The 144,179-nt window shown below is 43.5% G+C and overlaps 1 protein-coding gene and 1 long non-coding RNA gene across 3 annotated transcripts; one reads left to right on the top strand and one right to left on the bottom strand.

The window, feature by feature from the left end:
- The first annotated feature begins 25,358 nt into the window (after positions 1-25,358).
- Positions 25,359-133,181, top strand: TPRG1 (tumor protein p63 regulated 1). Of its 2 annotated transcripts, none has more exons than XM_073675182.1 (6): positions 25,359-25,512; positions 40,969-41,160; positions 43,556-43,647; positions 57,891-58,067; positions 129,904-130,057; positions 132,625-133,181. In XM_073675182.1, the coding sequence occupies exons 2-6, from the start codon at positions 40,978-40,980 to the stop codon at positions 132,817-132,819; spliced, it is 801 nt and encodes a 266-aa protein (XP_073531283.1). In that variant the 5' UTR covers positions 25,359-25,512; positions 40,969-40,977; the 3' UTR covers positions 132,820-133,181. The 2 variants fall into 2 exon arrangements, with proteins under 2 accessions (XP_073531283.1, XP_073531284.1); XM_073675183.1 differs by lacking the exon at positions 25,359-25,512 and adding an exon at positions 25,605-25,701.
- Positions 112,256-117,476, bottom strand: LOC141259343 (uncharacterized). Its single transcript, XR_012318406.1, has 3 exons — positions 117,395-117,476; positions 114,176-114,318; positions 112,256-112,689 (listed from the first exon to the last, which is right to left on the bottom strand). It is a non-coding gene; the product is annotated as an uncharacterized lncRNA (long non-coding RNA).
- Positions 133,182-144,179: the final 10,998 nt, after the last annotated feature.

Genomic DNA, 144,179 nt, shown 5'->3' with positions numbered 1-144,179 from the left:
ATAACACAACCCATTTCTCAACTGGTCATACTCCATTTTATCTGATGTTCTGCCGACAAGGCCAGTTGCCTTCAGATTTGGCTCTAGGTGTACAAGTACCTAACACCATTAATCCTTTTCCACAAACAGACTGGGTGATTGAACACCGCAGACGTATGGCGGATGCCAAGGAAATTGTTGATTCTTGCATGGAAGAAGCACGAAGAAGACAACAAGAAGACTATAGTCCACATGCCCATGCCAAACCCATACAAATTGGCAACCGTGTCTGGCTCCGAAACAACCATCGGACTGGAAAATTGGCTCCATTTTGGGAAGTTGAACAGTACACAGTAACTGCTATACCCTTTCCATCGTCTGATGTGTACGAGATCCAAAATTGGTTGGAAACCCCAGACGGTACACAGAAACCACCTAAAACTGTGTCTCAAGGAAGAACTCCTGAGAGAGTCACTACTACCCAAGTCAACTTTGATTGGAACACAGAATCTTCCAGATTCATTAGAAAGACTGCCGAGCCTCGCTGAACTTATGTTATGTTCTGCTACCAGAGCTAAGGAAAGAGAGGAGATCTGTCCCTACGATAGAACTCAGCTTTATCCCTACGATGTAACAGGGGACCTGATCCTGCGATCAGACCTGCTAAAGTCCTAAGCTAGTCTGTACGGAGACCTATAGATGTGGGAAGGAATCCCTACAAGTACTAAGGACTGGGAGGAAAATGGGACACCTCCTAACAGAAATAGTAGCAGACAGACAAACAAACAAAATATATAGAACACTGGGGTCCGTAGACCAAGCAAACTAACAGAGTTAGATACAGAGCACAGGCTAGCTAGAAAGTAGTTATACAATGAAGTCCAGCAAAGCCAGAAGGGCGGAGCAGGATTAAATAGGCCAACAAGGTCATGTGACCAGCAAAGGAAAAAACCTAAGAGCAAGGTTCTAACAGTACCCCCCCTTCTAAGTGGATCCTCCGGATCCCCTAGGACCAGGCTTATCAGGAAATCTCCTGTGAAACGCTCTGATAAGTCTGGACGCGGAAACATCATCTGACCTCACCCAAGAGTTATCCTCGGGTCCGAAACCTTTCCAGGCCACAAGATACTGCAAACTACCTCTATACCGTCTAGAGTTAAGGATGCGAGAAATTTCATATTCCCCGTCCTCCACCACCAGAGGAACAGAGGCAGAGGCGTCACCATCCGACACAACAGCTTTTTTTAACAGAGAGACATGAAATACCGGATTAATTCTCCAGGAGGTAGGAACCTCCAACCTAACAGCAGATTGGTTGACAACCTGAAGCACCTTAAAGGGCCCTACAAACTTGGGACCCAATTTCTTAGAAGGAATCCTCAACCGCAGATTCCTAGAGGACAACCAAACCATGTCACCAACAGCGAACAAAACCTCCTGTCGTTTCCTATCAAAGTAGTCTTTAGATTTTCTGTTGGCCTCCTGAAGATTACCACGCACATCCGTCCAAACTCTCTCCAAATCACCGGAAAAATTCTCCTCCTCAGGCACGGCAGATCCCAACTTGGAGAACGACCCAAACGACGGATGTCTCCCAGAACAACAAAAAAAAGGCGAACAACCAGCAGAAGAAGATGTATGATTGTTCAGAGCAAATTCAGCAAGTGGCAGAAACTCAGACCACCCCTCTTGATTGTCTGCCACAAAACAACGCAAGAACTGCTCAACATCCTGGTTTTTCCTTTCTGTCTGGCCATTAGATTCAGGATGATATCCGGACGAGAACGACAAATGAACTCCCAACCTGTCACAAAAGGCACGCCAAAAACGAGCCACGAACTGAGGACCCCTATCAGAAACAATGTCAGTAGGAACGCCATGAAGTCTGACAATTTCCTTGACAAAGGCCTTAGCGAGAGTTTTAGCGCAGGGCAGTTTGACGAAGGGAACCAAGTGACACATCTTGCTAAAACGGTCCACGACCACCCAGATGACAGTAAAACCCTCAGAGGGGGGAAGGTCAGTTATAAAGTCCATAGCCAAATGTGTCCAAGGAGCACTGGGAACCTCCAAAGGACAAAGCAACCCCGCAGCAGGAGTATGTGAGGACTTAGATCTAGCACATATAGTACATTGACGCACCCACTTAATGACTTCCTTCTGCCATCCAGGCCACCAAAAACTGCGACCCACCAGTCTCTTGGTCTCAGAGATTCCGGGATGACCTGCCAACCGAGATTCGTGACACTCAACAAACAAATCTCTCCTAAAGGTCCCAGGCACAAACAACCTCCCATGAGGAGTGTTAGATGGGGCATTCTCCTGTGCTTTAAGAATCTCATCTTCCAAAACGGAGTCCAAAGCAGCTATCACAACACCTTCTTGTAAAATGTTCTCCTCTTTCTTAGCACCGACTATGGGAGAAAAACTGCGAGACAAGGCATCCGCCTTAACATTCTTAGTACCAGGGATGTAAGTAACGGAGAAATTAAACCGCGAGAAAAACAGTGCCCACCTAGCCTGACGGGCATTCAGGTGCTTGGCAGATCAAGATATATCAGATTTTTATGATCCGTAAGAACCTGAACGGGAAATTCCGCACCTTCCAAGAAGTGGCGCCAGTGTTCAAATGCGAGTTTAATAGCCCATAATTCCCGATTACCAATATCGTAATTCAGTTCAGTCTCCGAAAATTTTTTTGAAAAAAAGGCACAGGGATGTAATCCATCCCCGTTATCCTGAGACAATACTGCGCCAACCCCCACAGAGGAAGCATCAACCTCAACCAAAAACGGCTTAGTCACATCAGGCTGCATAAGGATGGGAGCAGAGGTGAACCTCTCCTTGAGATACACAAAAGCTTCAATAGCCTCAGAAGACCACTGAACCGCATCAGCACCTTTCCTGGTGAGATCGGTCAGAGGTTTGACAATACTAGAAAATTTTTTTATGAATTTTCTGTAATAATTGGCAAAACCTAAAAACCTCTGTATCGATTTCAAACCAATAGGCCTAGGCCATTCCTGTACAGCTTGAACTTTAACCGGGTCCATCTCAAAACCTTCGCTGGAGATAATGTAACCCAAAAAACTAATTCTCTGTACAGCGAACTCACATTTCTCCAGCTTAGCAAAAAGCGAATTGTCCATTAACAACTGTAATACCTCACGTACGCTCCGCCAATGAGACTCCAGATCCGGCGAATAAATCAAAATGTCATCCAAATACACAACCACATTTTTGCCGATCAAAGGTCTAAGGATGTCATTAATAAGATTCTGAAAAAATGCAGGAGCATTAGTAAGACCAAAAGGCATAACCAGATTCTCAAAATGACCCACAGGAGTGTTAAAAGCAGTCTTCCATTCGTCACCCTCCTTCATGCGCAACAGATTGTATGCCCCCTTAAGGTCAATTTTAGAGAACCACTTGGCCCCCATTAACTGGTTAAACAGATCAGGAATCAATCGCAGTGGGTAAGGATTGCGTACAGTAATTTTGTTAATCTCACGAAAATCCAGACAAGGACGTAAACCGCCGTCCTTTTTTTTTACAAAAAAAAATCCAACCGCCACAGGAGACTTAGAGGGCCTAATGTGACCGGCGGCCAAACTTGTCTGTATGTATTCCTCCAAATCCTTCCTCTCAGGAATAGTAAGGTTAAATAAACGACTTTTAGGAAGAGTCGCTACAGGGACAAATTCAATAGAACAATCATAGTCTCTATGGGGAGGCAAAACCTGCGATTCCTTCTCAGAAAAAACTCTCCAAAAATCCTGAATAGGAACAGGCAATTCTCCCCTATCCAAAGCTGCAATACGCCCGTTACAACACTTGTCATAACATTTATGGCTCCAGGATTTAATTTCACTGGTAGACCAATCCAGTACAGGATTGTGAAATTTTAACCAGTGCAATCCCAATATTACTGGAGAAGGCAAGTTATTCAAAACTACCAAATCCAATTTCTCATGGTGAACACCATTAATAGTGAGAGGAAATCCACAGACCTTGAGAGTAATATTCTTCAAAGGGGAACCATCCACAGAAACCACAGCAATGGGGGATGATAAAGGTTCGGGTTTTAAATTGAGTCTTTCCAAGAATCCCCCATTAATTACATTCAGAGTAGACCCACAGTCAACAAACACCCGAAATTCCATTAATTTTTCCTGAGCAATCGTGGAAGCAGCTAAAAATACACCCTTGGAATTTAAACAGGCAATACGGGCATGACTGACCATTTTTTTTTCTTTCTTCATACGAAGCTCACAGCCTTTAATCAAATGACCAGATTTTCCACAATAGAAACACAAGCCTTCAAAAAATCTACGGTCTTTTTCTTGAGAGCGAGGTGCCACCGATCCAATCTCCATCGGTTCACCACTGTTAGTACACACATTCTCATAACCAGAAACTGACATAGCAGAGGATTTGCTCTCATTAACCCTTGCACGCAGTCTCCTATCCACCCGTATAGCTAATTGCATAGCCTGTTGCAAATCTTCAGGTGTAGGATAAGCAATTAGCAGGTCTTTAACCCTTTCATTGAGCCCAGCAAGAAATAGACTTTTCAGAGCAGAATCGTTCCACCCTGTTTGAGTAGACCAACGACGGAAATGAGTACAATATTTTTCCACATTACCTGATCCCTGTTTCAAACGTCTCAACTCAGTCTCAGCTGATGCGACACGGTCAGGATCATCATATAATAGTCCCAAAGCAGAAAAAAAACTATCCACTGATCTGAAGCATGTATCACTAGGTTGCAAAGAAAAGGCCCACTCCTGAGGCTCTTTGCGCAAAAGTGACATTATGAACCCTATGCGCTGGGATTCATCCCCAGAGGACTTGGGTCTCAAACGAAAATACAATAAGCAAGCGTTTTTAAATGAAAAAAATTCTCGGTGTTCACCAAAAAATAAATCCGGCAAACATACCTTAGGCTCCAAGAAATGTGCTCCAGGACAGTTACTCACGTGCTGACGGAGCTCGGCCACCTCCAGAGAGAGTCCCTGCAGGCGATGAGCCAAATCCTGAACCGACACCATGATGGAACAGAAAAATCTTTCCTTAGAGAATTTGCAGGCTGGACTTACTGTTATGTTCTGCTACCAGAGCTAAGGAAAGAGAGGAGATCTGTCCCTACGATAGAACTCAGCTTTATCCCTATGATGTAACAGGGGACCTGATCCTGCGATCAGACCTGCTAAAGTCCTAAGCTAGTCTGTACGGAGACCTATAGATGTGGGAAGGAATCCCTACAAGTACTAAGGACTGGGAGGAAAATGGGACACCTCCTAACAGAAATAGTAGCAGACAGACAAACAAACAAAATATATAGAACACTGAGGTCCGTAGACCAAGCAAACTAACAGAGTTACATACAGAGCACAGGCTAGCTAGAAAGTAGTTATACAATGAAGTCCAGCAAAGCCAGAAGGGCGGAGCAGGATTAAATAGGCCAACAAGGTCATGTGACCAGCAAAGGAAAAAACCTAAGAGCAAGGTTCTAGCAACTTATCTTCGTTCCACAATTTGCGTTTCCTGGCTATTGTCAGTTCATTCCTACATCAACAGGGAATACTTTTCTTCCACCTGAAGAAACCACAGAACCTGAACTAATCTACAGCCAATGGACAGTACCTCTGAGGCGCTCTGAGCGGAGTACCAAAGGTATCCTACCTGCTCAGTACAGGGACTACGTACTTCACCATATATCCTTCTTGAATGATATGCCCTTTTGACATTTATATACTCAGATTTACCAGTTTAATATGTGTTTTTTTTCTAGTTAATATAGCAGTTCAAGGACTGTGCCTGGCTCACAAAGCCAAGAAATCTTAAACTTCATTAACCCCATTTACATGTAACAGTATTATAGTTATTACTAAGAATGTTGTTTATGCTCATGTTTATCTACTATTGCATTTTTCCTAGGTATGGACATTTACATCAAATGCCTAGAGACTCTATCCCAACAATGTTTCTGAATATTTCTCATGTTCACATCCTACGTTGGTTTTACTAGTAATTATTCCATTTTGCCATGCACTTGTGTATAGCACTTTTTCCTCTGTATCTCTAACTTTGTCATTTGTACAAGGCTTCACCCTCCAACTGTTCGCCGAGGACGGCTTTTCTTAAGAGGTGGAGTATGTGGCATACCGGTACCTGTTCTACTTCTGCTAAATGAGACAGTTGTAGTGTTGTATTAGATTTGTTCTATTGTGTGTGCGGAGTTAGGGGATATAATACATTGCATTGTAAATTGTACTTTCTTGCCATCTGCTGGCCAATGTGTTTATATGAAGTCATGATTATTCTCCTCACAAGTGGTAGCCATAGCAACGGCTGGGAGGAGTCTCCCAGTTCAGGGCTCTCACTCTGACTAGAACGCTGGTACAAACCAGGTGTGGGCGGTTCCTGCTGCCTCAGGAAGATTGAGGAGAGACATTATTCTCTCAGAGAAGAGTTTTCAATGCCAGTCTATGCTGAGGGGACATTTTTCCTCACATAATCTCCTTCACAAAAAGAGTGAAAGAATGCTGTACATGGACTCTCCTGCTCTCTGGTTATTCTGATCGCTTCTAGCCAGGACCAGATCCACGTGGCTGCCACGCCACCGACTTTGCTTATACCTACCCCCTGCAAGAGGGAACGGTGGGATAAAAACAGTGAGTACATCCCCACTTTAGTGTGTTTTCCACAAAGAGCCAATCTGTGAAGGTCCCTCCATCAGTTTAATATTTCCTGGACTGTGCATAGCATTTCCTCTACAAGCAAGTAAAGGGAACTCTTCTCCAGCCGTCCTGGACAATAACAATGCTTGTCTCATGAGGATAAAACCATAACTTCGAATGCACAATATACTGTGAACTTTGCCTGTAAGAGAGACTGTACCCCATTACCTCATTCAGTAAAATTGTTATGTTTACAAGTTCACCTGCGTGTCTGGCTGCTTGAGATTGCACAAACATCATGGGCAGTCCAAAACCTGCACCCAGACACCACCACTACAGGAGTGCCCCCGAGGGGTCCTATACCATCCACAAGTGCCACCTTCCGCTTTTGAAATTGTTGTGGACACGAGGGAAGCGTTGAGGGGTCCAGCGACCCACTTCAGCTACCGTGACATCATTATCTGCTGCCAGTGAGACTACACACGACAGCTGGCCCTTCTGCAACATCTGGCGCCTCCCCAGTGGCCCACCACAATTTGATTCCAAAATAAGGTCACTTGTGGGGGGTTTCTGCTGTTTTGGCATGTCAGGGGATCTGCAACTGAGACATAGCATTCACAATCTATTCCAGACAAATTTACGCTCCATAGAACAAATAGTGATCTTTCCTTTCCGAGCCCTGCCATGTGCCCAAACAGTAGTGGTTGACCACATCTGGGGTATCATCGCACTCAAGAGAAATTGTGTAACACAATATGGGGTCCGTTTTCTTCTTCTATTGTAAAAATTACAAATTTGAGGTTAAAACAACATTTTAGAGGAAAAAACATTATTTTCGTTTTCACATCCACATTTTAAAAAGTTCTGTGAAGCACCTACGGGTTCAACAAGCTCAACACCCCTACCCCCCAGATGAATTCCTTGGTGAGTCTAGTTTCCAAACTTGTAGGAGTTTCTGCTTTGTGTTACCTCAGGGGCCCTGCAAATGGGACATGTTATTTGCAATCTATTCCAGCCAAATTTACATTTCAAATACAAAATGTCGCTTCTTCCCTTCCGAGTCCTCCCGTGTGTCCAAACAAAACTTTTTGACTGCATGTGGGGCATCGCCGCACTCAGAAGAGAGTAGGTAACAAACTGTGTGGTCCACTTTTTCATGTTACCACTTGAAAAAGTAAAAAGTGATGATTACTTAAGGCTAATTTGATTTTCCAGAACCCACGACAGCACCGTACGAGAGAGGAACCGCCCACAAGGACAGGAAACCTACAGGTTTAAAAGGGCGGAGCATCTCCTCCCGCTTCAGTGGTTTACAGAGCATTAGAGGCCTCAATTTGGTTAGTAAGGTAGAGAAAATACACACATTGATATATACACTATATATATATATATATATATATATATATATATATACACACACATATACACACACACATACACACACACACAGGTGCATCTCACTAAATAAGAATATCATCAAATAGTTAATTTATTTCAGTTCTTCAATACAAGAAGTGAAACTTATATATTATATAGAGTCATTACAAACAGAGTGATCTATTTCAAGTGTTCATTTCTGTTAAAGTTGATGTTTATGGCTTACAGCCAATGAAAACAGAAAAGTCATTATGTCAGTAAAGTAGAATACTTTATGACATCAGCTTGAAAAATGATTTTAAAATGAGAATTGTTGGCCAACTGAAATGTATGGTCAGTAAATGCACTCAATACTTGGTCGGGGCTCCTTTTGCATCAATTGCTGAATCAATGCGGCATGACATGGAGGTGATCAGCCTGTGGCACTGCTGAGGTGTTATGGAAGCCCAGGTTCCTTTGATAGCAGCCTTCAGCTCGTTTGCATTGTTGGGTCTGGTGTCTCTCATCTTCCTCTTGACAATACCCCATAGATTCTCTATCTATGGGGTTAAGGTCAGGCGAGTTTGCTGGCCAATCAAGCACAGTGATACTGTTGTTTTTAAATCAGGTATTGGTACTTTTGGCAGTGTGGACAGGTGCCAAGTCCAGCTGGAGAATGAAATTTCCATCTCCAAAAAGCTTGTCAGCAGAGGGAAGCATGAAGTGCTCTAAAATGTCCTGGTAGACGGCTGTGCTGACTTTGGTCTTGATATAACACAGTGAACGTACACCAGCAGATGACATGGCTCCCCAAACCATGACTGATTGTAGAAACTTCACACTAGACCTTCAAGCAGCTTGGATTGTGTGCCTCTCCACTCTTCCTCTAGACTCTGGGACCTTGATTTCCAAATGAAAATTAGAACTCTGGGACCTTGTGGAGTGTGTCAATGACTGCCTTCTGGAAAATCTGTCCAGTCAGCAGTCTTCCCCATGATTGTGGAGCCTACTGAAACAGAATAAGGGACCTTTTTAAATGCTCAGGAAGCCTTTGCAGGTGTTTTTGTTAATTATTCTAGTTTACTGAGATGACTTTTGTGTTTTCATTGGCTGTAATCCATAATCATCAACATTAACAGAAATAAACACTTGGAATGAGTTTGTAATGACTCTATATAATATACGAGTTTCACTTTTTGTATTGAAGAACTGAAATAAATTAAATTTTTGATGATATTCTAATTTAGTGAGATGCACCTGTGTATATGTACAGTATGTATACATATATATGATATCTCCTCTGAGGCGTCTTTTTTTAAGCTAAACAAGCTCAACTTTTCCAACCTCTCATCATAAGAGAGCCTTACTTCCCTTTCAGTAATCTGGTTGACAGTCTTAGAACTAATTTCCCAATATTTTTTTTAGATGTTGGCGACAAAAATTGGATCGGATTATTCTAAATGTGGCCTTACAAGTGATTTATAGAGGGATAACAATACATTGGGATCACAGGATTTTATCTCTTTTTTCTATACTCTCTCGATATTTTCTTTTCTTTAGCAGCTGCTGCCTTACATTGAATACTGCTGCTCAGCTTACTTGTAACCAGAATACCCAAGTCCTGTTCTGTAGTTCCTATTACATTTCATGTATGCCTCTTCATGAATTAGGACCATCGGAGAAGTCACATGCACCTCACCTTTAATCTCACTTCAGTCGGGGACTAGAGTAAGATTTCTGCATAGCGAACGCCACTGCTCATCCATGTTTTGACAAGCAGCGGTAGTTCCGCCACTGTTCCTCCCAAGCTCCACCCACTTTGTTGGAGCAGGGTTAAAATGGCCAAGAACGCCAAAAGTCTCGAAATTTTAGCGCAGCCTTTAGTTTCACCAAAATTCTGAGTTTTTAACCCCTTAGTGACAGCCAATTTTAACCTTTAACATAAATAACAGTTTCCACATGTCTGTTTTATATCTGCATAATTTTTCAAACATTTTATTTTGTTAGGATGTTAGAGGGGTTAAACGTTTAGCAGCAATTTCTAATTTTTTCAAGAAACTTGCTAAACCTGTTTCTTTAGGGACCTATTCAGATGACTTTTGAGGGGCCTATATATTGGAAACTCCTCAAAAGTGGAGGAAACCGCACTCTCAAATACTTCAAAACTGCTGTCAGGAAATTTTTTAACCCTTCAGTCCTGCATAGGAATTAATGCGAAGTGGAATGAAAAAAAATATATTGTAACTTTACCTCTCACATGTTGCTTTAGCCCCAATTTTTTCACTTTTTCAATGAATATCACAAGAAAATGAACCCCTTAATTTGTTACCTAGTTTCATTTGAGTGCACTGATACCCCTCATCAGAAACCTCTGGGGCTCAGAAAGGAAGGCGCACCATTTGAATTTTGGAACACAGATTTGGCTGAAATACATTGCATTTGCAGTGCCCCTAATGTGCCTAAACAGCAGAAACCAACCCACAATTGACCCCATTTTGGACGCTACACTCCTCAAAGATTTTATCCATGGGTATAGTAAGCACTTTGAACTCACAGATAGTGCATAGAATTTGATACCATTAGGTCGTCATATTAAAATTGTCATGTTTTTCACGAAAATGTTGCTTAGCCCAAAATTTTCCAATCCCCACAACAGCACCGTATGAGAGGGAGAGAGAATCCTCCCCCAAGGATAGGAAACCTACAGATTTAAAAGGGCGGAGCCTCTCCTCCCTCCAGTGGTTTCCTGTCCTTGGAGGGAGACCTACAGCGAGGATGCCGAGATTCGTCTCTCTCCCTGGTTGGGGGAATAAGGTAATCCCCTGGTGCGGCTACCCAGTCCCCTGTCACCTGCACAGGCCGTCGCGGGAGTTCCCGGCGGATCTCCTGAAGTTGGGAGGCACGGGGTCGCAGTCCACAGCAAAAGCCTGTCAGGACCCCGGAGCGCTCTGGTCCAGTCATGCAGCATCGCCGGCAAGTGCAGCAGGAGGAAGTAGATGGTGGTGACATCACTTCCGGGGGCGCGGCTACTGCAGACGGCAGGAAATTTGAAAAAATGGCGCCATCTGGGTATAAAATATCCTCCAAACATCCAGTGTTTTGGTGCAGAAAATGGAGGAAGAAAGCCAAATTAAAAGGAAGGAGCTGACAGCAGTCAGGTTAGCATTAGTAAAAGCCACACCGGACCTAAAGAACCAAGGTGTAAAGGTTCTTTCAAACAACAAAACAGCAGTCTTCTATATAAACAAACAAAGAGGCACAAGGTCCAGATCACTGATGACAGAAGGACAGAAACTGTTAGCATTAGCAGAGAATCATTTTTTGTCCCTTTCTGTGGATTATCTAAAAGGGAATGTCAGCATAAGAGCAGACTGTTTGAGTCGGCATCAATTTGATCAGGATGAGTGGTCACTAAACCAGTCTGTCTTTTCGAAAAATAGAGCTACGGGGGACACCTCGGGTAGATCTTTTTGCATCCAAGACCAATAGGAAGGTGCAAAAAAAATTCTCCCTAGACCCAAGGGAATCCCCATATGGGGTGAATGCTTTGACCCACAAATGGACACAGGAACTAGCATATGCATTCCCACCAATCTCCCTGATCCCGGTAGTACTAAGAAAGATCAAGTCGGACCAAGCCGACGTAGTTTTAGTTGCACCCTTTTGGTCCAAAAGGACATGGTTCACTTGGTTAAAACTAATGGCAGTGGGGGATCCATGAGTTCTTCCTGAGATCCCGGATTTGCTATCTCAGGGCCCAGTGGTGTGCCCTGAGTTAGAGAAGTTTCATCTGACGGCGTGGCGTTTCAGCGGCAGCTCCTGGAATCAAAAGGGTTTTCAAAAAACCTGACCCATACCCTCATGGGAAGTAGAAAAAAGGTGACAACAAAAATTTATGCAAGGGTCTGGGAAAAAATTTTTGAGTTTTCAGGAATATCACTTTGTAAATAACCCCGTGCCATGGGTAGAATTCTGGAATTTCTACAAAAAGGATTGGAGCTGGGATTATCGGTAAACACCCAGAAAGTGCAGATATCAGTCCTGGATGTTTTGTTCAAGCAAAAAATTGCTCATAATCAGGGGCGTACATAGGAATCATGGGGCCGCATAGCAGAAGTACTAATTGGGCCCCCCCCCCACCAAAAAAAAATGTATATAATTGTCGTGGTCACACAAGAGCAGATCTCACAACTTTCCATCCGTTACATAGTAATTTTCCCCCTGTTGTAGTCCTAGATCCCTCTTTCATTGCCCCATAAAGTGTCATGCCAACAAAAGTGTCCCCCAAACACGGTATGATACCCCCATGGTGAATTCCTCCACATGTGCAGTATAATGTCCCTACTGTACCCCACCTCAACTCCCAGGGCAAAGTTTGGTGACCCCAACACAGTATGATCCCCCAACTGTGACCCCTTAGAGCTAGACAGGATGATACGTAATAAGAGAGGGTGCTATACATAAAAAAAGGTGAAACTATATAACTAAGGACGGCGCTATACATAATAAGTGAGTACACTATATACTGAGTATGCTATACATAATACGGCTACATTCCTGCATCTGTGCGCAATGTCGGTGTGCTGCCCACTGTTACAGATGCATTGAGCATGTCCTATTCTGATCCTCAAAATCGGATCAGAATAGGACAGTCTCTGACCCTCACAGATCTCATTCTCAGATCCGTGATTTTCATGGATGTGTTATGTATCTATAAAACTCTACGAGTCCGTGGACCATGCGATAAATTCTGGCAGCACACGGACATTTCACACAAATGTGAGAATGCAGCCTAAGGGATTTTACAGATAACATTATCACTCCAAATCACACAGTGCAGATACAGAATAATATTTACATCCAGGAACTTACCGCTAACGTCTCATCTGATCAGAGTCAGTTTCTGCTGCTTCTTCTCCATCTGGTCAGACCTTCATGTCGACATCTCCCAGCCACGACTCATCTTGTCACGATGATCAGTACAGCCCTAAAAATAACAAGGTCACATATATATACTTGTGTCTCCCCCACACTGCGCCCCTGAATACAGATATGTACCCCACCATTAATATACTATTAGCCACTTTGTAATCAAAATACAAAGTGATCAGCAACTCTGTGCCCCCCCCATTAACTATAATCTCTGCCGCCCAATAATATAAATTATTTAGTCTCTGTGACTCTCCCCAATTAACTGTAAGGCTATGTGCACACGGAAAATATTCAAGGCTTTGCAGTACAAGCAAAGTGAAACCCCCATCATTGCTCTCTCCCAGCACCCCCATTATTGCTCTCTCCTAGCACCCCCATCATTGCTCTCTCCAGCCCCATCATTGCTCTCCCCATTGCCACCATCCCCATCATTGCTCTCCCCAGTCCCACCGTCCCCATCATTGCTTTCCCCAGCCCCATCATTGCTTTCCCCAGCCCCACCATCCCCATCATTGCTCTCTCCAGCTCCATCAGCCCCACCATCCCCATCATTGCTCACCCCATCGCCACCATCCCCATCATTGCTCTCCCCAGCCCCACCATCCCCATCATTGCTCTCCCCAGCTCCATCAGCCCCATAATTGCTCTCCCCATTGCCACCATCCCCATCATTGCTCTCCCCAGTCCCACCATCCCCATCATTGCTTTCCCCAGCCCCATCATTGCTCTCCCCAGCCCCACCATCCCCATCATTGCTCTCCCCAGCCCCACCATCCCCATCATTGCTCTCCCCAGCCCCACCATCCCCATCATTGCTCTCCCCAGCCCCATCATTGCTTTCCCCATCATTGCTTTTTTCTTGCATCTTCATAGTAAGTTTATAATGTGTAGTTATTGACCCGTAATGCTTTTTTAAGTCCCCTTTGTTATTAAATTGTAATTGTCTTTTTTAATGGTGATTAAGGGGTTAAGTACCAAATTCTCCCTTGGCACCTCCCATTGAGTTCCTTTGCTTTATGTATAAAAGTGCCTGTTTCTGCCATTTTCCCATAACTCCACCTGATGAAGGCAGCAGACCGCTGCAGAAACGCGTTGTGGGCATTAGAACTTCAATAAAGAGGTTTGTTTTATCCTTTTCCAGTGCGTTATCCAGTTTCTAGCGCCCCACTGACCACTTCAATTTGCACACTGATCATTGCTTTCCCCAGCCCCACCATCCCCATCATTGCTCTGTCCAGCTCCATCATTTCTCTCCCCAGCCCCACCATCCCCATTATTGCTCTCCCCAGCTCCATCAACCCCATCATTGCTCTCCCCAGCCCCACCATCTCCATCATTGCTCTCCGCAGGCCTACCATTTCATCATTGATCTCATCAGCCCCATCATTGCTCTCCCCATCGCCACCATCCCCATCATTGCTCTCCCCAGTCCCACCATCCCCATCATTGCTCTCCCCAGCTCCATTAGCCCCATCATTGCTCTCCCCAGCCCCATCAGTCCCATCATTGCTCTCCCCAGCACCACCATCCCCATCATTGCTCTCTCCAGCTCCATCAGCCCCATCATTGCTCTCCCAGACCCACCATCCCCATCATTGCTCACCCCATCCCCATCATTGCTCTCCCCAGCTCCATCAGCCCCAACATTTCTCTCCCCAGCCCCACATTCCCATCATTGCTCTCCCCAGCCCCATCATCCCCGTCATTACTCTCCCCAGCCCCATCATTGCTCTCCCCAGCCCCACCATTGCTCTCCCTCACCTCCCCTCATTCTCCTGTTCCTCTCCCCAACGTTTTAAGTAAAAAAAAAAAAACTTACCTCTCAGCACGCTCTCCTGCAGCATCCTCCTAGTTGCTGGCAACTTTCTTCTTGACCCAGGCGAGCGCTGCATGATGATGTCATCTAGCTGCACGCGTCTGTGTCAAGGAGGAAGCAGAGAACGGATCCCTCCAGCTCCGCTGCCATTTTCCTCCTGTCAGCAGCAGAGCTGCAGGGATCGCTCCCTGCCCGCCGCGTGCAGGGAGCAGCTGCACTGGCGGCGGTATGTCCTCCCCTGGACTGCTGTGGGGCCCCCTCGTGTCACGGGTCCCATAGCAGTCGCGTGGCCTGCTGCCATTGGCGGTACGCCACTGCTCATAATCCATAGATAATAAGGTTTGTAAAGTCAGTAAATAGATCTAGACCAGTGGCAAGACCCCCATTTGAACCTCTAAATGATATTTCAAATAAAAATCTTTACATATAAGACATTTTACTAGTGGCTCTAACTTCAGCCAGAAGGTTAGGGGAGTTACAAGCTCTATCAATTCACTAACATTCTCTCAGACAGAATAATCATTAGACCAGATCTAGCTTTCCTTCCAAAGTAGTCTCAAACTTTCACAGATCCCAGGAGATCATTCTTCCATCCTTCTGCGATAACCCCAAAAATGCAAAGGAAGTTAGTTTCCACACCTTTGATGTTAAGAGGTGTTTATTACAGTACTTAGAGAGTACTTCTGTAAGGTGGAAAACTACCTCTCTCTTTGTTCTTTTCCAGGGTCAAAACAAAGGCCAGGGAGAGTCTAAGGGGACCCTTGCTAAGTGGGTTAAATCTGCAATCTCTGTGGCCTACTCTTCAGGCGGACACCCCGTCCCTGAAAATTTGAAAGCTCACTCTACCAGAGGTGTACCCACCTCATGGGCAGAAAGGGACAATGCTACTCTTGAACAGATTTGTAGAGCAGCAAATTGGACCTCATCATCCACATTTTTCAGACACTATCGGTTGAATTTTGGTTCTTCTGATCATTCCTTTGGGAGAAAGGTTCTTCAAGTGGTGGTCCTTCCCTAAGGTTTCCTTTGTCATCTCTTGTATGGTGCTGTAGTGGGGATGGGAAAAATGATAATTACTTACCGGTAATTTTATTTTCCAGAACCCACGACAGCACTCTTCTTATTTTCTTCCCTAATATGGTTCTGGTTTCTTTTCTAATTTAGCAAATCGTGCACTGAGTGAAGCAGAAAAAAAAACGAAAAATGTGATTTAGTAAAGCCAGCCTTAGAGTAAAGAAGAATTTTCCTTAGTATGATGTGTGTATATATATATATATATATATATATATATATATATATACACAGTGAAGGAAATAATTATTTGATCCCTTGCTGTTTTTGTAAGTTTGCCCACTGACAAAGACATGAACAGTGGAAACGTTTCGTTCCTGTTGAGGAACTTTCTCAAGCACTTGAGAAAGTTCCTCAACAGAAACGAAATGTTGCCACTGCCATTATGACTATGTGTCAATAAATCACAGCTTGTTTTGAAGGCTGAAGTGCTGCCTTTGCTTTTGTGGACTATATTGAGGTTTGGTTGTGCCTGTAAGGCTCTGCACCCGCGATTTATACAGATAACCTGTGCTGCACCTTTTCCAATTTCCATATATATACACTCCCTGACAGAAGTTATGTCGCTTATCCATGTTATGTAAATAAAAGCTTATAACCTGATGTTAAATTCATCCATTGGTTTTATGAATTACTCTTTTGAAAGCTGAAACCCTCCCAAATTTATTTTAGGTTAAGAAAATAAATTGGCATTAATGCTGAAATATTGTTCATTTAATGAACACAGAATGGCCAGATTTTGGCAAGACAAAAGTTTTGTCGCGCACAGAAAGTAATGTGATATTCAAACAAATAATTATCTTAAAATACAAATATATGTTGCATAACATTGGTGAATGAAGTTGTGGTGCTATTAGAGTCATATTTAATATTTTGTGTGACTTCCATGAGCTTGAAGGACTCCATCCATGCGGTTCAACAATGATTCATACAATTTATTAATGAAGTCATCAGGAATAGCAAAGAATGCAGTCTTACGTGTCTCCCAGAGTTCATCTAGATTCTTTGGTTTTGTCTTCCAAGCTTCCTCTTTCATCCTACCCCAAACATGCTCAATGATGTTCATGTCTGGTGACTGGGCTGGCCAGTCCTTGAGCACCTTGATCTTTTTTGCCTGGAGGAACTTTGTTGTAGAGATGGATATATGAGACGGAGCACCATCCTGCTGCAGAATTTGACCCCTTTTATGATTTGGAATGTAAGAGGTAGCTAATACTTCTTGATATTTTAGGCTATTAATATTGCCTTCCACCTTGCAAATGTTTCGCACACCCCATACTGAATGTAACCCAGACCATGATCTTTCCACCACCAAATGTAACTGTTTTCTCGGTGTATTTTGGATCCATACGGGCTCCAGTTAGGTCTCCTGCAATATTTGCGGCGGCTGTGGTGTAATTCTACTGAAGATTCATCAGAGAAATCCACCTTCTGCCACTTTTACAGCGTCCATCTGTTAAGAAGGCTGTGGGACTTTGCAAATGCCACACAGTTTTTTTATTTGCCTTTTGTTTAGAGCTGGCTTCTGGGCACTGATTCGACCATGGAGGCCATTTCGAGACAGAATTCTACTAACTGTTCTAGTTGACACAGGGACTTGAGGTGACCAGGCCTGTTGGAGCTCTGCTGCAGTGGAAGAGGCGCTTGCTTTGGATTTTCTAACCAACAAACGTTCCTCCTGAGCAGTTGTCTTGCGGGGTCTGCTGGACCTGGGCTTGTCAACACATCTCCAGTCTCTTCAAATCTTTTTTTAATTCTTTGTACTTGATGCTGAGACACATTAAAGATGCCAGCCACCTCTGCTGTGGATCTGGTCTTCAGCCTCTTGATAATGAAGGCTTTGGTCGCAGGGTGGATGTTTGGCTTGTTGTCAGAGCTCAAGTTGCAGTTCAAGTGAAGGTCTGGGGTGCTGGGTTTTTTTTTATACACACCCACTAATTAATCGATCATTTACTGAGCACTGGTGAGGATGTAAACTAGGATTGGGTGCATTATATGACCAGGTGACAAAACTTTTGTCTTGCCAAAATCTGACCATTCTGTGTTCATTAAATGATCAATATTTCAGCATTGATGCCAATTTATTTTCTTAACCTAAACCAAATTTGGGAGGGTTTCAGCTGTCAAAAGAGTAATTTATAAAACCAATGGATAAATTTAACGTCAGGTTATAAGCTTTTATTTACATAACATGGATAAGCGACATAACTTCTGTCTGGGACTGTATATATACACCTGTGAAGTGAAAACCATTTCCGGTGACTACCTCTTGAAGCTCATCAAGAGAATGCCAAGAGTGTGCAAAGCAGTCATCAAAGCAAAAGGTGGCTACTTTGAAGAACCTAGAATATAAGACATATTTTCAGTTGTTTCACACTTTTTTGTTAAGTATATAATTCCACATGTGTTAATTCATAGTTTTGATGCCTTCAGTGTGAATGTACAATTTTCATAGTCATGAAAATACAGAAAAATCTTTAAATGAGAAGGTGTGTCCAAACTTTTGGTCTGTACTGTACATATGTGGTCAATACAAAAGTACTGACACATGACTTATTCCTTCTGTCATAGAAATATGTGTAGTAGAAGATATTAACATCTCTATGTCACATGAAATTGCAGGGGCAAAGATGGCTGACAGTCCCAGTGACAGTGTCCCTCTCCCTCCTCTCTTATCCCATTTACAGTAAGGAAGCAGGAGCTAGCAATCTAAAAGCTGACTTTATGTAAAATGGCATTGTACAAAGAGAAGTGCCAACCTAATTAACATGCAAGAGAACTTCTTGTAAGACTTACAACTTGCAGGTAATTGAGACAGGAGAAGTCCTTTCAGAGAGTTGGACAGCAATATAGACTTGTGTTGACACATAGACAGTGAAGTGGAAGAGACCTTTTGTCCACCGGAAATACATTGTCAGTTCAGGGGAAATATTTTACATCTACACTGGACACCTTTTTGTCTCTGTGAGAGAAGTGGTTCATCTGCTAGACGCAGAAGCACCAAAATAAAATATAGAATAGGGGAATTTCTATATCTGATTGTGATGAGATATATTTCTAGTGGCAGGGCTAATTGGGGAACAACATGCATATTTTTTCATATCTGTGAGTCCTGCCGATGAGCCGTAAATCAACAGTGCAAAAATAACTGATGGCAGCTGGGTCATGTTTGATCTCTAAAGAAAGATAAAATCCCGATGGAAAATATGGAGTCAGTCTCCAACTTCTAAGACCATAAGAGAGGAGTTCTCATAAGTTGGGGATTTTACAAAATCATGAAGAGCTGAGACCAGTCCATAACCTGGCCCATGTGAGATCATCAAAGGGGAGTGTGTGGGCTGGCGCAGGGGGCTGATAAAAGATCAAGCCGAATTATGATCTGGGTTCGTGCTGAGAGATACATTTTTCGTGTAAGCAGGGGCCACGTTCACGTAACGGCCAATCGAAGTGCTCTCCTTCGGCTAAACTGAATCGACTCTGCGATCGGTATAGTAAGTTCTTCTGTTAATCCCTTTTATTTTCTGTGACTGTATATGCTGTATTGTTTTGTCCCCTTTGTAAAATCTTTTGTATATTTTTTTCATAAACACTGCCTACCTTTGGATTAAATATAAAATTTAATAGTTCTGTTTCTTCTGTTCTGTAATCGTGCCTCACCCTGAAGCCATATACACTACCAGAAAGCAGGCGTCCAATCGGCCTGTATTTAAAAACAAACAAACACGGATTGGTGGTGGCAGCTAATAGTCTAACTTGGGTTATCGTGGAGTTAGCAGTGATCGCACGGCAGTATATACACATATTCTATGCACTGGAATCCGGAGGTGTATATGCCATATGCTCACTGTTATCTTTCCGATAACTAATTAGTGAGAACAGCCTGCGGTCCCCTCAGTTGATCGTCGGCCAATCATATAATTGACCGGATGATAGGGGGCAGCAGAGAGCTGTTCGCTCCAAAGATCACAGTGGGTGGTCTCTGTGATATTTGGGATCATACTTCCCTGACACCCTAGTAATGTCAGACACCTTTCAAAAAAGGACTGGATGATTTCCTCAGTACACATAACATGGTGGGTTATAATCTACAGAATGTAGAACAGGTGGAGAAAGGTTGAACTTAACGGACCAGTGTCTTTTTCCATCCTACGTAACTATGTAAGCAGATGACGACTCTCTGCTTTTCTGTCTCCATATACCGTATTTGCTTTTTTATGTCTCTAACATCTTACAGCACACTGTGGAGCAAGAGAGCAGAGGAGGGGCCAGGGCTGGTAGTGAAGGGTCAGGCAGCAGAGGAAACACTTTCCTCTTGCGGTGAGAGCGCTTACAGCCCACGGGCCACCGATTTACATATCAGCTTGTGCTGGGTATAGAAGTCTCTTGTGTAACATCCTGCACAGGAGTCTGTGACGTTACAACAGACGTTATTGTGTCTTACTGGTTGTATATAATATATAATACAGGCTGTACAAAGTGTGGGTACACACATACACACACACACAAACAAACACATATATATATTGTATATACACTGCTCAAAAAAATAAAGGGAACACATCCTAGATCTGAATGAATGAAATATTCTCATTGAATACTTGGTTCTGTACAAAGTTGAATGTGCTGACAACAAAATCACACAAAAATCATCAATGGAAATCAAATTTATTAACCAATGGAGGCCTGGATTTGGAGTCATCCCCAAAATTAAAGTGGAAAAACACACTACAGGCTGATCCAACTTTGATGTAATGTCCTTAAAACAAGTCAAAATGAGGCTCAGTATTGTGTGTGGCCTTCACGTGCCGGTATGACCTCCCTACAACGCCTGGGCATGCTCCTGATGAGGTTGTGGATGGTCTCCTGAGGGATCTCCTCCCAGACCTGGACTAAAGCATACGCCAACTCCTGGACAGTCTGTGGTGCAACGTGACGATCGTGGATGGAGCGAGACATGATGTCCCAGATGTGCTCAATCAGATTCAGGTCTGGGGAACGGGCGGGCCAGTCCATAGCTTCAATGCCTTCATCTTGCAGGAACTGCTGACACACTCCAGCCACATGAGGCATTTCTCCAAAGAAATACCACCCCACACCATTACTGACCCACTTCCAAACCGGTCATGCTGAAGGATGTTGCAGGCAGCAGATCGCTCTCCACGGCGTCTCCAGACTCTGTCACGTCTGTCACATGTGCTCAGTGTGAACCTGCTTTCATCTGTGAAGAGCACAGGGCGCCAGTGGCGACTTTGCCAATCCTGGTGTTCTGTGGCAAATGCAAAGAGTCCTGCACGGTGTTGGGCTGTGAGCACAACCCCCATCTGTGGACGTCGGGCCCTCATACCACCCTCATGAAGTCGGTTTAGCCATCAGCTTTTGTTTTGGCCACAAGATTTTTTAATCCGCCACCAGGACAAGGTAGGGCCCTACTCTACCCTACCCTATTAGACATTTCTTATTATACCCAATACTTATTTTAGGTATATTTTTATTTATGGGAATGTGTCACATACATTTTTTAAAATGTCCAATAATATTACATACAAGGGACAAATACCATCACACCATTACCAGACCACATATTACCACCACATAGTGACAGAATACTACAATACTGTGCACTAATAAAATAACTCAATACTAATATTACCATAAGTGACATTATACACAGGAACTCTGTACATAGTATACAGTGTATAGTGTCAGTGTACAGGTAACACAATGACTCACCAGTGACTTCAATAGTTGAAGTCCTTCATCTTCGCTTTTCCTCTTAATCCTGCACAGAAAGCCATCACTTCTTCCAGCCAGGACTCGTCTCTGCATAAAATAACACAGTTATCTAGAGCACAGCTTCCAGAGCCCATTCCCCAATTTTTCCTCAACCTCTACACTATACCAGATGAAAAAAAAAAAGCGACATAGTGCCACCCTGCACAGTAACGGGACCCCCACCCCCTCACTGAAAACAGTATCCTCAATATAATTCATCACAGCAGTAATAATATACTTTAATTAGCCCCTACAATAATAATGTCCCACATCCTGCCCCCATGTCTACATCCTGCCCCCATTGTCTCCATGTCTTCATCCTGCCTTCATGTCTCCATTTGTCTTCATCCTGCCCCCGTGTCTCCATCCTGCCCCCATTTGTCTCCATTTTGCCATTTGTCTCCATCCTGCCCCCATTTGTCTCCATCCTGCCCTCCGTCTTCATTCTGCCCCCATGTCTCCATTTGTCTTGATCCTGCCCCATGTCTCCATTTTGCCCCCCATGTCTCTCCATTCTGCTCCCCCATGTCTTTCCATCCTGCCCCCAATGTCTCAATTTGTCTCCATTCTGCCCCATGTCTCCATTTGTCTTCATCCTGCCCCCATGTCTCCATCCTGCCTCCATTTTGCCCCCCATGTCTCTCCATTCTGCCCCCTATGTCTCTCCACCCCCACTGCGCCTTGCAGCGCTGGGGTCCTGGGTTCAAATCCCACCAAGGACAACATCTGCAAGGAGTTTGTATGTTCTCCCTGTGTTTGCGTGGGTTTCCTCCGGGTTCTCCGGTTTCCTCCCACACTCCAAAGACATACTGATAGGGAATCTAGATTGTGAGCCCCGATGGGGACAGCGATGATAATGTATGTAAAGCGCTGCGGAATATGTTAGCGCTATATAAAAAATAAAGATTATTATTATTTGTCTCCATCCTGCCAAAATTTTGCCACATGTTTCCATTTTGCCCCCCATGTCTCTCCATTTTGCCCCCCCATGTCTCTCCATTCTGCCCCCCATGTCTCTCCATCCAATAGATTTTAAGTGAATGTGCGTCCGAGGACGTACGTTCACAGTGACTGAAAAGGAGAATGGCAGTGTGTACAGCACAGACAGTATATATACAGCGAAGGCAGTATTTACAGCGCAGGCAGTATATGTCACGCACAGTGTGGGAAAGACTAAGTGCAATACGAAGGCATGAGGGGGAGGGAGCCCAGACACTAGGATAAGGGGAAGTGGAGAACCCTAGGCAGATCTAATAACACCCTGCCTCCCCTACAGTCCCTATATTGGTTCCACATCAATCGCCGAGCAGGAATCCTAAGCTCTGTATATCCCTAGAGCTAGGCCCTGAATAGGGAGGGGGAGGGGATGATTATAGAGGTCAGTCCCCACTAGAAACTAAAGACAACAAGGGAGACAACCAAAGGGGGATAAAATTAGCTTGAGCAGATTCTAGCGAGATAACATCAGACAGCTATAGCTCCAAGCCTTCACAAGGGAACATGTGAATATCAACAGCGATCTCCTGCAACAAACTGACAGTTTTTAACTCCCATGCAAGGGTGTGTCAATTAACAACAGGAGGAAGGTAGCCGCTGGGTCCTAAGCAAGAAAGGTTAAGAAGGCATCTGCAATGCCAGGTGCAGTGACCTTCTACAAACAGATCCAGAGCGACTGTGTTACACCTGACACACCCGTTACAGTATGTATTACACAGGCAGTGTATACAGCACAGGCAGTATATATAACACAGGCAGTGTACACAGTGCAGGCAGCATATACAGTGCAGGAAGTATATATAACACAGGCAGTATATACAGTGCAGGCAGTATATACAAAACCGGCAGTATATACAGTGCAGGAAGTATATATAACACAGGCAATGTACACAGTGCAGGCAGTATATACAGTGCAGGAAGTATAAATAACAGGCAGTATATACAGTGCAGGCAGTATATACAACACAGGCAGTATATACAGTGCATGAAGTATATATAACACAGGCAGTATATACAGTGCAGGAAGTATATATAACACAGGCAGTGTATATAACACAGGCAGTATATACAGTGCAGGCAGTATATACAACACCGGCAGTGTATACAGCACAGGGAGTTTATATAACACAGGCAGTATATATAACACTGGCAGTGTATTCAGTGCAGGCAGCATATACAGTGCAGGAAGTATATATAACACAGGCAGTATATACAACACCGGCAGTAAATACAGTGCAGTAAGTATATATAACAGAGGCAGTGTATACTGTATAACACAGGCAGTGTATACACCACAGGCAGTGTATACTGTATAACACAGGCAGAGTATATAACACAGGCAGTGTATACTGTATAACACAGGCAGTATATATAACACAGGCAGTATATAATGTAGAACACAGGTATTATATACTGTATAACACAGGTAGTATATATAACACAGGCAGTGTATACTGTATAACACAGGCAGTATATACTGTATAACACAGGCAGTATATACTGTATAACACAGGCAGTATATATAACACAGGCAGTGTATATAACACAGGCAGTGTGTACACCACAGGCAGTGTATACTGTATAACACAGGTAGTATATACTGTATAACACAGGCAGTATATATAACACAGGCAGTGTATACTGTATAACACAGGCAGTATATACTGTATAACACAGGCAGTGTGTACACCACAGGCAGTGTGTACACCACAGGCAGTGTACACTGTATAACACAGGCAGTGTATACACCACAGGCAGTGTATACTGTATAACACAGGCAGAGTATATAACACAGGCAGTATATATAACACAGGCAGTATATATAACACAGGCAGTATATAATGTAGAACACAGGTATTATATACTGTATAACACAGGCAGTATATATAACACAGGCAGTGTATACTGTATAACACAGGCAGTATATACTGTATAACACAGGTAGTATATACTGTATAACACAGGCAGTATATATAACACAGGCAGTGTATATAACACAGGCAGTGTGTACACCACAGGCAGTATATACTGTATAACACAGGCAGTGTGTACACCACAGGCAGTATATACTGTATAACACAGGCAGTGTATACTGTATAACACAGGCAGTGTGTACACCACAGGCAGTGTATACTGTATAACACAGGCAGTGTGTACACCACAGGCAGTGTATACTGTATAACACAGGCAGTGTGTACACCACAGGCAGTGTATACTGTATAACACAGGCAGTGTGTACACCACAGGCAGTGTATACTGTATAACACAGGCAGTGTATACACCACAGGCAGTGTATACTGTACACCACAGGCAGTGTATACTGTATAACACAGGCAGTGTGTACACCACAGGCAGTGTATACTGTATAACACAGGCAGTGTGTACACCACAGGCAGTGTACACTGTATAACACAGGCAGTGTATACACCACAGGCAGTGTATACTGTATAACACAGGCAGTGTATACACCACAGGCAGTGTATACTGTATAACACAGGCAGTGTATACACCACAGGCAGTGTATACTGTATAACACAGGCAGTGTATACACCACAGGTAGTGTATACTGTATAACACAGGCAGTGTATACACCACAGGCAGTGTACACTGTATAACACAGGCAGTGTGTACACCACAGGCAGTGTATACTGTATAACACAGGCAGTGTGTACACCACAGGCAGTGTATACTGTATAACACAGGCAGTGTGTACACCACAGGCCCAGTAACGTGCACACTGCAGACCACAGCGCTATCTCCATGGAGAGAACCAGAACTACCACTTTATAACGACACTTCCTATGTGATCACAAGGCCGGGGCGGGCGGTGCAGTTTCGCCTTCTGCCTGCAGTCAGTCACAGGAGGAACAACAACGAGGTGTCCGGTCCTCCAGCTGTAAGACACCGGTAAGCCTGTCCGTCCCCGGGACTTTACCCCATGTTTCCCTCATATGGGCAGTGACAGGACCTGTGCGACACACACACTGGGCCGGGCGCAGGCTGGGTGGGACGGGCACTACTGACCCCAGCAGGACTAATGGCTGCGAACAGCACCGTCCATGTCCCGCTCCGCTCTGACCAGCCTATTATGGGAAGGTTAGAGAACTTCTAGAAACTTCCTGATGCCCTGTGATGGCAGTCATACTGCAGCTGTCCCCCCGCCATGCCAGCTCCGTATACAGCAGACTGTGCTTGCTGGGCTCTGTAGTGCGCCAGAGGTTGGATTGTCCATCAGCAGGAGGTCAGCCCGCACCTCTCCGAGGCTCAGTAACTAGTGGAGGCTGCACCATTGGTGCTGGGACAGTCAGTCCTGCCCGATCTACAGGTGTGGGGTTGGGCAGCTTTGGACACAGTTTTATTCTCTTAAATTCATGCATTTTTTGCTAAAAATATTTTTTGTAATTTTGGCTGTAGAGGCCAAACAGTGCACATCTTTCTTAACGAAACCGCATTGTAAAAATTACTTTTAGCCCCAAATGCATATAAGCAAAAAGCTGCCCCAAGAGGTGGAGAGCCCCTTTAATGGGAATCTGTCACCCTCTGGGACTTATCTGACCTACTACTATGTGCATACAGGTGATAGAAATGTAAAGCTATACATACCTGTATGCCTCATATTAGAGGTCTGCTTGCTTTGTAATAGCTTTTTATTAAATTAGTTTTGACAAGCTTCCCGTCCGGGGAACATGAAGAAATCCCGGCCTATTAGCTTCATTTCCATATTCTCCCCCTCCCCTGCACATCACAGGGCCCTTTTAATAAAAAGCTATTGCAAAGCAAGCAAACCTCGAATATGAGGCATACAGGTAAGTATAGATTCACATTTCTATCACCTGTATGCCCATATTAGCAGTCTGATGGGTCCCAGGGGGTGACAGATTCCCTTTAATGTTGTCCTAGGCTGGGGACACACGACCGTATAAATCGGTCCCATTCTCATCCAGAAAAGTGGGATGATTTCTTCTCCCTTGTCGTCCGTGTACAATGCTTCTTTTACTCGGCAGCTATTAATAATTTACAGGAGCATTTCTAGTTTCCTGTTACAGAATTGCAATATGTTCATTAAAATCTTCTGCGTTACTGTGGCTCGGTACAGCAGCAGATTTTTTGTGTTTTTATGCACCCATAGACTTGAATGGGTGAATCTCATCACACACGGGTTCAGTCCGTGAAGAAACATCGCTCCTCTGCACGGCCCTATTGAATAACACTGATCCGAGTACTATCTTTTGTTTTTTGTTTCACAGGCAGCACTTGGACTGAAAATACGCTTGTGTGAATGAGCCCTAAACTTAGATCTGGGACTTTAGAGATCCAGCAGATTAGTTTACATTAGGCCATTAATCTGTTCTGGGGCATTGTGTGGCTTTGGTTCCACCATTCTTTTTTTATATTAAATTTGTCTAATTGATTTGCAATAAAAGAAGGTACGATTTGCCCTAATTTTTGGCACAGATGCATTAGTACATGTGGGTCCATGTGTCTCCAAGGCCTCATCTACTTCTGTACATACCGCAAAAACTTATCCACATACCGGACACCGGGGGATAGAAAGTCTCTGCCAGCGGCAGCTCCTGGCAGGCTTTGCCCTTGGTGACTGGACTGGGTGAGATTTCTCCAGAAATAGATGAGTAGCCTGTGGCATCCAATCAGGTTCTGTCTCTCACTATTCAAACGAAAGCTGGAAGGTGAAACCAGCCACCTCATTGGTTGCTTAGTATTACTGCACCACTTTTTATTTGCAGTAGTTGCATTAAATCATTCACATTTTCTTTTATGCAAAAAAATAGGTCCTTTTTTTTTTTTAAATCAATGCAGGGTCGGATCATCCGTTTCTGGGCCATGTACCTGTTGATACCATGTGTGTGCCATCTCCTTATGGCTATTTTTACATTGCTGATGTTTCTGGCTCCGTGTGGAGCTCCATGTTCTCACCTGCGTAGCAGACGGTGCAGGAGCTGCCTGATATTCACCTGATCTAGTTCTGGCTGTAAAGCTGCATTTTTTTTCACGTGGACATATGGATTTACAATATGGTAAATTACACATGCAGATTTTCCTCACTTTATACATTTCTTTGGGGAAAATCTGCACATAAAACTCAGCGTCTTCGCAAGAGAAAAAAAGACATGTTGCGTATTTGAAAACTCACCAAAAACTCAGGAACTTAAAGGGGTTGTCTGGGACTTTAACATTGATGGCCTACAATTAAAGGGAACCTATCACATCTACTATCTAAACTGCCCCCATTGTGTTTTTAGTGATGCAATGTGCATCACTAACACACTTTGTTCATTAAAATCGTCTTTAATATAATGAGTAAAGCCCATTTTTATATAGTTATATCCTACCTGCTCATTCAGTCATAGGGGTGTGAGCCTCACTTTTAGTCATCGTTGGCACTGCCCACGCATTTGAATTGTCTGTGCTACCGGCTAGCTCTAACGTCACTATGTCATGTATTGTATCTCTGGGAGCCGCACATGCGCTGTGACGAGCGGCTCCTGCGCTAGCCAGGAGCACGGACAATTCAAATGCGTGGGCAGCGCCAACGATGACTAAAAGCGAGGATCACACCCCTATGACTGAATGAGCAGGTAGGATATAACTAGTGATGAGCGAGTATGTTCTGTTAACCCTTTCAGCGAGCATGCTCGTGTGCTCGCCGAGTATCTTCAGCGTGCTCGGGTGTTATGTTTTAGTCGCACTGTGTGCATGATTTGCGACTGTTTGAAAGCTTTAATACATGTGAGGAATGCCTGTTTCTTAGGCATTCCTCACATGTATTAAAGTTGTCAAACAGTCACAAATCATGAGCACTGAGTGACGAAAACATAACACCCGAGCACGCTGAAGATACTCGGCGAGCACACGAGCATGCTCGCTGAAAGGGTTAACAGAACAAACTCACTCATGACTGGATATAACTATATAAAGTGGGTTTTACTCATTATAATAAAGCTGATTTTAATGAAAAAAGCATGTTAGTGATGCACATTGCATCACTAACAACGCAATGGGGAAGTGTACATAGCAACTAGGACGTGACAGGCTTAGATAGTACAAAGGACATGACGGTTCCCTTTAAGATTTGATTGGTTGGGGTGCAACACCTAGCACCCCTGCCGAACAGCCTTTCCCAGTGCCGGCCCGAACTGGTCATCTGTGGAGCTGCACAGCTTGGTCAATGGTATAGTGGCTGCAATCAGGTACTGCACATCTGCCCCCTATTAATTTGAATAGGGGGTGGCTATGAAGTACTCAGCCACTACACAGCTGACAGTGCTATGCTGCGCAGGCCCCCAGCATCGGGAACAGCTGATCGGCGGGGGTGCCGGGTGTTGCGCCTCCATCGATCAGACATTTATGACCTATCGTAAGGATAGGCCATCAATGTTAAAGGGGTTTTCTGGTCTAAAATGAAAAGCCTGCAGTCACTCTGTGTGACTAAATAGACAATGAGGGCGGGCACCACCCAAATAATCAAGAGAGGTCACCCCACAGCATATGAAGCAAACATGATTGAGAGCAAAGAAAAATACGCAAAAAACAGGGGATCTCTCAAAAAAAATCATCAAATATATTTTTATTAATACATGATATAAATGGACAACAAATAATTAAAACAATTAAAACAGCCCAAAAGCACATTATTACAGCCCATAAACTCCAAGTAAAGAGTCATGGTATACCCACGCTAACAACAGGTGTTACAATGAAGGTATAAATAACCGATTGGCCTATGAAATTAATTCAAGGCTATATCATGATCTGAAAATGAAAGTAGGCTAACCCTAGGGACTTGTTCAGAAAAAAGTATCTGTGACCAAACATAAAAGGTTAACCTGATCAATCCTAATAGGTGTCACATTTAAGGAAAAGACATAGCTAAGATAATATTCTGAACAAATAGGAAGCATGCACATAATTCATTGTTTAGCAAAGCTAATACAAAACCTGCATGATCAAATAAAGTTAGGGAGAAGCAACCCCCACACGTATCGCTAAAAGAGGTGCAGCTTCCTAACGGGCAATGGTGCAGGTTTTGTATTAGGTTTGCTAAACAATGAATTCTGTCCAAAATGCTGTGACTTCTGCCTATATATCAGTAAATACAATTCTGTTCCCTAGTAGCAGACTTGTCATACAGGAACGATTATAGAACCGATGGGGTATGTTAACACATGGCAGATATATAGCAGACATTTTTATAAACATGTTATAGATTTCTGTAAGGGCTATGTTCACACACGTTGTGTTTTGCAGCTTTTTTTGCTGCAGATTTTTATGCAAATTTTCAGCTGCCTTTTGCAGCACCAGCAAAGTCTACGAGAAACCAGAATTCTCTGTTCACACATCTTGTGTTTTGTTTGCTGCGTATATTCTGCCTTGGTTGGGTTTTTCGAAAATAGGTCATGTCACTTCTTTCAGAGTTTTTTCACCCATAGAAAGTAACGGGTGGTGAAAAAAAAAACGCACCAAAAAACGCAGGTAAATTTTTTTCAGCGTTTTTGATGGCAGAATAGAATGGGGTTCTTTTTTTTTCACAGAACTTTATGTACATGCATTAAATAGAGACAGAAGGACAGTGAAAAAACGTGGAAAAAATGCAGCAAAAACACAGCAAAAAACGCAGCAAAGCCTGCAGATTTGACGCAGCAGATTTCCTGCCAGAGATCAGTTTTGCTGCAGATTTCTGACTGAAAAAAACACAACGTGTGGGAACATAGCCTAAATCCCAATCAGTTGAATGGGAGAGTCGTTGAATTTCTGCTGCATATCTGCCATGTGAAGACCCTTTGTAATATACCAGAGGCACTGACCTTTCATATAAAAGATATATCACACGGACTGTTCTACTGACTCTACACCGCGTGCAGAATTATTAGGCAAATGAGTATATTGATCACATGATACTTTTTATACATATTGTCCTACTCCAAGCTGCATAGGCTTGAGAGCCAACTACCAATTAAGTAAATCTAGTGATGTGCATCTCTGTAATGAGGAGGGGTGTTGACTAATGACATCAACACCCTATATAAGGTGTGCTTAATTATTAGGCAACTTCCTTTCCTTTGGCAAAATGGGTCAGAAGAGAGATTTGACTGGCTCTGAAAAGTCCAAAATTGTGAGATGTCTTGCAGAGGGATTCAGCAGTCTTGAAATTTCCAAACTTTTGAAGCGTGATCACCGAACAATCAAGCGTTTCATGGCAAATAGCCAACAGGGTCGCAAGAAGCGTGTTGGCCAAAAAAGGCGCAAAATAATTGTCCATGAATTGAGGAAAATCAAGCGTCAAGATGCCATTCGCCACCAGTTTTGCCATATTTCAGAGCTGCAACATTACTGGAGTATCAAAAAGCACAAGGTGTGCGATACTCAGGGACATGGCCAAGGTAAAGAAGGCTGAAAAATGACCACCTTTGAACAAGAAACATAAGATAAAATGTCAAGAATGGGTCAAGAAATGGACTGATCAAATGAGCGTGACTCTTGATGGGCCAGATGGATGGGCCAGAGGCTGGATCAGTAAAGGGCAGAGAGCTCCACTCCGACTCAGACACCAGCAAGGTGGAGGTGGGGTACTGGTATGGGCTGATATCATCAGAGATGAACTTGTGGGACCTTTTCGGGTTGAGGATGGAGTGAAGCTCAACTCCCAGACCTACTGCCAGTTTCTGGAAGACAACTTCTTCAAGCAGTGGTACAGGAAGAAGTCGGTATCATTCAAGAAAAACATGATTTTCATGCAGGACAATGCTCCATCACATGCCTCCAACTACTCCACAGCGTGGCTGGCCAGTAAAGGTCTAAACGAAGAAAAAATAATGACATGGCCCCCTTGTTCACCTGATCTGAACCCCATAGAGAACCTGTGGTCCATCATAAAATGTGAGATCTACAGGGAGGGAAAACAGTACACCTCTCGGAGCAGTGTCTGGGAGGCTGTGGTGGCTGCTGCATGCAATGTTGATCGAAAACAGATCAAGCAACTGACAGAATCTATGGATGGAAGGCTGTTGAGTGTCATCATAAAGAAAGGTGGCTATAATGATCCCTCATTTTTTTGATTTTTGTTTTTGCATGTCAGAAATGTTTATTTCTAAATTTTGTGCACTGTTATTGGTTTACCTGGTGAAAATAAACAAGTGAGATGGGATTATATTTGGTTTTTATTAAGTTGCCTAATAATTCTGCACAGTAATAGTTACCTGCACAAACAGATATCCTCCTAAGATAGCCAAATCTAAAAAAAAAAAAAACACTCAAAACTTCCAAAAATATTACGTTTGGATATTTATGAGTCTTTTGGGTTGATTGAGAACATAGTTGTTGATCAATAATAAAAATAATCCTCTACAATACAACTTGCCTAATAATTCTGCACACAGTGTATATATGCAGCGCTCGGGACAGGGAATTGCCAGAATAATGACTTCATGACTTGGAATGATGATGTTGGAAACATTAGAAAGTATCTATTGGAGAAATGTGACAAAAGGAAGATATCACATGATGTTTATACACAGAATATACAGCAGCAGGATAACCCTAACCTCCAGAGCACAGGTCCTGCTTTCATGGTCTGGTCAAACAGGTTTTTGTACTTTATTAGAAGAGTAAAGTCTGCAATGGTTTGTTTAACTCCTTAAAGGGTCTTCCTAGCACTTTCTGATGGTACTTTGACCTCCTAAATTCCATGATCCTGATAATGATGGGGCCATAAGCTGCCTCAGTGCTGTGTCCTCTTCTGTTTTTTCCTGCACATCCCAGCTGTCTTCAGGGAACTTGAATGTAGCAGGGAAAGGATTCCAAAGTCTGATCCGTACTGATCATAAAGTGAGGTTTATTCTAGCAATGTGCAATCACTATGTGCTGAAAATAACCAAGTAAGGAGAGTCAGCCAGCAGATCTCAGAACTGCTAACAGCCCTACATAGAGTATGAGGAGAGCGGTATAAACATACCGGGGTGGTGGTCAGCATGTGTATTTATACTACTCTACCCTCCTTTGTATAGTGCATTTAGCAGTCTGGAGGGGCCTACAGACAGCTTTGAAAAGATGTTTCCCCATATGGACAACCTCGTTTTATTGTTCCTAATGTGCTTAGTAAAATGAAAGGGAATCAGTAGGATCCAACCTTCTAAGCCGTCCATACCGGCATGCAGGTCATATAAAATGTTACCTTGATACCTCAGATCTGATGTCTTATTCCAGAGAAATCCACGTTTTTTCATATATGTAAATGAGCTGTTTAGATCTTTAGTACGGATACTGATCTGCATGAGAAACGGCCTCCAGAACTTATTTAAATGAAAGGTGGTGTTGTTACCAGTGTGAGACATATAGATCAAAAGACTAGACTGTCAGTCAGTACATGTCTCACACTGGTAATGCCTCCTTTAATTTTAAGGAAATCTGTCAACACATTTGACCTAAACTATTAATATGGGCATACAGGTTATAGACTGCTGAGGAGAGTGATCCCTGCATGCCCCATTTCAGATGCCTTGTTGTGGTTAAATCATCTTTTATCACTTTATATAAATGGTGTTTCCAGGCTCTGGGGAGGACGCTGCCTGGAAGATGACTCTGCCTCCAGAGCTTATTTTACATGAAGGGGGATTTACCAGTGTGCATTGTAATGGTTACCAGTGTGATGTATAATGGTTACCAGTGTAATGGTTACCAGTGTGATGTGCGATGGTTACCAGTGTGATGTGTAATGGTTACCAGTGTGATGTGTAATGGTTACCAGTGTGATGTGCGATGGTTACCAGTGTGACGTGCGATGGTTACCAGTGTGACGTGCGGTGGTTACTAGTGTGACGTTCGTGGTTACCAGTGTGACGTGCGATGGTTACCAGTGTGACGTGCGATGGTTACCAGTGTGACGTGCGGTGGTTACCAGTGTGACGTGCGGTGGTTACCAGTGTGATGTGTGATGGTTACCAGTGTGATGTGTAATGGTAACCAGTGTGATGGTTACCAGTGTGGTGGTTACCAGTGTGATGTGTGATGGTTACCAGTGTGGTGGTTACCAGTGTGATGTGTGATGGTTACCAGTGTGGTGGTTACCATTGTCATGTGTAATAGTTACCAGTGTGACTTCTAATGGTTACCAGTGTGATGTGCGATGGTTACCAGTGTTACCAGTGTAATGGTTACCAGTGTGATGTGTGATAGTTACCAGTGTTACCGGTGTGATGTGTAATGGCCGCTCTCTGCTCTCCTGATCTCACTGCAGAGCTGTGTGTGATTATACCTGACACATCTGCATGTTCCTCTCAGCTTCCATCTCACAGGCAGACAGGGCTGCAATTTTGTTGTAATACAGCAGAGCTCAGAGAGCTGCAAAAATGTGTTTGCAAGAAGACAAAGTTCATTTCTCCTGTCCTGTGTTAGTTACTTGTCTCACACTGGTAACTCCCCCTTCATGTAAAATAATCCCTGGAGGCAGACTTATCTTCCAGGCAGCATCCTCCTCAGAGCCTGGAAGAGGTGATTTATATAAAGGGATAAAAGATGATTTAACAACAAGGCATCTGATGTGAGACATACAGGTATGACTTTTTTCAGCAGTCTATAGTCTGTATGACCATATTAATAGTTTAGATAGGTCAAATATGGAGGCCATTTCTCATTCAGATCAATGTTTGGCCCATAGATCCTAACAGCTCATTTACATATTAAGAAAAATGTGGAATAAGACTTTGGATCACAGATATCAAGATATTTTATTCAGCTTACTATAACCTACATGCCCATATTGACGACTTAGCAGGGTTGATCCTGCTGACAGATTCCCTTTAAAAGAAAGCAATGTTACCTTCTGGGTTGGCACTGCTCTGAGAGCTGTGTCTCCCTAGCAATTTGGTGACATTGTTTAGGTCATGTGAGTGCTGCAGCCTATTATTGGCTACTGATGGGTTGCAGCCTTTGTTCTATCTTACAGAACTGTGACTCCTGCAGCACATCAGCTGCAGGACAACCTCGTTTAATGGAGTCAGCAGACCTATGAAAGCTGCTGGCTGCGCCATACAAAGGCTCACCGGCCCTGTCATGATTTGTGAACATGTTTTACTGTCTCCATAACTCCCTGGCCACCTCTTCATTTATTTTCGAGGAATGTGCAGAAGCCACATGAATAAGTGGTATACATGTACAGTGGGGAAAAAAAGTAATTAGTCAGCCACTAATTGTGCAAGTTCTCCCACTTAAAAAGATGAGGCCTGTAATTGAAATCATAGGTAGACCTCAACTATGAGAGACAAAATGAGAAAACAAATCCTGAAAATCACATTGTCTGATTTGGAAAGAAATGTTTTTCAAATTTTGGTGGAAAGTAAGTATTTGGTCAATTACAAAAGTTCATCTCAATACTTTGTTATATATCCTTTGTTGTCAATGACAAAGGTCAAACTTTTTCTGTAAGTCTTCACAGGGTTGGCACCCACTGTTGCTGGTATGTTGGCCCATTCCTCCATGCAGATCTCCTCTACAGCAGTGATGTTTTGGGGCTGTCGCTGGGCAACACTGACTTTCAACTCCCTCCAAATGTTTTCTATAGAGTTTAGATCTGGAGACTGGCTAGGCCACTCCAGGACCTTGAAATACTTCTTTCGGAGCCACTTCTTCATTGCCCTGGCAGTGTGCTTGGGATCATTGTCATGCTGAAAGACCCAGCCACATTTCATCTTCAATGCCCTTGCTGATGGAAGGAGGTTTGCACTCAAAATCTCACAATACATGGTCCCATTCATTCTTTCATGTACACGGTTCAGTCGTCCTGGTACCTTGGCAGAGAAACAGCCCCAAAGCATGATGTTGCCACCCCCATGCTTCACAGTAGGTATGGTGTTCTTTGGATGCAACTCAGCATTCTTTCCAAACACGCCGAGTTGTGTTTCTACCAAACAGTTCTACTTTGGTTTCATCTGACCATATGACATTCTCCCAATACTCTTCTGGATCATCGAAATGCTCTCTAGCAAACTTCAGACGGACTCGGACATGTAATGGCTTAAGCAGGGGGACACGTCTGGCACTGCAGCATCTGAGTCCCTGGCGGTGTAGTGTGTTACTTATGGTAGCCTGTGTATTGTTGGTCCCAGTACTCTGCAGGTCATTCACTAGGTCTCCCCGTGTGGTTCTGGGATTTTTGCTCACCGTTCTTGAGATCATTTTGACCCCATGGGGTAAGATCTTGTGTGGAGCCCCAGATCGAGGGAGATAATCAGTGGTCTTGTATGTCTTCCATTTTCTAATTATTGCTCCCACAGTTGACTTCTTCACACCAAGCTGCTTGCCTATTGCCGATTCAGTCTTCCCAGCCTGGTGCTGGGCTACAATTTTGTTTCTGGTGTCCTTCGACAGCTCTTTGGTCTTCACCATAGTGGAGTTTGGAGTGTGACTGTTTGAGGTTGCGGACAGGTGTCTTTTATACTGATAACAAGTTCAAACAGGTGCCAGTACTACAGGTAATGAGTGGAGGACAGAGGAGCTTCTTAAAGAAGAAGTTACAGGTCTGTGAGAGCCAGAAATCTTGCTTGTTTGTAATTAACCAAATACTTATTTTCCACCAAAATTTGAAAAAAATGTCTTTCCAAATCAGACAATGTGATTTTCAGGATTTGTTTTCTCATTTTGTCTTTAAGCTGGTCAATGGGTTCTTTGGCAAACTCTAACCTTTGAAACATGTCTTTTTTTCAACAAAGCTACTCTACATGGGTTTCTTGCAAATAGTTTGTATTTATGTAGGCATCTTCTGATGGTTGCAGTACTCACAGGTAACTGAAGATCTTCTTTGATCTCCCTGGAGCTGATCATTGGATGCTTCTTTGCCATTCTTGTGTTTCTATGATCTATGAGGATGGTAGTATTTCTTTCCCTACCACGTGTTTTGGGTTTTGTTTTCCATTTTCAAGCATTGGGAATCTTTTTAGCTGAGCAGCCAATTATTTTCTGCACTTCTTTATATGTTTTCCCCTCTTCAATCAACTTTTTAATCAAAGTTCTTTCTCCTTTGGTACATTTTACTCGCTGAGCTAAGGCTAAAACCAGAAGGTACAACATTTGTTGCCCTCCTTCTTTAAATAAGGGCCATAATTGACACCTGTTTCTTCACAGAATTAATGGCCTCACTAATTGAACTCTGCATTGCTATTAATTAGAACACCCCTCTTTGATTAAATGAGTTAATTACACCCAATTAGCAGCGTGCATGTCATGACTGTTGATTCAGTTGGTTGCCCATTACTTGCCTACACCCAGTCAAGATTTTTTTCCCATGTTGTATAATCTTTTCTGCCAAACACAGTAATTAAACACATTAGTGATGTTAAACTGCTATTATTTTACACATAACTCTATGCAGAGTTGGGCTCTTTTGCTTCAATTTAAATTTTGGGATGGAAATTTGAACTTATGACTCCAGAATGATCCAGAACAGAAATATTCCTGTTCCTTAAGTCTTCTGGAAGTCACATTGTTACTAATCAGTGGTGCAAGAATATGAGAAATAATGGAAAGGGTTGCAAGGTTTTACCTGTGGACTAAATTAAAGAAGTCTCAGTAAAAATGTTTTCCCTAAAGCCTCCTAATTGTGTATGTGTTATGAGTGTATTAAAATACTTACCGTTCATATTCTTCCCTGATTTCCAGCACCGCTCCTCTTTTGCACCACGTGACTTGCAAACAGACTAATTGGCTCACACAGGGGTTTATGTGTGCAGCGTAAGTCACTCTCTCAGTGTAAGGCTATGGAGCCTCGTATTGGTTCTCATAGGCCTAAATCAGAATAGAAGCACCACCCCATGCAGTGTGAGCCTACAAAACTGAAGACCTTTCATGTTGACTGAAGAGGACCACTGGTGCTGGTAATCGGGGATTACAGTAAGTACTGTATTTTGGTATACTTGCATTACATCACATACATGATTAGGAGAGTTTAGGGAAAAAATAGTTTACTGAGACATCTTTAATCTACGTGTTAGGAGTCCAAGCCGCTTAGACAGTTTTAATATAGCAGAGAAATAACATAGGTCAGTCCAAAATAACTGCATCTGTAACATTTTGTGTTACCTACCCACCTAATCCCACTCTTGCGTCTGCGCTGTCAGGTGCCACCAGTCTGTCTCAGCGAGCAGTCCTGACAATGCGGGAGTCAGTGCTGACGTAATGGCCAAGTGGCGTGTTTGTCGCCCCAGACATCAGTGACCCAGTGTAAATTTTCTCATGCAGGGCAGCGTGATCACTGGCCAGATTAGCTGAATATACTTGTACTAGCTATTGAGCCCGTTCTACGCCCAGGTGGTGAGCATTTTTATTGGTATATGGTCTCCCATCCTGGTATTTGTGCTGCCCCCATCCTGGTATTTGTGCTGCCCCCATCCTGTTCTTCCATCCTGTTATGTGCTGCCCTCATCCCTATCCTGGTATGCATGGCACGCCTCATCCCTATCCTGGTATGAATGGCACCCCTCACCACTAATCCTGGTATGCATGGCACCCCTCACCCCCAATCCTGGTATGCATAGCACCCCTCACCCCCAATCCTGGTACGCATGGCACCCCTCATCCCCAATTCTGGTACGCATGGCACCCCTCATTCCCAATCCTGGTACGCATGGCACCGCTCATCCCCAATCCTGATTTGCATGGCACCCCTCATCCCCCAATCCTGGTTATTTGGCACTCCTCATCCCCCCCAATCCTGGTATGCGTGGTACCCCTCATCCCCCAATCCTGGTATGCGTGGTACCCCTCATCCCCCAATCCTGGTATGCGTGATACCCCTCATCCCCCAATCCTGGTATGTGTGGCCCCCTCATCCCCCAATCCTGGTATGCGTGGTACCCCTCATCCCCAATCCTGGTACGCATGGCACCCCTCATCCCCAATCCTGGTACGCATGGCACCCCTCATCCCCCAATCCTGGTTATTTGGCACTCCTCATCCCCCCAATCCTGGTATGCGTGGTACCCCTCATCCCCCAATCCTGGTATGCGTGGTACCCCTCATCCCCCAATCCTGGTATGCGTGGTACCCCTCATCCCCCATTCCTGGTATGCGTGGTACCCCTCATCCCCCATTCCTGGTATGCGTGGTACCCCTCATCCCCCATTCCTGGTATGCGTGGTACCCCTCATCCCCCAATCCTGGTATGTGTGGCCCCCTCACCCCCCAATCCTGGTATGTGTGGCCCCTCACCCCCCAATCCTGGTATGTGTGGCCCCCTCACCCCCAATCCTGGTATGTGTGGCCCCCTCATCCCTTTCACGCTGCACACATACAAAAAAATCCCACTTATACTCGCCTTTCTTCCCTGTGCTCCAGCGCTGCGGTGCCCTGTTCTGCCGGAGGCCGGGGGAGGAGTGTGACGCCGGAGTACGCGCATGCCCATACCGCGCTGTCCGGCGCCATTTTGCTGAAGACACACTGCAAATGTGTCTTCAGTAAAACGGCTCCGGATAGCGCTATGCGCATGCACCGACTCCAACGCCTTCACTCCTGCCCCGGTCTCCGGTGAGAGGAGAGGCGCCACGGCTACGCTCCTCCCAGTCAGGTAAGTGTGTAAGTATGGCGCCGGAGATCGCGGTATGCGTTCAGTGTCTATGCATACCGCGATCTCCGGCGCCATACACTCCTCTTACCTGTAACGGCTCCATGTGTTCTTCTGTCTGGAGCCAGACTGCGTGTCGCGCATGCGCAGTCTATAGAGGCTTCAGACAGAGGGACGCTTGTAGCGTTATATTATAGATTCTAATTAGGGTTTGTCGTCCGTCCAGTGACAAGGGCCAGTCATCAGACCAGTCACTGGACAGCTTTGGTGAGATACAGGGTGCCGGTCTCTATATAATCCTCCTTAGGTTGCTCTCACAATTTTTTTGAGCCTCTTCAGTCTTTTCACTGCTGTCTTAAGCAACCACTTAATTTTGCAAGGAAACAGCTTTTCACCTGCAAGACAGCACGACCATTAGCATTGGATGTACGGTTATAAAGGTGGAACAGCTGGTTCTCCTAGTCCCTGCTAGTAATAATATTGTTTTTCAGATCTTGGTATATTAATTTCTGCTATTATCCTGCCCCGGCTTATTTAGTTACCACTTTGTGAGTTGTCTGTGCCTTGTTTATTGTGTCTTGACTTTGGATTATTAACAATTGATTTTCTCTCTAATCTTGATCACCTAGTCCATCTGACTTTGTCCTTGGATTTGTTCCTGTGTTACTTGACCTGGCATGTTGACCAGTCTTTGACAACTTGCTCCACTGGCTTGCAGCTACTCTGTGGACCCAACCCTGGGGGCTCTATTTTGCATCCACATCCCTCTATAGGAGTTACAGCGTGAAGGCCAGGGTGCCTCTGGGACTTGCTAAGTAGAGTGGCTACTGTCAAAATCTGCCTGTGCCAAGCCTATTATAGAGTTGTCAGATTTCCTTGCATTGCTGCCTGCAACACATATGCTTCAGTAGACCCCACATAATGTATGCTGAAAGATTTTCTTGATGTATACTGTGGATGTTCAATGCGAACATAGTGTGTACAGAGCTTTACTAGGATGATATGCGAGTTTGTTGATTCCCATTGTGTTTTTTAATTAAAACATTGTGAATAGAGATGAGCAGACCCTTGGAAGTTCGGGTTCTGGTACCTGACCCAAACTTTAGTCCAAAGTTCGGGTACCAGAACTGTACCCAAACTTGAACCAGAACCCAAACCTCATTCAAAGAACTTTGGAGCAGGAAAATTATCTCTATCTCCTTCCCCCGAACTCTGAACATTAAAACGGACTTCCAGGAGACTAACTTTTAAGTACGGGTTCGCTCATCTCAAATTGTGAACACTACGTTTATGGACATCGATGTATAAATGCCCTAATCCAAAAATGTAAAAATACCACTGTAATCTGTTCAGTTTCTGCACAGTAGTTACTAAGTTTAATAACTGCTGGCATGTGTCATGTTTTGTAGATATATTTTATTTTAACAATGAGTAATTCAGAATATTAGAGTAGAGAATTAATCCAAGGATGTAACAAAGCTGTGAAGGAAGCTGTGACAGTGCACAGCCAACTAAACTAGAAAGACTTTTTGCCAAGGTGAACGCCTTCATCATACAAATGTATGCTGACTGGTTTATGTGTTTTTCCAAAACCTCTGTGTGACTGCTGCACAATGCTGCATTGTTCCGTGTACTATCAACTTCCACAACTACGGGCAATTCTGAAAATTAGAGAGTTGATGTTCCTGAAATTGTTTGTCAGGCCACCAACACAGGTCTGCTTCATGTCATGACTAGCTTCTGCAACCAGCATTTCTAGATGGTTTCATTGCTGATCTGATGTGTTATTCACTTAGTTTTCAGAAATGTCTCAGTCAGAGCAAAAGGATGAATTTCGTCCAGTGGCACTTGGATCACAAGATCTTCCGACACCTGCAGTCAACCAGGATGCCAGGAGTAAACTACCTGAAGAGGAGAAGAACAAGCCACAGAATTTAGAAACTCGGTCCAACCATCAGTATATCATGAGAAAGTTCTTTGTTGCCCGGGTAAAATAAAAATGTAGAGTGTATGGCTAAAAAAATGTACCGGTATGTCCGTTATGTAATGCGCTTCTTGCAAGTTATTGCACATCTCGGAACTCACCAGACTTTCTCCTCCCCACATCACAATGACTGCTTAAATAACATATTAATTAAAGTAGTCCATTGTTATCAACCAGAGCCCTGTGAACCTCCTCCTACATGCCGTCACCTCCAGTGCCTCTCATGCTTTGTTGACCCAACGCAAAGTCATCATTGTGTCATGGGTGCGTCACGCTGCGTCTAGTATTCAGAGCAGGCCCCGGGTTTGACGTCCGGTAGAATGAGGTTCACAGAGCTCTGGTCGGCAGCCACGGACTACTGTCACGGTAGTTTATTATTATTATCACACATCTAATATGATTACAAACTCTTCATTTCCCTTAGGCCTCGTTCAGAGAGCCATGTTGTTTCATGTCTGCAAAAAATATGTCATCAGTGTTTTGTTTCATAAGTGTTTGGTCAGATTTTACCATCAGTGTTTCATCAGTGATTTTCACATATGGATAAATAAATGACAAAGCTTCTTTGCAGTGTAAGTCACGGACAGCACACACACTGTACACTGGTGCCATCTTTGCTTGCTGTCTGTGATATTTATGAACCCATAGACTTGTATTGGTACTTTTCACCCGTGATGTTGGTAAAAAGCAGACATATCTCTAATTTTTGCACAGATATACTGTGCGCAAAAAATAGACATGTGAACAACCCATAGACTATAATGGTTGCATGTCCTATCCATTAAAACCTCTGATAAAACAGACATGACAAAAAGACCTCTGAATAAGGCCTAAAACTTCACTTCAGCAGCCCCTTGTACAGGTAACTCTGGGCCCGGATGAGAAAATAGTATATCTACAATAAATCCTGAAATTCATGTGAGGAAGTCAAGTCCATGGAGAAGGATCAAGTGGTCTTTAAATCCTTGAAAACCCTCCACTTGACTAATTTGTATAGAAGCCATAAAGAAAATTAGGACATGCCACAAGTATGTGGTTATTTAGGATACTTCTTGTGATTTGTATATATATTGTAAATGGTTTTGACTGGTCCCCTAAGCCTCCAGATTGCAGAAGGAGGGCTGGAACGTATTATGGTGGCAATCTAGTAATGTCCTTGTTATCCCAGGGCAACCTTTTATATATGTACTATAACCACTTTTATCTTGCCAGTTACTGTATGCAAATGACCCTTGACTAGTCGGGCGTGGTATCCCTTCCCACAGACTAGTCCTGCGGGTAGTACGCACCCCCGGGCATGATTGACATCCTTCCCTGCTATTCAAGTCGTTCCAGCACCGTTGCGATTCTTGTGTATGTAAGCGATATCCTCTCTGAGGGTCCCTTCCTTCCATTATCACTTTCTGGGCATGCGCGATGACTTAATGAAACCAGGGATAGTACACCCGGCTTTACTGCTCATTCTCAGGAAGGATGCTCGCCGAGGTTGTCGGACTGATGTGCAAGATTCACAACAGTACTGGGATGACTTGGACAGCAGGGGTGCGTGATTACAGGTACTGAGTCCAGACTAGTCTGGAGGCAGCAAGGCCATGCGGTCCTTGATCATTAGCATATGTCCTATGGCAAGATAAAACTTGTGTTGGCACACACATAAAAGGTAAGCCTGGGACAACCAGAAAACTCCTAGAATACCGAAAGATGACTCCAAAGTGTTATTATGGTGGACTGGAAGGCTCAGGGGATCCAACAGATTCCCTTTAAGAAACCCACCTAAATGACATAATCTACAGATGTGATGAACTTTGCTGCATTGTTCTATGCAACCATTAAAATAACATTGTATGTTGTGTATTTATATCTGGCACATGATGTGAATACATTTGGATCTTTCCGTCTCTATCTAACAGGATATAGATCCTACTTTGTTATTACAAGCCGAAGAACTTTGCATTCTTCATATTTATCCACCCAAAATACAATGGATTTCAGTGTTAGGGCAGAATCGTGACAGTAAGTCACAAGATATTTCCCGAAACCAACCACATTCCAGATTTTCTCGCCTTTTGTAACAAAAATGCAGATTATATTATAAAATACTTATCACTGAGCATACATGATGCATAACATGGATTTCTGAGATGAGACTATTTGGAGCAGCTGCTTCCCATTCTCCATATGTGCATATATACAAGTATTATTACATAGGATAAAGCATCATTCATCTGTTCCATACTGAATATTTAACATAGTGTTATGCCTTCGGGAAAAAAAGTGAAACAAAAATAAAATATTTTTAGGCTGGTATCAAAAGCATATTATAATCTAATCCATGCTATAACTAGGGCAAATCTAGTTTACTGCTCACTGTATAAATGTTCCCTGTCTTTCTTTCTTAGCCAGGAGCCTTTGATCAAGCTGTTGAGGATCTGACAAGCCAGCTGTTATCAAAGGAGAAGGAAATGGTTAATAGTGCCTGGCTGCTAACAGAGTGAGTATGGTATTGTGCCATTGCTTGTGTCAGTAGTGATGTGAGAGAGTATGAGGCATACTCACCATATGAGTACCCCAATTTACCATAACTAAAGTCAGCCAAGCCCTCTGATATCAGCAGGATTCGCCAACAGTCTAAGGCTATGTTCACACGTTGTGTTTTGCTGCGCATTTTGCACAGATTTTTATACAAATTTTCAGCTGTGTCTTGCAGTACCAGCAAAGTGTATGAGAAACCAGAATTTTCTGTTCACACATGTTGCTTTTTGTATGCTGCATATTTTCTGCCTTGCTTGCGTATTTGGAAAATAGAGCATGTCACTTCTTTCAGTGTTTCTGTAGCAGAAAATGCACCGGCGTATTTGCTGCGTTTTTTCACCCATAGGAAGTAATGGGTGGTCAAAAAAACGCAGCAAAAAACGCAACAAAACCTGCATTTTTTTAAGCATCTGTTTTCCTGCCAGATAAAAGTTAACAGCAGATTTGCAGCAGAGAAAAACACAGCCTTAGGCTATGTTCACACATTACCTTTTTGCGCATTTTTTGTGCAAATTAAAATCTGCTTTTTACAGTACCAGCAAAAGCTCTGAGATTGTACAGTTCTCATGCACACACTTGTTTTTCTGCACACACTTGTTTTTCTGCACACACTTGCTTTTTTTCCTGACAGTTTGGAAAACTGCAGCATGTCCATTCTTTCAGCGTTTTTGCAGCATTTTTTTCAGCCATAGAAAGCAATGAGTAAGAGCAGCATTTTTGCAATCTGTTTTTGCAGCATTTAGATTTTTTTTCTCCTGACTCCCAAGTATAGTTAAATTAGTGATAATTAAATTAGTGATATGTGTTAAAGTAAACAATGTCTGACCATTCAACTTCCCCCTGCTGTTTTTACCTTTTGCAATTGTGTATTTTTTCATGAACTCATAACCTTAGTTCATATCTGCGATTCATACAAGAATCTAGCTTTTTTGGTCAGAATAGTCACTATTTTTTCAAACACAAAAAAAAACCTTTTCACCCAAATTTGATCAAATTGCCTTTTTTTCCCCAAAAATGTTTTATGGTTTCACAAACATCTTGCATTGGTGGCCTATGACTTTGTATTGTTTATGCTTGCAAGGTGGTAACAAAGCTGAAGTTTGGGAACCTGAAAAATGTAGTAAAAAAAGACAACAAAAAGTCAGCAAAACTTGTGTTATGGCTGTGGCTTTTTTTTACTGCCAAGAGATCAGGTTTTGGCTCCAGAAACGCAGCAAAAAAAGCAACGTGTGAACGTAGCCTAATGTATAGGGAAGCCTCCTGACTCTCCCTAGAGAAGGATCCCACCTGTTGAATTTCAGCGGCGGATCCATTTGTTCTCAGCTGTGATGAGCCGCTGGCAGAACACAGCAGCCCTTGGTCTAGCCGAACGTTCCCCTGTATGGGGGAGTCGGCGGAGGTAGGTGTTGGCTGAAGTATATGGGGCCTTTAGTTGTCTTGAAGGCCGTTGCTCTCATTTTTGTTTGTTAGTGAGAATCTATGTGCTGTAAATGGTCTGGCACAATGAGAGTTGTGTGCCAGCTCGGCACTGGCACTGGAATCAAGTTTTCTATTTGTTTCTAGTTAAACATATCCCAAGTAGGTTGCTGTTGAAGAAACAGAATGACAAAAACATTGAACCGCCATAGCTGACACCTTAGTGTAGAATGGAGATATGCCTTGTAATTAAAGCAGGGAGCAGGTGGAGGGAACAGATTGTTGAAGGATACACTGAACACAATGTATCCGTGGAAGGAGGCATTTTACTTTTCTCAATGGAATAGTACTATATTTCATCTTGGACTATCCTGGCTGCAATTATTTAGGTGTCATATAGCACCTTTATGATAACTACACATCACTTTCCTTATGGAAATATCTAAGTGCATTTAACTCAGCTCCTTATTTCTTATGAATGAGTTGAATAGTCATCCATCTGCTGTTCAGTACAGAATCCATACAGTGACCTGTGCAAGAAACACGGTTGTTTATAAAGACTACACCCGATTAGGAGACCCCTTTATGATCCAGTCCTCACAGCAGCTCTGGCAGACTGGACATGTTGATGCGTTATGTAGATAGCCATAAAATAGTAAAAAATAGTGCCGTACGATGTTAGCCAGAAAAGTCTGTGATGTTAAATACTTTTGCTAAAAAAAAAGTTAGACATTCCTTAATTAGGCAAGTTTACAAATAAATGACTGAGGCACCATTAGAACATTTCTGTGCTTAATGCCCCACAAACACAAAATGAGCCAAACACACCAATTTTGGCATGACTGGCTGATCTTCTGTGCGTGAAGGCCCTCCAAATATGAACGATCAGACACTTGGAATTCAAAACACATATATATGAATTATCTGCAGTCAATCACTGGTTGCAGTGTTGATCTGCTACAGCAAGTGATAGGTTGCAGTGGTTCCATGTCTATGGGGGACGTCTTTGCTGCAGCAGAAAGTACAGAGGCTGTTGGGAAACCGGGAAGCTGAATAGGTGCAGTGAAAACTCCATAAGGTTAAGTATGGCTTCTTTCATTACCTTAACCCATTCTGAGCAGTTAACGTAAGCTTGGCCAGATAACCCTTTAACATTGTGCTGGTCTTTAAGTCATTTATTTGTAAAATTCCCTGGTGTAGGGGTATCTGTGCTCTTGAAGCTTGAGCATATGATTTTTCTGGATAGCCAATAAAGGTGTAACTCATGTATTAGTTTTGTGGTTTTTGACATAAAGATATTCACAGTAATATCACATGGATGACATTTAATTTGAAAAGTGGCATGTAATAGTAGCGGCCGCTGCAGGGGAAGTTTTTTAGCAGCCGATTACTTGTGTGGAGATTAGCCAGTATCCTGGGCAATCAGCTAATTGCAACATTAAAAGGAACCTGTCAGCTTCTCAGGCCTCCCAAGCCACCACCATGTATTCATTGATCGCTTTATATAATTCCTAATGTTGAAATGCATGCAACAAGCAACAGACTTATTATATGCTGGAGGAATTACATTGCGGTGTCAGCAGATGGCGCTGTTGATGCTTAATAATATGTAGTGTATCTTAATTGTTTCTCTTGTTTAAACTGTCACTGTCTAGTATAGCAGCCATCTTAGGCTGTGTCGTGTTTTCCTCTCCGTTGATGATTTGTATAGTTCCTGTATGTCACAAGTAAATTATGGTTTCTCCCATAAATGTCTGATTGCTGTTACTTCTGCTGAAGTCAAACAAATCTGCAACACCTAATAAGCCACTTTTTGTTTCTTTATAGATTTTTGAATATGTGTAAAATCAGTTTTATAACTGTGCTTGTGATATTCTGTTTAGTTAGTGACTAGTCATAGGTTCATTGTTTTTCCCAGACTAATCATCCCACTAATCATGTTATCATGTCCCTGTGGGTTTGAGGGACCCAGTTTGGAAGAGCAGCGTCACTCCCGGCTCGTTGAAAATGCCTGCCTCACCAGCAATGTGAAGGTGGGTGTACACTACTCTTGCCTAGGGAGGCAGCAGTGACGTAGGACACGGCCAGCCATGAGATTTGCAAATAGCCGGCGGTAACAACTGTCTGTGTCCTACATTTTTGTTGCCTCCCTGGGCACAGGCAGTGCGTCGATTAAGCTGGGGCATGTACACTCTACAAATCTGTACCTCCCCGGTAGTGTGTGGTGAAGCCGGGTGTACACTTCCCAGCTTCATTGACGCACTGCGTGTGCGCATGTAGCCAGCCAGTCGTTACCACTGGCTATTTGCAAATCTTGTGGCTGTCTGTCTCAAAGGTCACTGCTGCCTCTCTGGGCATGAATAGTGGGCCGATGAAGCCGGGGCGTGCACACCCAGCTTCACTACACAATGCCAGAGAGGCCAGAAGTGACCCTGTTTTTGCAAATCGGGTCACGCACTCCCACAGTGGTATGATAAGTGGGATGACCATCCTGGGACAAACAATACCCACACGACTAGTCATCCACTAATTAGTGAATTGCAAGCCAGTTATAAAATAGATCTTTGAATATACCTAAAATCAATAAGGGGCTTGTTAGAAAGTATATGAAGGGATTAATAAATACATGATGTGGATTTGGGGTCCTGGGGAAGCTGATAGGTTCCATTTAACATCTTTTTCAAACAGCTTATCTTTATGAAACGACTTCTTTTAATTTTTTTTTTTGCAAAATCTTTAATCTAAAGCTAGCCGTTCTATTTGTACTGGACCTTTATGTTGCCCTCTCACTAATTTGTCTTAGTGTTAGGTACACTGATTGCAGCCCTGTGCTTTTTTTCTGCAATCAGCATGGGTGTTGTGGCTAAACTCAAATTTGTCAGTGCTGTGAGGCAGGTCTATAATACATTCATAAAATGCATGCACCTCCAACCTTTGACTGAAAGAAATGGGTAAAATGCATCCTATCAGTGGCTGCAGTGCTCAGTCTGCCTACCTTTAAAAAAGTCATCCGATCTCAGGATCAGCTGACTATTTAAAGGGAATCTGATAGCACAAAATTAATAAATTACTATTCAAACCAAACACAGGCAATGCACCCTTGGTGTGGCCGAGAATTTCAGTGCACCTTCTCATCTACTGGTTTTCCATTCATCTCCTCTGGCTCCTGTAAAACCAGATCTGTCAATCAAGTAAGAGAAGGGTGGAGATAGATGGAAAACAAGTAGCAGGTAAAGTGCCCTGAGCTTCTCTGCCACACCCAGGGTGCACTGAGCACTTGGGCTTGATTTGTGCGGACAGACTCCCTTTAATGTGGTTGGCGCCCACTTCCTGGGGTAAGATTGCAGTTATTTGGCACACTTGTTTTCATCCCAGGTCTGTTTGTAACACATGATTTCTAAGAAACCATGCACAGTAATATTCTGTGACATACAAGTGCATGCTTTTTGTGCCAGACGTGCCCTACAATAATGACCCTAGATGCCAGTGGTGTAGCCTAATAAGAGTGAACATGGTTATGTGGATATATTAATCTATCGCACTCAAGGCACAAATTTGAATACTTGTGAAATAAAATTTTTATTATCTAAAGTCAGTGGAATAATATCCTTCTGAATATGACGGCAAAGTGTGCCAACTGTATAGTTTTTACAGGGCAGATGGAGTAAGTGCTTTGCTTAGTCTCGCTGGGAGAAAGTGGAGATTTCTTGCTCTGACTACAGTACTAACAAGACTATTGTCTGTGAGCTTGCAGATAACATTGGATATTGGATAACATCCATTATTCTGGTAGTTTTTGGTGGTTTTTATTCATTTCTAGGTAAATGCATTATGTCATTTTATTGAATTAAGCCCTTATTCCAGTGTCTGTGATTTCTCTCGCATGTAGAAACACGGACCATGGTTCATCTTCTTTTTTTTTTTTTCTTTTTCTTTTTATACTACACTGCTCAAAAAAATAAAGGGAACACTCAAATAACACATCCTAGATCTGAATGAATGAAATATTCTCATTGAATACTTTGTTCTGTGCAAAGCTGAATGTGCTGACAACAAAATCACACAAAAATCATCAATGGAAATCAAATTTATTAACCAATGGAGGCCTGGATTTGGAGTCACCCCCAAAATTAAAGTGGAAAAACACACTACAGGCTGATCCAACTTTGATGTAATGTCCTTAAAACAAGTCAAAATGAGGCTCAGTATTGTGTGCAGCCTCCACGTGCCTGCATGACCTCCCTACAACGCCTGGGCATGCTCCTGATGAGGTTGCGGATGGTCTCCTGTGGGATCTCCTCCCAGACCTGGACTAAAGCATCCGCCAACTCCTGGACAGTTTGTGGTGCAACATGACGTTGGTGGATGGAGCAAGACATGATGTCCCAGATGTGCTCAATCGGATTCAGGTCTGGGGAACGGGCGGGCCAGTCCATAGCTTCAATGCCTTCATCTTGCAGGAACTGCTGACACACTCCAGCCACATGAGGTTTGGCATTGTCCTGCATTAGGAGGAACCCAGGGCCAACTGCCCCAGCACATGGTCTCACAAGGGGTCTGAGGATCTCATCTCGGTACCTAATAGCAGTCAGGCGAGCACATGGAGGGCTGTGCGGCCCTTCAAAGAAATGCCATCCCACACCATTACTGACCCCCTGCCAAACCGGTCATGCTGAAGGATGTTGCAGGCAGCAGATCGCTCTCCATGGCATCTCCAGACTCTGTCACGTCTGTCACATGTGCTCAGTGTGAACCTGTTTTCATCTGTGAAGAGCACAGGGCGCCAGTGGCGACTTTGCCAATCCTGGTGTTCTGTGTCAAATGCCAAGTGTCCTGCACGGTGTTGGGCTGTGAGCACAACCCCCATCTGTGGACGTCGGGCCCTCATACCACCCTCATGGAGTCGGTTTCTAACCGTTTGTGCAGACACATGCACATTTGTGGCCTGCTGGAGGTCATTTTGCAGGGCTCTGGCAGTGCTCCTCCTGTTCCTCCTTGCACAAAGGCGGAGGTAGCGGTCCTGCTGCTGGGTTGTTGCCCTCCTACTGCCCCCTCCACATCTCCTGGTGTACTGGCCTGTCTCCTGGTAGTGCCTCCAGACTCTGGACACTACGCTGACAGACACAGCAAACCTTCTTGCCACAGCTCGCATTAATGTGCCATCCTGGATGAGCTGCACTACCTGAGCAACTTCTGTGGGTTGTAGAGTCCGTCTCATGCTACCACGAGTGTGAAAGCACAACCAACATTCAAAAGTGACCAAAACATCAGCCAGAAAGCATTGGTACTGAGATGTGGTCTGTGGTCCACACCTGCAGAACTACTCCTTTATTGAGGGTGTCTTGATAATTGCCAATAATTTCCATCTATTGTCTATTCCATTTGCACAACAGCATGTGAAATTGATTGTCAATCAGTGTTGCTTCCTAAGTGGACAGTTTGATTTCACAGAAGTTTGATTTACTTGGAGTTATATTCTGTTGTTTAAGTGTTCCCTTTATTTTTTTGAGCAGTGTACATACATGATATATGTTTTACTTTTTTTCTAGCCTACGACTGGCAGGTCTAATACCCTGCAATGCATAAGCATTGCAGAGTATTACACCAGTGATTGAACAAGTGAAAGTTAATGTATGGGACTTAGTAAAAAACTTTAAAAAAAAAAAAAATACACATAACTGGCAACACCAAATCTGGAGTGACCAGATCTATAGAACTTATTACATTACTTAACCTGTTTGGTGAACACCGTAAAAAAAAAGAAGAAAAAACACAAGAAAAATATAGCTGTTTTTTGTCATATTGACACACTCAACATAGAGCAAAAAGTTATAAAAAAAAATCACGTTTAAAAAAAAAATGTATTGCTAAGAGTCATCTTGTGCTGAAGAAAACAAGCCCTTATATTGATCTTACCACACGGTAAATGGCGTGAAAAAACATTTATGAATTGCTTTTTTTATTATTAGTTCACTTGGTCACTAAAATAACACAGGTATGCAAAATTTGGGTTTATGAAAATTTTTCAAATCCAATTACTAATTCTTATGTTTTCTTTTGCGATGATTTAAAAAAAACACTTCTATTTTTAACCATCATGTATGGATTTTGCACGTGAAAGTACGCACAAGCGAGATGAACAAGAAAAATGTACACAATATTATTTATAAACATGTATTGAATATTCATTCTGCAACTTTATTGGAAATTAATTCTTGCACCTTTTCCTTTTTTCTTCAAAGCTTCTCTTGATACCTTTTCTCTTATAGAAGGCCTGCGGATCTTCTCTATGAAGCATCCAGCAGTAGTCCCCCATCAAATTCATGTTCCATCTACCTTGGTGTCGACGGTTCATATCCTTGATATCCTGATTACATCTTTCTCCTTGCTCTTTGCTATCAGGACCAAGGTTTTCAGGAAAGCAGTCCAAATGGAAATGTAAAAAATGTAACTTCAAATTCATCAGACAACCCAAGGCTTAGAAACATTTCAGCATGTTCTCCACAATGGACTTAAATTTTGGATTTTGTTGTTACCTAGAAATTTCTTCACAACTTCTTTAAAAGAATCCCAAGCCCTTTTCTCAACAGCTTTCATTTATGTTTCGAACATGAGTTTCCGAATATCTGGATCCACAAAAATGCCTTCCTTTAGTTTTGCTTTGGACAGTCCCTAAAACTCGGTACACAGGTATTTAAAAGTTTCTCCTTTTTTCTGTAGAGCTTTCACAATTGCTTCATCAGTTCAAGCTTAATGTGGAGTGGTGGCAGGAGAAATTTTGTGGAATCAACTAAACTTCCCATAGCTATGTTCTTGAGTCCAGGTAGCAAAGATGTTCTCGTTGGCCAAATTTTTTGGCTCCAGTGATGAGTCCTATCCCAACTGTCCCATTCACACAAAAAGCATGGTATTTTATGTATCTTCCTTGCTGCTCAAGGAGCAAAGAGAGAACTTTCAGATCACTACATATTGACCATCCTTGATCCTTGAAGTTAATTTAAACTTTATTCTCAATAATCTAATCTTATCATAGCTTTCCTTCAAGTGCACAGAGTGCCCTACAGGCACTGAACCATACTTGTTGCCATTGTGCAGTAGCACCGCTTTTAGACTTTTTTTGGATGAATCAATAAAGAGTCTCCACTCGCTCACATTGTACTCAGTGTTAAATTTTTCCATCATCTCAGGAACATCACTGCAATACACTAGAGCAAAGTATGGAAGGAATTCCTTTTCTCTGCTTCTATACCATGAAAAACCATTTCCACCAATCTAATGACACCAAAATCATCGACCAAAGTAATGCAAAGGGGTCAAAATATGGTGCAAGAAATAAGCCTTTGGAGTCAGTGTTTGTGAAAAAAAACTGTATGGGATGGAATTTTTTCGATATTTTTACTGAGTTCAGCAATCAAAATTTTACCCTTGCAGACCTGTGTAATCCAGAAAAGGGATGAAAAAAGTCATGTATTTCAAAATGGAACGAATAAGAACTTCAACCCATCCCACATCAAAAAAGCCGCTATATGGCACTTTTGGTGGCAAAATAAAAAAGTTATAGCTCTCAGAATATGGCGATGCAATAGCAAATACATTTTTTATAAATCAGTGTTTCTATAGTGTAAGGATAGCAAATTATAATAATACTACATAGCTCTGGTGTCACTGTAATTGTACTGACCCGTAGAATAAATTTATCCTATCATGTTTACTGCACAGTGAACAGCGAAAAATGGCATAAAAAAAGGACAAATACGGAATTGCTTATTATTTGTTTATTCTGTTTCTCCGAAGTTGGAATGAAAAGCAATTTAAAAAAATCTTATGTACCACCAAATTACACCACTTAACTTCAACTCATCCCAGAAAATACAAGCCCCTACTCAGATCAGTCATCTGTCAATGGAAAAATAGAGATTTCTTTATGTTATTAATAGCTGAAAGGCAACATAACCCCAAACAAACCAGTCCAGTAAAATGGCCCTTCTCAGTCTCACAGTGCCCAAACCACAGTTAACGTCAATATGCAAAGCATTGCTGTAGATGGGAGATCCCATTTAAGGTTTTTTTTCCAGATCTAACCATTAAAGGGGTTTTCCCACGAACAAAAGTTCATTTTAAACAATAGATCTTGGAATAATAATTTCCACAATTGGATGTGATTAAATAAAATGTCCCTGTGCTGAGATAATCTTATAGATGTGCCCCTGCTGTGTACTGTGTAATGGCTGTATCTGACCGTGCAGGAACATAGTCTGCTCATAAGCTAATTCTTTCTGTGAGTAAAACATTTCTCTGTCTGTTTTTAAACAATGTTTTACTTCAAAGAAAGAATCACCTGTGATCCCCTGCGGTCCTGTCTGCATACTCCTTTTCTTCCTCCCCTGGCCAGGAGAAGTGATATGATTAGACCGTGCTCCGTACATGGTCAGACACAGCCATTACACAGTACACAGCAGGGGGCACATTTATAAGATTATCTCAGCACAGGAAAATTATTTTTTTAAACAAATCCAATTGTGGAACTTATTATTATTCCAAAGTGTATTGATTAAAATGAACTTTTGTTCATGGTAAAACTCCTTTAATGCCCTAATGACACCTGATGCACCCACCGATCAGCAGCCCGTACTTTACTTAGCGACCCATATTGCATTACCATTAGCACTGCACTTTGCGGATCATAAGTGAACAGCACACGGCAATCAGTTCTGATGAAGGTCCGATTTTAGGACCGAAGCGTTAACAACATAAGTATTGCCAATAAAATATTGTTTCATTCACTGAAATTTTTGAGTGCCAAGTTCCTCATTTGCGTACTTTACTTAGTGGGAACCAAAAAATACTGTCCTTAATCTCCCATTGAAGTGAATGTACTGCAGTGCTCGGCAGCGGCCACCAAGCAGTGTACATCGCTGTTGTGTTACTCTGGTACGTCACTTGGTTCTGAGCAGTTTTCAGCTGATCATGGGAGTATCTGGCCCCACCAATCTTATAGTGAGATAAGTCATTGACTGTAAGGGTCCGGATTTCTCACTTAATTTATTATGGCGCGTGTCTCCAGAAGCACAAGCTGGGCATTAAAATTACATATTTGCAGTTTTTACTCCGTGACATCCACTGTGCACTAATTTCTGGAAAATGCCAGTGGGGTCAAAATAGTCACTACTCCCAAAAGATGATTTTCCTGAGTGTAATTTGCAAAATATGGTCACTTTTTGGGGATTTCTGTTGCTTTGTCAGCTTAGGGGCTCTGCAAATGGTGCCCATATATTACTCCAGAAAACTTTGTGCTTAAAAGGCAAATGGTGACCCTTCTCTACTGCCCCGCCGTGTGCCCAGACAGAAGTGTATGACCACATATAAGGTATTGCCATACTTGGGAGAAATGGCGTAATCATTTACAGGGTATTATTTCTCTTATTAGCCATGGAAAAGATGGAACATTTTGAACGAAATCTACGTATTGTAACACATGTAATTTACCTGGCTGAGATAATAAAGCCAGTTCCTCTTGCATGCTGCTCACGGATTGTGCAGCGTGTAACAGCTGACAGGTTCACTTTAATGCCTCATTAGTATGTGGATTAAAACACTGATCTCTCAGTAATGCAGCAACAGATAAAATATATAAAGATGTTTATGGATTTAGCTTTCAAAAATCTGCATGTCCACATTGATGCACTTGATCTGACAGATTCCCTTTAAAACCTGAGGACCTGCGTATTTGTCATGCTGACATGTCAGATTTTGTGGCCATGGTGCAGTGACTGTTGGGGTGCTACAACGAGGTCGCTCTGACACAAGGTGGAACATTGACAACTTGGCATGTACACCTGGCTACTACAGCTATGTCACGCTGACACCTGGCTACTACAGCTATGTCACGCTGACACCTGGCTACTACAGCTATGTCACGCTGACACCTGGCTACTACAGCTATGTCACGCTGACACCTGGCTGCTACAGCTATGTCACGCTGACACCTGGCTGCTACAGCTATGTCACGCTGACACCTGGCTGCTACAGCTATGTCACGCTGACACCTGGCTGCTACAGCTATGTCACGCTGACACCTGGCTGCTACAGCTATGTCACGCTGACACCTGGCTGCTACAGCTATGTCACGCTGACACCTGGCTACTACAGCTATGTCACGCTCACACCTGGCTACTACAGCTATGTCACGCTCACACCTGGCTACTACAGCTATGTCACGCTGACTGACACCTGGCTACTACAGCTACAGTGGTGGCCAAAAGTATTGGCACCCCTGCAATTCTGTCAGATAATGCTCAGTTTCTTCCTGAAAATGATTGCAATCACAAATTCTTTGGTATTATTATCTTCATTTAATTTGCTTGCAAGGAAAAAACACAAAAGAGAATGAAGCAAAAATCAAATCATTGATCATTTCACACAAAACTCCAAAAATGGGCCAGACAAAAGTATTGGCACCCTCAGCCTAATACTTGGTTGCACAACCTTTAGCCAAAATAACTGCGAACAACCGCTTCCGGTAACCATCAATGAGTTTCTTACAATGCTCTGCTGGAATTGTAGACCATTCTTCTTTGGCAAACTGCTCCAGGTCCCTGATATTTGAATGGTGCCTTCTGCAAACTGCCATTTTGAGATCTCTCCACAGGTGTTCTATGGGATTCAGGTCTGGACTCATTGCTGGCGACCTTAGAAGTCTCCAGTGCTTTTTCTCAAACCATTTTATAGTGCTTTTGGAAGTGTGTTTTGGGTCATTGTCCTGCTGGAAGACCCATGACCTCCGAGGGAGACCCAGCTTTCTCACACTGGGCCCTACATTATGCTGCAAAATTTGTTGGTAGTCTTCAGACTTCATACTGCCATGCACACGGTCAAGCAGTCCAGTGCCATAGGCAGCAAAGCAGCCCCAAAACATCAGGGAACCTCCGCCATGTTTGACTGTAGGGACCGTGTTCTTTTCTTTGAATGCCTCTTTTTTTTTCCTTTACACTCTATGTTGATGCTTTTTGCCAAAAAGCTCTACTTTTGTCTCATCTGACCAGAGAACATTCTTCCAAAACGTTTTAGGCTTTCTCAGGTAAGTTTTGGCAAACTCCAGCCTGGCTTTTTTATGTCTCGGGGTAAGAAGTGGGGTCTTCCTGGGTATCATACAGTCCCTTTTAATTCAGACGCTGACGGATAGTACGGGTTGACACTGTTGTACCCTCGGACTGCAGGGCAGCTTGAACTTGTTTGGATGTTAGTCGAGGTTCTTTATCCACCATCCGCACAATCTTGCGTTGAAATCTCTCGTCAATTTTTATTTTCCGTCCACATCCAGGGAGGTTAGCCACAGTGCCATGGGCTTTAAACTTCTTGATGACACTGCGCACGGAAGACACAGGAACATTCAGGTCGTTGGAGATGGACTTGTAGCCTTGAGATTGCTCATGCTTCCTCACAATTTGGTTTCTCAAGTCCTCAGACAGTTCTTTGTTCTTCTTTCTTTTCTCCATGCTCAATGTGGTACACACAAGGACACAGGACAGAGGTTGAGTCAACTTTAATCCATGTTAACTGGCTGCAAGTGTGATTTAGTTATTGCCAACACCTGTTAGGTGCCACAGGTAAGTTACAGGCGCTGTTAATTACACGAATTAGAGAAGGATCACGTGATTTTTCAAACAGTGCCAATACTTTTGTCCACCCCCTTTTTTATGTTTGGTGTGGAATTGTATCCAATTTGGCTTTAGGACAATTCTTTTTGTGTTTTTTCATTGAAGACTAATTAAATGAAGATAATAATACCAAAGAATTTGTGATTGCAATCATTTTCAGGAAGAAACTGAGTATTATCTGACAGATTCGCAGGGGTGCCAATACTTTTGGCCACCACTGTATGTCACGCTGACTGACACCTGGCTACAACAGCTATGTCACGCTGACACACACCTGGCTACAACAGCTATGTCACGCTGACACCTGGCTACTACAGCTATGTCACACTGACACCTGGCTACTACAGCTATGTCACGCTGACACCTGGCTACTACAGCTATGTCACACTGACACCTGGCTACTACAGCTATGTCACGCTGACACCTGGCTACTACAGCTATGTCAAGCTGACACCTGGCTACTACAGCTATGTCTTGCTGACTGACACCTGGCTACTACAGCTATGTCACGCTGACACATGGTTTCCCCCAATAATAACATGCTGATGTGTTGGACCTTACAACAATGCCTTGTATCCCTGCAGTTTGGGTCATGCTATACTGGTATTTCTGGCAATAATGACACGAGTCTTACAAATACACCGTAGTAATTGGGCTCTCACTCGATAACTTCTTTGTATAAACATGCCTTGGAGTCGATGGGCCGATTTATGTTTCTTCTAATGTAACAGTCTGGTTATGTGTCTGATACTTACAATCTTCTTCCCAGTTAAAAAGCTGCTTGCATGATATTTTTTCCTCTTATTTTCACATTCTTGGGACTGTCAGAATCTTTCTAAATGAAGACAGCCACTCACAGAAACTTGTGAGGTTTTGCAGTTTTGTTCATAATCCAGATGGGAGATATTTTTTAACAAGATTTCAGAATGAATAATCACCATAATGTCAAATTAAAAAGCTGGCACCACGTTTCTTCTCCTCGTGTTATTTAGATTGACAAATCGCTGCCACCTTGTGGTCAAACTGCAGAATGCATGTCTAGTGTTTTTTGTTTATGCCACATAGTACATGCTTAATGGTGCTCATAAACTGGTACATCTGACGTACGTATTGCTTTTGTTTCTTGCAGAATTGATCATTGGAACAATGAAAAGGAGCGTGTTGTTCTATTAACAGTTAATAACCTATTTATCTGCAAGTATGACTTCATCATGTTGTGCTGCCAACAAATCCAGAAGGTTCCTCTAAACTTCGTAGACCGAATATGTCGTGGTCCATTCATATTTCCACAGAAGTCCTTGGACAAGTAAGTGGGCAGTTTTTACAACACACATAAGACATGGGATGTATGGGGGCCTTCCGTATGCTGAATAGTGGCAGTGGGCTTTCATTAAGTATACCTGGTATTTGCTGTTTCCCACGGAGAAGGCCTGTAGTCTACGTTAGCAATTTTCTTAATAGCTTTTATAGAAATGTGGAGAATGTATATCGCTCACAAAGCCATAATATATAGGTGCATTGTGCACCTGACAGATAAAATAGAGCTTTTATTCTGCCTGCATTTTAGAGAAGGACCAGCACAACAAGTGCAGATTAACACTGAAAGATGGAAGCAGCTGGGTTTGTTTACTGGCAACAGATCTGGAACCAGAGTATCTAAACGGAATCATCATTTCACTTTTCAGCAATGAATCAATAGTACAAGCAAAGATGAGAAACTTTATAATATGGTTTATTACTGAAAAATGCTGCTTGTTTCTCCACTTTTCAATCTCCTATTCTCCTCCCCTTGCCTCCTGCACTGATGAATTCACTGATAAAATAAGTACAGGAGTCAGTGAAGAGATGGATTATTCTATTACTGAGGGATCAGGTTATAGCGGCTGCCCATAGAAAGCGAGGGGAGGAGGAAGAAAAGACGCACGCACGTATTCACACACACTACTTCTCTAGAAAGTTTTCTAGTGTTTCATCCAGTTATTTATTCGCTTGGATTTCTGCTCTTTGAGATGCTCATTGTTGGTGGATTTGATGCAGTTTTTGGAATCGACACCAAAAGCCACACTACTCCCTGGACCAACAACAGTATTTATGGGGTGAGAAACACCACATGCCACAATTTAGAGGTATCTAGTTAAAGACCTATAGGGGCTTTAAGGGTGAAAACAAGTGCAGGAAACCTATAAAATTCTAATTTTTGAAATTCATGCTTTACACTGAAATTTGGCCCTCTGGCTGTTCTCGACCAAGGCAGCCGATGGGCTGAAACTGTGGCCCACGGGCCACACCGTGCCCACCGTCCATCCGCCGCTGCCGCTCGCTGTCACTGCTCTCTGCATCCTCTGGATCCAGACTGCGGTGAATACATATGGGGAGGATGACGCCGCTGGCTCTATCTTCCACCAATCAGTGTGGGAGCCAGCTGTCATGATAACGTCTTTTCATCGCGTGAGTTGTGCACTGCGGAGAGTCAGTGCATCGGACAGAGCAGAGGCAGAGCGCCACGGGAGCGAGGCGAGTGTGTTTTTTTTTTTTTTCTCATGTATATGGGATATTTGTATGTATAAAGGGGGCTGTGTAGTGCTCATATTGTATGTAGGGAGCTCATTCTGTATATGATAGGCTATGTGGGGCTCATACTGCACATAGGGGGGCTATGTGGGGCACATGTGTATAAGAAGCTATGTTGGGCACATTCTGTATGTAAGAGGCTATATGGTGGCACATGCTGTATATAGTGGGGCTACGTGGGGCACACGCTGTATCTCGGAGGCTACGTGGGGCACACGCTGTATCTCGGAGGCTACGTGGGGCACACGCTGTATCTCGGAGGCTACGTGGGGCACACGCTGTATCTCGGAGGCTACGTGGGGCACACGCTGTATCTCGGAGGCTACGTGGGGCACACGCTGTATCTCGGAGGCTACGTGGGGCACACGCTGTATCTCGGAGGCTACGTGGGGCACACGCTGTATCTCGGAGGCTACGTGGGGCACACGCTGTATCTCAGAGGCTACGTGGGGCACACGCTGTATCTCGGGGGCTGTGTGTGGGCTCATGTTGAGTGTATAAGAGGCTATGTGGGGCCCATTTGGTGTACATAGGGGGGTTACGTGGGGCACATACTGTATATGGGAGGTTACTTGGGGGCTTATACTGTATGTGGGAGACTATGCAGCGCTCATACTGTATATTGGAGGTTATATGGGGGCTATTGCGCTATATAGAGGGGCTGTGTGTGGGCTCATACGGTATATAGGGGGCTGTGTGCGGGCTCATACAATACATAGGGGGGTGTCAGCATACTTAATTCTGCTTAATATTAAGTGAAACAATTAATACAAAATAATTTATAATTAATATGTTTATAATAATATTGAGCAGAATTAATTTTAGCCTATTGGCTCTCATGTGGCCCCTTGGGAAAATTAATTGCTCACCCTGTTCTACAGGGATAAGAATATCTTTATATTCATAAAGAATGAATCATGAGGTTAAAGTGCAATAGATACAAACAATAAAGTAGCTAACTGCTTATGTGACATCTGGAAAGGTTCAGTATTTCTGAACACTTCACAAATGTGTAGTATTGATACTGATAACTGATCTGTGTCATGCAGATGTGTGTATGTGTTAACAGTATGCTCATAGTGGGCTCATTGTATGGCGAGTGGTGACTGCACCACCCCAGTGACAGGAAGTGAGCGGCTACAGGGAGGATATATGTTTATTTTCCTCCCTGTAGCCGCTTCTCCAGTAAGGCAGGCAGGTATGATTTTCATGCTATTTAAATAGGTACAGTGGGTACGGAAAGTATTCAAACCCCTTTAAATTTTTCACTCTTTGTTTCATTGCCGCCATTTGGTAAATTCTAAAAAGTTCATTTTTTTCTCATTAAAGTATACTCTGCACCCCATCTTGACTGAAAAAAACAGAAAGGTCGAAATTTTTGCAAATTTATTAACCACTTCGCGCCAGAGCCTGTTTTTGCCTTCGTGACCAGGCCAATTTTTACAATTCTGACCACTGTCACGTTATGAAGTAATTACTCTGGAACGCTTCAACGGATTCCCCTGATTCTGAGATTGTTTTTTCGTGACATATTGTACTTCATGATAGTGGTAAAATTTCTTCGATATCACTTGCGTTTATTAGTTAAAAAATCAGAAATTTGGCGAAAATTTTTAAAAGTTTGCAATTTTCAAACTTTGAATTTTTATGCCCTTAAATCAGAGAGATATGTCACACAAAATAGTTAATAAATAACATTTCCCATATGTCTACTTTACATCAGCACAATTTTGGAACCAACATTTTTTTTTTGTTAGGAAGTTCTAAGGGTTAAAAGTTGACAAGCGATTTCTCATTTTTCCAACAAAATTTGCAAAAACCATTTTTTTAGGGACCACATCACATTTGAAGTGACTTTGAGGGGCCTTTATGACAGAAAATACGCAAAAGTGACAAGATTCTAAAAACTGCACCCCTCAAGGTGCTCAAAACCACATTCAAGAAGTTTATTAACCCTTCAGTTACTTCACGGGAATTTTTGGAATGTGGAAGAAAACAATGAACATTTAACTTTTTTTCACCAAAATGTTACTTTAGACACAATTTTTTTATTTTCACAAGGGTAACAGGAAAAAATGGAATACTCAATTTGTAGTGCAATTTCTCCTGATCACGCTGATACCCCATATGTGAGGGAAAACAACTGTTTGGGCGCACTGCAGGGTTCGGAAGGGAAGGAGCGCCATTAGACTTTTTGAATGTAAAATTTGTTTGAATAATTAGCAGACGCCATGTTGCGTTTGAAGAGCTCCTGATGTGGCTAAACAGTGGAAACCCCCCACAAGTGACACCATTTTGGAAACTAGACCCCTTAGGGAACTTATCTAGATGTGTGGTGAGCACCTTGCACCCCCAGGTGCTTCACAGAAGTTTATAATATTAAGCCGTAAAACTAAAATTTTCACATTTTTCCCACAAAAAATGTTTTTCATCCCCTAATTTTGCATTATCATAAGGGTAACAGGATAAATTGCACCATGAAATTTGTTGTGCAATTTCTCATTACAGGGAATCTTCCGTCATGAGTTCCGTCTGAATCACGTATTTCAGAGATTTACACGGAAACTCTGGTGTAAGTGCTCAGCGCAGAGCGCAGGATAAATGTGAGCAGAGCCATACTGCAATCTTTGGGAGACATAATAAACAAATCAGTAGCAGGTGAAGAATTGGTTTTATTTATTTTATTTATTTTTTACGCTGTTCCTCGTGTGGTATAAGTGATAAGATTACTTTATTCTTTGGGTCGGTGCGATTACAGCGATACCAGATATATATCGGGTGTTTATGACAGACAACTGTCACACACTAAAAGACGCATTTTTTTGCAAAATCTAGTTTTTGCATCGCCATATTTTGAGACTATAATTTTTCCATATTTCGGCCGACAGAGTCATGTGAGGGCTTGTTTTTTCCGGGACGAGTTGACATTTTTATTGGTACCATTTTAGGGTACGTGACATTTTTTGATCGCTTTCTATTCCGTTTTTTGGGAGGTAAAATGAACAAAAAACAACAATTCAGGAATTGTTTTTTGAGTTTTTTTTTTATGCCGTTCTGCGTGTGGTAAAAGTGATAAGGCAGCATTATTCTTCGGGTCAGTACGTTTACAGCGATACTACACGTACCGTATATATTTTTTTTTATGTTTTAGCGCTTTTACACAAAGCAATTTTGTAGAAAAAATATTTTTTTTACATTGCTTTATTCTGAAAGCTGTAACTTTTTTATTTTTCGGCTGATGGAGCTGTATGGCGGCTTTTTTTTTGCGGAACAAGATGACGTTTTCAGCGGTACCATTTTTATTTCCATTTTGCTTTTTGATCGCATTTTATTCCACTTTTTGTTTGGCGATATGATGAAAAAGCATAGGTTTTTGCTCCGTTTTTTATTTATTTTTATTACGGTGTGCACAGAAGGAGTTAATTAGTGTGACAGTTTTATAGATCGGGTTGTTTTGGACACGGCGATACCAAATATGTGTACTTTTTTTTGTTTTTGCATAAATATACGGATTTATTGGTTTAATATTTTATTTATTTATTTTGTGATTTTTTTTTTTTTTTTTTTTTAACAGTTTGAAGACATGTTTTAGACTTTTTTTTACATTTTTACTTAGTCCCTGTATGGGACATTAATTTTTATTTTTCTAATCACTGTTCTCATGCAATGCAATAGACATGTATTGCATTGCATGAGAGCTCTGCAGGCTGAGTCTAGCAGGACACCGTACATGGCTGACCCGGAAGCGGTCATGTGACCTCCGGCTGCCATGACAATGGCAGGTCCTCTCAGACATCAGGGCGCCGTCGGAGAGGTAAGTGGACGACCCCCTCTCCTCTCACTATCTTCTAAATGCCGCGATCACTATAGATCGCGTCATCTAGAAGATAGCAAAGGGTTAACATCATTGGGACCTGATCCAATCAGGTCCCGATGATGTCCCATGTCAGAGCTGTCGCTCTGCACCGCACCCGCAACGCTTGCAGGACCCTGGAGGTCCTGAGCGCTGCGGGACCACCGACCGTTTATAAATGTCAGCACTGCACAGAGCCCAGGCAGCGGTATGTACAGTGGGCGGTCGGGAAGCGGTTAAAAAAGAAAAACTGAAATATCACATGGTCATAAGTATTCAGACCCTTTGCTCAGACACTCATTTTTAAGTCACATGTTGTCCATTTCTTTGTGATCCTCCTTGAGATGGTTCTACTCCTTCATTGGAGTCCAGCTGTGTTTAATTAAACTGATAGGACTTGATTTGGAAAGGCACACACCTGTCTATATAAGACCTCACAGCTCACAGTGCATGTCAGACCAAATGAGAATCATGAGCTCAAAGGAACTGCCCAAGGAGCTCAGAGACAGAATTGTGGCAAGTCACAGATCTGGCCAGGGTTATAAAAGAATTTCTGCATTACTAAAGGTTCCTAAGAGCACAGTGGCCTCCATAATCCTTAAATGGAAGAAGTTTAGGACCACCAGACGTCTTCCTAGACCTGGCTATCCAGCCAAACTGAGCAATCGTGGGAGAAGAGCCTTGGTGAGAGAGGTAAAGAAGAATCCCAAGATCACTGTCGCTGAGCTCCAGAGATGCAGTAGGGAGATGGGAGAAAGTTCCACAAAGTCAACTATCACTTCAGCCCTCCACCAGTCGGGCCTTTATGGCAGAGTAGCCCTACGGAAGCCTCTCCTCAGTGCAAAACATATGAAAGCACACATAGAGTTTGCTCAGAAACACATGAAGGACTCCCAGACTATGAGAAATAAGATTCTCTGGTCTGATGAGACGAAGATAGAACTTTTTTGGTGATAATTCTAAGCGGTATGTGCGTAGAAAACCAGGCTCTGCTCATCACCTGCCCAATAAAATCCATGAGGGTGTTTTTCAGCTTCAGGGACAGGACGACTGGTTGCAATTGAAGGAAAAATGAATGTGGCCTAGTACAGAGCTATCCTGGATGAAAACCTCTTCCAGAGTGCTCTGGATCTCAGACTTGGCCAACAAGACAATGACCCTAAGCACACCGCTAAAATAACAAAGGAGTGGATTCATAACAAGTCTGTAACCATTCTTGACTGGCCCAGCCAGAGCTCTGACCTAATCGCAATTGAGCATCTCTGGAGAGACATGAAAATGGCTGTCCACCAACGTTCACCATCCAACCTGACGGAACTGGAGAGGATCTGCAAGGAAGAATGGCAGAGGATCCCTAAATCCAGGTGTGAAAAACTTGTTGCATTATTCCCAAGAAGACTCATGGCTGTACTAGCTCAAAAGGGTGCTTCTACTCAATACTGAGCAAAGGGTCAGTGACTTATGACCATGTGATATTTCAGTTTTTGTTTTTTAATAAATTTGTAAAAATTTCTACATTTGTTTTTTTTTCAGTCAAGATGGGGTGCAGAGTGTACTTTAATGAGAAAAAAATGAACTTTTTAGAATTTACCAAATGGCGGCAATGAAACAAAGAGTGAAAAATTTAAAGGGGTCTGAATACTTTCCGTACCCGCCGTATATAGAATTTCCTAGCATGACAGATTCTCTTTAAACCGTTGTGCATCTTATCATAAGATATAGTCTGAAAAATATAGGATTTCACATAACATATGCAGGTAAGGATTTCTATAGTAATATATGTTTGACAGGAAACCCTGGGAAAGGCTACAGGAGCACAGGACAAGGGGCAGAAGCACAGAATCCTTCAATTTCCTTTCCAGTTTCTTTGTTGTTTTGAATATCGCTTGAGTTAGATCTCTATAACCTGAATGTAATGAATAATGATTTCTAGTAACATCTCACAACCTTCCTCTTTTACATCACTTCTTTTCTCGTCTTTGCTCACAGTCTGTCACACATTGTTGCAGATTTATTATTTTCATTACCTGTATTTGTGTAGTTTTTAGGGACTTGCTGAGAAACTCATTCATTATCAAATCTAAGTTATTTGTGGGAATAATAGGGAGGGCATAATAGTTGTGCTATGATGGCTGCCAAACTCGGCATTGCAGCAGATGCAGTGCCATGTAATATATCCCTGATACTAAGATCAGCCTGATGAAAATGTACTTCATAGAGTGAGACCTAGCAACCCACCATGACATACATTTTCTGCATAGGTCAGGAAGGTGTTAAGATATTCCTACCTGTGACAATTATGGCGTTACTAAAGTACATCCAGATATGTCTCTTTGGCTGGCGTTTTAATTTCTCGGGCTGCTATTTTTGGAGAATCAAGGTTTTTTTTTACATGTCTTTTCTTATTGTAGCTTATTGGATTGGCGTTAGCTGCTCTGTTTAAGAACCCCTGTAACCTGCATGCATGCAGCCTACTTTCCCATCATGTCTTCTCTTTGGAGTGCCCAACCTCTGCGGCTTTTATGGTAAATCCTGTGGTATGCTACTAACTAGTGTTGAGCAAATTTGTTCGGCATTTCAAATTCGTGTTCGGGGTTCCGGCTTGTTCCGGATCACAGGTATCACGTGAACCCCGGCTGCTGCCGGCTCTGACATCCGCTGATGTCACGTCATGATTCCGGATGCAGCCGGGGGACTCTCGTCTGCGTTCCACGGTGGCTGCAGGGTTGTGGGCGGGGTTACCCTGCTGGTAACACCCAGCATCCACGGCGCGCTTTGCCAATGAATGGGGAGAGGGAGAGCGCGCGGTGGATGCTGGCAGAAACAGCAGAGGGGTGGTATTTAGAAAGAGGCTTCTTTTCATCATAAAAACACATTGGGCTATTTTGAATAGTACACACAAAAATAAAGGGAACACTCAAATAACACATCCTAGATCTGAATGAATGAAATATTCTCATTGAATACTTTGTTCTGTACAAAGTTGAATGTGCTGACAACAAAATCACACAAAAATCATCAATGGAAATCAAATTTATTAACCAATTGAGGCCTGGATTTGGAGTTGCCCCCAAAATGAAAGTGGAAAAACACACTACAGACTGATCCAACTTTGATGTAATGTCCTTAAAACAAGTCCAAATGAGGCTCAGTATTGTGTGTGGCCTCCACGTGCCTGTATGACCTCCCTACAATGCCTGGGCATGCTCCCGATGAGGTTGTGGATGGTCTTCTGTGGGATCTCCTCCCAGACCTGGACTAAAGCATCCGCTAACTCCTGGACAGTCTGTGGTGCAACGTAACGTTGGTGGATGGAGCGAGACATGATGTCCCAGATGTGCTCAATCGGATTCAGGTCTGGGGAACGGGCGGGCCAGTCCATAGCTTCAATGCCTTCATCTTGCAGGAACTGCTGACACACTCCAGCCACATGAGGTCTGGCATTGTCTTGCATTAGGAGGAACCCATGGCCAACCGCACCAGCATATGGTCTCACAAGGGGTCTGAAGATCTCATCTCGGTACCTAATGGCAGTCAGGCTACCTCTGGCAAGCACATGGAGGGGTGTGCGGCTCTCCAAAGAAATGCCACCCCACACCATTACTGACCCACTGCCAAACCGGTCATGCTGGCAGCAGATCGCTCTCCACGGCATCTCCAGACCCTGTCACGTCTGTCACATGTGCTCAGTGTGAACCTGCTTTCATCTGTGAAGAGCACAGGGCGGCGGTGGCGACTTTGCCAATCCTGGTGTTCTGTGGCAAATGCCAAGCGTCCTGCACGGTGTTGGGCTGTGAGCACAACCCCCATCTGTGGACGTCGGGCCCTCATACCACCCTCATGGAGTCTTTTTCTAACTGTTTGTGCAGACACATGCACATTTGTGGCCTGCTGGAGGTCATTTTGCAGGGCTCTGGCAGTGCTCCTCCTGTTCCTTCTTGCAAAAAGGCAGAGGTAGCTGTCCTGCTGCTGGGTTGTTGCCCTCCTACGACCCCCTCCACATCTCCTGGTGTACTGGCCTGTCTCCTGGTAGCGCCTCCAGCCTCTGGACACTACGCTGACAGACACAGCAAACCTTCTTGCCACAGCTCGCATTGATGTGCCATCCTGGATGAGCTGCACTACCTGAGCAACTTCTGTGGGTTGTAGAGTTCGTCTCATGCTACCACGAGTGTGAAAGTGCAACCAACATTCAAAAGTGACCAAAACATCAGCCAGAAAGCATTGGTACTGAGATGTGGTCTGTGGTCCCCACCTGCAGAACCACTCCTTTATTGAGGGTGTCTTGATAATTGCCAATAATTTCCATCTATTGTCTATTCCATTTGCACAACAGCATGTGAAATTGATTGTCAATCAGTGTTGCTTCCTAAGTGGACAGTTTGATTTCACAGAAGTTTGATTTACTTGGAGTTATATTCTGTTGTTTAAGTGTTCCCTTTATTTTTTTGAGCAGTGTAGTTGACATACCTTTTTAAGGGTAGAAATACATATCAATTTAATTGACTATAAGTACCACAATAACACAACTTCTTATAGGAATGCTAATAATGAACATAGCCAAGTGCTTTTATGCCTATGTAAAGTAATTATGTGGAAAATGATTCCACGCCCCGGAAGCGAGTCGAAACAGCATTGTGGTGGTTGGAGACACAGAGCCCCTTATTTTCCTCTGGTAGCTTTCATATGTACGTTATTTGGCTTATCATTATTTATATTTTCACCTTCTGCTGCCAAGGGCTTCCTATCCATGTTAGATCCACATATTTTTTTTTACTAACAATTATGCCCTACAGTTTCCACATGTAATGTTGCCAGCCAGACAGTGCACTTATCAGTGTCTGCTAACATATGACATGCCAATCCTTGCCATACATCTTCTGTCTGACATGGAAGGTGCATGTGAACAGCGCCTAGAGGTGCTCTCATGTACCTTCTAAGTCCTGCATTGATCTGGATTTAATGGATGAGAGCCCCCAGCAGTCCTAGACCAGAAAGGTAAACCACTAAAGGTCAACTAGTAGGTAGCAGTGTTTGCTGGGTAATCCAACAGGTGACTTCATCTTTCCCCATTAGAGTTTAATTGTATTTGTCATTTGGAAAACCCCATGTTTAAAGGGCTAGTCCTCTTTTCTTCAAGCATTTTCCAGCTTCCTGACCTCCTTGCACTGCTGTTATGAGGCTGCCTTACTTCTGCAGCATTGGAGGGCTGTAGAGAGGTGACCGGTATAAAGTGCTAAGTGCGATGCAGTGATCCTTGCCAAGATCAAACATCTGCGTGACAGCGTGGCAAATCAGGGATGTTCATGGGTGGAGCCAATTTTATTTTTTTTTTTTGGCGCGAACAAGCCGGAACCTTGAACACGAACCCGAATTTGAAATGCCGAACAAATTCGCTCAACACTACTAACAAGCTCAGTAGAAAAAAGCTTGTAAGCACTGCACAAGTTTGGCTGGCGCTTCTAGACAGTAGCAGTGACCGGTGCTCTTGGCAATGAACTGTAAGTAACACAACACAAAAAGAGACTTATTTTGAGAATGAGGCCAAATTTAAATAAATTACAACGTTGCTTGTTTTTTTCTAGCACTATTCAACATACCCATCTAGCAAAATTGGAATAACTCTTTAAAACTCTTCTTCCTAACTGGCAATTCTGATTTTTGAGGTTTTCCATTGGTGCAGAAAAGTAACTAGAGAGCAGGTTATTTGGATACCTCACAATCTCCACGAATTAGTGCAGATGGAGCAGAATTAACATGTCATTTAAGGTGAAATAAATGAGTAGTCTTAACAGAACCCATTATGTGTCATGTATCACCATGTAAGCATAAATGTCCAGAATCAAGGATATAATCACGTCATGCATGTTTTATGCTGTGTATTACCTACTGTTTCCAGCAGAGGTCAGTAAAATTCTAAAATTCATCTGTGATGTTGCGCTGTGTGCCATCTTTTAGATGATTGCTATAGCCTCCCAGATTTATTAGAGCATCTGCAACGTACCACACAGGTAATGGAAGAAGCAGGTACATAAATGTACAGTGTATATACTGTATTTCACATTTATTGCAGCTGTAATAAGTTATTACGCATACAGCTGGTATCGGCGTGCAGGAATGGAATCATCGGCATGGTTCAATACAAAAGACTAAGTTATGAGAACGAGGTTCACATAGGAGTGCTGTGAGTGTAGATCAATGACCCTCAAAGTCAGGGGGCCAATTCACACCTGCAACTTTCCAAAAATCACAGCATGCACCACTTTACAATTGTCAGAGTTAATGCGTTTGTGAAAAACAGACAGCACACAGTCACAAAACTCATTCAACTGTGATGGAAAATCATCAGTTTTTCCACTACTAGTTTTACGTCCTTTGTGTGAACACGGCCTTAGAGCTTTCCACTATGCAAAGCTGCCTATGCTTTAATAGCTGGGAAGTAGATGAGGACATATGGCAATACAAATATTACTGCCATCTAGTGACGCAATAATAAGCTATGCGACACCAGTTATATCCCCACATCTCCCAGATAAAATGTGGCACCAATTCTCTTTACATCTTTTCTTTGTATCTGTATTCATATTGCTTCTCTGTAGCTCAATTCCCCTCTCATCCAACAGACCTCAGTGCAACCAAGCATTTGGTTTTGCAGATATACAACCTTCAGTAAGCTCAGTTTGATTAACCCTTTATTTGTCCACCGTGTCTTTCTGTGATAGGTGTTTGTAGTGAGGAATGAGTTCATGTGTGGCTAGGGCACCTATTTGCTCCCTGAAGGTCTATCTAGCAAGCCTTGGTGGAGCGAGGCAGAAGTGGGTCATCTTTTATGGTGGTCTGGAAGCTACTAACTTTGAAGTCAGCATATCAGATTTTCCAAGCATTTATCCCTGAGCTAAGGTGGGGGAAGCAAAGTGTACTACTGCTGGCAAGAGGTAATCTCAAATTAAATGCTCGAGTCTTCCAAGTTCTGTAATTGTGCAGTCAAAAGTAGGATAACTCCAGGCACCCTGTTGTTAGGGCTGTGTTTTATTTTATGGGGCGTGGGGTCTGAGGGATGTGCTTTTATCATGTAATTATATCTTGTTATTATACCATGCCACTGGCTCAGTACAACCTCCCCAAAGGAAGATAATTACGATGAAGCTTGTGAATGAATACATATGTATATATGTCAGTTACGGAGGCCCTACCTGTCTCTACCTGCCCCACATTCCTTCCACTAAAGCAATCGCAAGATTTCTTCCAAGGAACTGGCACATTTCATTCTGGCCCTGGTGTGTTTTGTGCTGAAGGTATGATGAAGAGACAAAATGCATCTCATTTTGCAGTATTGTTTGGAGAATTCCTATACTTCTTCAATATAAGCCGGAATATCTTTTTTTTTCTGCACACATCTGGTTATTCTAGCAAACCACTTTAAATGGCTTTTTTTTTTCAACTTGATCATCATCGTGTGATCGTAATTGCTCAGTTTTTTATTATTTTTTAAAAATCAATAATTAAAAATCTTAATTTATTATTGAATATGTATTTTTAAAAAACAAGGCCACAAATCTGCATAGGATCAGGAAAATCTCCCCAAAAAGTGGATGAAGAGAGTGTAAATCTGAATCTGAGCGGTACTTGCCCAATATCTGCTTTTGAAACCAATACAGAAATGAAATGATTGCATAGTATAGCTAAATGTAGATTAGGTAGAAGTGAGCAGATTGATATCACGTTTCTGAGAAAGCGAGTGTAACTTTTCATTTTATTATTTTAAATCTTCACCCATTCTGGGCTTTGGCGTTAAGTGGGCGGTCTTTTTCAGCAATAGAAAGCGCTCTTTGCTCATACAAGGATGGCTGTCTATTTATTAAGACTGCCCACTGGACTCTTAAGCCCAGAATGAGGAAGGATAAGGAGTTATTCTAAATCCTTTACTACAAATGTATTTAATTCCCAGCTTCTGCTTTATTACATATAACACACTGCTTGCAGATAGGCCAGTATTTTCAAGAATGACAAGTTCACTTTAAAGGAGTTATATGAGCCTAAAGTCCCCCCCCCCCCCAATAATAAATATAACTCAACTTTTATAAGATATACTTATTATACAGAATGGCCGCTGCTCAGCTACTGCTCCTTCTGTAAATGGTCATGCAGAGGCACGTGGAAAAGTATTCCAAATCTGGACCACCTCTTCTCTTCCATTGCTTGGGATGGAAGAGTGCCCAGTACGACAGTCCAGTGTAAATCCCGGGGCAGAGGCGGTGAGGTTGAAATTTACAACAGCGCTCCCCATATCTCAGCAATGGCTGTTTTGGACAGAAAGAGAAAAGGGTAGAGCTTGGCCCTAGATAGGGAGGGGAGGGGTGAGCACTAGTCAGGCCCCACTACAAACTGAAGACAACAAGGTAGACAAACAGAAGGGATCAACTTAGCGTGAGCAGACACCAGAGGAGTAATGCCAACTGTCCTCCAAGGGCACCAGAGAGGAAGCTAGCTGACTGCTAGTGCTCCAGGCCCGTACATAGAAGTATCACCGGCGATTCCCTGGAGCAAACTGAGTGTTTTTAACTCTCAGGCAAAGATTAGCAGCAGGAGGGAGGTCGCTGCTGGGTCCTAAAGGCAGAAGGATTAAGAAGGTGTCTTTAATGATAAGTTCAATAGCCTTCTACAGCCAGATCCAGAGCGACTGTGTATTACACCTGACACACCCGTGACAGTAGTATAACAAGGGGTAAATCTACAGTACACTGATTGACAAAAGTGAAATCACTAAATTATATGATGAAAAATACCACCAGAGTAAAGAAGACTGTCAATATCCAAATCCCTGTAGCTTACCCATTGCTCCCTGTGTCAGACCATGTATATACAATCCCGACGAGCGTTTTGTGTGTGCTTCCTCAGGGGCTTCACCTCTGATTTTATTAATACTATTGTGTTTGACCTCATATACAGTACAGACCAAAAGTTTGGACACACCTTCTCATTTAAAGATTTTTCTGTATTTTCATGACTATGATAATTGTACATTCACACTGAAGGCATCAAAACTATGAATTAACACATGTGGAATTATATACTTAACAAAAAAGTGTGAAACAACTGAAAATATGTCTTATATTCTAGGTTCTTCAAAGTAGCCACCTTTTGCTTTGATGACTGCTTTGCACACTCTTGGCATTCTCTTGATGAGCTTCAAGAGGTAGTCACCGGAAATGGTTTTCACTTCACAGGTGTGCCCTGTCAGGTTTAATAAGTGGGATTTCTTGCCTTATAAATGGGGTTGGGACCATCAGTTGTGTTGTGCAGAAGTCTGGTGGATACACAGCTGATAGTCCTACTGAATAGACTGTTTGAATTTGTATTATGGCAAGAAAAAAGCAGCTAAGTAAAGAAAAACGAGTGGCCATCATTACTTTAAGAAATGAAGGTCAGTCAGTCCGAAAAATTGGGCAAACTTTGAAAGTGTCCCCAAGTGCAGTTGCAAAAACCATCAAGCGCTACAAAGAAACTGGCTCACATGAGGACCGCCCCAGGAAAGGAAGACCAAGAGTCACTTCTGCTTCTGAGGATAAGTTTATCTGAGTCACCAGCCTCAGAAATCGCAGGTTAACAGCAGCTCAGATTAGAGACCAGGTCAATGCCACACAGAGTTCTAGCAGCAGACACATCTCTTCAACAACTGTTAAGAGGAGACTTTGTGCAGCAGACCTTCATGGTAAAATAACTGCTAGGAAACCACTGCTAAGGACAGGCAACAAGAGAAGAGACTTGTTTGGGCTAAAGAACACAAGGAATGGACATTAGACCAGTGGAAATCTGTGCTCGAGTCTGATGAGTCCAAATTTGAGATCTTTGGTTCCAACCACCGTGTCTTTGTGCGACGCAGAAAAGGTGAACGGATGGACTCTACATGCCTGTTTCCCACCGTGAAGCATGGAGGAGGAGGTGTGATGGTGTGGGGGTGCTTTGCTGGTGACACTGCTGGGGACTTATTCAAAATTGAAGGCATACTGAACCAGCATGGCTATCACAGCATCTTGCAGCGGCTTACTATTCCATCCAGTTTGCGTTTAGTTGGACCATCATTTATTTTTCAACAGTACAATGACCCCAAACATACCTCCAGGCTGTGTAAGGGCTATTTGACCAAGAAGGAGAGTGATGGGGTGCTACGCCAGATGACCTGGCCTCCAAAGTCACCAGACCTGAACCCAATCGAGCTGGTTTGGGGTGAGCTGGACTGCAGAGTAAAGGCAAAAGGGCCAACAAGTGCTAAGCATCTCTGGGAACTCCTTCAAGATTGTTGGAAGACCATTTCCGGTGACTACCTCTTGAAGCTCATCAAGAGAATTCCAAGAGTGTGCCAGTAATATGCTGCCCTTACATAGGACTTCATATTCTGCTGACAGATCCACTTTAACATCTCAGCCTTAGTTTTGCTGCAGGAAAATACAGCATTATGAAGAGTCATCTTTGAAATGTATGGACACCCTGGGTCTTTCGAGGGAAGACCTGCTGAAAATGCCAAGCTTTGAGAAAGGGGTCTTGATTGGAAGCATGATCAGGGTTACATGAAACAGATAACCTCTAATATATGTTTTATGCAATAGAATACAATGTGATACTATAATACACGTTTACTTTTCCATTGTTGATTCAACTACTTTGAAGACTTAGTAGGTGTAATAATACCACAAGGGTAAAATGTACAAATAATATGTCTATTCTCACCAGGTTTAGACCTAATCGTAAATAAATGACCTACTATTCCTGCTATAATTGTGGAAGTTCCAGACTTGCCATAAGAAAATGGGAGGGGAACTGGCAACTTCAATATGATGACATGCAGAGAAGGACATAAAGACAGACTTTGTACAAGAGATGTGTATGCCTCTATTCTAAAAAAGACAACAAACATAAATACAGCTATCTAAAATTATTGTAGTTAATTGGGATGCTAAACTTGTTTCTACATGCTGATTTTATGACTGTGCCCATTATGTGAAATGTAGCTGAGTATTATATATAAGGTCCAAAGTTCACATGAGCTAAATCTTGGAATACAACATCATAGTACTGGGGTAGCTGGTGCCTAAAGCACCTTAAATTGGATGCGAGGGGAGCACTAAACCTGTATCTATATTGTGGCCTACCTCTGCAGCATTGTACATTACTGTTGAACATTAAACTCATTGCACAATGTACAATCGTCAGACGCTATAAAGTGTTCACATCAGTTAAGTGTGAGCGTATTAATATACTCGCCTACCGCCGCTTTCTCCGGTGTTGAGCGCCGTTCCTAGCCGGCTTACTCTCTGCGTGAGCCGGAAGTGTCTTTTACAATGTGATCTGTGGAGACTCATTCTGGCTCTCCATAGACTCCATAGACAGTGTAAAAGCAGAGCGCAGTGTGACTCAGAGTCTGCAAAGAGGTGGCGTCATGGAAAAAGCGGAGCAGAATGGCGCTGGACAATGGAGAAAGCAGCGGTCGGTGAGTATATTAATACACTCACACTACATTACATGCACATATACACACATTTAATTAAAAAAATATAAATGGGAATGCTTCATTAAAGAGAATCTTTTACCATTTTTTTCACGTTCAACTGGACACAAGACATAACGGTGGCTGCTTGACGGAATAAAACATTTTTTATTTTTTCTTACTTTTGCCAATCAAAGTATTTGGCACCTAATGAGTTAATTTATTTATATTTTTTTAGCAGGAACCTGTCACCAGGTTTGTCCCATATGAGATACAGCCACCACCTTTGAGCCCTCATATACAGCATTCTAATATCCTGTATATATTCCCCTAATCTGGTCTGCAACAAAAGAAATACACCTTTTATTATACTCCCCTACGGGGCAGTCCAGTCCGAAGGGCGTCACTGGTCTTGGTCCAGAGCCTCCCTTCTTTCGATGCCGTCCTCCTTCTGTGCTTCATGTGGATGACGCGTCCTACAGTCACCCCGGCATCACGCTCCTGCGCAGGCTTACTTCTCTGCCCTGACTAGGGCAGAGTAAAGTACTGCAGTGCGGATGCACTGGAGCTCTTTGGCCTTTCCTGGTACATGCACAATGCAGTACTTTGCTCTGCCTTTGTCAGGGCAGAAAAGTACGCCTATGCAGGAGTGCGACGACGGGGAACACTATGTGCATGACATAGGACGCGTCCTGCACACGAAGCACAGAAGGAGGACAGCTTCGAAAGAAAAAGGGAGGCGCCGGACCAAGGCCAGCAACACCCATCGGACCCGACCGGCCCGCAGGGGAGTATAGTAGAAGGTGTTTTTCTTTTGTTGCAGGCCGGATTGGGGGCATATATACAGCATATTAGAATGCTGTATTTGAGGACTGAAAGGTGGTGGCTGTATCTCGTATGGGACAAACCTGGTGACAGGTTCCCTTTAAGTCCAACTGGGTGTTATCAGACAGTTTTCATTGGGGATGTGTACTAATTCTCCCACTATGATGCTGACAAATCATAAGCCGGCAGCAACACACAAAGAAAAGAAAAACACACCCCACAATAGCTTAGAGCAGGTTTCTCAGTGTTTGAGATGTATGACAGACAGCTCTGATCTCCTGGTCTTACCTCCTGCATGAGTCAGTGTGGGGGAATAGTAATGGGCAGTGCAGCTAAGTTTAATTGTGTCATATTACAAACCCTTTTATCAGCTCACCTGACTACAGAGTGTCAGTAACTACTGTTATGTCTGGTGTGCTGAGGCAGCTTGTACTCTCTCTGCAGTGAGATTAGGACGGTCATTATGTCTCACACAGGAGCAGTTTGTTCTGGATTAGTCCTGCCTGATATATAATCACAGTCTGCTCTGATCTCACTGCAGATCAATTACAAATTGAGCCCAACAGACATAGCTGTGGTTCTGAAACTTTGAACTCTCGACTCCAGTCAAAAAGCGTGGGGGAGGGGCAGCACAGCAGAGTGGCAGTGCTAGGAGAGCAGATAGAAGGGTTTGTAATGGGACACAGCTAAACTCCGCTGTATGACCTTATCTGAAAGTTGTTAATCATCTGTGCTTTCTAATCATGCAGGAGGTTAGATCAGGAGATCAGAGTTGCATCATTATTTCACACACACAGAAAACTGCTCTAAGCTATTATGGGCCATGTTCTTCTTTCCTTTGAGTGCTGCTGTCTGCTTATAATTGGTTACAATCCTACAGGGAGAAGAACAAGCTCCCAGTGAAAACTGCTAACACCCAGTTGGACTTAAAAGGGTGCTCCGAAGTCCAACGTAATTTTCCTCCTAAATCTTTATCTATTTAGTGCCATAATCTAAACTATTTTCTAATATATTTGAATTTTAATAATTCCCGATCCTTTCCTAACTGCACTGATTGCTTTTCTAGTTTTTTTTCACTTTCATTTTGATGACACTTCGTTTGAGAATCCCAGTGCATGCTGGGATACTAAAAGCATCCTCTGGGGACAGAGTCTGCGGTCACTGCTGCAGCCTCTCCCCCCCCCCCCCTCCTTCAAACAAAGCGTCATCAGTGACACTTGTTTCAGGGGCTGGACAAATGCCTGCGCACTGTGCACAATGACCGCACACACTCTGTTGCAAGCTCAGATCAGCAGTAATGAGCCGGCAACAGAGTGCGTTGTCAGAATACCTGGTGTGCAGAGACTAGTAACATCACTTGCAGGGGCACTGATGGTCTCTGTATTCTGGGTATTCTGACAGTGCGTTCTGTTGCCGGCTCGTTACTGCAGGATACAGTCATGGCCAAAAGTTTTGAGAATGACACCAAAATTATATTTTCACATGATCTGCTGGCCTCTGGTTTTTATTAGTGTTTGTCTGAGGTTTATATCACATGCAGAAATATAATTGCAATCATATTATGAGTACCAATAGGTTATATTGACAGTTAGAATGAGTTAATGCAGCAAGTCAATATTTGCAGTGTTGCCCCTTCTTCTTCAAGACCTCTGTAATTCTCTCAATCAACTTTTGGACCAAATCCTGACTGATAGCAGTCCATTCTTGCATAATCAATGCTTGCATTTTGCCAGAATTTGTTGGTTTTTGTTTGTCCACCCGTCTCTTGATGATTGACCACAAGTTCTCAATGGGATTAAGATCTGGGGAGTTTCCAGGCCATGGACCCAAAATCTCTATGTTTTGTTCCATGAGCCATTTAGTTATCACCTTTGCTTTATGGCAAGGTGCTCCATCATGCTGGAAAAGGCATTGTTGGGCGCCAAACTGCTCTTGGACGGTTGGGATAAGTTGCTCTTGGAGGACATTCTGGTACCATTCTTTATTCATGGCTGTGTTTTTAGGCAAGACTGTGAGTGAGCTGATTCCCTTGGCTGAGAAGCAACCCCACACATGAATGGTTTCAAGATGCTTTACAGTTGGCATGAGACAAGACTGGTGGTAGCGCTCACCTCTTCTTCTCCGAATAAGCTGTTATCCAGATGTCCCAAACAAGCGAAAAGGGGATTCATCAGAGAAAATGACTTTGCCCCAGTCCTCAGCAGTCCACTCCCTGTACCTTTTGCAGAATATCAGTCGGTCCCTGATGTTTTTTCTGGAGAGAAGTGGCTTCTTTGCTGCCCTCCTTGAAACCAGCCCTTGCTCAAAGAGTCTCCGCCTCACAGTGCGTGCAGAAGCACTCACACCAGCCTGCTGCCATTTCTGAGCAAGCTCGGCACTGCTGGTAGTCCGATCCCGCAGCTGAAACAGTTTTAAGATACGGTCCTGGCGCTTGCTGGTCTTTCTTGGGCGCCCTGGAGCCTTTTTGACAACAATGGAAGCTGTCTCCTTGAAGTTCTTGATGATGCGATAGATTGTTGACTGAGGTGCAATCTTTGTAGCTGCGATACTCTTCCCTGTTAGGCCATTTTTGTGCAGTGCAATGATGGCTGCACGTGTTTCTTTAGAGATAACCATGGTTAACTGAAGAGAAACAATGATACCAAGAACCAGCCTCCTTTTAAAGTGTCCAGTGATGTCATTCTTACTTAATCATGACTGATTGATCGCCAGCCCTGTCCTCATCAACACCCACACCTGTGTCACACCCACCCTCACCCCCCCGTCACGTCCCCCCCCCCACATCATGCCCCCCTCGCATCCAATAACCTCCCCCCCCCGTATCCAATATCCCTCCCCCCCCCGTCGTTGCCGTTTCCCCAAGTTTCATGTAGCTTCGCCCCCCCCCCCTCCATTCCATGTAGCACATATAGAAGGTTGGGGTGGGGGGAGTGGGAGCAGACCACAGGGCTGCAGAATTGCATATGGGGGTGGGGGGTGTGTGGGAGCGTATGCAATGCTGCAGTGCCTGATGCAGCCCATGTCTGGGATTCATGTCTGGGATTCAGACCCCACTGTGTCCCTCCCTGCTGCTGCATGCCATCATGTCTGAGCAGTGACAACAGTCACAGACTAGTTAGACTCCTCAGAGTCTGAGACTAGTCAGAGACTCAGGCAGTCTGGGCTCTGTCAGGCTGACACTGCTGCCCGCTGGCTGTACTGTCTGTGCACAGCACAGAACACAGTACCGGCGGCAGCTGCTGACTGCGCGTATGCGCCTAAACTATGATCCCGCCTCGCCGCCTGCCGCCCGCCATCATCAATTATGCTGCAGAGCAGAAGCGGCAGCTCCTCAGCCAGCATCATGCACCGGCACCATGGCCCGGGTGGCAGTGTCAGCGCAATGGCACATCACAACAGGACACAATTACCGGCGCTGCCTGCTGAGATGAGCCGCTGCCAGCGATGTGCTGCCCGGGCCTCCGCGGGAACTTCAAGTGCCCGGGCTCCTCCTCTTCTTTCCTGATCGCAGCAGCAGAGCAGACTAGAGAGGTGAGGTGGGTGGGCGTGACCGAAGGGCGAGAGGGCGCGATCAGGGGTGGATTAAGAGTAGCAAGGGCCCCGGGCAGTTTAGAAGGCGCGGGCCCCCCCCCCCCACACACACACACACACACACACACCTGATGTATCACATGTCACATGATCCCCTGTGATAGATCATGTGATAGTTCATGTGATAGTTCACGTGAAATTAATTTGGCACAATATTAATTAGAATAATTTTTTTTTAGGCTGTGTGCCCACTATGCGGTTTTTAAGCAATTCCGCTGCAGAAACGCTTAAAAAACGCTTAGTAGAATGTCTGCCATGTTCCCCAATGATAATCCGCATGTGCTGTGCACATGCTGCGGAAATTTCCGCTGTGGATTATCATTGTGGAAAAATCCACAGCACTACCAATTATTTTGCGGAAGCTCGGCGCCATTGACTTGTATTGGAACGCATGTAATCCGCATCACTGCATCTGTACATGCAGAATCCATGCGTTTCAATGTGCGGATGGTACCCGGGTTTGGAGAAGAGGAGACTCTCCTCCAGACCCGGGTACCATAGTACCTGTAAAAAAAAAAAGAATAAAATAAAAAATAAATATCATACTTACCTTCTGATGGCCCCCGGTGTCTTTATCCGATGCGTCCTGGCTTGCCGGCAGCTCACGATTGTCTGAAAAGGATCTGCCGTGACGTCATTTAGTCATGTGACAGGTCACGCGACCGCTGACGTCAGCAGGCCATCAGAAGGTAATTATATATTTATTTTTTAACATTCTTTTACGGTCACACTATATAAATCCATGCCGGTTGCATGGATTTATATAGTGTGACCAAGTTGTCAAGCACTTTCCAAGTGATGCTAAAATCGCTTGTCAACCCACATGCGGAATTGCAAGTGAAGAAAGCTTCACGTCAGCATGTCCCTGGCAGGAAAAACGCATGTAAAATCTGCATGCGTTTTTCTGCCAGAGAGATGCAGAAACGCTCAAAAAAAAATCCGAAGCATTTCGGCATCGTGGGCACAGCCTTACATTAATTGTATGACTCAATATTGAGCACACGTAGCCATCTATACACGGCAGGAGGACGCACGGCGCCATCTATACACGGCGGGAGGCAGCACAGCGCCATCTATACACAGCAGGAGGCTGCACAGCGCCATCTATACACAGCAGGAGGCCACACGTAGCCATCTACACACAGCAGGAGGCCACACGTAGCCATCTACACACAGCAGGAGGCCACACGTAGCCATCTACACACAGCAGGAGGCCACACGTAGCCATCTATACACAGCAGGAGGCCGCACAGCGCCATCTATACACAGCAGGAGGCCGCACAGCGCCATCTATACACAGAAGGAGGCCGCACAGCGCCATCTATACACTGCAGGAGGCCGCACAGCGCCATCTATACACAGCAGGAGGCCGCACAGCGCCATCTATACACAGCAGGAGGCCGCACAGTGCCATCTATACACTGCAGGAGGCCGCACAGCGCCATCTATACACAGCAGGAGGCCGCGCAGCGCCATCTATACACAGCAGGAGGCCGCACAGCGCCATCTATACACAGCAGGAGGCCGCACAGCGCCATCTATACACAGCGGGAGGCCGCACCCCCAGAGACAGCGGCAGGCCGCACGCAGTCATGCACACACAAACATATACAGACATATACATACACGCCTAAAACACATTTGAAACACAAAAATACATATAAACAGACATCACACAATGATATCTGCCTGCACACACACACACACACACACACACACACATACACACTCTCTCACACACACACAGACACACACAGACTCACCATCCCCCGGCTCGGCTCCAGTCCTCCTGGCTCCTGCTCCTCTCCGGTGGTAAGTTTCAGTGCAGGGCGCGCACTGCGTGACATCACAGCTAGGAGACACGGCCGCGCACAGAGCTGTGTCTCCTAGAAGTGACGCGGCAGGGCCAGCACACAGGGAAGTTAACTGCTGCAGTGCTGGCCCGGCCGGAGAAGAAGCAGCAGCCGTGCGCCGCTGCTGGGGGAGCGGTCTGGGGGCCCCCCCCGCCACTGTCTGCCAGTATGTGCCGCAGCGCCGCACATATAGTGAGGGCAATCCGGCCGTAAACACCCCGGATTGCCCTCATTATAATCTGCCTATGGGCGCGATGACAGGGGGGGGCGAAGCCACCCGGCCAGCCGACTCGGGGCACGAAACAAAAACAAAAAAACAACACACAAAAAAAAAAAAAAAAAACCACACTCAGGCGCCACCCTCCCCGAATTCCGGCGCCCTAGGCACGTGCCTACAAGTGCCTAAGGGCAAATACGGCCCTGGGTGTCATTTGTATAAAGTTAGTACTGAAAGCCAAATAGTGACTTTGGAGAGGAATGAAGGGGGCCTGTGGCACTCTGCGTTATATGAATGGCCTTTCATTTGAATAGCTGACAGAAAATGCTAGATGTAACTGGCTGATTCTTCTCCAATTTAAGCTGATCCCTTGGGGTGTAGAGAAGCCAAATCATGGCAATTGGCTTGTTTTTAAAAATGATATATTTTCTTGGAAGGGCCTCTTTAAGGCAAAACCTCAATCTGACTTCATGAATATCTGCTGACCACAAATAGCTGATATGTGTGCGCCTTTTAACACTTTTTGGTGCTTTAATGAATTTTATTGTAATCTGTAACGCCAATCTAGTTGGATCGACATACTTTGCACTGTTGTCTAAAGTCAATAACCGTGCAAGAGATATCAACCTTAGAAATTGGCTTTTTCATTAAATGTAAGGTTGCCTTTTTATTTTTAAACTCCATCTTATATTTAACCTCAATGTGCAGTGCCCAAACTATGTTTCTATGCCTTGTTTTGACCAGTAACCAGTCTTTAATATTATGAATGACTAGCACTACATAATGCCACTAGGCCATAAGGGAACATTTTATACTTCCTCTGAACCATTGAGTATGGTCAAACGTAATGAGGAGGGGAACGGGAGAGTCAGCTCACCAGAGATGTAATGACTGGATACAGCTGGTAGTTTCGCAGGGCGTTGCCTGGTATCGCGGTCGACATCAAATGAAAAAAAGAGAGATTCCAGCAAAACAGAAATAGAATAAAAAATCCACAGTTTATTGAAATTTTTTTAAAATGACGATGGCACTATATATCCAGCAGCACAAAAAGCAACGCATTTCAGCTTAGAAAGCCTTACTTAATCCTGAAGGGACTTAACTCTAAAAGGGGCCTTTGATAATGTAACTGTTCTTAATGATGTTGCTCAAGAGCCGGGGGCTGAGACCCGATATACGTACTTAGCCGTAAATGGGGAGTTACTATATCGGGTCACCAAGCTCAGAGGGGAGGTAATGGAGCTTTTACTAGTGCCAGGACCGTACAGACACAGGGTGTTAGATATGGCCCATACACATGTGTTGGGTGTTCATCTGGGGGAAGAGAAAACCCAGGAAAAGATCCTCCAGAGGTTCTAATGGCCCGATTGTCACCGATAAATTGTAGATTATTGTAGGTGATGTCCCATCTGCCAGCTGATCTCCCCGGTGGCTCACTTCCGCATCCCCTTTAGTGCCGTTGCCGATCATTGAGGTGCCATTTGATCACATAGCCATGGATCTAGTGGGACCCCTGGTCAAGTCTGCCAGAGGACATCAGTATATCCTGGTGGTACTGGACTATGCTACATGGTATCCGGAGGCCGTGCTGCTACGTAACTCCTCTGTCAAATGTATTGCCCGGGAGTTAGTCCACATCTTCTCTAGAACGGGGTTGCCTAAAGAGATCCTAATGGACCAAGGGACCCCATTTATGTCAAGGGTGATGATCACACAACTCAAAGGCCATGTTAAAAAAGGTCGGAGAGAAAGACGGCCGGAACTGAGACTGTCTACTGCCATACCTTCTGTTCTCCAATTAGAGAATCCCACAGGACTCTACTGGATTCTCCCCATTTGATCCGTTATATGGCCGACACCCCCGTGGACTCCTGGACATAGCAAAGGAGACCTCGGAGGCGGAGTCTACACCCTACAGGAGTGTGATCGAACATGTGGCCCAGATGCAAGAGAGGATTGCACAGATGATGCCCATTGTGAAAGAACACCTCCTCAAAGCACAAGAGGCACAGTCGAGGATGAGACACTTCAACCCTGGGAATCGGGTACTGGTGCTGGTACCTACGATGGAGAGCAAATTCCTGGCAGGGCCCCTATGAAGTAGTGGAAAAGGTTGGTGATGTCAACTATAAAGTCCACCAACCAGGGAGAAGGAAGCCCTACCAGGTGTACCACGTCAACCTGATTAAGCCATGGCGAGATAGGGAGCCCGTGGAAGCTCCTTGTTTGGTGGCAAAGTCGGAAGCCAATGTGGGAGAGGTCAAGGTGGCAAGAGTCGCTATCACATGCCCAAAAACAACAGTGCCACGAGTTTCTACAGCGGAACAGGGACCTGTTCTCAGATCTACCAGGGTGTATTCAGATCATAGAGCATGAGGGCTTACAGAGCCTCATGTCCGAGTAAACTTGAAGCCATACCGGATTCCTGAAGCCTGCCAAGAGGTAATCTCGAAAGAGATGAAGCTCATGCTGGGTCTAGGAGTCATAGAGTCAAGAGTCCAAGAATGGCTGGTACACTCCCATAGTCTTTGTGCCGAAAACCAGATGGAGAATGGTGGTTCTGCAATGACTATAGGAAACTCAACGAGGTCTCGAAGTTTGACACCTACCTAATGCCCAGGGTAGACTAACTGATTGAAAGGTTAGGACCGGCCAAATACATTACCACCCTTGACCTCACGAAAGGATATTGGCAAATACCTATTTCCCACGATGCTAAGGAGAACACGGCCTTCTCAACTCCAGATGGATGTTTCCATTACACAAGGATGCCGTTTGGGTTGCAAGGAGTCCCGGCTACCTTCCAGAGACGGATCCTAGCTCCCCACAAGAAGTATGCAGCTGCCTACCTAGATGATATTGTGATCTACAGCCAGGATTGGGGAAGCCATCTGAGCAAAGTCCAGGCGATATTCAATGCTCTGCAGAAGGCGGGGTTTCCATCAACCCGAAGAAATGTGCCATGGGCATGGAGGAAACCAAATATTTGGGCTATGTTGAAGGCAGGGGCTTGATAAAGCCCCAAACAAATAAAGTTGAAGCAATCCAGGGTTGGCCACAACCTCTATCAAAAAAGCTGGGTAGAGCATTCCTGGGCATCGTGGGCTATTACCGCCAGTTCATCCCTAACTTCACCATGATAGCCGCCCCTTTGACAGACCTCCTTAAAGGGACAAAATCGGCTATGGCTAAGTGGTCTCTAGAAGCTGAGGCGGCCTTCCAGGAACTAAAGCAAGTCCTGTATAAACAGCCAGTGTTAGTGGCACCAGATTTCTCTAAAGACTTTGTGGTCCAAACGGATGCATCAGATACCGGGCTGGGTGCTGTCCTATCACAAGAGATGAGCGGGGAAGAGCACCCCATAATGTATTTAATCTGGAAGCTGACATCTTGTGAAAAGAATTATTCCATAGTGGAGAAGGAATGTTTGGCCATCAAGTGGGCGTTGGACACTCTGGAATAATACCTCTTAAGCAGGAAGTTCAGGCTTGTATCATTCCATGCCTCACTAAGGTGGATGAGCGAGAAGAAGGTGAACAATGCCTGAGTGACCAGGTGGTTCCTAGCCCTTCAAGATTTTAGCTTCCATGTAGAGCATAGGCTGGAGAAACTGCATGGCAATGCTATCGCATTGTCGAGGGTCCACTGTTTGTTAGCGGAAGGTGCCAAGCCCCCCCAGCATTGGGCAGAGGAGGGGTATGTAAGATGGCCACCGTACAGGTCCTTGAGGGGAGATATGTATCACTGAGAATGGTAGCTTTGGTGAAGTGAACCCGGGAAAAGGATTCTCCAGCACACATAGTGCTGAGAGGGTTAATTGGGTGTATCCGTGCCTATTTTTATGCACAGTCATAAGAGTTGGGAGGGATTAGCTGCTCACATATCCCCACACCAGGGTGTGTAAATAAAATGAAGACCGAGTGTCTCATTCAGTGACTGTGGCTGGACGTGTGGAGACCTCTAGAGTGTTTTGTGTTAAAGGACACAGACTGTGAGCGGGCGAACCCGCCATATTGTATGGACTGTTTATTTTCTGTTTTTGTTACTCTGTGCCGGACAAGGCTGACTTTTGTTTACTTCTAAAAGTGTGGTTTATGAAGGTACAATAAACCTGCCTTGGACTTTTTTTACAAGAAACCGTTTCCTGTGCCTACCTCTAACGCGGCTGAGTACCAAAACCCTACAAATATAAATATATTTCATACACATGTATAAAGATATATACTGTGTAGACAGATATAAATATGTGATTGAGATATAAAGTACAGACTAAAAGTTTGGACACATCTTCTTATTTAAAGATTTTTCTGTATTTTCATGACTATGAAAATTGTACATTCACACTGAAGGCATCAAAACTATGAATTAACACGTGGAATTATATACTAAACAAAAAAGTGTGAAACAACTGAAAATATGTCTTATATTCTTGGTTCTTCAAAGTAGCCACCTTTTGCTTTGATGACTGCCCCTCACCCCCTAATCCTGGTATGTATGGCACCCCTCATCCCCCAATCCTGGTATGCGTGGCCCCCTTATCCCCCAATCCTGGTATGCGTGGCACCCCTCACCCCCCAATCCTGGTATGTGTGGCATCCCTCATCTCTATCATGCTGCACACATTAAAAAAAATAAACACTTCTACTCACCTTTCTTCCCTGTTCTCCATCACTGTGTCCCATTCTGCCAGAGGCCGGGGGAGGAGTGTGGTGCCGGAGTACGCGCATGCCCATACCACGCTATCCGGCGCCATTTTGCCGAAGACACACTGCAAATGCGTCTTCAGTAAAATGGCGCCGGATAGCGCTAAGTGCATGCGCCGATTCCAGTTCCTCACTCCTGCCCCGGTCTTTGGCGAGAAGAGATGTGCCGCGGCAACGCTCCTCCTGGTCCTTTTACCTGTAACGGCTCCATGCAGTCTTCTGTCTGAAGCCAGACTGGTCGTCGCGCATGCGCAGTCTATAAAGGCTTCAGACAGAGGGACGCATCTCCGGTTATATTATAGATGTTTTGTTAAAATTGCATTGCTATCGGATTGCATTTGCATGACATTCGGATGTAAATCGCATGGTAGGTGTGAAAAATCGCATTGTCCTCACATGAAAACCACATGACACTTGTCCAATTTTTTGGTCCAAATATCGAAACTTTTTTTTCCCCACATATGAGTATGAGCCCTTACTGGTCTGCGTGTCGCACTGTGTGTCGGCAACTCGCCTAGTGCGCGCGCACTCCCCTGCTCTTAAAGGGACAACGCATGCTCTTGCTAAATGCTCCCAGCTAACATCTGGGAGGCATTTAGTAATGTCTTCACTTGCAAAATGTCTCCCAGCCAATAGCTGGGAGACATCTTGTGTAAAAGGCACCCTCCCCAATTGGGAGGTGCATGAGCAACCCCTTTTGTTCTGTGTTAGGTGGTTGGTGTGTATGCAACTGTATGTTGCCAGGTCCCCATTCTTAGCCTGTTATAGTATACTGTCACGTATGGCTATGTCCTCTCAAAGACCACCTGTTCAGGCAGCTACCTGTGCTGAATTCATGAAAGTCGACCGTGTCAAACGGTCTGAGCAGAAGCCGGAACTCAGTCGTGAATAAGGGCTGCAGTATCGCTGCGGTTGTGTGGACCATCCTGACGGTCTTTGTCCAGTGAAGTTTAAAAAAATGCAAAGCCTTGGGCCAGTAGGAGAGGCTGCCCTGGCGGGAATATTCCCTCTCCACAGATAACAGTGACTGTATCCGTGGCAAGAGGAGACTTTTGGGCTGAAAAGCCGTGAAGTCGGTGTCTGATTCCCATCTGACAGCTCCAGAATCTGGTGTGAGCATTGTCAAGCGAAGGACGAGCCCTATTCAAAAGCAGTCAAGTCATGTCTGTACGACTTAAGCTCCAGATCGGAGCGTTATACAAGGAGTAGATCGCCTTCCAGGTTCTGTCTGGTATGCCCACAGATCGTCCAGTGCCAAGGACTCTAGTGCCCGTTCAGGTCTGACCCCGCATGGTGCTTCGTTGGATACAGCTGAGTCATAAGAGGTGTCTGGTCCCTATAACTCCAGGTTAGCCAGTAGTATTGGCATCTTCTCCACCAGATCTGCTAGTCGCCGGCTCGCTGTGTGATGGAATCTCCGAAGGAAGGGAAGCAAAGGCGATGTCCCCACACAGTCCCGATGATTGTACCAATGATCTGCCCCCAGGAACCGCCCTGCCTCGTAGATGTGTTTTCTTGGAGACCAGACTGAAGACTGGTCCAAAGCAAGTATATTCAGTCTCTAGTAGGTCTGGTGAAGAGAATGTCAAGGCGGTGGCATCCTCCAAGTCTCTGGAAGCCACCAACCAGGCGGAGGATCTCCAGTAGGGTTGAGAGAGTATGTTCTGTCCAAGTATGCTCGGGCCGAGCTCCGAGTATTTACAGCTGCTCGGTGATGAGGTTAAATCGCTCCCGTGTGCATGATTTGCAACTTTTTGACAGCTTTATTACATGTGAGGAATGTGTAAGAAATAGACATTCCTCACATGTAATAAAACTGTCAAACAGTCGCAAATCATGCACACGGGAGCGATTTAACCTCATCACCGAGCAGCTGTAAATACTCGGAGCTCGGCCCGGGCATACTCGGCGAAAGGGTTAATAGAACATACTCGCTCAACACTAATCTCCAGTTGACCCTTGAATCCTCCGGCATGCTACTTTGATTTCAACAAATGAAGAGAGACTTTGCCCAGTTCCTGGTTCTATGCCTTGTCCTATGCTAAGCATGGCTTGATGGAAAGAAGCATTCTGGTCGCAAGGATGGTGAGACGTGTCACTTTTATTTCAGTTGGTGGAAGATGTCGTGGTCCTGATTAGAAGTTCTGGGAATCTGTGAAGAGGTATTGGCCTCTAACTTCTCTGCAAAGAGTCCTCCCGGGCTTGAAGAAGAGGGGGCGTAAAGGGTACTGTAGCGCTATTGCCGGCGACCCGCATGGTGTCCCCTTTTCTCTCCATGCAGTGACGCTGGCTTACTGCCCCGGTGTGCTCTGTTCCTGCTTCCTGGTCCGCACACCGCACTGTGTGCCGGCGGCTCGCCTAGTGCGTGCACACTTCCCTGCTCTTAAAAGGGAAGCTTGTACATTTGCTAAATGCTCCCAGCTAATGGCTGGGAGGCATTTAGTAATGTCTTCACACATCTTGTATAAAAGGCACCCTCAATTCAATGATTTGAAACCCAGAAGTTTTGCTCTAGCACACTAAGTGTTGAGAGGGGTTAAGTAGCCATTTTAAGGGCCGAAGTTTTGAGAACAACCAGAGAGCAGGTGGGAGGTTGTTCTCCATGTCTCCAACCCAGAGTGTGGTCTGGGGTATAAATAGACTGCCTGGTGAGGCATTCAGTGTTCAGTGGATCTGGAGAGGATAACTCCAGAGAGAGGAGCTGGTGTATTTGTGCTAACCTGAGCCGTGTGTTTTTCTAACTCTGAGTGGCCGGACCCCGGCTGATGTAAGGACTGTGCTGTATATTTTCCTTTGTTTTGCCATTATGCCAGAAGGGCCTTGTTTATTTTTATGAACTCTACATTGGTTTATGCCATCTTTTAATAAGCCAATAAGAAATTTAAAGAGACAGCGTTCCGCATCTACCTCCATGTGAAGCCGAGTGAGCCGGTCTAACACTGGATGTATGTATTTATGTGTGTGTGCGTGTATATGGGTGTGTATGTGTATATATAATTTTACAGAAGTGAGAAATTTCAATGATAAATGTCAGTGTAGTACAGTAAGTTCCCCGTCAATGTTGTGCAGTTGAACTTTCCATTGTATCAGTTATATGATTTTTTTCACTGTGTGACAGAACAAGTTAAATGTCTGTTTTGTGGCTTTTAATCATTTTATTGTCACTTGTGGTTAGCCACATAACATAGGGACAATGCCGGTGACAAGCTTGGCACATGGTAGGATTTAGACAGTCTGACCAACCACAATGTTAATACTATATTGCATTAGCTCTATGGAGTCCCTTCACTGTTGTGGGTGTTGACTGTTTTTCTTTCCTTTTTCACCATATTTTGCAATATACTTTTATATTTATTTTCCATTGTGTGTTTGCTTTGTTGTGCTAAGATCATGTACCAAAGAATATTTGCTTTTTCAATTTGCCCTTTAATTGGCTTCCAATAACACAGTGACAATGACTGTCTTGTATGTAAACCATACAGGCTATATTATGCTTTCTAACAAAAATATTATTTTGTGGTCTAGTACTTGTGATCAATGTACTTTGCCTCTGGGCTACTACACGTCATCAAAGGCAGTTTTGCAATCTTAGTGCGTCCTGGGGTACAAAGTGACCTGGAACACCATGGAATTAATATGGAATCCATCCGTAATATATTTAAACACACGTACATTGTAATAATAGTGAAAAAGCCATAAAAACTGATAAAGAAGAATTCAGGCTATGTGCCCACGATGCAGAAATGCTGCATATTTTTTCCGCTTCTCCCTGGCAGGAAAAACGCAGGCGGATTTTACATACATTTTTCCTGCCAGGTAGAAGTGTTTGTCAAGCGTTTTTGCATGCATTTCCGCATGCGGGTTATCAAGCGCTTTTCCAAGCGATTTTAGCATCACTTGGAAAAGTGCTTGACAACTTGGTCACACTATATAAATCCATTATCCGGCATGGATTTATATAGTGTGACCAAGTAATAGTTAAAAAAAAGAATAAAAATGGTAAAAAATAAAAAATAAAGATTATACTTACCTTCCGATGGGCCCCGGTATTTTCTCTGCTCCGTCTGGTCTTTTGTATGGGTTGCGGTGGTGTGAAAGGACCTACGATGACTGCATTGAGTCATGTGACCTGTCACATGACTAAATGACGTCATGGCAGGTCCTCACACCACTGCGACCCATACAACAGACCAGACGCATCGCTGAGGAGGCTGGGGGCCATCAGAAGGTAAGTATAGTCTTTATTATTTATTTTAAATTCTTTTTTTTAACAGGTTCTATGGTACCAGGGTCTGGAGGAGTCTCTCCTCTTCTCCAAACCCGGGTACCATCTGCACATAGAATCGCATAATATCCGTGTGTGCAAATGTGCTGACGCGAATAATATGCGTTTCAATGCAAGTCAATGGTGGCAATTACGCTGCGCGTCCGCAAAATTAATGGACATGCTGCGTATTTTTCCGCAATGATAATCCGCAGCGGAAATTTCCGCAGCATGTGCAGAGCACATGCGGATTATCATTGGGGACCATGGGCCACGTATTACCAAGCGTTTTTAAGCGTTTTCGCAGCGGAAATTCTGCTGCAAAAACGCTTGAAAAATGCATAGTGGGCATGCAGTCTCAGGATTGTGTTTGTTCGTCAGGATTGTTGCACATACAGTACAATTCTCTGATTATATATCTATACACACATTTACATGTACTCAAATATACACTGCATATGCTTTAATGGAAGCTGAAGTACAGCATCTCGTGGAAAGAACCATCTCATTTTGCCACCATCAACACTGGACTCTGTGTATACAGACTCTCAAACAATGCATAATGCATATAGAACCTGATTCCTGAAGGCAGTTGACAGGTTTCTGTTGTAAAACACCATGAAATTTTGCAAAATTTGTGCTCAACTTGAAGTTGCTCATAAATTTTTCCACTTTTGGTGTTTTGACACCACTCTTGGCAAACTCCCCCAACTTCTAGAACAGTGGGCAAAACTGGGTCGGGACCAAGTGCATCTGTTTAATAAATCATAAATTTACTCCACTAAAGTGGCATAAATTGCACCAGAAATGTACTCCAGTACCGGACTGGAGTAACATTTCTGTCAGTGGTGCACACCTCTTAATGAATTAGGCGTATCTTACTGCTGCACACTGGTCATCAAGACTGGCATACAAAATGCCATTTTGGATGAATCGGGCTCATAAACATGTATCTATGACCAGGCCAAGGACTCAAACAGATAAAATATGAGTCCCTTATCTGTGCAGTAGTTTCATATAACATTCACTATTTAGAATAGTATTGAAAAGCAGTATTCTAGTTGGGTGGCCTCTAATCAAGCTGGATTTCCTTATCTCCTGTACAAAGATTGCTATTGTCCCTGGCAGCGACGCAGTTCCATGCTCCAGAAGAAAATAGGCAGCACCAGTGAGCTGGCTTCCTTCCTTTTTTTATATATTTTTTCTTTAACACAGTGGAGGAAAGTACCTTGGATTGTCATTGGGAAGTTAAGGTGGGAGAGAGGATTTAGGTTGCATTCATATATTTGTTCAGTGTCCATATGCTATCCAATTATTTTCTTGGACCACACTCGGACCCATAGAGTTGAATGGATCTTGTCACACATTCGTGAAAATAATGGACCAAAATGTGAGATCTATGAGACATTGAGCAGGTCCCATTCTGCTCAGTGTTTGTGGATCATACTTGGCCATACAAGTCAATGGGGATCCGTGAAACACAGATTATAATCTGAAAGCTTCTGATTTGCTTCAGTGTCTTACTGATCTTTTTCTTAGTGATTAACTTGAATACAAAATATGAGACCTACTAGGAGTATTAGACTTGTAATGAATTTAGGGAAGAAAAGGGCACAGGACAGGGACTTGTAATTACTTGAGGAGGGGTAAGAGAGAAAACACAGGGACTCGTAATGAACTGGTGAGGTAGGGGACACAGGACAGGAACTTGTAATAAATTCAAGATGTGGGGCCGTCACAGTATCTAATTTATTTATATTTCTATTGGGCGGCGGAAAAGTGTGTAATTATAGTTAATAGGGTGGGCACATTGCTGACTTATAAATTTACTTTTTGAATGATGGTTTGCACAGTGTTTAATTTTATATTAATGGTGTGCATATTTTCATATATTTCTTGGCCTAGTCTTGTTAAGTGATGGTTTGGGTTCAGCTTTCCTTACCATGGCCTTGTCTCTCAATTCTGAACACCTTGTACTTCCGGGCACACCAGGGAGGTTGCAGTTCTGAAATATGAAAGCACTGGAGGATAATGGGTTCCTGGTCGCTTCCCATTTGATTCTTCTCAAAACTTTGGCAGTTAATGTGTTAATGTGCGCCATTTATTTCTCAGCATGTTTTTTGTGACCCTGTTGACTATTCACAAGAAAACTTTTGTTGGTTGTGATCATGCTCCAATGTCTTAGCAATTTCAAGAGTGCAGCATACCTCTAAGACTTTTTTTTTTACAATTTTTGACTTTTCATAATCCGTTAAATCTCTTTTTTGGCCCATTTTGCTTGAGAAAAACAAGCTGCCTAATAATTTGTCAACCCTTGATAAGAGGGTGTTGATATCTTTAGGTCACATCCTTCTTCGTTAAACAAATACACATCACCTGATTTGCTTCATCCAATGAGCATTCAAGTTTATACAGCTTGTAGTTGGAAAATATGCATAAAATGCTTATATGATAAAAAATACTCACTTGCCTAATAACTGTGCACATATTCTATGCAGCGAGATGATATTTATTATATAGTGTCCACTCATGTTATGTATAGTGTTGTCCCTTATTACATAATATCTTCTTATGTATAGCACTGTATCTTGTTATATAGTGTTCTCTCTTGTTATTACAGTGTTCTGTCTTGTAATTTATAGCGTTGACTCTTATTACTTTTTTACATAGCGTCCTCCCTTATTATGTATAGTACCTTCCCTTATTACATAATGTCCTTGCTTATGTATAGCACCAAACAGTATTGCATAGTGTCCTCTCTTGTTATATATAGTGCTGTCTATGAGGCAAAAGATTTGACGAACTGTGCTCTCTCTCCTACCTATCATCTGCCAAATTTGCATCAGAGCACTTGTGTGTTCATCACATGACACTACCCCATGCCCACACAGTCTAAACTGCCCAAGGCCCTGGCTACATTTAATGTACCTCTGATGTATTGTGTGATACATTGTAAACTTTTCAGCAATTCAGACATTGACATTGACACATACATTGCTACTATCATGTTTCAGTTTAATAAGTGAATACATAACTTCAGTGAATCATCACTTTGTATGAGGTAGCATTTAAGGATAATTAAAGTCATTTGTTTCTTTCTTATAATAATGCTTATCTAATTCAATTCTCTGTGTAGGATAAGATTCTGAAATGAAAATGACAGAATAAATGAACCATGATCAACCAAGTGTGTTAATTATGCCTAAGTTTTCCATTCCATATTCGGAAATGAAACTTAAAGATTTTGTTCTGCTTTATAAAGCATATGTTAAATGTGCCTTCAGTTTTTGAAGCATGCTGCATTTTAAAAAGAACACCATTGACCCAAAAAATGGCAAAAAATTGAAAGTACCGTATGTATATAGACTTTTAACTAGCATCTGGCTACAGCATTTTCACTGAAAACCTTGAATTGGGTTTTTCATATTAAAATAAAGCAATAAATAAATAAGAATAATTTAAGAATGGAATGGTTGAGTAGCTCATGATAGACTGAAAAAAAGTAAAAACGAAGAACTGTGGACCACAGGAGTTTCGAAATGTCATTTATGTGACATTTTACTCTTTATTGGTGGTCATTCTTACTAATAGAAGAGCCAAAATTGAAACAGAGGCCTCCAGTTTTCAAAACTTACAACATTTTATCAAACCTAAATTTAGTTAAACCTCTAATTATTTGTTGTTACAAATTTACAATTGCAAACAATTAGAGTTACCGTGATACATATGATTACTGGGAACCCCTTAACGCCCCACTCCCGAGCCTGTCTTCACCTTCCTGATCAGGCCTAATTTTACAACTCTGATCAGTGTCACTTTATGAGGTAACAACTCTGAAACGCTTCAACCTATCCCAGTGATTCTGAGATTGTTTTTTCATGATGCATTGTACTTTATTTATTGGTAAATTTGGGTCGATATTTTTTGTGTTCATTTGAGAAAGTATCGGAATTTCATGAAAATGTTGAAAATTTAGCAATTTTTATGCCCTAAAACCTGATGGTTATATCACACAAAACAGTTAATAAATAACATTTACCATATGTCTTCTTAACATTAGCATCATTTTTGAAACATCATTTTTTTTGTTAGGAAGTTACAAGGGTTAAAAGTTGATGAGCAACTTCTCATTTTTCCAATAACATTTACAAAACCATTAGTAGGGACCACATCACATTTGAAGTGACTTTGACAGGCCTATGTGTCAGAAAATACCCAAAAGTAACAGCATTTTAAAAACTGTACCCCCCCCAAAGTGCTTGAAACCAAATTCAATAAGTTAATTCACCCTTCAGGTGCACCACAGGAATTAAAGCAATTTGGAAGGAAAAAATGAAAATGTAACTTTTTTCCACAAAAATATTGCTTTAGCTCCAAATTTTGCATTTTTACAAGGGTAACAGGAGAAAATGGACCATACAATTTGTTGTGCAATTTCTCCTGAGCACGCTGATACCTCATATGTGGTGGAAACTACTGTTTGGGTACACGACAGGGTTCGGAATGGAAAGAACACCATTTTACTTATGGAACACAAAATTGGCTGGAACAGATAGCTGACGCCGTGTCGTGTTTGCAGAGCCCTGATGTGCCTAAACAGTGGAAACACCCCCCCCAAAAAAGTGACCCCATTTTGGAAGCTATGTGAGCATCATACGTGAAAATGAACCAATACATTTTTCTCACAAAATGTTTTTTTTTTGCCACAAATTTTTCATTTTCACTAGGGTAACAGGAGAAAATAGACCATACAATTTGTGCAAATTCTTCTGAGCACACTGATACTCCATGTGTAATGGAAAACTACTGTTTGGGTTCACAAACCAGGGGGAAGACTGAAGAGACTGCACATCCAAGCTAAATAAAAGTCAATAATTCTTTAATCTGTATCCATTTTTATTTACCTTGGATATGCCATCTCTTCCGTCTTCCCCCTTGTTCATCATTGCTGCTCTGCTCCAGCCTGAGATATGGCCCTCTTCGGTCTGATCCTCTTGTCTGCATTTGAACTAGCGTGACCAAGCTCCTTCACCTTTTTTTCTGTTGTTCTTGTTCTGTTTTTCTGCGTGGCAGGGCTTGGAAGGGAAGGAGCGCCATTTGAATTTTGGTGTGCAACTTTGGCTGGAGTAGATTGCAGACACCAGATCACATTTGAAGAGCCCCTGAGATGCCAAAACAGCAGAAACCCCCACAAGTGACCCCATTTTGGAAAGTACACCTCTCGAGAAATTCATCTAGGTGTTTAGTGAGCATTTTTAAACCTCAGGCGATTGACAGAATAGTATAACATTTGGCTGAGTAAATGGAAAATTATAATTTTTTCCACAAAAATGTTGTTTTGGCCCCAAGTTTTTAATTTTCAGGATGGCTAATAGAAGAAAACGAACGTTCCAATTTTTTAAACAATTTCTCCTGAGTACACCGATACCCCATATGTAGTTGAACTACTTTTTAGGCACAATGCAAATCTCTGAGGCAAGAGGCACCATATTGGAGTTCAGATTTTGCTGGAATGGTTTGAGGGTACCATGTCAAATTGGCAGATCCCTTGACATGCCAGAAAAACAGACCCCCTCATAAAAAAGCAGACCCCCCCATAAAAAAGCAGACCCCCATAAGTCAATGAATTCATATAGGAGTGCAGTCATATTGACACCCCATGTGCGTCACATAATTTTATACCATTGGGCGATGAAGAAAGAATAATTATGTTTTTACCACTAAAATGTTGTTTTAGCTCCAAGGTTTTAATTTTTATAAGGGCTAATAGGAAAAAATGGACCTGAGTGCGAAAAATACCCTACATGTAATCGGGAAATACTTTTCAGGCACAATGGAAAGCTCAGAAGGGAAGGAGCGCCATGTTATAGTGCAGATTTTGCTGTTATGGTTTGCTGGTGCCAAATGACTCTACTCTTCGTGTCGTTGCGATTACAGGGATACCAGATTTATATATTTTTTTTATGTTTACATATGTTTACTTCAAAGAAAGAATCAGCTGTGATCCCCTGCTGTCCTGTCTGTATACTCTTTTGCGTCCTCCCCTGCCCAGGAGATGTGGTATGATCAGATCATGTTCTTGCACGGTGAGACACAGCCATTACACAGTACACAGCAGGGGCACATTTATAAGCTTGTAGACTGTGAGCCCTCATGGGCAGGGTCCTCTCTCCTCCTGTAGGAGTCAGTGACTTCTATTGTCTAAGATTATTGTACTTGTTTTATTATGTATACCCTTTTCCACATGTGAAGCACCATGGAATAAAGGGCGCTATAATAGTAAATAATAATAAGATTATCTCAGTACAGGAACATTTTATTTAAACACATCCAATTGTGGAAGTTATTATTCCAAGATCTATTGATTAAAATGAACATTTGTATATGGGAAAACCCCTTTAAGTTAAGCTCCCAGCGGCTATTGTGCGGGCACTACTCCTGTGCCTGCATGATCGCCATGACGTAAGTTTACCTCATAGGTCGTGAACCCCTTCCCGACCATGATGTATACTTGCGTCAAAGTTCGTGAAGGAGTTAAAGGTGTTGCCTGGGACTGACATACAGATGACCTATCCACAGGTTAGATCATTAATATCAGTTGAAGTTCTGTCACCCCCACTGATCAGCTGTTATCTTCTCCTGCTGTATCTGAATATAAACAATATACAGAGCCAAAACAACGCTTTGATCCCAGGACTGCAAAGCAGCAGTGATAACCACTGAGCCACCTATTCTGATGAACAGTTTTAGAATCCCTGTTACCAGGGAGCAATGCATTGTAGGTACTTAGATGACAGTAATAGTTACAGCTAGACTGTAAAGTCACATGTGTGACAGCAAATTATAAATGAATATATGTCTCTAAGGCTATGTGCCCATGATGCAAAAATGGTCCAGATTTTTTCCTGAGCATCTCCCTGGCGAAAAAAACTCATGCGGATTGTACATGCGGATTGTACATGCGTTTTCCTGCCAGGGACATGCGGATGTGAAGCGTTCTTCACATGCATTTCCGCATGCAGGTTGACAAGCTCTTTCCACGCGATTTTAGCATCACTTGGAAAGTGCTTGACAACTTGGTCACACTATATAAATCCATGCAACCGGCATGGATTTATATAGTGTGACCTTAAAGAATGGTAAAAAATAAATCTATACTTCCGATGGCCCCCGCAGTCTTGCTTCGCTCCGTCCTGGCTTGCTGGCAGCACGCGGTACACTGAAGGACTTGCCGTCACATGACTATCACGTCAGCGCAGGTCCTTCCGAAGACAAGGAGACCGGGGGCCATCAGAAGGTAAATATAATATTTATTTTTTATTTTATTCTTTTTTTTACAGGTACTATGGTACCCGGGTCCAGAGGAGAGTCTCCTCTTCTCCACACCCGGGTACCATCCACACATTGAAACGCATGGATTCTGCATGTACAGATCCAGTAATGCGGAATCCCAGCGTTCCAATGCAAGTCAATGGCGGCGAAAACGCAGCGCTTCCGCAAAATAATTGGTAGTGCTGCGTTTTTTTCCGCAATGATAATCCGCAGCGGAAATTTCCGCAGCATGTGCACAGCACATGCGGATTATCATTGGGGAACATGGCAGGCCTTCTACCATGCGTTTTTTAAGCGTTTCTGCAGCGTTTTTGTCACTGCGGAAACGCTTAAAAAACGCATTGCGGGCACACAGCCTAAGAGCAACTATAAGAAGTTTACTAGTTGATAGTAATACTAATGGGGAAAGGGTAAAATAACTTGAAGTAAATAAAAGTAAATAAAGCATAGTATTTGTAATAATGTTGAACTTTTTGGTAAAGTTAATCTATACAATTTTGGAGAGTTATGCTTCACTTAAAGTACGTTATGCTTAGCAAAATAGTTATGTTTTATTTCTTGCATAGTTAGATCCAATATTTACCCACACACACATATACACAGTTGTTATATAACTATGTATATACTAATATAAGATACCTGTGCTGCAAAGGGAATGAACAAGAGAAAAGTAAAACAATATTTTGCGTGATAACCCTTTACCTTCAAAAGACCATAAAGCATCAATTCTTATAGGTACACCTGTATAAAGTTTTTAGCAAAACTCGGCAGGGAGGTTGTTCCAAACATTTTGGAGAACTAACGACAGATCTTCTGGGGCTGAAGGCTTGCGAAATCCTTCTTTCACTTCATATAATCTGATGAGGAGGAGGAGGATGATGAGGAGGATGATGAGGAGGATGATGATGAGGAGGATGTTGAGGAGGAGGATGATGAGGAGGATGATGAGGAGGAGGAGGATGAGGAGGAGGATGTAGAGGAGGAGGATGATGATGAGGAGGAGGAGGATGAGGATGATGATGAGAATGTTGAGGAGGAGGAGGAGGATGATGAGGATGTTGAGGAGGATGTTGAGGAGGAGGAAGAGGATGATGATGAAGAGGAGGAGGATGTTGAGGAGGAGGAGGATGATGAGGAGGATGATGAGAATGTTGAGGAGGAGGAGGATGATGAGGATGTTGAGGATGTTGAGGAGGATGATGAGGATGTTGAGGAGGATGATGAGGAGGATGATGAGGAGGATGATGATGAGGATGAGGAGGAGGAGGATGAGGAGGAGGAGGAGGATGTTGAGGAGGAGGAGGATGATGAGGAGGATGATGAGAATGTTGAGGAGGAGGAGGAGGATGATGAGGATGTTGAGGAGGATGATGAGGATGTTGAGGAGGATGAGGAGGAGGATGATGATGAGGAGGATGATGAGGAGGATGATGAGGAGGAGGAGGATGATGATGAGGAGGAGGAGGATGATGAGGAGGAGGATGATGAGGAGGAGGAGGAGGATGATGAGGAGGAGGATGATGAGGAGTATGATGAGGAGGAGGAGGAGGATGATGAGGATGAGGAGGAGGATGATGATGAGGAGGATGAGGAGGAGGATGATGATGAGGAGGATGATGATGATGAGGAGGATGAGGAGGATGATGAGGAGGAGGAGGAGGATGAGGAGGAGGAGGAGGATGAGGAGGAGGAGGAGGATGAGGAGGAGGAGGAGGATGAGGAGGAGGATGATGAGGAGGAGGATGATGAGGAGGAGGATGATGAGGAGGAGGAGGATGATGAGGAGGAGGATGATGAGGAGGATGAGGAGGAGGAGGATGATGAGGAGGAGGATGATGAGGAGGAGGATGATGAGGAGGATGAGGAGGAGGAGGATGATGAGGAGGAGGAGGAGGAGGATGATGAGGAGGAGGAGGAGGAGGATGATGAGGAGGAGGAGGAGGATGAGGAGGAGGAGGATGAGGAGGAGGAGGAGGAGGATGATGAGGTGGAGGAGGAGGAGGAGGAGGATGAGGAGGAGGAGGAGGAGGAGGATGAGGAGGAGGATGAGGATGTTGAGGAAGAGGATGATGATGAGGAGGTTGAGGAGGATGATGATGAGGATGAGGATGAGATCAGAGTTGTTTGTGGGCCATATCGTCACTTCTAGGATTTCTTGTTCTTCTGTAATGTCTCAGGTCATTCACCATGGCAATACTGAACACGGCAACAAGACACAAGTTAGTTATACTGCATCAGCAAGTTCTCGCTCAGGCAAAGATTTCAAAGGAGACTGAGGTTTCAAGGTGTGCTGTTCAAGTTCTTTTGAGAAGCACTAAGAATTGGGCAACATTGAGGACTGTAGATTCAGTGATCAGCTAAGGAATCTTAGTGCAGTAGGTGAGAAACATATCATGCTTACTTCCCTTTGAAATTTTAAGCTATCCAGCAGATCTTTCAGCTTAGAACTGGCAGCAACCAGTGGGACCCAGCTCCACCCATCTACTGTTTGGACAAGTCTGACCAGAAGTGGACTTCATTGAAGGATTGTGCCAAAATTCCATACCTTTGGCATGGAAACCAGCAATGGGCCTATATTATGCACAAAGACATACGAGCTGTGGCGCAGAGACATAACAGTAGGTACTGTAGATTTGAGTCAAGGCATACTGGAGGTTCTTTGCAAGTTTGAGGCTGCATTTCGGCAAATGAAGTTGGGGTTTTGGTCAGGATTAAGGGTGTCATCAATACTGAGAAATGCAGGCTGATACTTATCCTTCTTGCATTACCATCACTGAGGTGTCTGATACATTTATTCTGCAGTAGGATAATGACCCCAAACATACAGTCATTGTCATTAAGAACTATCTTCAGTGTAAAGAAGAACAATGAGTCCTGGAAATGATGACTTGACTCCTACAGAGCCCATCTTTATATCTATTTGGAATTACATGAAGAGACAGCAGGATTTGTACCAGTCTAAATCCACAGAAGATCTTTGGTTAGTTCTCCAATGTGTTAGGTTGTTTCAATCTTCTGAATTGTTTCAAAAACTGTTTGCAAGTGTACCTAAAAGAATTAATGTCGTTTTGCTGTTTTGAAGGCAAAGAGGTGGTCTTGCCAAACATTGATTTGATGTGCATCTCTCTTTTGTTCATTCACCTTTCATTTTATTAATTTATAAAAACACACTATTAGCAATACTATTTTTGAAAAGATTCTTACATTGTAGCTTTTTTCCACTAAAACTTTTGAACAGGACAGTGTGTATGTGCGTATGTGTGTGTGTGTGTGTATATATATATATATATATATATATATATATATATGTGTGTGTGGGGGTGTGTGTATATGTATGTAGGTATGTACACTACCGTTCAAAAGTTTGGGGTCATTTAGAAATTTCATTATTTTTGAAAGAAAAGCACATTTTTTTCTATGAAGCTAACATTAAATGAATCAGAAATACACTCTATACATTGTTAATGTGGTAAATGACTATTCTAGCTGCAAGCGTCTTGTTTTTATTGCAATATCTACATAGGTGTATAGAGGCCTATTTCCAACAACCACCACTCCAGTGTTTTAATGGTACATTGTGTTTGCTAACTGTGTAAGAAGGCTAATGGATGTTGAAAACCCTAGAAAATCCCTTGCACAAGTATGTTAGCCCAGCTGAAAACGGTTTGGCTGAATTGAGAAGCTATAAAATTGACCTTCCTTTGAGCTAGTTGAGAATCTGGAGCATTACACTTGTTTGTTCTATGAAACTTTCAAAATGGCCAGAAAAAGAGAACTTTCATGTGAAACTCGACAGTCTATTCTTGTTCTTAGAAATGAAGGCTATCCCATGCGAGAAGTTGCCAAGAAACTGAAGATTTCCTACAATGGTGTGTACTACTCCCTTCAGAAGAGAGCACAAACAGGCTCTAACCAGAGTAGAAAGAGAAGTGGGAGTCCCCGCTGCACAACTGAGCAACAAGACAAGTACATTAGAGTCTCTAGTTTGAGAAATCGAAGTCTCACAGCTCATCGACTGGCAGCTTCATTAAATAGTACACACAAAACGCCAGTGTCAACATCTACAGTGAAGAGGCGACTTCGGGATGCTGGCCATCAGGGCAAAGTGGCAAAGAAAAAGCCATATCTGAGATTGGCTAATAAAAGGAAAAGATTAATATGGGCAATAGAACACAGACATTGGACAGAGGAAGATTGGAAAAAAGTTTTATGGACAGACGAATCAAAGTTTGAGGTGTTTGGATCACACAGAAGAACATTTGTGAGATGCAGAACAACTGAAAAGATGCTGGAAGAGTGCCTGACACCATCTGTCAAGCATGGTGGAGGTAATGTGATGGTCTGGGGTTGATTTGGTGCTGGTAAAGTGGAAGATTTGTACAAGGTAAATGGGATTTTGAATAAGGAAGGCAATCACTTCATTTTGCATCACCATGCCATACCCTGTGGACAGCGCTTGATTGGAACCAATTTCATCCTACAACAGGACAATGACCCAAAGCACACCTCCAAATTATGCATGAACTATTTAGGGAAGAAGCAGGCAGCTGGTATTCTATCTGTAATGGAGTGGCCAGCGCAGTCACCATATCTCAACCCCATTGAGCTGTTGTGGGAGCAGCTTGACGGTATGGTATGCAAAAAGTGCCCATCAAGCCAATCCAACTTGTGGGAGGGGCTTCAGGAAGCATTGGGTGAAATTTCTCAAGATTACTTCAGCAAATTAACAGCTAGAATGCCAAAGGTCTGCAATGCTGTAATTGCTGTAAAGGGAGCATTCTTTGACGAAAGTAAAAGTTTGAAGGAGAAAATTATTCTTTCTAATAAAAATTATTATTCCTAACCTTGTCAATGTCTGGACTATATTTTCTAATCATTTTGCAACTCCTTTGATAAATAAAAGTATGAGTTTTCATGGAAAACACACAATCGTCTGGGTGACCCCAAACTTTTGAACGGTAGTGTATGTATGTATGCAGATATGCACACTCACACATACACAGGAAAACTAAGTACACTCTCCTGTGTAGCCGTAATACATGCCCAAATCATCACCCCTCCACTACCGTGTTTGAACTTTGGTTTCATCTTGTGGCTCATACAGATGCAACTTTGCAGGCATTTTCTTTTTAGAAAGAAGAGTCTTTCCCCTGGAAATCCCTCTAAACAAGCCATACTTGTTCTTATTTTAATTTTACTGTCAGGAATTGAACATTTAAAATGCTAAATGAATCTTTCAGAGTCTAAACTTTAGCTCTTTGGTTTTTGCAATTTCTCAAAGCTTTGCATGATCTGACTTAAGGCTACGTTCACACGTTCAGTATTTGGTCAGTATTTGACCTCCGTATTTGTAAGCCAAAACCAGGAGTGGAACAATCAGTAGAAAAGTATAATAGAAACACGTCACACCTTCTGCATTTTTCACCCTCTGTTGGTTTTGGCTTACAAATACTGACCAAATACTGAACATGTGAACATGGCCTTAGTGAATTTGCTGAGCTGTTCACTCCTGGGATGATAATCAATGGTTTTGAATGTTTTCCGCTTGAGAATAATATTTCTTGCTATGCAATGATGGATTCCAAATTATTTGGAATTGATCACCCTTCCAGGTTAATGGGTGGCAACAATTGCTTCTCTAAGATCATTGCTAAAGTCTTTCCCCTTTGGCATTTTTAAATACATGATTGAAGCTCCAGAACAGCCAACTTCAAAAACGTACAGCCAACTGCTGATCAAGGGCATTTCCTATGAAAGCACTTAGGGGATACTTAATTTTTCACTCATTGCTTTTTGTGCCTCATTTTTAATAAATAATTATATATATAATCAATGCAAACAGCGGAGACACAGGCGGAACAACAGTATACTTCTTTTATTTAACAAACTAATATTAATTCTAAAACACTTATTATATGGTAACCATTTCTTTACAGTGTTTGACAGTAAAATAATCAGGAAATCACATAACAGAATAAATGATAAGAATACACTAGAATTCAGGGGCTGGTAGTATAAAATGAAGTACTGAGGGGGAGGGGAACTAGATTGCCATTAACTATACTGGGCAAGGGGCATTCTTTGAAAGCCTCGGCAGTACTCTGTTTCTGCCACAAATCGCTGCCCATTTCCTCAGTCACCCGCTATCCACTTTCGCAATACCGCTCTGGCGTCTGCTGATCCCCGTCGGACTATTGTCTCTCCCTCTGTTTGTACCTGGTACCATAAATCTCTGCCCACCGCAAATCTCCAATTGGCCACCTCCAGAACTTCTGCGATGTCCTTTCAGTGGTGCGCACGTCTGAAAACCGTTCCGCCGTACCCTGCTCCCTTCCTGTTGACCCACGTCACTGGGGTGAGGAACCATGACTGGCGTCGCTCAGGTCTTCGGGGCTTGACCATTGATTCCTGGGCTGGGAACCTCTACTGGCGTTGCTCGGGTCTTCAGGGCTTGACCGTCGACATCTGAGCTGGGCAGATGCGCAGCACCTTTCTTCCTGACAGGAGCTCCGGACGCTGCTGTGGCTTGTCTCGTCTCTCTCCTTTGTGCCAAAATTACCTCAGACCTTACGCACACTCTGTTTGTCTCCTTAGCTGGTTTCCCTGATGACATTCGACACAAAGTCCTGATTAATCTCATCCCCTCTGTTACTTTTCTACGCTATTCTGGTTCCAAGGTGTTATGTCTTCTTACATCATTTTTCATGCAATTTTGTTAATGTGGGGTTATATTTACCTAATTTTAAAATGTCTTAAGAACCAGATCTTTTTTTATTATTATTATTTCCTGATACGTAAAATGTATCTTTTCTCATGACTGTACATATTTAATGTCCATGAGTTCCTTGAGAAGTGGATAATACAGATCTGTATACTTGTTATTTCCTATTCCACTAACCAGCATTCAGTATGCGGTTTGTATTGCATGGTCGCTTAGAGGCATGCGAGTTAAAGAAGTCCACATGAGATCAAGTTCCAGATGCCACTATTGGGATTTCAAGCAACAAATTCCTAATGACCATGCCTTGGTGGCACAGTTCCAAGAATGCCCCATGTTTCTCTAGGGTGTGGTATCAGCACTAGAGCTCAATGTCGTCTGCTGACAGGGCTCTTCATCTACTGGATTGTTGGCCATTTCATAACATTCCTTATAGAGCATAATGAATACCAACAACGTCCTCCCCTATCATTTTATTTTGACCAATATTTGAACCTTCGTAATACTCAGCAGTTCTAATCTCCAGCAGTGAAATGCTATTTGTAGAAGGTATAATGTAACAATTGAAATAATTTATTACATTTTTCTAAAACTCAAAATGACTGAAGCCCAAAAGAAATAAGTGCCAGTGTACTTGTATTGCCATGAAGAAATCCTTTAACAGATTCGTGTCGATTGTAAAAAATGTGCTGTCTTTACATGTGGGGTAATTGCTATGTCAGTCTGTACTACAGTGTCAGAAGGTTTTAATACGGCTGTAGTGGTTTGGCAGATGATAAGATGAAATGGTAAAGGCCGGGAAATGTGTTTAGCATGACTTCTGGTTTTATCACCCAGACTGTGCCCGCGTAAAGCTCTGCTGCTGCGCTGAGCATGCATATACCTGAACTACAACGCCTCTAATGTGCTGAATCATCTCTTGGTTGGGATGGGCAATTACCGTATGCTGATGAAATGTGCCTATAGCTACTAATTATATTGTTGAATTGTTTATTCTGCTTTAAGTTACCATGGGTTTTAATTATTTGCACCATTTTTAATCATTCTCACTTTTCTCACCTAGATTTTAGCCTTTTTTCAATACTTAAATAAGAACTATCCAAGGAACAGATTAAGACCTTGTGCACATGGCAGAGGTTTGGGTCTGTATGCTTCCCTGGTACAGAGCACATTCTCTGTGATGCTGTGCAGCAGAAGGCACATTGAAGCGCTCCCAAAAGCTGCAAGAAAATGTACCAAGTATGGCTATGTGCACACGTTCAGTATTTGCATCAGATGTTTCTGCTGTAAAAACCAGAGTGTTGGCAGGAAAAGTGCTGCGTTAAATGCACACGTTTTTGCCATGTTTTTTGTGTGCGTTTTCATGCTTTTACTTGCGTTTATGGCAGCTTTACAATGGTTCCATAGAAAACAGAGCCATAATGCCGCTATGTGAATGAGTCCTTAGGCTAAGAAAATGCTAAAATCTCATTATCATATGGAGCAACCACTGCTAAATATAGGGCTTGCACTGAGACTACATATACAGTACGCTTTCAGCTTGCAGTCTGTGTTTTATTGCTGTAAAAGGAATTTTTAAAATCCTGTTCACACAATGTGGCTGAAAACCCATACAAATGAAACGTGGGGATTTCTTTATAGACCTGATTTATGTCTTTCTCTATTAACCTTCATGAGCAACACTGCATAGAACTGCATCTTTAAATGTCCAGTCTAAAATGAAGTCTGCACTTTGTGACTGCAGACTGTTGAATCATGATAGTTTGCAATGTGCACACTCTCATGAACCCCCTGTATTCCCCCTTGAGAATGGGAGGTCACATGACCGCATGTATATGATATGTATCATTGTGGTTACATGCCAACTAGATTCCTGTGCTTCTCTCAATTCTCTTCTATTGAGAGAAGCCAGATGAGACTAGTTGGCATGTGACCATCCAGCGACATGAGGAATACAATGTAATCATAGTGTTCTTATCACCCTCATCATTTCACCCTGGACTACCCCTTCAAGTAGAAATAAAAACCTGTGATAGTACATGTAAACATACTCCAGGGATTTATGTACAAGGGCATATTACACATCTAATTTAATGCACTGAAAATATTATTACGCTTACATGAATTTCAGTACTGTACACCACTAAGGACATTAGGCCTAAGCAAGTCTCAATGTACACAATGTGCAGTATTTTACTATCAATCTGTGATTTTTTTTGATAGTATGCTGCAGGGCTGTGGAGTCGATAAGCCAAACCTTCAACTCCGACTCCCTCATACATGGCTCATGTTTGTGATAAATTTACTGTAGCACAGATTCATCTCAGCTAAAAGTCTAGTCCCTTAGATCAGGAATAGGACATTTCATAACTTTCCCAAATTCTTCTGAAAAAATATTCCCCACAAACTGCATTGAACTACTGTACCAAATTTATTATATATTTTAGGAGTCGGAGTTGGTCCATTTTATTCCGACTCCACCAAAATGGGCTCCGATTCCACAGCCCTGGTATGCTGCCATATTTTTCACAGCACAGCATGCCACTTTCCTAGTGTCCATAAAATGATTGTAATTACATTTTCTATAATTTGGTGAGATTTATTAAGCTAAATACTGTATAATTCTGGTTCAGTTTACACTGGGCAATAATCTGGAACAAATGTTCCTAGGAATGATCATCTCCAGATTATCGGCTTTGTCTTAACAGGCCACCAGTCACCCAAAAAACAAGCAAAACTCTTGTTCATTAGGTGAACATTTTTTAAACTTGCTTAAAAATCAATATTTTCTGCAGCACATTGTCACGTGTAAATGGACCATAAGATGGCAAGAACAATGATAGTAAAATGGTGGCATTATTGATCGTCTTGTTTTCATTCAAGTGCAGTCGCCTGTCGAAACAGGTTTTTAAATGGCTATCAATTGGCTTCTATGTAGTGATGGACAGTTGTTTAATGGCTGCAATAGAACTAACGTAAAGGGCTTTCTGGATGTCTTTAATCCATTTACTGACAGTCCTTGATGCAACAAAAGGCCAAAGATAAAAATATGGCCTCACTGCGGCACCCCCTTTTCTTTTGACAGCTCTGGCTTCATAGAGCCAGAAACGGGTGGAGATAGACGAAAAACAAGTGGGCCTCGCCGTGATGCACCGAGCGCCTCTACTTTCTTTGAATAGTCATTCTTTGCTGACAGATTCCCTTTAACTTATAGAGCACATAGACTCTGCTTTTCAATAAGACTCTGTCACTGGAGAAACCCAGCAAAATAAGGGCATCTACAAGATGTCCCACCAAAAAAGAAGTTGTGGGATGCATCTGCATCTTCTAAATGCTCATGACCTTCTGGTTATCGGACTATAAATTTTACCGAGTAGTTATTATTAGGTCTTCGTGACCCAGGGGGGCTTCATTTATTTTTAAGGATGGCAAGACCGTTTGCACACACAGTACCGGTACGTATCAACCAGTGCATCATCAACTTCTATGTGTTAAATACTTGGTCATGTGCAAAAGACCATAACCTATGAAATTAGACATTCTGTTTGTTCATGATTGATCATGACAAGGATTGGGTTAGTGATATTCATTGGAGGTACAAATTCCACCTATAGCCTTTCCCTGATGTTGAGGGGGGGTTGGTAAAAATAAAGGGGCCCTTTTATTGAGGAGTTCATGTGAAAGGTAAATATGAGCCGAGAGTTTTTCGGAGTCTATTTAGCTAAAACATACTGTAGTTTTGTATTGGTTTTCCACTTGCTGACAAGTAAAGGAAATCATGTCATGTTAGCTAATGACCATTTTCCAACTAAGAAAAGAGGCGCATGCTGAAGAAAGGCCGTGTGCTGTGAATACAGCATGTCACAACTGGCCCAGCTATGACACCTTTTCTTTGGAATTTTGTGGGTTTTATTATAATACTTAACTAAGCTAAAAAAAATAATAATAATGGAAGCTACAGTATTTACATACCCTGGTTAAATCCAAAAGCTTGCCTTTCTCTTTAACATCTGTCATTATCCAAGCAAATATGGGTTTAACCCACTAATCGCATTGATTATAGGTTAGGTACAATGTAAAGTAGCAACTCCAATGGCACTCGTTTTATTAATCCGAATTTGTTTCATATGAGAGCTTGAAACCTGCTATAAATCATATCTTAAAATGTAAAAATAAAAATGAATCTGGTTAGATAAAAAAACAAAAGTTATTGAGTTGTAATAATATTAATTTGATTCATTAACTCTCAAATCAGTTTTTGCCGTGATTGAGGTAAATTCATAACATATTATTATGCAATTTTGCTAAATGATGGCAAAACAATGCTTTTTTTTGCTATTGCAAAAAAAATCTCAACGTTTGAACGCAGCTTAGTAATACTCGCATACCTGTGTAAAAGAAAGGATGATGGAAGAGATCTGTCATGCAAGGTGTGGGAAAGACTTAAGTGCAACAGAAAGGGAAGAGGGGAAGGGAGCCCAGACTCTAGGGAAAGAGGGAAGTGGAGACCTCCTACGCTGATCTGATATCACCGTGTCTCCCCTATCGTCCCTATATTGGTTCTTCACCAATCGCCACATAGGAACCTATCCCTGTATTTCCTAGCGATTGGCCCTGGATAACGAAGAGGGGTGAGCACTAGTCGACACAGGGGAAAGATAACTTAGTGTAACATACCTGGCGGCGTCCTTGCATAGTGGTCCATCTCCCACTGTGCAAGAGCGCGCACTTGATCTCCAGTCCAGAATGTCTCTCTGGCTTCCCTCCATGCTGTCTGTTTGTGTCTGTTTCTGCTGCTTAAGGGCAGCGCCCGATCACTTCCTGCCTTTTGTACCTGCTGTGGGTCACACCCCTTGTGCGTCCTCAGCCTATTGCTGTCTGTCACCTGGTATTTAACCCAGCTGCCCCAATCAATCCCTGCCTGAGCATTGTGTTTCATTCAGTGTGTGCTTGCACTCTGAAGGTGCCAGGTCCCGTTCTGTGTTCTCTTGTCTGCCTATCCTGGAGGCTGTATTTCCAGGCCTGTCTGAACACGCTCCTAGCCTGTTCCTCTCGCCTTCTAGGGGCCGATTACCTAGACCCGCTCCGGTAACTTGTCTGTCCTGTCTGAACACGCTCCTTGCCTGTTCGTCCCGCCTCTGTGGGGGCCCTTATTCCCAGACCCGCTCCTGTATCCCGCTGCAGTGTCGGTCTCCTCCGTACACTCAGTTCCAGTCTGTACTCTCTTCTATCTTTTACCTGTTTTTTCTCTATGTCCGTTCCTTTCCTTTTTCTGCAGAGTCTGAACTCGTACCTAACTCCTGCTTGTTGTCTCTGTGCTCCCGTTTGTGAGTTTGTGGTCCACTCGCTACTTCACTGCAAGTACCCTGTGGGTATCTGGCTCTGCCTTTCCCTTCCTGTCTGTTCCGTGTGAACAGAGCCCTGTCCCCCCTGCTCAGCCTTGCTCCGCTCTGACTCCTTTGCTCACCGCTCCAGGCGGTCTCGTCCCGCTCTGACTCCTTTGCTCACCGCTCCAGGCGGTCTCGTCCCGCTCTGACTCCTTTGCTCACCGCTCCAGGCGGTCTCGTCCCGCTCTGACTCCTTTGCTCACCGATCCAGGCGGTCTCGTCCCGCTCTGCTCTTGCTCACCGCTCCAGGCGGTCTCGTCCTGCTCTGCTCTTGCTCACCGCTCCAGGCGGTCTCGTCCTGCTCTGCTCTTGCTCACTGCTCCAGGCGGTCTTGTCCTGCTCTGCTCTTGCTCTCCGCTCCAGGCGGTCTCGTCCTGCTCTGCTCTTGCTCTCTGCTCCAGGCGGTCTCGTCCTGCTCTGCTCTTGCTCTCTGCTCCAGGCGGTCTCGTCCTGCTCTGCTCTTGCTCACCGCTCCAGGCGGTCTCGTCCTGCTCTGCTCTTGCTCACCGCTCCAGGCGCTCTTGTCCTGCCCTGCTCTCGCTCACTTCTCTGGGCTTACTCACTCTGCTGTGTTTGTCCGCCACATCTGTGGTTCTGTTCCTGAGTCCCAGTGTGTACTGGGTCCTATCCCGCCTGTGTTCCTACCTGCTAGTGCCTCCCTGTCCGCACTCTAGCCGTGCTTGCCCTTACCCCCCTGCCTGCATATCCGCCTGCCTGCATACCAGTCGTGCCTGCCTATTCCCGCCAGTCTGTGTGCCAGCCTACCAGTCGGTTCCTGTATTCCCCTGTGTGGGTCAACAGCCGTGTCCGGGGTCTGTCCTGGAGTAGCACCTGGTCCCTCTGCTCGGTTCCTCCTTGGTGCACTGGCGTCGTATGCCGTCGTGCGACCCTGGTCGGATCGGGTGAATACCTAGTTATTCCCCTCCAGGCATTCACTCTCCGGCACGGTCCAGTGGAATCACACGCACATGCCGCTCAGCCCGGGCATGTGCATTACACTTAGCTTGAGCCAACTTCAGAGAGATAACACACACGTCCTCTTAGCACCAGGGAGGACGTAAACAGACTGCACTCGCTCCAAGCTTTCACAAGGAAACATGTGAATATCACCGTCACCGCCCTGCCAGCAAAGTGAAACTATTTAAACACCCAGTCCAGGGTGTCAATTAGAGCAGGAGGGAAGTAGCCGCTGGGTCCTAGAGTGAAACACCTAAGAAGGTGTCTGTAATGCCAAACGAAGAGATCTTCTGCAACCAACTGCAGGGCGACTGTCTGTCACATCTGACACACCCGTGACAAGATCATGACGTGATTTCAGTAAAAATAAGATATTTTTTTCCCTGTGTTTTGCCATTAAGGGTGGTAAGTGACTGACACCCAAATAATATATACTATGACTATTTGAAATATTGTGAAACGATCTTAGTGAATCCCATTGACATATTTTAGCACAGCAGACAATCCTATATGTGCCATTGCAACCTAACAGAAATGTCTTCCAATAGTATAATAAGTCTTTAACCTTCCAAGTAAGATGAAATGGTGAAAACAAATTCAATTCTGCCATTGTTTTATGTTTTTATTTTATGGCATTCATTATATGGTAAAAATAAGTGGTTACAATTTTTTTTGCTTGTGATGCCATTCTCTGAGAGAAGATGTGTGAGTGCAATTTGGGCACTTTGACCTTTTTTTTTTTGTTGTTTATAGCGTTTACAACATGGGTTTATTATTGTGATAGATCAAACTTTCACTGATGAGGTGATATCAAATGTTTGTTACCTTTTTTTATTTTGTAGCTCCTTTAGGGCACTTGCAGTCGTCTGATCGCTTATATTATAAAGGCAAAGTCACTGTCTTTTATGAAGTTCTGCCTATGGCTGAACTTCAGAGGAGTGATAAGATGGCGGCTATGGGGGCTTTCAGTAGGGCCACAACTGTCATAGTAACTCATCGATTCCCCACAATTGATTGTGCTCGGGAAGCCCAATAGGGAGTATAGGTGTAAGCTCTGGCAACCGCTCTATTAGAACAGCGGCACTTGAATGGTTAACCGCAGCGACCAGAGCTCAGCTCTAGCAGCGACTGTTAGACACAGATGCTGGCTACGCAGTATAGCTCCGCTCCTGAGCTACCTCCATACAAAGATGCACCATCGCTAATACACTGTTATATCATCAGAAGCAAAGGCTAATTCTCATAGTGACATCATGCCTTTTCCAGTTATTTCATTGATATATTGCTCCTGGTTTGTTTATTCTTGATTGATTACTTGTATTTCTGGCTCTGCTCTGGAACCCATTGCTCTTTTGTTTATCCCTTGGATGCCTTATTGGATTTGACTTTAGACTTTCTGACATCTTTGTTATCTAATCTCTCAGCTTTACTTCCCTGCAGTTGACTCTTGCTATCCTCCTGCCTTTTGATTCCATAACTGTCTCCATCGATAATGATACTGACCCAGCGGCCTGACCATTTAACTGGCAACTCGCTCAACCGGCCAGCAGCTGCTCTGTGGACACAACTCAAGGGCCTCGGCAGTGAAAGCCAGATCCCTGTACAGGAGGAGAGAATGAAAAGCAGAAAATTCCCTGGGACATGCTAAGCAGAGTGGCTTGTGATGAGCTTAGCAATAGTAGCCTTATTAACACATAAGCCGAGATATAGACGGTCTCTTCTTTGATCTATTTGTCCCTCTCTTCCTATAGGTTTGTAGATTTGTCACACTTGTATATGATCTCATAGTCCTTACACCTCTTTGTCATTTCCTGAAACGTTTCTTTCCGACAACAGGAAGAGATGTAACGCAAAAAATACTAGAGCACTTCATTCATTTATAAAATAATGGCCATCATAATATACTCCTGAACAGCTAAGCACCAGTCACATTCAAAATTGTCTTAAATTTGTTTATATTTAAAGGGTTTATATTGATATCCGTAAAATTACCAGCCCTCAGAAATGAAATTTCTGTCTAACAATGACTCTATACAATGCAGTCCTTTTATATCCAGTCCCTATGATCTGCTCATTAGGATTAGGCTTGTGATTTTTTGCAGCTTTGATGCATTGGAATTTTTGGTAATCTTGAGAAATAATTCACCTTATTGTGCAGCATGATACTTATCGCTAGAAAATAAACAGAAGATTGTTGTCAGCAGGAAGATATTTTACAAAACACTTATGATAATCATCATTTACATTCATAAAGTAGATCTGCGAACTACAAAGAATTGTACAACTTCACACACAAAAAAAACAACAACAACGGGGTGACCTTCCTGTAGCGTTTTATCCCTTCTCTGCACCATACAGGCCATATAATGAAAATCCTGCCGAAAGCACTGAAGTCTAATTTATGGGATTAGCAATGCAGTGTGTTACAAGCCTGTGGTATGTCCTAAAAAGAATTCTTCATCCTGACAGTGATAGCCTATCTGCAGGATTAACACTTGGGCCCTTGCCCAGTTAATGCAGAACTGGAAACACTGTGTTCTCCACCTGATGTACTAACAGGGTGTCCTTGTCTTCCCTGCATCATTTACAGGGTACAGACAGGTACAATGGTGCATGGTCTGTTGTATAAATCTTTTTTATGCCTGACCTTACATGGAAATAACAGTCAAAATGCTGAAAATATAAATGGTACGGTGATGCCGTTAGTCTAGCAATGTATACCTTTTCTATATATCATACAAAGAGCCTAACTGCTCCATAGATCGACTGCTTTCAGAGCAGCAACCACACAATCTGAGCTTCATGCTTCTGCCTGATAGGGATGTAGTGCCCTTGGGCTTTTTAGCTGTCCCTGTGGAACTAACGTGAAGGTCGTCTACAGAGACTGAGGATCTCATTGAAGATATCTAAATCATCTGCTGACCCTATAGCGTAGCAGTCACAAACCACTTTCAAGCACGACAGGCATTTTTAATTGCACTTAAAAAGTACAAAAATGCGGTAATCAAATTTGAGAGTCCTCAGTGGTTCATACCATTTTTTCAGTGAGCCATTAAAAAGTAACAAATAGCAAGCTTTCCAGATTCCTCAGGTCTCCTCATCAGACATAGTAGGGACCCGAGTAGTCTGGAAAACTTGCCACTTATTGCCATCTTTCCAGTTAGCCATAAAAAAGTAACAAATAGCAAGCTTTCCAGATTCCTCAGGTCTCCTCATCAGGCATAGTAGGGACCTGAGTAGTCTGGAAAACTTGCCATTTGCTACCATCTTTTCAGTTAGCCATTAAAAGGTATCAGCCACTGAGGACTCTCAATTTTATAATTTTTTCTATCCAGTGACTAACACGGTACAAATATCTATATTTTTCCTGTATTAAAAAGTAAAAAGTATATTAACTCCTCTTTCCCAGAAATAAAAGGCCACTGTTTTACCCAAGCAATGCGACTGCCGAGATCAGAGTTAACACTGTTGCTGTCCATTTAATCCCTGGGATGTCAGTCATTGCTGATCGCAGTACCTACTCTGTTTGTTTTTACATAGGGAGGTATTGCAGTGTTTTATTGAGGCAATTAAAGGTTGATGTCACACGTTGATGATAACTGAGAAGTAAGGCCGCATTCCCATGTTCAGTAATATACTAAATTCTGAAGAAACTTACCGTAGGTCACAAAAGTAAAATGCATCCGACTTATTGTGTCCTTTGGCCATTTTTGCACATTCTTGACAGTTTTGAAAATTGTTCCGTGGATTGAGACAAATTTTCTTAAGAGGGCGAACCATTTTTACTGCAGAATATTTCCCCTAGGGAAAAGGAAAGGAAGACTTTTAGTATTTGTGGCAATCTATTGGCAAAGTGTTTGAAATGTGTGTTTCATTTCAATACATTTCAATAAATTATTGCAATCCATAGTCTTTGTTAAAAAGGTTGTCCTGTGGGAGTCCCTCTGCTTACTGAACGATCTCATGGAAACCTGACAGTATAAGTTAAATTTCCCTGCAGTGCCACCAAAATGGATAATATGCTTTAGGCTGGATACATAAGAGCATATGCAAAATTGTCTTTTTTTAAATCTAGGAAAAAATAAAAAAATTTCATCCTTATTCTCTTATGTATGTCATCTGCGTGTCCATTTATTACGTCCGTGTGTAATCCGTATGGCTTCTGTTTGTATTTGACCTTTATTATTTATTAAATTGTTCATGTAAAAATTTCCTATCCTTTATAATTGTAATGTATCTGTGAAAAACGGATTACATATAGATTGTAACCTGTATCAAAGTAGGGTATGCTGCTGTTTCTTACACACAGACCATTGGTTTCTGTGTAAAAACGTCCACGTGAACTACCATATTCGCTTGCATTGGTCAGTGTGCTGTCCGTATGCTATCAGTCTTGCATACAGACAGCACACGTTTAATATGGTCATCTGAACAATCTCTTACAACAGTGTTTCCCAACTCCGGTCCTCAAGTGCCACCAACAGGTCATGTTTTCTGGATTTCCTTAGATAACTGCATCACCTGGACAGGCAAGAATTCCATCACCTGGGCAATACTAAGGAAATCCTGAAAACATGACCTGTTGGTGGCACTTGAGGACCAGAGTTGGGGAACAATGCCTTACAAGATGCCCATTCCGTTCATTGGGTTGTCTCCACGACGTAGGACAAGACAGGTTCTCTAGGGTGAGAGACAACCTTTCGTTACCTTCTCTATTTTGACCTATACTAAGGATCCCACCTGTACCTGTAATTCAGAATTACCTAATGGAGTATGTGAAAATTAGTTTCCAAACTGAAGAACCCCTTTAACATGTTGTCACAAATTTATAATCTATAATCTATTACATTGGCAAAGCATTGTATAAGGAAGACTGGAGTGTGAACTCTGACACCCCTATTCTTCCACTCTCTGACTTCAGCTCTTATTCCTTAATAATGGCAAATACTTGGTACTAACAAATTTTCTGTAATAAAAAAAGTAACATTAGACACTACAGAACACCCTGGATGTCACAGGTTTTTTTTCAATAGAGGCCATTTATTGATAAAACATAAAAAGTTTCTAAACTTTTCTAAATTTATATTAAAGTTAATTATGCAATATTAATGGGAGATAGTTTTTTTTCTAAGTAGTTAGTCTCTTACATCTTTGCTGACTCCACTGGAAACTGGTTCTGACTCCAACTCGACAGCCCTGTATATAAGTAGAATGTCTGAAAAGTCTAATGGTGGAGGGTGGATGGCACATAGTTGGACTTGCGGAGTATCAGAAGTTTTTTCTTTACGGGATAAACTGAAGATAAGCCTATAGCTCTAGGTTAGAGTTTCTTGGCACCATATCTTTATTGTTGAGCCAAATCGTAGAGCCTCTGGCTACTCACTCCACTTAATAACTCACTTCCTTGCTGGCCAAAGCTAACAAACAGTTAATGGAGAAGAGGTGAGGTCTTAGGAGCATGCTGGTTAACAGCCAGGTGAGCAAAGAGCAGATAAAGGAGCACCTGCCTTTAAGGTTTGTAAGAGCCTGAGGGCATGGATAGACTCGAGACACTGTGCAATCTTAGTGTCTGACACCGTGCCAGCGTCTTTTATTCTCGTCATGGAAAATATTTCATTTTGAGGTCATTCAGTCAGCAAAACAGCTTTTAATACCCTCAGAGATGCCAGCTCGGTTCCTTTCTTTGTGTTTTTAATGTACACAAGGAGTCACATTTCTTTAGGTGGAGCAGGAATACCTTATTTCTTTACAGCTGGGCAGGGTTACAGATGCTGGTGATCCCCGCACAGCACTTTATTCCAGCGTCTCCCTATCTGCCTGCATACTTTCAGGAGCACACCCAACACCTTTGTCATAAATCTACCTCTTTTTTAACCTTTGGCTGTGATTTTATTTCATTGCTTCTGATGAATGCTTTAGAAAGCTAAAATCAGCTGTACATTTGTTATTTTTTACTAAATTGTGCAGCTAATTTCTACTGCTTGTAGATGAGAGAATGCTGTGTAGATGAGCGATCATGGGTTGTATGAAAGAATACACTGATTAAAGCTGTCAAAAGAATTCTGCCCAATGTCCCCCGAAAATCCACTGTACAAGATACCACCAGCAGTCACATGGCAGCACTGTCTCTGCAATATGGTTACACATTTAAGTCTGACATTGAGGCTATCTCTGTTTGCACCATTGAGTATAAAGGCATGCTGAGAATTGTAGTGAAATTCACAGCTGAGGCTCAAGATTTCTTCTGTTAATTTGCAGCTGGTCACATTCAGACTAGCTTCATTTAAAGTGGCTGCTAACAATTACAACTTATCACCTATGTATAGGAAAAGTAATAAGGGTGTGATCACTGGGGGTCCCAACAGTCACAAGAACTGAAGTACTGTGCCCCCTGTTTGAATGAAGCTTTAGTCATGTGTGCACCTACTCTCCATTCGGCGTTTTCACTGCGTTTTTTTCCCCGCAGAAACGCATCAAAAACGCTTGTTAATAGGTCTGCCAGCTATAGCAATGCTAATCCTGATGTGCTGTGCACATGATGCGGAAATTTCTGCTCAGGATTAGCATTGCGGAAAAAAACGCAGCATGTCCATTATGCCAAGCGTTTCCGGAGCGTTTCCTGCCCATTGACTTTAATTGAAACGCAGCAAATCTGCAGGTATATGTGGATTTGCTTTGTTTCAGTTAAAGCCAATGAGCAGGAAATGCTCTGGAGGACTACAACTCCTCTTATCCGACCGCCGCTCCCACTGATAACAGCGAGAGCGGCACTGCTGAAGGGAGCAGTAGTTCTCCTCAGCAGAGCCGGGAACCACCGGCAGTGAAAAAAGAAAAAAAAAAAAGTAAAAAATAATAAAAAAAAAACCTTCATACTCACCTGTCCGGCTCCCCCCGGTGTCCTCCTGGTCCCCGCGATGTCCCCAGCGATGCTCTTCTCCCTGCGGCCGGCGGTACACTGCGGGGAGCAAGCTCACTCCTCGCAGTATATTGGGCTTCCAGGACCTGCGGTCACGTGAGCGATCAGCTGATCGCACACGTGACCTCACCGTGGAAACATTCAGAAGAACGTTCCCATGGTGGTAAGTTCACCGGGGTTCATCAGCTGATCTTCAACTGATGAACCCGAGTGACCTCCGGCAGCAGCATGTATACTGACAGGGGTGATTTTACACCCCTGTCAGTATACACTGCTGTCTTCTACAGCAGTGACATCCGTGATTGCTGACGTCACTGCTGTAGAAGTGACCCAGATCGTCATGGGACAATCGTTGGCGGTACGTGGACTGTGTCGTTGATGGCGGACAGGTGAGGGATGTGGTTGTTTGTTATTTTCACACGTCTGCTTAAAAATACTCGTGAGACAGTCTGTTTTTATTATCCGTGTGATTTTGTGTTAGTCGTCCGTGTGTACCATCTGTGTAATATCTGTTTGCCACGTACTGGAATAGAATGCAGAATAGAAATGACAGATTTTTAGGTGTTAAATATGTGCAAAGATAGGTAGGTAGATACATATGGGATAGATAGGTAGGTAGATAAATAGATATGGGGTAAATACATAGATAAATAGACATCCTTGAGATATAAATAGTACCTTGCGTGTGTAGCTTACTGCACATGTATTAACCTAATAAATGAAAAAAAAATGACGTGGGGTCCCCCCCATTTTTGGTAACTAGCAAAGGTAAAGAGGACAGCTGTGAGCTGATATTATCTGGCTGGGAAGATCCATCATTATTGGAACCTAAAATGACAAGCCTACAGCAACCTTCGATCTTCCCCATGCCCTGGTGCATTGGCAATCGGGGTAATGGGGCTTGGCGCTGATGTCAGCTGTGAATTGTCCAAAAACACAGCTGACATCAAGTCCTGGTGTTAGTAATAGAGAGGTGTCTATCAGACACCCTCTTTGCTAACCCAGTAATAAAAAAATAAAATAAAAAAAAACACACACAAAGAAAAATACTTTTATTTAAAAAAAAAAAACACTACCTGACACTTTCCCTGGTTCACCACTTACTTTATTAAAAAAAAAAAACCTACGCAGGTCCGCCGTAGCCCACTGAATCTGAAGTAGTCCACTGAATGGAAATCTGAAAAGAACACACACACAGAATACAGAGAAATAAAACAAAGACACTTTCTCTCGTCCTCCACTTTGTTAAAAGTAGTCCCAGACAGGTCTGGCGTAGTCCACCAAATCAGATGTAGTTCAAGCAAATCCTGTGAAGTCCATCAAATTCTCTGTACAAAGCCTATTGAGTCTTGTTCTGAGGCTTCATAGTCTTTACAAACAGCCGCTGCCGGGTCATGCTGCGCGAGATTTAGCGGCTCTGAACAGCGATAATGTTACTGATGTCATTTGCATCATCGGTTTGATTCTCTTGGACGAGAGAATCTACGGCCGTCTGCACGAGCCCTAAAGGCGATATATGAAGCTGTCAGGTTCAGGTCGGGAGAGCCAGTCCATGCATTGCAGTCCGATTTATACAGCTGTCTGGCTGCACCCTTGGGGCTTATGCAGACTGCCATATAAATCGGACCGCAGCGCCCGGACTGGCCGGCGGCTCTCACAACCCGAGCATGACAGCTTCATATATTTCTATGTAGCTTTCATGCTCTGGTCGGGAGAGCTGCGATCAGTCTGAGTTGCGGTCTGACTGCACCTTAATAGTGGAGCATCTGAATATTGACAGAACTGTAGAGAATTGGACTTTACCTGCTAATCTTAGCAGTGTACAAACCTTTAGTGTCTCAATGAATTTCAGACAAGAGGATTCTAAACGACAGACTCTGGTAATGAATTTGCAGGGCTGAGGTGTGGGACTTGAACTAGCCTCCATCCATCTGTCTTATACAAACCCTCCTGCTTTCATCGGATGTGATTCCAGTAATAACTGTGATTCCCTGATGAATTCTAGTAAATTCACAAAAGGTGAAGCCAGACTTTAAATCTTTTTCTACAGCTGAGTTTGTCATTCTTGACAATTCCTTATGGTTTTCCTTTTGGATAGCAAGTAAACCTAGGGGCTCGTTCAGACGAGCGTTCTATATGAACGTGTGCTGTCCAAATGCAACACACTGTAACTGAATAGGGCTGTTCAGAGGACAGTTATTTCACATGGACCGAGTGTCTATCTGAAAATTGCAGCATGCACTAGTCTCTTCCCAGTTTTGGATGAGACTCGCCCACTCAAGTCTATGGGTGTGCAAAAAAAAAAAATTGGATCCCACACAGAATATCTGTGCAGCATCTGAATTTTACTAATAGGAAACTGTATTTGAGCATGAAGATTTATGAAAATGGATCACACAGAAACGTAAAAAACTGACACAAATGAAAATCTGATGAAAATTGTCCAAGTTTTATGGATGAAACTCTGATGATTTTTCATATGCGCATCTGACTGTGGCCTAACTGAAAGATTAGCAAGTTCCTGGACTAATGTCGCTTTAGGCTGTGTGCCCACGATGCGTTTTTTAAGCGTTTCTGCAGCGGCAAAAACGCTTAAAAAACGCATGGTAGAAGGCCTGCCATGTTCCCCAATGATAATCCGCATGTGCTGTGGAAATTTCCGCTGCGGATTATCATTGCGGAAAAAAATGCAGCACTACCAATTATTTTGCGAAAGCGCCGCCTTTTCGCCGCCATTGACTTGCATTGGAACTCATGGATTCCGCATCACTGTATATGTAGATGCGCATTCCATGCGTTCCAGTGTGTGGATGGTACCCGGGTGTGGAGGAGAGGAGACTCTCCTCCTGACCCGGGTACCGTAGAACCTGTAAAAAAAAGTAAATAAATAAATAAATGTTATATTTACCTTCTGACGGCCCCCGCTGCGCTTGTCCTCCCATGCCGGCAGATCGCGGTGGACTGAAGGACCTGAGCTGACGTCATAATCATGTGACGGGTCACGCGATGCTGACGTCGGCAGGTCCTTCAGTGTACTGTGATCTGCCGGCAGCCAGGACGGAGCGAAGCAAGACTGCGGGGGGCCATCGGAAGGTAAGTATGATTTTTATTTTTTAACATTCTTTCGGTCACACTATATAAATCCATGCCGTTTGCATGGATTTATATAGTGTGACTGTGGTGAGTTGCCAGTTATGAAGGTCTCAGCACGAATGCTAGTCTGTCTGACTTCAAAGGACCCCAGGGGAAATGGTTTTCTCCCCCCTTCTTCCTGCTGCTTCCAGATAATCAGCATTAACACAATGGGTACCTGGGCCTGCAGTCTCACCTCAGAGAGGACAAAGTATTTACATCAGCTAGGATATATACCTTTGTAGTGCAAATATCTATTCCTGACAAGAGTATGGGAGAGCTAATTGAATCATGGCAATGAGGAATAGCTAATTGAATTACCTCTGAAGTCAGGGGAAGCTCCTGTTTTAGATCAATTACCATGCGCACCTTACAATGAGAATATTGCTGGGAAATGGATTATGAAATGTCTGATAGAAGGGAAGAGGAGATTACATGTAAATCGCCTATTTTCTGCCCTGCCCAAGTTACGTATAGATGTGTCCCTCTGTGAGAGAGGAGGGGTCTTCTGTTGAGGGTCACCTGTCGCTACAGATGTGCAGAAAGACATAAGGAACCGCCCTGGAGCCATGACAGCACCCTTCCTGCCGTATCCAGAGACCTTTGATGAAAGTGTGGTATATTCACTTTTATTCCTTTTAATTTTACTGTATCGTATTACTGCTTCCTTACTGTATTTGTCTGACTACTGTATATATATATCTTGTAACCGCTTGTATATATTGTACCTAGCATCGCTCTTTTGAGTAAATAAATATATAAAATTTATAAGCTCGCTTCACATTATCCTAAACCCGGAACTCACGGAAGTTGTGAGGAAGGGCCGATGTGACCCTAGTACAGCCTGAACTGGTACCCCCGGAGAGTATCATCCCTGGAAAGAATCTGACCGTCAGCGGGGTTGGTACGGAGAAGATAACTCTACCCATGGCTTGTGTGCATCTGGATTGGGGTGTGGACAAGGGGCTGGTAGAGGTCGGGGTTACATCTCGTCTCCCTGCTAATGTCTTGTTGGGGACTGACTTGCCCCGTGGTAATGTATCTGTAAGTGATGTTATACTTTGTGGTACCATACATGCTGATCCTTGCAGTGACGTGCCAGCTGACAGGAGTGCAGCTGGGGGGGATTTAGCCCCCCTTCCTGCTCTCTCAGCTGACATGTCCAGCTCTGAACTTTTCAGTGAGAATGCTAATGTAATTCATTGTCGTGCTAATGAACTCTCTGGCTTGGCTGAGGAGCTGGTGGGGGCCTTGCCTGCCCCTCCCAACTGTCAGCTTGCACATGATCCCTCCAGCAGCTCAAAACCTAGTGAACCTGTCAAGTTTGTATCACATGTTGGGGCAACCCACAGTGACCCCACAACCCATCCAGGTGAAGGAAGGGGACCGGGACTCCCTGAGGAGACCCCGGGCATTGCTGTGGTCACCCGCGGCAGGAGGGCTCAGGAGGCAGAGGCCGCTTTGCACCCTGACTCCTCCACCCCATCACCTAGGACTGGGCCCACTGGTGTTAACCCCCCAGCGCCGTTCCCTGAGGGTTCCGGTGAGAGTGCGGCCTTCAGGTCCCTGTTAGCGGGCTCCAGCCAGGAGTTCCAGGCGGCTGTCCAAGCCGACAGCAGCCTGGAAGCCTTGAAGGAACGCGCAGGTAAGCCCCCCTTGGAGACAGACAAGGACCGCTTGTTCTGGGACCAAGGGAGGCTGTATAGGGAAACACTGCCCACAGATGGACAAGAAGGTTGGCGCAGTGAGAGGCACCTAGTGGTACCTCAGCCGTACCGGGCTGAGTTGTTACGGCTCGCGCATGAGATTCCGTTGGCTGGTCACCTAGGGGTCGCTAAGACCAAGGCTCGGCTAGCCCACTTGTTTTATTGGCCTAAGATGGGGACAGCAGTAGCTGCCTACTGCCGTTCGTGTGTCACCTGTCAGAGGATGGGGAAGGCGGGTCCAGGCCCTAAAGCCCCATTGATACCTCTGCCCATAATAGGTGAGCCTTTCCAGCGGATTGCTGTGGACCTCATTGGGCCGCTGCCCATTCCCAGCAGCTCCGGGAAACGCTACATACTAACGGTAGTAGACTATGCTACTAGGTACCCAGAAGCTGTCGCGCTGTCCTACATCCGGGCAGACGTAGTGGCCAAAGCCCTGCCGGAAATCTTCACCCGTGTTGGTTTCCCCCAGGAGATGCTCACGGACCGAGGGACCCAGTTCATGTCTGACTTGATGCAGAGCCTGTGTAAGCAAACAGGGGTGCAACATCTGGTGTCCAGCCCGTATCACCCACAGACTAATGGCCTGTGTGAACGGTTCAATGGCACGTTGAAACAGATGATCCGAATGTTGGTTGAGTCCCAGGGACGCGACTGGGAGCGACACCTCCCACATCTGTTGTTTGCTTACCAGGAAGTGCCTCAAGCCTCAACGGGGTTCTCCCCCTTCGAGCTCCTGTATGGAAGACGGGTACGGGGACCCCTCGCTCTCGTGAGGGAATCCTGGGAGGAAAAAGCAGCCACCCCGGGCGTTTCAGTCGTGGAATTTGTCTTGCGATTCCGTGACAGAATGCAGGCTCTGACGCAGTTGGTGCATGACAACATGGTCCAGGCCCAAGCAGAGCAGAAGCGCTGGTATGACCAGAATGCTCGGGAGAGGACATACCAGGAAGGGCAGAAAGTATGGGTCCTAGTCCCTGTGCCCCAGGACAAGCTTCAGGCAAGATGGGAGGGCCCTTATGACGTGCATCAGCAGCTCAGCAAGGTCAATTACCTGGTCACAATTGACCCTGTCCGGAACAGGCAGAAGGTCTTCCATGTCAACATGATGAAAGCACATCATGACAGGGAAGCCTGTGCCTTTCCGGTGTGCAGTCTGCCGGAGGAAGGGGAGGAGGAGGACCTCATGGATCTGCTCGCACATGCCCGTGCAGGAGGGTCCATGGAGGATGCCCCCATGAACATCCTTCTGTCTGAGGACCAATAGTCCCAGCTGAAGGAGGTCATGTGCCCTTTCCCTGGCCTCCTCTCGGGAAAGCCCGGGCGGACAAAGCTGGCAGTCCACCGAGTGGACACGGGGAATCACGCCCCTATCCGGAGAACGGCATATCGCGTCTCCTTGGAGGTACAGGAGCAAATGCGGAAGGAGATTGCCGAGATGCTGGAGCTGGGGGTTATCCGCCCGTCCACCAGCGCATGGGCCTCACCTGTAGTCCTCGTACCCAAAAAGGACCGGACGACCTGGTTCTGTGTGGATTACAGGGGGCTCAATGCCATTACCGCCGATGACGCGTTCCCAATGCTGCGCATCGACGACCTGCTTGATCGGTTGGGCAAGGCTCAGTACTTGACCATCATGAACTTGAGCCGAGGATACTGGCAGATTCCCCTGTCCCCAGAGGCACAGAAGAAATCAGCCTTTATCACTCCTTTTGGACTGTATGAGCCCACCGTCATACCATTTGGCATGAAGAATGCCCTCGCCACTTTCCAGCCGATGGTCAACACCTTGCTGTCGGGGTGCGAAGGGTTCGCAGCTGCGTACCTGGATGACATTGCCGTCTTCAGCCCCACTTGGGAGGAACACCTTCGGCACCTGTCAGAGGTGCTGGGGCGGATCCACTGGGCAGGCTTGACCATCAAGCCGGGAAAGTGTCAGATGGGCATGACCGAGGTCCAATACCTGGGACACCGGGTAGGTGGGGGGAAACTGAGACCAGAACCCGGGAAGGTGGATGCAATCACGACCTTGCCCACCCCAAGGACCAAGAAACAGGTGATGTCTTTCTTGGGTACGGCCGGGTACTATAGGAAGTTCGTACAGGGCTATAGGGCCCTGGCCAAGCCCCTGAAAGACCTCACCAAGAAGAAGCTGCCGCAAGCTGTCAACTGGACAGCGGACTGCGAGCGCTCCTTCCAGGCCTTGAAATCTGCCCTGGCGGCAGCCCCTGTACTCCAGGCGTACGACGACTCCCGGCCGCTTGTAGTACAGACTGATGCCAGCACCTACGGACTCGGTGCGGTGCTGAGCCAACCTGACTCAGCAGGTCAAGAGCACCCTGTTCAATACCTCAGTCGGAAACTTCTGCCGAGGGAAGTGGCCTACTCTACGGTGGAGAAGGAATGCCTGGCGATCGTGTGGGCTCTGCAGCATCTGCAGCCATACGTGTACGGGCGCCATTTCACCGTGGTGACGGACCACAACTCCCTCACTTGGCTATCTCGAGTAGCCGGTGAGAACGGAAGGTTGTTGCGTTGGAGCCTAGCTCTCCAACACTACAACTTTGTTGTTCGGTATAAGTCAGGCCGGGCCCACGGTAACACAGATGGTTTATCCAGGTAAGGGGAGGCAGCTGAAGTGCTTGCGGATGATGACCGACGAGGTCTTCCTCCGAACACACTCTAAAAGGGGGAGGTGTGGTGAGGCCAGGGACTGGAAATTCATATTCCCAGTTATGAAAGTCTCAGCAGGAATGCTAGTCTGTCTGACTTCAAAGGACCCCAGGGGAAATGATGTTCCCCCCTTCTTCCTGCTGTTTCCAGGTAATCAGCATTAACACAATGGGTACCTGGGCCTGCAGTCTCACCTCAGAGAGGACAAAGTATTTACATCAGCATTTGTTTCCCTTCTATACATCAACCCCTGGGAGCCTCCGTTCACACCAGGGTGACAAGCCAGGAGAGAATTGAATACAGGTCAGCTAGGATATATACCTTTGTAGTGCAAACGCCTATTCCTGACAAGAGTATGGGGGAGCTAATTGAATCATGGCAATGAGGAATAGCTAATTGAATTACCTCTGAAGTCAGGGGAAGCCCCTGTGTTAGATCAATTACCATGCGCACCTTACAATGAGAATATTGCTGGGAAATGGATTATGAAATGTCTGATAGAAGGGAAGAGGAGATTACATGTAAATCGCCTATTTTCTACCCTGCCCAAGTTACGTATAGATGTGTCCCTCTGTGAGAGAGGAGGGGTCTTCTGTTGAGGGTCACCTGTCGCTACAGATGTGCAGAAAGACATAAGGAACCGCCCTGGAGCCATGACAGCACCCTTCCTGCCGTGTCCAGAGACCTTTGATGAAAGTGTGGTATATTCACTTTTATTCCTTTTAATTTTACTGTATCATATTACTGTTTCCTTACTGTATTTTGGCAGTCCAAAATAGATGCTGAAAGTATTTTATTTTATTAAAGCAAACCCCATAGGAAATAGGCAGGCCAACGTTTCGACCGCGTTCGGTCTATGTCAGGGCCTTTACTGGTGATGTGGGGTGTATACAGAATAAATGCTGCAACATTTATTCTGTATACACCCCACATCACCAGTAAAGGCCCTGACAAAGACCGAACGCGGTACCACCCGGCACCTTACCGCAGCATTTATTCTGTATACACCCCACATCACCAGTAAAGGCCCTGACAAAGACCGAACGCGGTCGAAATGTTGGCCTGCCTATTTCCTATGGGGTTTGCTTTAATAAAATAAAATACTTTCAGCATCTATTTTGGAGTGCCGAAGTTTCTCTTGGTATCTTTGTAAATATTTTACTTCAGAGCACCCGGACATACTATACAGTGAGCGACCCCTCATTTCTTCTATATCCTTACTGTATTTGTCTGACTACTGTATATATATATCTTGTAACCGCTTGTATATATTGTACCTAGCATCGCTCTTTTGAGTAAATAAATATATAGAATTTATAAGCTCGCTTCACATTATCCTAAACCCCGAACTCACGGAAGTTGTGAGGAAGGATCAGGGGCACGTGGCTCCGATCGGTTTGTGATAGTGACCAAGTTGACAAGCACTTTCCAAGTGATGCTGAGGCTATGTGCCCACGATGCAGAAATGCTCCGGATTTTTCCTGAGCGTTTCTGCATCTCCCCTGGCAGAAAAAACGCATGCGGATTGTACATGCGTTTTCCTGCCAGGGACAAGCGGATGTGAAGCTTTCTTCACATGTATTTCCGCATGCGAGTTGACAAGCGCTTTCCAAGCGATTTTGGCATCACTTGGAAAGTGCTTGTCAACTTGGTCACACTATATAAATCCATGCAAACAACATGGATTTATATAGTGTGACCGAAAGAATGCTTACCTTCTGATGACCCCCGGAGTCTTGTTTCGCTGCTTCCTGGCTGCCGGCAGATCGCGGTACACTGAAGGACCTGCCGACGTCAGCATCGCGTGACCCGTCACATGACTATGACGTCAGCGCAGGTCCTTCAGTCCACCACGATCTGCCGGCATGGGAGGACTAGCGCAGCGGGGGCCGTCAGAAGGTAAATATAATATTTATTTTTTATTTTATTATTTTTTTCACAGGTTTTATGGTACCTGGGTCCGGAGGAGAGTCTCCTGTCCTCCACACCCGGGTACCATCCGCACATTGGAACGCATAGAATGCGCATCTACATATACAGTGATGCGGAATCCATGCGTTCCAATGCAAGTCAATGGCGGCGAAAACGCGGCGCTTCCGCAAAATAATTGGTAGTGCTGCGTTTTTTTCCGCAATGATAATCCGCAGCGGAAATTTCCGCAGCATGTGCACAGCACATGCGGATTATCATTGGGGAACATGGCAGGTCTTCTACCATGCGTTTTTTAAGCGTTTCTGCAGCGTTTTTGCCGCTGCGGAAACGCTTAAAAAACGCATAGTGGGCACACAGCCTGAAATCGCTTGAAAAGCGCTTGTCAACCTGCATGCTTAAATGCATGTGAAGAACGCTTCACAATCACATGTCCCTGGCAGGAAAAACGCATGTACAATCCGCATGTACAATCCGCATGCGTTTTTTCTGCCAGGGAGATGCAGAAACGCTCTGGAAAAATCCGGAGCATTTCTTCATCGTGGGCACATAGCCTTATAAAAGTTGATCTGTGGTTGCATTTCATGACATTGATTTCAGGGTGACAGCCAGTGGTGCTGCAGGATACTAAAGTTTTCACTTTTATGAAGATTAATCTTTTGCGTCAAAAAGCCCCGTAACATTCCAAGATGGAGAAATTCCATTTGTCAAGTGGTTTATAATGAAGCTTGATAATCTGGTCCTTGCCAGAAACATTTCTTCAACATTACTGGTAATGGAAAGCTTTGTAACTTAACACATGCCTGCACTTCAGGACAGATGGTCAAATACTGAAGAGTGTGGCGGTAAGTAAATTTGTACAATAGCGTACTCGCATACAAAGCTGCTGACTCCCCATTGTGTGTATTGTTTTAATGGACTGCTGCCAAGAGTTTCCATTAACCGCACATACCGCGTTTTCACTAAGCTGGGGTTTTGTTACCAGATGCAAAGAAAACACAGTGATGTTGAAATAAAACTGTTGTGTTATGGAGAGGGAATGGCATGCATCACAATTCGTTTTTTTTCCAGCTAGATATCTAATCTTTTAAAGAGGATTACACACCAAAATTATTAGGTTTCGGATCTCATAGAATATATATTATTTTATTCTAGCTAATGTATTCTAAATATCCTGATAGATAGTATCATGTGTCCTTGGGTAAGGGAAGACCGTGATATTTTTTTGCACTGAAGCAGCAGAATTCACAGTGTTAACACGTTGGGTGGTTGTGACCGCAATATCATGATTACCAGTATACCGCCACTCACCTCAAATTGTACTGATTGGGTGTTGGTTACAAAGAGTAATATGTATATTCCTGTACAAATCTATTAGGCATAGGCAATAAATCGTACACAACGTTTGTAAAATACCATTCTGGAGCCCTATAAGTTAGTCATAAGCATGAAAAGGCTTATTAGTTGGCTACCTTGGGCTTTTTGGAGTGAATCTGTGAGTAGTTTCACCCCACAAACTATTTATATGCTCTTTCATAGACCAGACCAGAAATACCTTTACATACCATTACTAAGAAATCAGCTTTTGCATCAATATGTAAATGAGGTTTTAGATCTGAAGCCTCTGTCACTCCAGCTCTATTCTCCTCCCAGCACTGGCTGCCTCCTCCTGTTGGCCAATGATTCCTTTGCCTGAAGTCACACATCATATAGGCTGTCAGCCTCATTTGCATATCAGTTGAAAGCTGATATCTCAGTAAGGGAGGAGCGAACTGGCCATGTAAAGGTAATGCTGGACTGGTCTTTAAAAGGGCTACATGTGCATATAAATAGCTTGGGGGATGACATTCTGCTGACAGTTCCCTTTTTAAAGGGTTTTTCAAATCAGTGTAGCAGTGAAAAGTTGCTCCAGTGCTCTTGAGCTAAACAGCCTAAACTCTAATGGTATGTCTACGCGGCCTCTTTTTCTACTGTTTACACCCATGGAAAACACTCAAGAATGAACATATTTTTTTCTGTACAAAAACAACTTGCTGTTCATACGTTCAAGCTTCAACTAACGTGGTTAAAAGACGTGCGCTGACTATTCTTCAGGCATTTTCCACTAGTAAGATGCTCAATACTTTACCATCCAAGTCAAGTGGGAAAGCTGAAAAAACAGCTAGAAGACTTTTTGTGCATTTTTCAGCCTTTCCGCTGAATAAAATGCTAATGTCTTCTTTATTTCTTTATGGGTATCAAAAGAACATCAGGAAAGTGCTGGAAAAATGTGCTAAAGATGCAGACTTGGAAAAAAACCCACTAAGGAATTGACAAAGAAAAAAATGTCAGCAAAAGGAGCTTCAGGTTTACAAAACACCAGAGAAAGGAACAATACCTTAAGTATCTTCTTTTGTTTTTCAAGATGTTTTTGCCCGCTGGTAAAAGACGTGTAGACTGATACATTGTAGCAAACTACCAGTGAAACCTGTGAATCATGTGAGGGGCAAGGTGCTGCCCTATTTTGTCCAGCAGTGTTTGGAGGAATCGAGCTCCAACTCAGATGTGCGCAGAGCATTGACAAGAATGGAGACCTTTGTATCCAGCTCTGATCTGAGGGCAGGGTGTAGGGAAATGCAGACCCTGACTGTAAACTAAGGCTTTCTCAAACATATTGGAAATAGCAAAGAATTGAAAAATAATGGCCCACATTTCTATATCAATATAAGCCAGATTTTTGGCCTAAACTGAGCCTCAAAAATTCACAATTTGCGCAAATTAATTATTGAAGTCAATTTATATAAGATGTATTTATTGTAGAACATTTTCATCTTCACACGAAGAATTTCGTAGCCCCAGAAATTGATGAAGCTCAAGAGATTGTGGCAAATCTAGCTCTGCTACATCTGTATACAGCATAATATGGTGACACAGGGGTTTTGTTAAGGATGTTGTCATAAGAGGATCAGCTTATCAGAAACGAATAGGGTTTTAAAACATTGTTTTACACGTCATGATATTATTATAAGACCTGCGATTCCATCTTTTCAGGAGAGATGGAGAAGGACTGCGTATTCACTGGGATAAATTGCGCGAGGCCTCCTTTGTTTCCCGCTGGAACCCTTTGTCTAGTGATCTTCCGTACACCACCTTCATCGATCACCCTCTAAGTACTTTCTCTGAAAAGTTCTCTGCAATCAGCCAGGTAAATGTATATAGTGGTATCACGTGTGACATAATGTAGCCCCTACTGTAAATGATAGGGCAGTTATTATTACACTCTGCAACTGCTGAATAACCTACATTATATATTTGGTCAGCCAATATAGATGATTGCTTCACATGTACATACTAAGAAAGTCACTCATGTCAGGTATCCCCCAGACGGAATTATTAGGACGCTGCTCTCCAGAACAGTAAATCTTTTAAGTTGCTGAGTAGGTGAAAGTGAAGTCCATATGAGCTTCTTCCATTGAAGTCACATATTTGATATACAGCAGCGCTGCTCATATGACAGGTGCCGTGTGGAATTCAGTTATGTGGGCTGGAAAACTCTGTTTGGAGTGTGCACCCACTGTATCTGTAGGAGGATGACATTTTTCCTGAAACATGAACTTCGGAGCATTTGCAAATAGAAGCAAACAAATGTTTTAATCAGGTCTCTTCAGGGTCAGACTGCAGCAGTGATTGCAATTATTTCACTTTTTCAATCGATTTCAAGGTAGTTTAGTTATCTTTATATACTCAGATTGGCAAAAAAAAATGTACTTTTTCACATTTCCACTAGAGGGCGGTGTGTGCTTTGCCAGCAGGTTTAAAAGTACAAGCCAAAACTTTGAAACTTCAACACGAGTAGAAAAAAAAAATTATTGAGAGGGTTATTCTCAACATCACAAGTTTGTCTCAGTTTTCTGAGTTTACAGAATTAATAGTGTGTTAATACGGCGTATATTTAAGTGTGCACTGATGGGAGCTATGGCTCCCAAATAAACCCCCCAGGGCTCTCTTTGTCCACCTTTACCACTGGATCCATCCTCCAGTAGTTATAATGCTGTCAGGTGAGCACAGATGCACCTAAAACCGTGTGTGATAAAACCTCTGACAGATGCACCTACAAAAGGTCTAATAAAACATAGACACAGTCTCACGGCATTCTCATTGCCCTCCCAGCCATGTTGTAGCACAGCTCAGCTATTTTATGCTCAACTCTGCTATGATATGCATGCACAGAGAGCATGATCATGCTCTAAAGGTTCCCAAGAACCACCAATGAAATATGGAGTTTTAAGTAGTTTTCAACATTGGTCAAGTAGTGGGTCCCAGTCACTACATTCAAAACTGTCAGTTGTCACCTCATCCGTAAAATTAAAAAATGGCCATGTTGAGATCTAGCTTTATCAGAAAGCACACAGAAGAGTAGAAGCAGGGGGTTTGCTGGGAAATGTAGTTTTAGCAGATAATAGAAACATCCATTCAGTACTCTGAAGCTGGATGCACCAAGAGGAGATGACACAAAGGTACTAGAAAAAAAGAATATTACCAGTGGTCATGCAGATACTGTGCTTTGTGAAAAAAAAATATTGCCATTGTGGGAAAAACTCTTTAACTAGATTCGAGCAAAAAGATTTGTAAAATTTGTATGACCCTGGGCCAGTGGCCACGTTCTTAGCCGTGCCATTCTCTTCCTAACTGCTTGCAAAAGAGCCCTGTGAGGAGGAGATTTTCACGCCTCTGGTCCGACAGCCACAGACTACCAAGGCTGCTGCTAGCCCAGGGTCCTGCAATTCTATTTGTTCAACTTTAGTATTAACCCCTTCTCAACATAAGACCCACCAGTACATCCTATGTCTGGTGCAAGTATATGGAGCAGACTCAGGAGATGAGAGAGTTTTGATCGCTGCTGTTTAACTACTTAAATTAAATTAAGGTTGACAGCGGCTTTTAAATGGTTCAACGCTGGTGGGGCCTCCGTTCCGGTTCCCATTGGTACTGATACAATTATGGGTTGCCATGGCGGCTGGGTGGCTAATGTAGGCCACTATCGCTGCCATCTTTGTGGCTGCGCTTCATAGCGGATTGTCATTTTACTATATTCTGCAATATTGAAGTGTTGCCAATTGCTGTATATAGTACAAGTGATCAGATAATTGAAGGTTAAATTCCCCTAGAGACCGTAAATAACTTAAGTGCGAAATATGTAGGAAAAAGCATGTAGGAAAATGTGTTATCTGATTAAACCATGGTTGAACTTTTTGCCCATAACTCCAAATGTTTTTTTTTTGCGCAACATCACAAAAATAACACCATACCCACATTGTAGCATGGTGAAGGCAGCATTATGTTTTTGGGGTGACTTTTTGCAGCTGGAACCAGGGCTTTAGTCAAGGTGGAGGGAATTATAAACAGTTCCAAATATCAGTCAAATTTGCAACAAAACGTTATGGTTACTGCTAAAAAGCTGAAGATGAAATAACATTTTTTTTCAAATTTTTCAGTACAAAATATGGTAAAATGATTGGTGTCATTTAAAACTTGTTCCACCAAAAACAAGCCCTCATACTCTATGTCAACAGAAGTAAAAAGTTATTGCTCTTGGGGAAAAAAAACTATATAGAAAACTAATATAAATATATATATATGCAGATATAAATGTGAAAACATTAGCCACTCGTTATAACTGGCCAGGTACACATTTTTATAAGTGGAAGCAGAACTTGTAGCATTCTGAACGTCTAACTTTCAGTCACCGTCTTATTTCTTCTATGTCTGCAGATTTCAATCTTTAATGATCAATTGGTAAAAGCCGTCCAAGAATCACACAAGACTAACCCTGTGCCAGGGCGAGCAAATGGAGCCTTGATCTTAAATCAACCACTTCTAATTGAGACATACGTTGGATTCATGTCCTTCATCGGAAACCGCAACAAACTTGGCTATTCACTCGCCAGAGGCAGCGTTGGGTTTTAAGTAAAGCTGGAATTGTTAAAGTGTCAAATGTTTCACAGATATTTCTTTGCCGTACACATAGAAGTAAGCCATAATGTCTTGTTAGGTGTTAATGTATGGATGACATCAGTCTGGGACCCTGACGCTTCACACAACTTTTTCCATTGTTTTATGCTGTTGTACCATTTAAAGGATTAAATCAGGGATGACTAGCTGAATGTTAATGTTGGGGACCACTGAAGGGTGTGCGTGTCGCCATAGAAAAGCTCTTCACCACTACATCTAATGTCATGTTTAGTGTATTTATAATATTAATCTTTTATATATCTTGGCTCAGTTAAAGCTTTAATAAATATATTCTTAAGCTAACTACATTTATATTACGGTCTTGTGTGTTCTTGTCTTATTTTTTGTTATTTTTTTTATTTATTTAAAAAATGACCTTATCTTCCAAATAAAGTATACATTTTATTATGCCTGCAGAGCGCAGCATGGCGCCACATAGCACAACAATCTGTAACTAAAGTATTATTAGATGCCACAAATCCGCCCACATAGCAGCCCTGATGGTGTTTGGGGGGTGTGATCGGTGTGGTAGTACTAAAAACCACCATTATCCTGCAATGCTGCGTACCACGTAACCATGTAGCTCCTCAGTTCTTGGTGAGCTCAGCAATACAGAAAACAGTGATTTTATCAAACCTGCACCAAGCAGCCCAGTAAGTGACACTGGAATCAGGATCTCTGTCCCTGCATCATGCTGCTCTCAGATTACACAACAAAACCCACTGACAGATTCCCTTTTAGATCAGTAGTTTGGGCCTAAATGATTACTCCAAGCGAAGCAGTTTCGTTCTAGGTATTAAAAAGATGCCCCAAATTTTAAATAGGGCATATTTATAAAACTTTGTTTAAAATAACTATTAGCATTAGTCTTTGGAGGAGCTGTTTATTAGGATTCTTAGAATTGTTAATTTATTAGGATAGGAGCTTTGTAGGACTTATCGGGTTGTGCAAAAAATAAAAAAGCTTGTAGGACAAACCTACACCATACTACACTCAGACATCTGAGAGTGAGAAAGTGGCACTGCCATCTGCTTGTAGCCTTAGCGTGGGAGAAGCACTCCCCACTGAGGAACAGTCAGGTGCAGGACCTAGTGTTGTGGTCCTTCACACAACCTTATTTCCCTACAAGTGTTCCAGTTTGTACCAACTGAAGGTAAAATACTGTATGTGTCATTCACATGTATTAAGTGTCATTTTTTTTTCTGGTGGCCAATTTGTAATATATTGTCTAGCAGACAACTTTATTTTGGACTCTGTATTGCACACACGCCCACTGTGTACACAAGAATGTGGTCCCCGCAAGTGGCTTAGGCGTTACACAAAATATAAGGTTGGTGAAAAAAGAAGAACTCAGTCTGCTCTTCCTGGACGATTGGTGCTGTCCAAGATTTGCAGCAGCGATTTCTGAAACCGATAAAAAGCCCTAATGAGGTTCATGCATTTTTACAGATAACTCTGAAAGAGCCCTCAAGATGGGACCCAGTATGATCACCTGGATAAATTGGGAACATTAATAACTCCCCTTCTTTCCTGAAGGATTTTCCTACATTCGTATGCCCCTGTTCAATATTTGTTAGTAGATAACTCTATAATGGATTTTAAGGGACAAATTTCCTTGTGACATTTTATCTCCTTCAAATATACAGTCCAATATAGTGTAAATCTATATAAGGTTTGCAAGAGCACAACTGGGTACAGCTGAGGTTTTATAATTTTTGACAGCGGAAACTGTCAAATTTTATCTCTCCGATTGCCTAGAAACTATTGGCACAAATAAAAAAAGTATGTGGAACCTAGTAGTGTCATTCTCGCTCAAAAGGCATCACACCTATGTTCATTATTTTATAGAAGAGTTTCCCTCCTTTCATCCATTTATGATGCACATACATGAGGGTCCACACAATGAACAGCAGAGTTCCACAACCGCTGGTGTCCAGACATGCTGAAAGCAGTTTTTACTATGTCAAGGGAGCAATGACTTGAAGAAAAGTGGAATGAGAGGCAGGATGTATACCGTATTTGCCGGCGTATAAGATGACTTTTTTGCCCTGAAAAACATGCCTCCAAGTGGGGGGGTCGTCTTATACGCCGGGTGCACTTCAGTTGGGATGTGCCGGGTAGATGCCGGGGCCCTGAGCAGGCGGGGGGGGCCACTTGCTTTCGGGCACCCCGCTGGGCTATGGGGGGAGGAGAGCGGTGTCAGTGCCCACCCTTCTCCCCCGCTTGCTTAGGGCCCCGGCAGCCGGATACTTACCTCTCCCCATGCCTCTGCAGATCCGCTGTCTTCCTGCTGTGCGCTCCCTGTGACATCTCAGGTCAGAGGGCACGGTGACGTCTTTACACCGCGCCCTCCCCTGAGCCGTCACAGGCAGCGCAGAGCGGGAAGACGCCGGCGACGCTGGAGTCCAGACCAGAGCAGCGGCAGCAGGTGAGAAGGAGTGAGGTGAGTATTGGATTTATTTTTTTTTAATCTATGGAGGCATGGGGCATAATATGGGGGGTGACATCCTGCATGGGGCATAATATGGGGGGTGACATCCTGCATGGGGCATTATATGGGGGGGTAACAGCCTGCATGGGGCATAATATGGGGGGTGACATCCTGCATGGGGCATTATATGGGAGGGGTTGAGTATATAACAAACTCTATATTTTGAGTGGAAATGTTGGGGGGTCGTCTTATACGCCGGCAAATACGGTACATGGCAGCAGAGAGATGGAGTCTATAGTTAAGCGGAAATCTGTGTGACAGATTTATAAGGAATGTATGGGGGATATGAATCTCTCAGACCGTGTGCTTCAATAGTATCTGGTGAATTGAAAGAACATTCCCTGATACAAAAAGGTGGCAATTGACCAAATTCAAATTGATAATTTTTTTGAAGACATGCAGTTAAAAAACCAAGGGATATTCACCATTTTCTAATTCCAAGAACAATGTTATTTTTACCTTTAGATAAATATATGGGAAAGCACAACACCTATTGAAGGCCGAGGATTTGAAAAACAACCCCAAAAACCTGCACCTTGCTGTAGGTTTCACATTTGCAATGTAAGAACACTTTAATTAGGTTTTTAACTGAACTGTGGTATGGGTAATGTTTAGGCTCATTTCCCACTAGCATTATGCCTTACAATATCACTGGATCCATATCAGACATTAAGTTAAAATGTGTTCATCAGGATCCCATTTGTTTTTTTTTTCTATTTTACAAGGTATATTTATTTTATCTATACAACAGCATTAATTTTTCCAGCACTTTACAGATGTTATCACTGGCTCCATTAAGGCTAACAAGCTAAAATCCCTATCAGTATGTTCTCCCTGTGTTTATATGGGTTTCCTCCGGGTACTCTGGTTTACTCCTACAGTCAAACTCTTTGCAAATGTTGCCCTTGGTGGGTTTTGAACCCAAGACCCAAGCGCTGCAAGGCTACATTGCTTACCGCTGAGCCTTTGTTCTGCCTTCGTGCAATAGTAAAGAAGTAAGAAAAACCCAATAGAGAACAACTAATGCAAATATAAACAGCCCGCAATGCTTATCATGGATTATTTATTATTTAACGGCCTTCAGCTCGATCTCGAGCCATGGCGACTTGATGGATGAATGATCTGTAGGAAGATCAATCTTGTGCAAGTCTAGATAGGTCCACCAGGGTTTTCTCAGTCGTTATCTTAATTGTATCAAGACTTCAGGTTGCTGGTCTTCCTCTTCGCCTTGTTCTTTCTGTTCTTCCGACCATGATGTCCTTCTCCAGTGATTGCTCTTTTCATATGATGTGTCCAAAGTAGGCAAGTTGTAGCTTGGTGATCATTTCTTCGAGTGACATGTCTGGCTTGATTTATTCCAAAATTGATTTTCTTGTTTTTCTTGCCATCCATGATAACATTATTGATAGCATCCTTCTCCAGCACCACATTTAAAAGGCTTCGATACTTCTACCTTGTTTCTTTATCCTCTATTTTTCTCACCCATATCTTTCCACAGAGAAGACCAAACTACAGTATGTACGATTCATGTATTCTTCTCCAGTGAAATGTTTCTCGATTTGAAGACCTTGTCTAGTGACTTCATTGTTGATTTGCCCATAGCTATTCTCCTATTGACTTCCGATGTCATTTCTGCATCTTGAGTTATCATCATTCCGAGTAGGTTGAAGTCCTTTATAACTTCCAGTTTGTCGGCGTCCATGTCAGATGTGCCTCAGTCGTACTTGGCAGTAGGCAATATTTTAGTGTTGAGTATCAGACCATATTGGAGCTTTCCATCTTGACACTCTGTAATAAGTCCTACATTCCATCTAATCTTGTTACTATCAATTTTGTATCATCTACATATTTAAGATTTTTGATGATTTGTCAATACATTTTGATTCCTTCTTTTTCTGCAAGTCCAGCCTTCTTGAAAATAGCTTCTGCATTTAAATTGAAGAGAAATGGTGACAGGATGCAACTTTGTCTGATGCCTCACTCTACTTTGAACCATGCCGTGTCCTGTCCAGACTGTTAGCATGGAAGAAGCCAACATTTTTCTATAGTTAAAATATATTTAGTGGCCCTAAATCTGATACAAAAAGGACATAGATTAATCATATCCTTATAACTAATACACTATGGTCTCATGTTTGCCTGTTGAGTAACTGATTTCATTGACGTCCTGTGGCATAGATTTTACAGGGTATTGCATAGGTGTCCTTCCTGGATGTAGAAATATTTTTGAGTAATGTTGTTTTATAGTGCCTGATGCAATTCTTGTTTTATGATGATTATTTTACAGGAAAAATCATCCCTGCCCTCGGGAATGAATGGAATACAAATGTAAAACTTCTGGCTCTTCGCATATGGATGACTCATTCGACTGTGTTATCCACGGTAAATCTCAGATGCTTCACTGTGCGGGATGTGATTACAGAAAACTTGTTATTGTGAAATTGAATTGATTTTGTGCTGTATAAATTTTAAGTTACATATAATATAACTATGCTAACCCGTAGGAAAACACACATAAAAATAAATGGCCTTCTATGGTCTCCTTATCGCTATATGTTCACAGAAGGCGTTCTTCCCTGAATATCGCAAAGTCGCCGTCATTTCAGTGATTCTTACCCCTCCCTCAAAACAGATAATCAGCTTGAACATAAAGCATGTTAAAGGGGTTGTCCAGTCCCATGTAGATAAAGTAATCCAATAATTATCTGGACTTTTAAGCGCCAAATCTGTCTGAACTGTTTTTGGGGGACTAAAAATTGGGTGTGAAAGAACCTTTCCTCAAGATAATGACCCCAAATGCATCAAAATCAACATATAAACTCTATTAACTTTGACTTACTGTATAAATCACATATAATGTATTGGATATGCAGAGGTTATGTCTAGATAGCAGCCTTTGTGCAAGTTTGCTTGTAGCATATCTCTTTAAAGAGGGCCTGTCACCTGATCAAAAGTATTCAGCTTTTGCTTAAATGTTTTTCCCGTTTCCACACTGTCTATGCCATTTGTTATGCTTAATCTATCATACAGTTGCAGAGATATGGGCCTTTTTATGTAGTGCTAAGTTTTATGGTCTTTACCAAGGAGCCCGTGGCTCATGCTAATAATACAGAGTACAGTAGCCTAATGATGCTCCCCAGAGAATCCTCTGAGTACTGCCCCATTGGTAATATAATACATAAGTACTTCAGCTCCCCAGCAAAAATTCTTAATGAGTACAGGTGGAGGAGAGGAATCCAGACGCCTGTACTGATGAGGGGCTAGAAGTTCTGGAGGAGATCCAAATGAAGTGATTTAATGAACTGAGGACTAGACCCAAAAAGAAATATTGGGGTAGCTAGAACAAGCCCCCCTATTGATACAGTCCCCTTGACACATGATAGTTAGAAAATAATTAATGAATGTGGGACTGAACTAAAGGCTTTATCTACCCAGGTAAAGGATATTAAAACTGATATGACTGTTATAAGGGAGGACATTACTAAAGTTAGAGACCGACTGGATCTGGAAATGGCTGTAATTATGCAGCCAGGGTCTGATTCATGTCGCCCTTGGTTTGGGCCGCGTGACTTGACAGACAGGTTCCCTTTAACGTATATGTTGTATGTCTGTTCCATTTTCAGTTATACATAATATAAGATTTGATATCCTGACAGGAGAGAGGAAATCCTTTCATTAACCTTTCTTGCTTTCCTGTTGTGGGATCAGATCCCGTTTTGGGTAATAATTATATTGACCTAACAGCATGATACTGAATACTGCCTTAGATGTCCTACAAGAAAAATACACTGTATCTGTTGTGAAAAATAATCTGTGGAGAGCCCTAGACTCTGTTAACATGTCCGCTTGGACATTCCATTTGTCTCCTCTGTTTTAAGAACAAGCGAAATAAGTGATCAATTGCATCCATTATGTAAACTGAACCAAAGGCGCCTATTGGGGTCCATTTGGGTTTAGTTGTTTTTTTTTTTAGAATGGACGAAAAAGTTATACATACATGACTGTTAAGTGCTAAAAAGTGGACACCAAATGGACCCCTTAGTAATCAATGCCCCATTCTGCTTCCATTTTTATAACAATGGATCACTTATTCTATTTACCCCGTACCTAAAATTTAACCAACAGAATTTCTGAACTGACAAGCAAGCAAAGCCTCAGTGTATTGCTAGTATTGTGTATCATCCAGCCACAAATGAGTTAAATTAGATAACATAACTGTGGATGTCATGATATCAAAGCACATAATTATAATTTCAACCCTCATACTTCTTCTAGTACACCCACCCTACAGATTTAGATCAAAAGATGGTGACATCATGAAGCGGATTAGCATGGCTATGGCGGGGAAGCTTCTTATTTACTGGGAATTTTTTTTACTACAATGATGACATAATTACCACGATTCACTCCAAACTTGAACCCTTCGAATAATGAGCACGTCAGGGTTTCTGGTTTACCATGCGAAGTCCCACAATCTAGTGACTTTCTTCGCCACACTGTCTGCTCTCTATAAATGAATTAATGAGTATGTGCAGATGTAACAATGTCGATGCAGAACAAAATAGAATATGAAAAGTTTGTGTAGCGATATGTTAATGATTCATGCCAGCTGTTTTCGAAGCATCCAAACAATGAGCACATTCTAAAATAGGACCTCATATCAGGGACTATGCTAAGTCCCAAAGTGCCAGATATGAAATGCTGAGAATGTCAGCGCGGATCGCAGGCCTTTCACGCCTCATGGCAATTAAACTCAGCATCTAAATCTTACAAGCGCATTCCTCTAATCTGGCCCATTGCTCTAGTGGAATATAATCAGTTAAGCGCTGCAAAGTCTGCAGAAGAGCAAATTCTCATTCCAGACAGTTATTCTAGATTATGAACAGTTTCTGTTAATCTCCTAAAGTCTATAGTAAACGCAACAGATTTCACCATTTCTGTACATTTCTTTAGAATATGGATTTTTTTGTGATTTAACCGTGTGAATTTAGCAGAATGGCGGCCAGCTTCGGCTTGCATTTTCCTAAACCATAGAGGTCCAGACCAGTGATTAAAAAAAAATAACGCTTATCTATCGTGAAGCCCAGCGTCCGGCCCTCTGCGCCTCTTCTTTTCCCCTTTGGTATTTTGTTTGATAGTTTTTACGGCATGGTTGATCAGAGGTTAGCACTAGTGTTGAGCCACCCCCGTAGTGTTCGAGTTCGGTTCGGTTCGTCGAACACCTGTGTGTTCGCCGAACTGTTCGTCGAACTGTTCGTCGAACACCTTCGAACACCGTTAAAACCAATGGCAGGCAAACAAAAACACATAGAAACACATAGAAAACACCTTCAAAGGTGTCCAAAAGCTGACAAACTGCTCAGAAGACACAACTAACACATGGAAAAGTGACAAGTACATATAGTCATGCGAAAAGAAAAGAGGTGGAGGAGTAAAAGGAGGGGGAGACACAGATATAGGCATGTCATGCCCTTCTAAAATCCAAAAAGTGAGAAGCCGAGACGGCCAGTCCGCTCCTGCCCGTGCCACCTCCGTGTCGCCGGGTTTGTGCCAGAGCCGCGGTGAACCCTGACGGCCAGCCCCCCTCTCCCAATACTGGTGCCTGTCCGCTGGTGGGTCGAGAGAGCCCCCCTGTGGTGGAGGCAGCTCTAAGCTTTTTAATTTAAATTGTCCCTCTAATTTGAATGAATACACTTTAAATCCATTTACAAGGATCTATTGGAGGGCAAGTCTCATGCCAGCAGCTGCGTAATTCCAGCTCCAGTAGCGTCCACTAAAGCTGCTGCAGTTAAAAAGCTTTTATAAGGATCGAGCTCGGCTGTCCACCGCAAGGCATCCTAGTGCCAGTCCCAGCCCCTATGCCTTGGGGTGCCTCCTGATGCTCTTCACTGAGTATCCCGTGGTCCCGAAGCATTTCCTTTGAAAAAATTAAGTGTCCAAACTACAGGTGGTGTAGCTTGCTTAACAGCCGGGATAATCCGCTGACTAGCAGACACTGCTACTAGGCACAAAGTATTTCCTGGGCTAGATGCAGTTAAAAATTTGTAAGTAGATACTCTCGTTGGATGCTGAGAAAGCATTCCATAGAGTCTCCTGGCACGCCATATATGATTCTCTTAAAAAGCTTGGGGTAGGGGTCTAGGGGACCCTTTTATAGCCAAAATCACGGCCCTGTATCACAATACGTCACCTAGGCTGAAGATAAATGGAACTGTAGCACCGAGGGCTCGGTTGCTACAGACGTATTGCACCTCACCCAGAGGTGTGATATCTCACTCTCAGATAAGGATGGAGTGTGGATCAGGACCCGACACCTGCATGCATTACACCACATTGCCGTGGGGCAGGGCGACCAATATGCCCCTGAGATGGGCACGACAGTCCCTGTCCCTGGCTGGAGTGGGGGGAGGGAACACTGAGGAAGGGGAACCCTGCAGTGCAGGAGCAGGGAGGAAGCAGTTCCTGGGTGCATTGAGAAGGGAGTATAAAAGGTGGGCACCATCTTAGTTCAGTGCAGAGAAGTCTGAGCAGAAGTGGCAGGGAGCAGGGGCTCTGCATGAGCTCTGCTCCGGAGGCGGGCCTAGTAACAGAGGCCCAGGCCTGCAAGAGGGAGAAGGAAGGAAGAGGAGCGGAGAAGGCTCCAGGAACGAGGAATGAAGGGATCCCAGGGGTGCGGACGGGCGAGTCGCCACCGCACGCCCGAATCCACCTGCGTGGAGGGGTCAGGCCAAAGGGGGAGACCGGTCCCCGAACTAGTGGAGGCAGGAAACGACCCTCAGCTAGAAACCGGAGGCTCTGACATTTTATGTGGCGCAGCCCCTTGCTCCACCCGCTAGGAAGGCACCACATAGGGTCAGGGAAACTGGCGCCAAGTTTACCAAGAGGAGGCCCGAGGCAGCCGGACAGAAGTGTTGGTAAGAAAGGCCAGACAAAGGACACACAAAGGGGGTCCTGTGAAGCGCTCCAAAGTTATCTGGGAGTTGTCTGAGCCCCTCACCTGGTGAGCACAGTACGACGTGGGCAGCCGTTACCTGCAGACGTGGTTTGGATAATAAGAACTGTGAGTAAAGGCCCTGAACTGCATCACTGACTCCGTGTCGTTACTGCTGCTGCTCTGCACCATCACCCCCATCCTCCGCATACACTGCCCTGAGGCTATACTCCTCCCGTGGGGAGTTATGCTACGCTCTGCTGCACCCACAACACCAGCCTTAGCGGTCTGCCCTGTAGCGGCGGTTCACTCTGACCGCAATCCACGGGTGGCGTAGTCGGACATTTAAACATCAAAACCACATAAATAGTTCCGCCACTGGTTTGACCGCCCTGAGCCACGGAACCGGATCGCCGCCACGAAGACTACAACCACCAGCATCCACCAAAAAGGGTCCGGCTCCGGGTGTCCCAAGGCCCAGGGGGTGCGTCAGAACATTTTCATCACCTTTCACAATCACCAATGGGACAAGGCAGGGATGTCCTCTGTCCCCTCTCTTATACATCCTAGTGACGGAGCACCTGCTCTCATCAATTCGCCATAACCCCAATATTAGGTGGATTGAGGTGGGAGGCACCGAGTACAAGTGCTCTATTTGCTGATGATGTCCTAGTATATATCACTCAATCACATATATCCATCCCTGCTGTTATGGCTGAAATAGATCACTTTGTTACATGGTAAAATTTTAAAATCAATGCAGCGAAGTCTGAGGCCCTCGATGTCTCCCTCCCTAAATCCATATAGGATTCCATCCAGTCCAACTTTCCCTTTGCCTGGCCCTCACAGGGTATCAAATACTTAGGAATTCCTATTCATAGAGACCTCTCCCATCTATGTTATCTTAATTTTGGGCCCTTTATTGAACAATTCCATACAGACCACGGTTGGCAAGTTAGAACTGTAAGATTCACTACGTGAACCACTGGTGTTTTGTGGAAAAGCACATGTACACCGCGTTCCAAATTATTATGCAAAAAGTGTTTAGGAGTGATAAGGGAAGAATTTGTTTGTTTGTCAGTTAAACTCATTGATGGTGATGTGTGTCAGGGCTCTTTATATCACTGTAAGCAATTGCAGACACCTGTGCTAATTAGTTTGGCAGGTGTGTCCAATGAAAGGCAAGACTACTTAAGAAGGCTCTCTCACATTATTAAGCAGCCTACATTTTCTGCCAAAATGGGAAAGAAAAAGGATGTGTCGGCTGCTGAGAAGCAACAAATTGTGGAGTGTTTAGGTCAAGGCATGACTACAATCAACATTGTGCGATGATCAGGATGAAGTGTCTTGGCAATCAAGAAGTATGTAGCTGATTCACAGTACACACGTGTGCGTGCTGATAAGGGCAAATTGAGGACTCTTTCCTACAGGCAATTACATCAGGTTGAAACAGCAGCGGCAAAAAAGCCTTGTCATAGCAGCAGACAAGTTTTTGAAGCTGCTTGTGCCTCCAACGTCCCCCGAACAACAAGATGCAGGGTCCTTCAGAGGTTTGCAGCTGTGCATACGCCATCCTGTCGACCTCCTCTATCCACTTCACACAAGCAGAAACGGCTCCAGTGGGCCAAACATTACATGAAGACTGATTTCAAAACTGTTTTGTTCACGGATGAGTGCCGTGCAGCGCTCGATGGTCCAGATGAATGGAGTGGAGGATGGCTGGTTGATGGACACCCCACGCAAACACGGCTACAGCGCCAACAAGGAGGAGGTGGAGTAATGTTTTGGGCTGGAATCATGGGGAGAGAGATTGTCGGCCCCTTTAGGATCCCTGAAGGCGCTAAAGATGAACTCCATAATGTATGCACTTCCTGCCATGGTTCAAGAAGAAGA

This window comes from Phyllobates terribilis, unplaced genomic scaffold (assembly GCF_046119375.1).
Source record: "Phyllobates terribilis strain yellow unplaced genomic scaffold, ASM4611937v1 Scaffold_3__8_contigs__length_932513732, whole genome shotgun sequence".
In the NCBI taxonomy this organism is placed as follows: domain Eukaryota; kingdom Metazoa; phylum Chordata; class Amphibia; order Anura; family Dendrobatidae; genus Phyllobates; species Phyllobates terribilis.
Note: the sequence above shows the minus strand (reverse complement) of the source record. Positions and strands in the feature narration are given on the sequence as shown.

Coding starts and splice junctions, on each gene's coding strand:
- TPRG1 (XM_073675182.1), top strand. CDS start 40,978: ATGTCTCAGTCAGAGCAAAAGGATGAATTTCGTCCAGTGGCACTTGGA. Junction 43,648..57,890: donor AGTGCCTGGCTGCTAACAGA/GTGAGTATGGTA, acceptor TGTTTCTTGCAG/AATTGATCATTGGAACAATG. Junction 130,058..132,624: donor AGTTCTCTGCAATCAGCCAG/GTAAATGTATAT, acceptor CTATGTCTGCAG/ATTTCAATCTTTAATGATCA.